The 144,179-nt window shown below is 38.4% G+C and overlaps 1 protein-coding gene, 1 long non-coding RNA gene and 3 other non-coding genes across 5 annotated transcripts; 4 read left to right on the top strand and 1 right to left on the bottom strand.

Moving 5' to 3' along the window:
- The first annotated feature begins 23,985 nt into the window (after positions 1-23,985).
- On the top strand, positions 23,986-71,709 carry LOC142871380 (uncharacterized). The gene is made up of 3 exons (XR_012919629.1): positions 23,986-24,091; positions 44,962-45,005; positions 71,437-71,709. It is a non-coding gene; the product is annotated as an uncharacterized LOC142871380 (long non-coding RNA).
- Positions 71,710-80,452: 8,743 nt separating this feature from the next.
- Positions 80,453-80,556, top strand: LOC142871640 (U6 spliceosomal RNA). The gene has a single exon (XR_012919873.1). It is a non-coding gene; the product is annotated as a U6 spliceosomal RNA (small nuclear RNA).
- A 2,189-nt stretch (positions 80,557-82,745) lies between these two features.
- TMX1 (thioredoxin related transmembrane protein 1) lies at positions 82,746-111,273 on the top strand. The gene is made up of 8 exons (XM_012758032.3): positions 82,746-82,999; positions 85,759-85,874; positions 87,209-87,254; positions 89,729-89,857; positions 91,852-91,897; positions 91,993-92,094; positions 92,216-92,282; positions 97,671-111,273. The coding sequence occupies exons 1-8, from the start codon at positions 82,848-82,850 to the stop codon at positions 97,847-97,849; spliced, it is 837 nt and encodes a 278-aa protein (XP_012613486.1). The 5' UTR covers positions 82,746-82,847; the 3' UTR covers positions 97,850-111,273.
- Positions 85,989-86,129, top strand: LOC142871712 (small nucleolar RNA SNORA70). Its single transcript, XR_012919926.1, has one exon. It is a non-coding gene; the product is annotated as a small nucleolar RNA SNORA70 (small nucleolar RNA).
- Positions 101,170-101,274, bottom strand: LOC142871808 (small nucleolar RNA U13). The gene has a single exon (XR_012919992.1). It is a non-coding gene; the product is annotated as a small nucleolar RNA U13 (small nucleolar RNA).
- Positions 111,274-144,179: the final 32,906 nt, after the last annotated feature.

Here is a 144,179-nt window from a genome sequence, read left to right as displayed (position 1 = left end):
TAAGAATGGGGTACCTGAAACATGGATGAAGGGCCTAATCAATCCTCCTTTATTTTGGAAAATTAGAGGCTGTTTTTTAAAAAAGAACAGAATACAAGGAAAAGTTAGTTTTTAGAAAAGGCACTAAGCAGAAAGAAAATCTGATAGATTTAAAAGTCAGGGATTTAACATATTAATATTTGCATCTTCTCCTTTTGTAGTATCTATCTTCCATAGGCTTTTAAAGTATAAAAGTGAGGGAATTATTGGTTCATATGGCAATATCCCTTTCTAGGATAATACCCAAGAGAACAGAAAGCAGGAACTCAAATAGATACTTGTACGCTGATGTTCACAGCAGCATTATTCACAATAACCAAAAGTTAAAAACAACCCAAATGTCCACAGGTAGATAAATAAATAAATAAAGTGTGGTATATATTAATACATACAATGGAATATTATTCAGCCTTAAAAAGGAATAATCTTCTAACATGCTACAACATGAATGAACCTTGAAGATGTTATGCTATATGAAGTAAACCAGTCACAAAGGGACAACTATTGCATGATTCTTCTTATATGCAGTACCTAGAGTAGTTCAATTCATAGAGATAAGAAGTAGAATGGAGGTTGCCAGGGACTGCAGGGAGGGAGGAATGGGGAATTATTATTTCATGGATACAGAGTCTCAGTTTGGAATGATGAAAAAGTTCTGGGACTGGATAATGGGGATAGTGGTACAACATTGTGAGTGTACTTAATATTAATAGCACTGAACTACATGCTTATAAATGGTTAAAATTGTAAATTTTAAGTTGTGCATATTTTACCACAATAAAAAAAAAGTAACTTGATCTCTTCTGGATGAGAGAAGGGTAGAATTTATCTAAAGAATGAACCCACATCTGAAGATCTGATCACTTATCTTAGGGAAGGGTTGACATTTGCAAGTGGAGCCTAACTTCTTCCCTCTGCAAATTTACACAGAGAGGAATTGTATTAGCCAGGGTTCTCCAGAGAAACAGAACCCACAGGACACACACACACACACTCACATGCAGAGATTTATTATAGGAATTGGTGCACATGATTATAAAGGTTGAGAACCCCTACGATCTGCTCTCTGCAAGCTGGAGACTGAGAAAAGCCAGTGGTGTAATTCACTCTGAGTCCAAAGGCCTGAGAACCAGAGGAGTTGATGTAATCCCAGTCCCAGGGCAGAAGAAGATGAGATGAGCTGGCTGGCCCAGCTTAATCAGTAAGGTAGGAAAAAAAAAAAAACAAGGTGAATTCCCTTCTTCTGCCTTTTGTTCTATTCATGCCCTCAATGGATTGGGTGATGCCCACCCACAAAGCGAAGGGCAATCTACTTTACTGAGTCTACCAATTCAAATGCTAACATCATCTGGAAACACCTTTGAGCCACATCCAGGAATAATGTTTAATCTGAGCAACCCCTGGCCTGCTCAAATCGACACATAAAATGAACCATCACAGGACTAAAGACAAAAAGAAATACCCTCTTGTTACCTTTCCTGAAGCAAATTCAGAGTTAAGGAACATTCTCTTGTGGCATCTGGATTAGCTTTTAGTATTTCCAGTATAGTAATCGAATCAGTTTTGCTATTGATCAATCACTCTGCAGTTAGAGACTGGTAAAAGTTATAGCACAACCAGAAATTTCAGCCAAGTGGGCTAAGCATACATCAAAGATGGCTCACTCCTGCATTTCCCGCGCAAGCTGGGAAGAGTGAGCCTAATCTTCTTTGTTGCAGACTACCTTGAAGACCCGGGTCAGGGCACTCAACCAACTCGCCTCCCCAGATTCACCAGATAGTCCTAATGCAGACTGACGGAGGGAGTCAGAAAACAGATCGAATCCATCTTCATTCAGCATGTGTTAGACACAGACAGCATATGGTTGCCTTATAAACTCCTGAGACAGATCTGCTTCTGGAAACCTTTCATTGTCCTGTTGCTGTTGCCATGGCAACTGCGAGGGCTTTTGGTTCTGTCTCAGCCCTTCCTGCAGCACTTAACCACTGAGGTGTGACTTCTGTTTAGTATGTAGGAGAGCCCAGTTTTGTAGACTGCATTGCAGTTTATAAGCATCATAAGGGGAATTGCATCCTCTTTTTGCTGCTCAGAGCAAAGCTACTATTTCGGTCTGAAGCTCTCTTTCTGTGGGTGCTGCTCAGAGGATCTGGGTTTTTCCCTTCGGGCTGGGTGATTATGTAACCTGGAGGTGTGATGGGACCTGCTCCTCTTCCATTGTGTGACTCCTACAGCGGAAAAATAATTACAGTCATGGCAGTGAGTAAGTAAGGAGAAAGCAAAGAATTCAATGATGTGCAACTGCTTGCTGCTGTGGCATCATATGACAGATAGTCTTGTTTTGGGGGGAGGCTCTCAGGGATGGTGTCATTACAGTGTTTCAGGATAGAAGCAACAGCCAACATTGAGAAATATCAAACAACAATTTAGAAAATGTTGCTTTCGATTTCCAATTATGTCAAGATAATTGTCTAGGTTAGTGGACTAAATACAATGGACAAACTAACAAGTTGATTTATAACACCTTTTTATACTTTGTTTTAATACAAGACAATTTCAGGTCATTGAGGTATATGATTATGACATTTTTCCACACTGGAGGACTTTTGTTCACTAACTTTTCTTTATAAAAAGAAATAATTTTGTGAGAAATAAGGAATAAGTCCTTATATTTAAAATGACTCCTTTCTTCATATTTTACTTATTTACATAATTAAAATTCACAGAAGTATGGAAAAGGCACTGGGTCCAGGGCTGGTCAGATCTTAATATAGTAAGAAGAAATTAGTTTTCTGTGTAATAAGGGTTTAGGAATTTTTAATTCATGGCCATTATCACTTTGCTGTGCTTCATCTTTTTGCATCGCTTATCACAGTATATTAATGGATATTCATTAAATCCCTATGAGCAAATTCCAGTCAAAGATTGATATCATCGCTGTCTTACCTACTTTGTCAGAGGAAAGAAATGAAGATGGATTGAGTTTATTCTTTCCTTCCTAGAGGAATTTGGCTAGAATAATAATTCACTTGCCTAAAACTGGTTGGAAAACATGGGAGGGAGGAGGAAAAGAGACAGGAAGGGAAGACTAAGGCATATATATTTTTAAATTTTAATTATATTCCAACCCACTGGAGATTGGAAAGCAGGGCTCTTGGTTTCATCTTGACTTTCCATCACGTTGCTTCCGTTGGCAACTATGCAAATGAATTCATAATATTTAACACATCCTAGCTCACGTGCCCCTTCTGTTTTCTTCACACCACATTGCAGATCTGCTTGTTTGTGTTCTCTCAGTCTCTCTGAAGCACTCGCCTCAGATGCAGTGACACCAATGAGGCCTTTGATCAGAATGGTGGCAGGTGCAGCCCAGAAGCACAGATGTCTCTCAACAGGGACATCCTAGAGTCCCTGTTCCCAGCCCAGAGGTCTCTTCACCTGTTATACGATAGATCTTCCATCACATGACCACTGGGACCAGGGCTAATGCCTCTTAAAGCAGTGGTCATTATTTACCATCAGTGTATCAAACCTCTAAAGTTACCATTGCTCTTCCTGGTTGGCCTTCCTCTTTGAATTTAACTTTTTGTTGTTGCTATTTTTCAGCTAGCCTTTATTAAAGAGGTCTTTTTTTGTTATAGTCTGTATTTGAGTAGAATATCTCTGTTTTGAAATTGAAGTTCAATTTCACACTTTTCCTAAAACATTCATTTACACAGAAAAAATATGTATGGATGCATACGCATATGTAGCAGGAAGAGCGTTTGCTATTTTGAGGCTTGACAGAGAAATTAAGGAGGTGCAAGGAGAGAAGGGAGAGAAGTCTGTTCAGGAAGAGAAAGAAGTCAGGCCCATCAGGGATGGCTGGTGACTTCAGAAACAGTGATGTCTGAGATTATATATAATTAGTCAGCTGGTTCAAAAATCAAAACTTGAAATCTTCCTCCTCCCCTTGTCCTCAATTCATCCAGACCACCTCTCCAGCATTCCCTGCCCTAATAACTGCTGTTATTATTTTCTCAGGAAGCTTTCTAGTTTCTCTGTGCATCCAGGCACAAAGATTCCCTGCCCCCCCAGAAGATTACATTCTAGCTGGAAGAGACAGATGATAAACAACAGATGTAATAAATTTGAAAACAATATTTTCCTTTAGATTAGTGGGGCTAAGGAAGAGGAAAGTGGAAAATGTAAGGAAGGAGAGTCAGGATGGGGAGGTAGGTTGCTGTTCTCAACATGGTGGTCAGAGGAGGCCTCATCGAGAAGGTCATATTTGAGCAATGACTTCAGCTGGGAAATGACCATGGGGTGGGGGGGCGGGGTGCAGGAAGTTTAACCCCACTCATAGTGAGGAAAATGGTTGTCACTGTGTTTCCTATGCACACAATGACATTCTAAATTACACTGCCACACAGAAGTGGATACACATGTTCTGCTCCATTGACCTTCCTCAGTAGAACAATCTCTCTTTCTTGGTATCTCACCAGTGTCAGCAGGGGGAACCTCCATGCATCATGTTGGCAATGTATAACTTTCTTCTTCTAGGAAGTAACCAGAAGCTGCTGTAGTTCCACTCTGGTGGCCACATTGATGATCTGAAGGCAGAGCAAGAGTGACAAGGAGCAGCACTGTTCCTTTGCTTCCAGGAAAGGAAAGCAGTGGCAGAGGGTGGTGGGGAGTGTCACACTAACTCTTCTCATTGACTGAGCACTTACTATCCACCAGGCACACTGCTAAGGATTTAATTTCATTTGACCCTTACAATAGCTCTATGTTGTTGTAGGATAGGTATTTTTGTTCTATTTTGACAGATTAGGATTTATTAATGTCATAGATAAAAATTTTAGATTTAGGTTATGGAAACTGACCAAGATCACATAGATTCTAAGTACCCAGTTCTGAAGTCTGTGGTTCTGGAGTGAGATGGGCTCACTATAATCTTTGCTTTTCAAAGCAAATACCAGGCAGAGGGGATGATTTGTGTTTCGTCATTCAAGTTCAGAGAAGCTTGGCAGTGGCTTTAAGCAGTACAAGTAAATATATGAGCTATCTCCTCACAGGTCATTCTCTGATTACTTACAGAATGCACGGTATTTGCCATTTGGCTTGATTTTCTTTCCCTCTTTTATAATAGAATACCATATCAAACCCATTCCTCTAAGGCCATCAAATATCCTCATTGGCTGTCAGATCTCTAAGCCAACCTGCAGATTGCAAAGGCAGTTTTAAAATAAATTACAGGACTACCATGTGAAACTCACAGAGTCATTGGTTTGCCACTCTTTATTACAAAATAGTCTATTGTCATTTGAAAGTTAACAGTACCTCAACACAGTTTTAACAATATATCCTATAGCTTCCAGAACACTGTTTATCAGGTTACAAAATTCCTTGGCTTGTTGCCGACAGAGTTTACAGGAGCAGGAGCAAATTTGTAGTTGAGCAGATTTATTTTAGGACAAAAGGGAGTGGATCTTATAATAATGTTTACATTTTAAAATTATATCTCTGATGTTATTCTCTCAATCTGAATTCTAAGTACTCACTAAAAGTAAGAAACATATTCTTTATGGGGAAAAAAAACCATTCCTGTGCTATTGCCAGAACAAGTTGCTGGAGCTGGATTTTCAATTCTGTAATTAAAACATCAATATTTAGTCCTTCAAAAATGTGGTCATATTGATATTCTTCTATTATTCTGTTTGATTCTCAGAAAGTAAGAACTAGGCTGGACGCGGTGTCTTATGCCTATAATCCAAGCACTCTGGGAGGCCGAGGTGGGAGGATCGCTTGAGGTCAGGAGTTTGAGACCAGCCTGAGCAAGAGCAAGACCCTATATCCACTAAAAATAGAAAAAATTAGGCGGGTGTGGTGGTGTATGCCTGCAGTCCCTGCTATACAGGAGGCTGAGGCACGAGGACTGCTTGAGACCAGAAGTTTGAGGTTGCTGTGAGCTATGGTGATGCCACAGCACTCTAGCTCAGGTGACAGAGCAAGGCACTGTCTCAAAAAAAAAAAAAAAAAAAAAGAGAGTAAGAACTAAAATAAACTTGAAGTTCGTGCCCCTGATGAAGAATTGATCCAAACACTTCTTTCTGTCATTGAAGTTGAAATGTGCCTTATGTATTTTAGTTATTGAAACGTCAGCCTTGGAAGTATTGCATTTTGTGGAAATTAAATGGCTGGGAAGTTGGTCAGTTAAGATCCTTTTATTTGGGGCTGATTTATTTATCAAATACATATATGATTTCAAAAACATAACTTTAAGAGATCTATTAATTTGTTATTTCTCAATATACCTCATATCCGCTTTTCATTTTAAGATGCTTTAATTCTAAGTGATGCTAATATAGGAATGATATAGGGGAGACAGTGATAGAAAGTAAATTTCTGCCATTCTGGTGTGTTTTTAAAATTATTTGGAAGCAGTATGCAGAAATATTCTCAAGGTAATTGTTAGTTTTCAGCCTGCATTTTGTAATAATTTGACATCCAAAGACATTTTTCTATAGAAGGAAAACACGAATCATAAACATAGGTCTACTTGGCACTTTCTGGAAATTCTTATAAGCTGCCAAACAGTTCTATTCTGGAGTATAGGAAACAAAACAACTGAAATCACTCATATGGTTGCAAAGGCAAAAAAAAGGCTGTCTGTTTTGCTGTTATCATCGTTATGATCACTGACTGTGAGTTTAGGAAAAGTTTGCTTTCCATTGGTTTTAGATGTGTCTTTGGCCACTTGCACATAGTAGATGCTTGATAATCTCTTTTTGAATGGATGAAATGTCTGTTTATGGCGGCAGCAGGGAGAGTTGGAGGATCTTAAAACATTTCAGAGCTGTTATGTGAGTCAGCACTGCAACACCCATGCTAAAGAGACTCTTTCAGAGTTCATCTTTTCCCAAGTTGTTTTCTGCATGAATCGTTCTGAAGTTCTTCCAGACACAGTGGGACTCCCAAATGCCTGTGATGTAAGGCCTCCGTGATGTGTGAATGTGTAGGAAGTGTTTTTGAGATTTTCTTTCCCAATCATCTTGCTTTTTGGCAAATGACACAATTAAGGTGCAATATGTAGGTGGACATTTTCTAAATCACAAAATAAAGGAGGCTAGTGGGTGAGTACAGAGGCAATGACATTCATAAAGAAGATAAAAATTTGAGAATTAGAAAAGGCAAAAATTCTTTCACAATTTATAAATAGCCATGAAATTTGATACTGATGAAAAAATGAAGAAACTAAAAACATCCACCCAGCATTCTGAAGGAAGGGGTGACCAGAAAGGCAAAGATCATTTTATTTTTGAACTCAAATTTTTATGATTTTCCACCAACCTAATCTCCCATTTTCAGATTTGTAAACACACACACACATACACACACAAAAAAAACACATACAACTACATGTCAAAAGTATAATCTTGGTATAATCTTGTAAGCAAATGTGATTTAGAAAACAAAATCAGTGAGTGAAGTACCTTCTGAGTATAAAAATGTATTAGGAAAGTCCAGTTTATAGATTTCCTATGGTAACATGGAGCAGTTCAATCCCAAGTCACTTTACCAGGGAGCATGACCACTGTGAATTTAGCAGCAACAGAGTTTTGATCCTCAGCCTTGAAGATCAACACTTGATTTTGTTGGCACACCAAGAGTGGATCCATCTCTCCAGGGCTGACTTACTAGAGACTGAAGAGAAAAATCAAATGACTGGTTCTTTCTTACAGTTCCATGACACATAAAACTGGCACATAAGCAGTAGTCCTCATATCAACATGCCTAGCACATTCTCTCTCTATAGAATACCAAAAAAAGAAGTCAGGCCAGAACCAGAAAATTGTATAATGGACATGGACTCAGAATACAGAAAGTGAGAGCAGCTGATTAGCTGAAGGCATCAGGCCTGCGGTGGCCAACACAGACGCTTCCAGGGGCCAAGCAGATTAAGAGAACTGTGTGACAGTGCCCCATGTGGGAGGGGGCAGGCAGAGAGCAGTCTGCAAGGACAGCGCTTATCAATTCTGATTGTTGCCACATGGGAATGTAGGTTTATTCAAGAAAAGTAATGGAGAATCTTATATAAAACCTTTTCATTTAAAAACCATTTCCAGTATAAAAGAAAATAAAGTAACTAAGGCTAAGGCTTTCCAAAGTGTAGTCAGAAGATTGCAACAGGATTGCACTCACAATTGTTAAAGGTCCAGCCACAAAATGTTCCCATAAACACCAATAAACAACTGAAGTCAGTAGCCACTAGCCTTCAACATCTCTCAGCTGGGAGTACCCTAATTAACTAACCAACCAGAACAGGTTTGCATAAACGTGGATAAACAACTGAAGTCAGTAGCTACTGGCCTTCAACATCTCTCTCAGCTGGGAGTACCCTAATTAACTAACCAACCAGAACAGGTTTGCGATTAAGTGTTTCTGTCCAGCCAATGAACTGCCTCTGAGAACAACTGAAATCCCCTATAAAAAATCTCTCCTGTGTTTGCTTTGGGAGATGCTACTCAGAGGTGCCATGGTTTAGTGTAACTGAATTGCAATTCTTGGTTTCCTAGATAAATGCTATTTCCTTTGATCTCTACATCAATCTTTTTTTAGTTAACATCACTAATATGGGAGGAGGGACCTGGAGTGATCTTACCTCTGAGTGGACCTCTGTTCTTTGGAATCAGGCAAGGTACCCACACAAAGAGCCCCTTGTGCTCTCTGCTTCCTCCCGTCACCCACACCCTTGCTCACAAGTCCTGTCAGCTCCAGCCTCCTTCCCTTTGGTTGAAGTCCACTTCTTTATTTGGGAATTTGAGAGTGGTTTTTCCATTTGTGCTAGCAAAGGCTTTTAGCCTATGTGGGAGTTTTCCCAGTTTGCTACTTTTCCAATGGTTTATTTTTCCTAGTGGTATTATTATTATTATATGTATGGGATTTCTTAATTCTGAATCTTGTAATGATTGTCTCCCTTGTGGGATTCCCGCTGGTTATATGTTCAAAAATTATGGGCCTTCCACCTGCATTTATTGGGAACAGTGGACCTTCTATACAAAAGATGCTTTTACAGCCACCAAAGTTGAGTTCCTTTGATATAATAAAACTAGGTTTCCTCAGAACTAAATTAGAAGGCTGTGCTCTAGAACAAAACAACCTGGATGGGGTGCACCCCAATTATCAGCTCCCTATCAGTTGTTCCTTTTTGTGCATGAATGACAGAGAGACTAAGAGAAAATGATATTTATTTGGGAATGGGCATTACAATGAGAATATGCATACCATAGTAAACTATGTATGTATTCAGGGAGGTTGGGCCAAGGGGAAGTATTTAAAGTCAAAATGAGGAGGACTATATATGTTGTTTTGAAACAATAATCCTAGCTACAAGTATCAATAACAAGGGTGGCATCAGTCCAAGGTTAGATAGGCAGTTGCTGCGCTGATGTCCTCACAGAAGTATTTTCCTGTGTAAATTGCAATAGCCTTTGTGCAAGTTGTGTTTTTGCAGTGATAGTTCTTGTTAACAAGAACTATCACAAAAACTAGTTCTTGATATCAAGCATTCCTGTATCAGAACCTTCCCTTAATGGCCTTCCCCAGCACCATTTGTCAGGGTTTTAAAACAAATGACTCCATTTTGATTCTGACAACTTTCACACTTACCCCTTTTGATCAAGATCATTCTGCAAAAGCATCACTGATCAATCATTCTGTAGTTAGGTTTTAATTGTCCTTAGGTGTGTGGCTGGAGCTGACTTAGTTTGTGCATATGGTCCCACATTGGAGAAAGTGGTAATGAGAAGTCAGTGTCAAAACCCTTTTAGGCACATCTGAGGATCAAAGTGGGTTTGGCTCTCAGACTGAGTCTGCTTGGAGTCCATTGTTAACTTCAATTTTGTCTGTTCCATAGGTATTGGCTATCATCTTAAAGGGCTGAGCCAGCATTATTCTGTTAGAAGTTGTATTAATACTTCTGCAGAAATGTAACAAGTAATGGGTACAAACTTTTAAAAAGAAAACATAAAGTAAAATTAAATAGGATCCCAGTGGGTATAATGGCTTTGAGCTATCAACCTAGGCCTAAAGACAATCAGCTGAATAAATCGAATAACCCTGGGGAATTTGGTGAGACCTATTGTAACCATATGACCTGTTTTTTTATTTTGTGTATGTGGGTCTCAGCTTCTCTAGAGCCGTTTGTCCTAGTACAGCATGTAGTATCAGCAATAGCACAGACATTTTCTTATTTAACTGACAATGTAGAACAATTTTATCATCTAGCATCCCATGATTGGGTTAAATTAAAGCAGACAGCAAGCAACGGTTGTATTAGGGATTTGCCAAAGTTACCTACTAGGTGGACTAAAGGATCTCTTAGGTCTGGTTCTGTCAAGTGTCCAGCAGAAGCTACTGATTGGCAAATTTCAATTGTGCCACTATCCTGCCAAGTGAAAAAGGCCTACCATTTACCATGAAGAGAGGTAAAAGTCTCCTGTGATATGGAGTCTTATTCTGACATCTTGGGAAAAGCTGTCTACAGTATGAAGTCATTGACTTCTCATTCTGGTTTGCAGTTTGAATGTCTCTGGTTATGACACTGGTTGTCTGAACTTTCTGTGTGGCCCATATATCAGATATAAGACACTTCTTAAAATTTATCTAGCTTATAGGACTTCAGAGCAGTTTCCACTTTTAATAATTTTATGGATGAAAGTTAGATTGGAGGAACCTATAAGAATTTAGGATCCAGTCCAGTCTACAGGTATATAACAAAAACTTAATGCACAGGGCTACAACCTAATAATAGGTATATTATAGCTTTTCTTTGGAAACATAACTTTTCTCTCCACACTCTTCCCAATTTCTACCAAAGATAGAGTAAGACATATTTGTTTGTAAAATAATTAGTCTCACCAATTTTGGTTTGATTACTTGTAATAAGTGTAGCAAGCATAGCAATTCATTACATTAGGAATTTCAGATTTAAAAACTTCTTGAGGCTAGGAAGCCAAATCTAGGCAGACTTTACATTTTACCTACTCTCTTGAGGTTCCTGGGCCTGCCAGGAAGTGATCATTTTTACTCACTCACTGTAAGGCTAAGAGCCATTGAATCCAGGCATTCTATATATTTTTTCAAATATGATATTCCAGTCAAAGCCTTGGTAAGATAACCAGTGTTTCCAATTGTATCATTTTATAAAGGAAGCAGATTCTTGATGAACTTATACAAACACCTATATTACCATAAAAATAAGAATTCTCATGGTTTACAAATTTTGTAGGGATCAAGCAGAGAGAAAAAAAGTAAATGCTTGCCCTTTTGTTCATAAAAGTATACTTTACCAAATTACTATAAACTATAGATAACTTAGAAAAAGTTTTCTTTTTGTTATCTGGAAAAAAAACATTTAAATAAAGAACCAACAATGTTTCAAATAAAAGTCATAAATTATCTTTATCAGTTATTCAATCTCACGTAATTTTTTGTTTTGTTTGATCTTGATTAGCAGTTTCATGAATTCATAAGTCTTTATTAGAGTTCTAGAAATTTTTAGTTTAGTCCATTGATCTGAAAGTTATTAGAAACCTGTATTTAAGAATACTTGCTAGTCTTTTCCATGAATATGATTGAAAATGCTTTTAGAGAAGAATCAAAGTTAGATGACAGAGACTTGGAATAGCCATGGTTAAAAATCTGATAAAAGTTCATTATAATCAGCAATTGATAAGGAAATCTAGTTATTTCTATGATATACAACATTTTAACATAACTGAAATTGTCTGATAACATTAGATTTCCATGAATTTTTATAATTTTGAAACACATAATAACATATCCATAAAGTAACTGAAAGAAAAGCTAGCATCACTTATCATTTGACAATATTTTACATATAATTCAACATCTCAAGCTTATTTAGTTCAATATCTCTCTTTTATAAGGCTCCGAGAAGTTCTAGGCCCCTTTAAAATATCCTGAAGTTAGTTTGAGGTCAAAAAAGACTTAATTTAGAATTTGATCATGGGGGAAGCCTGCCAAAGTTGTCAAAAGAGTCAAAATACTTGATCAAAACAGCATCATAGGTCACTGTGAAATAAGTCCTTCATTTAACCAGAGTGATAATGAAAGATTTCTAAAGCAATACAGAAAATTACATGGATATTAAAAAAATCTTTTCAAAAATTATGAGCATATACCATATTATAGAGAAATGTAAACAAGAAAGCTGGTACCTTCAGCAGGGGAGTACATGACTCTAAGTAAAAGTATGGGAAATTGGTTACATGGAACAATTCAGACATAGCAAGAAAAACATGTACGTATGTGTAAACATACCAAACATATATACAAAAATCATATAGTTTTCCTTTTAGGATTTTATTCATGATACAGTAAAACATGGTAATATAAATTTACCAGTTTATAAAAGGACAGTTGAATCCAAATTATATTTTTGAGAAAATTGAAAACTGAAATGAAAATGGGAGCCATTTACATGGCTAAAATTTATTTGCTCTGATAGGTAATTTTATGAAAGCTGTGGACAAAAACTTTGGGTAAAGGAGTTTAAAAAAACTCTTTAACCCCTTTCCTCCTTTAGTTTCAAATGATATTAAGGGTTAAATTTTCAGATGTTTACATTTTGGCTAGGTCTGGCTGAATAAAATCTCCAAGTAGCCTTAACTTTTAGTAACAAATTTATCTTTTGTTTGCGGGTCTGGCTTGCTTGATTAGTCAATGCAGGTAGGAAAGCATTTTTGGAAAAAGTTTTTTGCAGTTTTTCTTTTTGGCTTTCTCTGGCTCCTGCATGGCAGAAAAGGTAATTTTTATGCCAGACAAAGATACCTTATATTATTGCTCTGAGCGTAAGATTTTTGACCCGTTTGATATGACAGCCTAACTTTTATAAACATTTACATAGTTCTTTTCTTTCATACTATCAATCTTTCAATTAACTGTTCCATCACCAAAACCACTGTTAGCCAGGCAAACTTAAATTTACACATCCAAAAGGATGACTCAGGTGTCTAGGTTGTTGGTTGCCATGGAGCCTTTGTAATTTGTAAAGTCATTAATTTGAAAGCTCTTTAAGATTTTCTTTTTATATCTTGCCACAAGCAGTGAGTTTATCTTAATATTAGCAGAAAAGTCAGCAGATTCAAAGTAGGCAGAAAAAAAATAGTGAGACAGAGAACATAGACGGGTTTGCATGTTAACTCTACAGTTGAAGTTTCTTCTTTTCTTTAGAGACAGGGTCTCTGTCACCCAGGCTGGAGTGCAGTGGCACAATCATAGTTCACTGTAGCCTCAAACTCCAGGGTTCAAGAGATACTTCTGCCTCAGCCACAGACTCCAGAGTAGCTGGAACTACTGGTGAGTGCCACCATGCCTGGCTATAGTTAAAATTGCTAATTCAATTCTAAGAAAAACAGGCTTGGGGAGTTTGAATGATCTAACCAATGATTTAAAAACATGCACAAGGAAAAGCCATGTAGCCAACTTGTGTCCCAAAAAGTTTTGCACACTTTAATGTTTGAAAATCTGATTCTTATTAATCTCTCAAGAACAAAGAAAATCCTGTAAGTCCTGGCAAGGCATGTTAAAACTTTGGACCAGTGTTTTAGATGGTGGTGACTGCCCTGCTGGCTTTTAATTAGCCATCCTGTGCTTATCATTCAGAATTTTTTTCCTCTCTCAGAAGACATTCAGAAACTAGCAAGAGTAAAATAGTAAAAGGGCAAATAATTTACAGATACAAGTAACGAAACCAAAATAAGAGTGTTCACAAAAATTTCAAGCCAGGTGTGCAGACGAAACAAAATATTAAACTAGATGCACAGAAAGAACCAAAAGTGAATTTGCCAGAAAAGACATGCTTCACAGACAGAATGTAAATTCTGCAGAAGCCAGAATACTTAAACCAGAAAGACACTTGTCTTTTCTGGCAAGCCCTTTCTGGTATAAAGACTTTTATAGTCCCAAGAGGGATGCAAGGTCCTTTATTTAAGGTGGCCTTAGAACCAAATTAGATCCTGAATAAAGTCAAAATAACTCACCAAAAAGAGGGAGTCTGAGACTCTGACAGGAGGCTCCCCTGGGCAGAAAAGGCAACTTCATGGACATGGGGAGCACAATGGGCTCAGTTGGTACTGCACAAGGTTCCAGGGACCACTGGTCTGCCCAAGGCGAGCTCAGCTTGGGCCTGCTTTTTGACACCAAATTTGTCATCCTAAATAACAGAGAAATAGGCTCTTTAAGGAAAAATATTTATTTGGGAATGGACATTGTAATGTGAATGCACATGCCATGGGAAACTATGTAAGTATTCAAGGAGGTTGGGGAAAGGGGAAGTATTTAAAGGCAAAATGAGAAGAATTACATAAATTGTTTTGAAATGATAATCCTTGGCTACAAATATCAATTATAAGGGTTGTGTCTGTCCAAGATTGGATAGGCAGTTGCTGGGCAGATAGCCTTGCAGAAGTATTTTTTGTGTGTGTCAAATTGCAATAACCTTTGTGCAAAGTTGTGGGGTTTGTGGTCTTTCGTGATAGTTCTAGTTATCAAGCATTCATGCATAAGAACACTTCCTTCATGGCTTTCCCTGGCTCCATTTGTCAAGGTTTTAACACAAGTGACTCAATTTTGATTCTGACAACTTTCATGAATAGAAGGAAATGACTTGGGGGTCCTTTCCCAAAAACATGGAGATCGATACGGACCCTTTGGCTATTATAGCCACAGTTAGATTCAGTACTTAAGGGACTCTCACTCTACATGAGAACTATATCAGCCACCATGGCTTTAACTAAATCTACAGAAGAAAAAGTCACGGACTCTCCTCTCACTATCTATGTTCCTCATGCTGTAGAAGCATGACTCTACTCTTAACATACCCAACATCTCTCTACAAGCAGATTCACTTCTTATGAGATCATGTAATTCACTTCTCATATTATTCTTTCTTGCTGTAATAATCTTAATTCAGCAACCCCCTCCCAATGAGACATCACATAACTGTCTAAATCTAACTGCTCAGCTACTAAAACTTAGAGTGGATTTACAAGAAACCCCTATATCAAATACAGAACTTTCATGATTTACTGATAATATATGACAGATGATGAAGGAAAATATTATGCTGAATATACTATTACCACCTTTTTCGAAGTAGCTTAAGCAGCCCCACTGTGAATGGCTACTTTGGCCCAACAAGCAGAATTTCATGCCTTAACCCGGGCTTGTGTTCTGGTAGAAGGTAAAAGTGTAAATATTTACACTGATAGCTGTTATGCCTTTGTGGTTGTTCATGCTTTTGGCATGCTTTGGAAACAAGGAGGATTTTTAACCTCTGGAGGGAATCAAATTAAAAATGAAACTTTCTGGGGGATGGTCATGCTGGAGACTCAGACTTGTGGGGGGAGGGGGAAAAATGGGCATTTATTGAAACCTTAAAATCTGTACTCCCATAATATGCCGAAATAAAATAAAAAAAAAATCCCCCCCCCCAAAAAAATGAAACTTTTGTGAGTAATTTATGTAATTAAATTCAACTTCTTTCTGCCTTGGCCATAATGAAAATTTCTGGACAATCAAAATTTAAAAAAAAACAATTTTTTAGCCTCTAATGAGGCTAAAAGAAACAACTTGGTTGCTCACGCAGCAAAAGCAGCTGCCCTGAATTTCACTAAGACTGAAAATGTTATAGGTAATATTAATTTCCAAAATATAATTTAAATGATGTTGTTAAAGATGCCTTGTCTTGAGTACCACATAAAGGAAAACTTAGGCCAGGTGCAGTGGCTTATACCTGCCATCCCAGCAGTTTGGGAGGTCAAGGTAAGAGGATCACTTGAGACCAGCCTGAGCAACATAGTGAAACCCTATCTAATATGGTTTGGATGTTTGGCCCCTCCAAATCTCATGGTGAAATTTGATCCACAGTGTAGGAGGTGGGGCCTGGTGGAAGGTGTTTGGGTCATGAGGGCCAGACCCCTCATGAATGGCATGAATGGTTTTGTGCCCTTCCGAGATAATGAGTTCTTGTTTTTATTAGTTCACATGACAGCTGGTTTTTTTTAAAAGAGACTGGCACCACCTCTTCATTTTCTTGCTCCCTCTCTTGCTTCTTCTCTCAACATGTGACATGCCTGCTCCCCCTTCACCTTCTGCCTTGATTGGGAGCTCTCTGGAGCCCTTACCAGAAGTAGATGCTGATACAATGGTTCTTGTACTGTCTGCAGAACTGAGAGTCAAACCTCTTTTTTTCATAAATTACCCAGTCTCAGGTATTCCTTTATATCAATGCAAAATGCATGAACAAATCTGTCTCTACAAAAAATTTTTTAAAATTTAGCTGGGTGTGGGGGTGCATGCCTGTGTCCTAGCTACTTGGGAGGCTGAGGCAGGAAGATCACTTGAGCACAGGAATTTGAGCCACAGTGAGCTATGATCATGCCACTGTACTCCAGCCTGGGCAACAGAGTGAGACTCTGTCTCAAAAGAAAAAAAAAAAAAAGAAAGAAAATTGTGTTGGGCTAATAACAGTTGCATTTTTTGCCCAGCATGAAATGGTGTCAATATATGGCATGGTGTCAATAACAGACGGATATTTCAGAATCAATGGCGGAAAAAAACACCCTATTTGAAATGACACATTAGATGACTCATTTGGCAACTGATAAACTTATAAGTTTTATAAAACAGTGTTGGTGGGGAAATATTTCAAGGGCTGCCAAAGAGGCACAACTGTCTTGTACTGTTTGTCCAAAATTCAACCCATGAAAAGACAATTCAGACAGTTCCAGGTCATTTTGACCTAGCTAATGGACACTTGGAGGTTTGGCAAACCAATTTCATCCAGCTACCTCCTCACAAGGTTATAAATATGTTCTTGTTATGATTTATATATTTTCCCATTGGGTAGAAGCATTCATTGCCAATATACCACTACCTCAGCTGTTGCAAAACTGTCATTAGAAAAGATTATTCCCACGTGGGGCATACCTTCAGTGTTCTATAGTGATTGAGGACCTCACTTCACTGGCCATGTGATAAAACAAATCTGTGAAGTTTGGCCCATATGACAATGCTTTCATTTTACCTACCATTCCTAGTCTTCTGGATTAGTGGAAAAAACAAATAGCATTACCAAAATTTAATTGGTAAAATTTGGGAAGCATTGAAATTGTTCTGGTGAAAAGCATTTTGTCTGGTCCTATTGAATCTAAGGTCTGCACTTTTTGGAAAATGTAAGTTTTCACCTTTTGAAATTATCACTGCACAGCTGATGCATTTTTCCCTCTGTGCTTTTGATATTCAATTGAGTAAAGGAGACATTCTCCAATATTGTAAAGGAATAATTAAGGCTATAAACAAAAATCATACCCTGGTAGAACAATCTGCAGTGTGCTCCTGGAACATGAAGACACCAAATATCACAACCTTCAGCCTGGTGATTTTGTCTACTGGAAGAGGCATTTACAAAAGGATTTCCTTCAACCTCGATGGAAAGGTCCATATCAGGTATTCCCTACCAATCTCTGCACTGCCACACTACAAGGTATTAACTCTCAGATTCATGTTTCTTATTTAAAGAAAGCTCCTATGCCCTGCCAGAATTCAGAACAAAAATTGGAGATTTGATGCTAAAACTGACCCAGAAGTGAAGCAGATGACAGCTGAAGGTGACTGCTCACCCAAGATCCCTGAACCAGGCTGTATATGATTAAACTCCCTGAAATATTTGGCCTCTTCTATGTTGCTTTCTCTATATTCTTGGTTTCTGCCTTTTATTTCCTTGTACAACACAGTTACCTTGAATTATATTTTGGCTGAGCAAGGAGGTGTTTACATGGCAGTCAATACCTCCTGTTACACTTGGATAAATACTTCTAACAAAGTAGAGACCAAATTGGAAAAATTCATGCACATGTTAATTAGCTAAATAGAATACAGAAGTGTCTAAAATCCAGCTTTCAACTTTTGTTACGATTGTGGTTATTGCTGCTGTTGTAGTATTTAAGTTACTTATGTTACTCCTTATCCAGGTTTGCTTAGAAATAACAATTTAAACAAAGTAATGGTTGCTTAGAAGCTCAATATGGTCAATTAAGCCTATGACTCAGAAAAGATATTTGATCTGACTACTTTTGGGGGACCTAAGCAGACTTGAGAGCTTTCCCCTCAAAACCTCCTTACTCAAATGGGACCCAGTCTAGCCTTACACTTCCTTAGACCTTGAGAACCCCAACAAGGGACATGACTCTTGGGACAGGTCCATCCCAATGATGAGGGACAAAATCAGACTGGTCAATTGGATCTGTGAGTCTTTCTTGAGAAAGGTCTTGATCAAAAGGTAGAAATGTGAAAGAAGACTCAGTAACTAAGGCTAAGGCTTTCTAAAGTGGAGTCAAGATTGCAAAAGGATTGCATTCACACCTGCTAAAGGTTGAACCACAAAATATTCTTAATAGACTTGGAAAAACAACTGAAATCAGCACGCACCAGACTTCAGAATTTCTCAGCTGGGAGTACCCTAATTAACCAAGCAGAACAGGTCTGTGATTTAGTATTTGTGCTCAGACAATGAACTGCTTTCAAAAACAACTTTTGGTGCAAATCCCCTATTGTAAAATAAATAAATAAATAAATAAATTAATTCTCCTATGCTTGGCCTATGAAAGCGGTCCCTAACCTCTTTGGCACCAGGGACAGGTTTCATAGAAGACAATATTTCCACAGATCAGGGGTCAGGGAATGCAGAGAATGGTTTTGGGATGATTCAAGCACATTACATTTATTGTGCAGTCAAACTTCTCTGCTAATGATAACGTGTATTTGCAGCTGCTCTCCATCGCTAGCATCACTGACTCAGCTCCACCTCAGAGCATCAGGCATTAGATTCTCAGAAGGAGTGTGCAACCTAGACCCCTCACATGCACAGTTTACAGTAAGGTTCACGCTCCTGTGAGAATCTAATGCCGCTGCTGATCTGACAGGAGGCGAACCTTATGTGGTGATGCGAACGATGGGGAGTGGCTGTAAATATAGATGAAGCTTCACTCACTTGCCCACCACTCACCTCCTACTGTGTGGCGCAGTTCCTAACAGGCCACGTACCGGCACTAGTATGTGGCCCAGGGGTTGGGCACCATATCCTTATGAGACACTATTCAGGGCTGCCCTGATTCAGTGTCCCCTAATTGCAATTCTTTGTTTCCCAAATAAATGCCATTTCCTTTGACCTCTGTGTCAATCTTTCTTTTAGTTAATACCAGTTAATTTGATTATTAAAAAGAAAATCTGCAGGAGCCAGACAAATCTGAGAATCAGGTTAGGTGTACAGCACTCTAGTTTGTAACCTCTGCCTTGAGTTTCCACAGCCTGATGCCTCTGACTCACAGGAAAAGTCTTGCTATGTATCCAATCACTGGTATGAGACCAATCACTGTACATCCATGAACTGACAATGCTGCCTTGTAAAAAGGGGGCTATTTTGTCAAAATCATTTGAGAGACTCAGAGCCTTTGTTTAAGGCTCCCTGTCCCCTGAACAATGTTTAAATACATACAACAAACACTTGTCTAGTGACACTCATTTTTCTATGTTTCTATGATGGACCAACATCACTCCCACACATCCTCACACACCTTTGGATGATACATTCTTTAGGTATCATAATCTTTTTTTTCTTTTATAGCCCAATCTTGCTGACCCAACAGCTGTTCATCTCTAAGCAGGTTTGCATTCTCAGCTCTGATTATTACATATTGATTGCATGGTTTAAGTCTTTATTTCTCTTACCTTCGAGTTCCAGTGAGACCAATCACTGTACATCCATGAACTGACAATGCTGCCTCGTAAAATGTGAGCTATTTTGTCAAAATCATTTATTTTTAGTTCTGCCCCTTTGACCTAGGATAAATTATTTTTCCTACCTTTTGATAAAAACAATAATCTCCCAGTTGGCCTGTTTAAAATAGAACCCATTAAATGGCCATCTGTGTGATATATGTATTACTGTTTTGAAAAGATAGAGTAATATTGGAGAACTGTTTAGGATGAAATAAACTGCAGAAATGATTTTTAATGCTTTTTTGTCTAATCACAGCTGGCTCATTAGATATGTTATTTTTAAAATCAGCAGCATGGTCATGGAAACATTTTCTTCTCAATTTGCTAAACCACTAGGCATATGGTGCTGATGCCAGCGTGAAATTGAGGCAGTGAGGCCTTAACAAAACCCACAATATTATGTTTCATTTTGGGTACTAACTTGAGATTGAACAGCTATCCAATACCTGAGGGAAGCACTTCAGAAACAGATTTTAGGTCTGGACCTTAAAGTCTGCAGAAAGAAATGGAGGGTTCTGTCTTAGAAGGTGTACCAATCTGGGTGTCAGTTTCTGGACAGCACAGTAACTGCATCCAACATAGCCTGTACTTCATGGTCTCCAGCCCTTTATTTTGCCAGTCTGATCTGAAAACATCCGGGATGTTTGGTATCCACGAACACTTTATCTGACAAAGGACACCTGGCCCTGAAGTTTCAGTTTACTTAAACAATTGTCCTGTGTAAGGGAAATTTTTTGAGCAGTTAATTGAAGAGGGAGGAAGCTACTTGAGTAATCCACATATAGAACTGACAGGCCCATCTTTCTTTTGCTTGTGAAATCATGTCAACAAAACAATTTCTTTTTCTCATGGAAATATTCCAAACATGCACAAAAGCAGAGGGAATAGTATAGTGACCCACTCCCATGTACCCTGCAACCAGATTTACCAATTATCAATATTTGGCAAATTTGTCTCATTTATACTCCTACCTGTTTTTTCTACCCCCTATGGATTATTTTAAAGTAAATCCTGAATATTATCTCAAAATATTTCAGTGTGTATCTTTAAAAAAGAACTTTTTCTAAAAGATATAATACCGGCCGGGCGCTGTGGCTCACGCCTGTAATCCTAGCTCTTGGGAGGCCGAGGCGGGTGGATTGCTCAAGGTCAGGAGTTCAAAACCAGCCTGAGCAAGAGCGAGACCCCGTCTCTACTATAAATAGAAAGAAATTAATTGGCCAACTGATATATATATAAAAAATTAGCCAGGCATGGTGGCACATGCCTGTAGTCCCAGCTACTCGGGAGGCTGAGGCAGAAGGATCACTCAAGCCCAGGAGTTTGAGGTTGCTGTGAGCTAGGCTGACGCCACGGCACTCACTCTAGCCTGGACAACAAAGTGAGACTCTGTCTCAAAAAAAAAAAAAAAAAAAAGATATAATACCATTTTATATCTAAAATAAACAATAGTTCTTTAATATCAAAAATCTAGTCAGTGTCCAAATTTTTGATTATATTATATAAACATTTTTAGAATTGGTTTGTCTAAATCAGGATCCAAACAAGGTCCACACATTACATTTGGTTGTTGTGTATCCAAAGTGCTTTTCCTTTTTTTTTAAATATATTTTTTGAATTGGCATAAAAAACAAAGATACAGAAAACTACACAAGACAGTTGCATGACAATGAAAGTTTATAAAAGTGTACACCTTTGTAACTACCACCCAAGTGAAAAATTAAACTTTGCCTCCCACTTCAGAAACCCTTCCCGTGTGCCCCCATCCCAGTGATGAATAGTTTGCAGGGGTCCTCAAACTTTTTAAACAGGGGAGCAGTTCACTGTCCCTCAGACTGTTGGAGGGCCGGACTATAGTTAAAAAAAATATGAACAAATTCCTATGCACACTGCACATATGTTATTTTGAAGTAAAAAAACGAACAGGCAAAAACACCGCATGTGGCCCGCGGGCTGTAGTTTGAGGATGCCTGGTTTATAGTAACTGCTGCTTTGAAAATAGTTTTATCACCCTGTTGTGCATCCATGAACATTATAGTCTTGCCCATTAAAAAAAAAGATGTCTTTTGAGTTTTAATCTAATCATCTCTTTCTTTCTTCTTTTTTTTTTTCCCTTATATTTTATCCAGGTGCTTTGACCTATAGAGTTTCTTCCAGTCTGAATTTTGCTGATTGCATAACTTACGATGTAATTCAACATGTTCTATCCTCTGGTATTTCCTGAGGGAATCAATGAATTGGTTTCCTATCACATTCCAAAGGTGATCTATTCTTTTGTACATATATTGTTATGAGCTCATAGATTTATGCATATTTGCTTAGCTTCAATGCATCAAAATTACTATTGTCATTATTGAAACTCCAGTTGTCCCATCTTTGGCCAGTAGGAACTTCTTTAAGTTGGCTCCTGAACCTTTCTGATGTGACTCTAGCAGTCTTTGGTAACTTCCTTGGTATTTTGGTAGACAAGGTATTCCAGGCTCATTATCATTTTCTGCTACAGACCTGGAGTCAGTCATTTCTTCTAGCAGCTTTGGTTTCTTTTAGTGAGAAGTAGTATTTCAAGACCATAATTTGGGTACTAATTTGCTCTTGCTACTAGGTTGGTCATTATTTCTAAGCTTTCTCTGTCTGTCTGTCTCACTATATATATTTATTTATATTTATATTTGTATATAACCTCCATATGCTACATATAAAAAAATATATACTTTTGGAGTCATTTTAAAAATAACTTGCTAACATGACACTCCACTCTAAGTGGCACTCTCACTGACATTTCACCACTGAATCATTTGCAAGAAACTTAACATTGGCTTGATAATATCATTTATCATCAAGTCCATATTCAAATCACCATTGTTCCCAAAATGGTATATTTTGGAAATCCAAGAGGAAATCCAGGCTTATACATTACATTTGATTGTTATGCCCTTTTATTACTCTTTAATCTAGAATAGTATCCACCACCACCATGAGGCCTCACACAGCTTTACTTTTTTCTTTCCTGACAATAACATTTGAAGATTGTGAGCTGTTGTATTGTATTATGTACAACAATTCTGTATTGGCCTTTATGATTAGATTCAAATTAAACATTTTGGCAAAAATACTACACAGGAAATATTGTGTAATTACCCTTGTAGTTTATGAGGCACAAGCATAGAATATTAATTATTAATTTGTTCTGTTATTAGTAAGAAACAACGTTTGATCCTTGATTAAAGTGTACATGCCAGATACTCATTGTAAACCTTTTACCCTTTTTAATTAAAAAACAATCTGTGGGAGGATAAATTGAGATAAAACAACTATCTTAATCTTCAACAAATTTTCACCTAATGATTTTAGTATCCTTTGCTAATCCTTGCCTAAATCAATTATTCTATAAAAGTTGCAATATGATTTTCTAATTAAATAATTTCTTCTACATTAATAGCTTTCATTTTTCGGTAAAGATCTTTTCCTCTTTCCCTATCTCTCTGAGTATCACTTAGGACTCATGGATTTTTAAATATATATTATTCCATGTGACCAGTGGCACCAACGCCCAGCTGTCACCTTCAAAGAAATATTTCGTCCACTTTAGCTTTCTTGTCACAATCAGAAGGGCATTTTATAAAATATATAGAAATGCATAATGTAAGGTCATATATCATTTTCCAGGACAGTGGCCAGGATTTTGTCATTTTGTTGAAATGAATTATACTTGCATGCTCCTGAACCCTGGCCCTTTTTAGTGGAAGTCTGGCCAGCAAAGAGCATTGCAAGTGGTTATTTAATCAAAGAGAGAGGGTGGTATGGTGGTCTGGGAATCAGGCACAGCTGGGACCAAATTCTGCTTCTATCCCCTTAATAGCTTTAAGGTCTCAGGAAGTGATTCTACTTTTTTGGGTCTCGGTCTCAGGTTACTAATCAGTGAAAAAAGAGAATAATAAGACCTATCTGGTAGGAGTGGCTGTGGCTTATAGATCACCCAGTTCCTCACAGGCATTTAGTAAATGATACCAAATACATAGCCAGTAGGGTTTGAAAAGATGCAATAGCATAAAAATTCAATTTATTCTCCTGTATTCTCACTTCCTGTCCCAGAAGAAAAGACTCCCCAGGAAGGGAGCCTGTTCAGGGCTGCTGTGGGCTACAAACTTGGGTGAAATCCACCTTGCTTTATCATCCCGTCGATGATTGAAAGAAGGGGTCTTCATATGTGAGTGGAATATTTTTTATGTCCGCAAGAAATTGCTTGTCTCCTTTCTGGATTTTTCTTTTTTTTTTTATTATGGTAAAATATATGTAACACAACATTTACCATCTTAACCATTTAAAAATATACAGCTCAGTGGCATTAAATACATTCACATTTTTTTGCAACCATCACCACCATCAATCTCCATAACTTTTTCATCTTCCCCGACTGAAACTCTATACCCATCAAACAATAAGTCTCAATTCTCACCTCCCTCCAATCCCTGACAACCAACATTCTCCTTCTGTCTCTATGAATTGACCACCCTACGTACCTCATATAAGAGGACTCAGACAGAATAGTTGTTTTATGACTGGCTTATTTCACTTAGCATAATGTCTTCAAGGTTCATACATGTTACAGCACGTGTCTGAATTTCTTTCCATTTTTTATTGTGATAAAACACACATGACATGAATTTTATCATCTTAACCATTTTTTAAGTGTAATGTTCAGTAGTGTTAAGTGTATTCACATTGTTGTGAAACAGAGCTCCAGAATTTTTCCATTTTGCAAAACTGAAACTCTATATCTACTAAACAACTCTCTTTTTCCCCTCCCCCTAGCCCCTGGCAATCACCGTACTACTTTCTGCTCCTATGTATCTGACTACTTTGGATACTTCATATTAAGTGGAATCATACAGTCTTTGTCTTTTTGTGACTGATTTATTTAATTATTTATAAATTAAATAATTTATTTTACTTAGTATAATGTCTTCAAGTTCTAGCTATGTTGTAGTATGTGACAAGATTTCCTTCGTTTTTAAGGCCGGATAATATTCCATTGTATGTATATGTCATATTTTGTTTATTCATTCATCCACCAATGAACATTTGGGTTATTTCTACTTCTGCCTTCCGTGAATAATATTGCTATGGACATGGGTGTATAAATATCTCTTTCTGCATTCTTTCTTGATGAGTGCCTGTGGCTTTCTTTGTTTATTCATTCATCATATGCATATGATGAATGAATGCCTACCATATGCCAGGCACAGTTCTAGGTTTTGAGATATCTCAGTGAGCCAGTCAAACAGAAGCCTCTTCCCTCATGATGTCTATTCTTCAATGAGGGAAGACATTACATGAAACATAAAAAATTATGTAAGATTATATGTATCTTGGGAAAAAATAGGGCAGAGCTAGAATGAGATGAATGGGCTTGGGATTTTAAATGGGATGCTCAGGATAAACTTCAATGAGAAGTGGCATTTGAGCAGAAATTTGATGGAGATTAGGGTGGAATACCCAGAAAGTAAGTACTATTCAGCCATCTAAGAAAAGTAAAGAGAGTGTCAATTTAAGTAATTTCTTAACCAAAATTAGAAATGTGTAAAGAATTGAGTTTCTAGGGTTATGTCAGTGATGATCTTCTCTCTGATAGACATCATTTAGTATGATTTGTAAACAGAGTACAGCTTGTAGCAGGTGCAAGGCTCTGTGTTTACCTAACTCCTTCATCCTCTTCCTGGGCTCACAGGAAGACTAATTTTGCCAGCCTCCTATGTCTAAGTGGGATGACGTGATTATTCTGGATAAAAGAATGCAGATAGAATTCAAGCAGGTCACCAGGAAAACCTCCCAGTGGTCTTTCACATTCCCTTATTCAAATTCTCTCTCTCTCTCTCTCCCTCCCTCCCTCTCCCTTTCTCTCTTCCCCTCCTCATCTCCCCACTCTTTTGGCTGGATGGAGGCAGAGGATTCAGGGAAAGGACTGCAAGGCCCTAGGAAACTGAGAAACCACAGGAAGAAACCTGAGCCGTGGCGTTGCCATATGGAACAGAGTCCCCTGTTGGATTGATTAGATTATGATGTGAATATGAAGTAATCTTTTTTTTATGGATGTAGGCCATTGAGATTTTGGGCTGCTTGTTATAGCAATTAGCCTATCCTAACACTTACCTCATCTTAACACATAGTTGAAGCCAGCTAGAAGCTATTTCTTTTCAGGTTACATGTAAAGCAAACATCCTAGATTAAGCCCAGTGTATACAACTCCCTAGAAAGGTGCTGTTGCTGCTTTTCTTGGACAACTTTCTGCTGCTACCACCTGAGGTTTGCTGGGTGGTGAGAGAACAAGGACTTCCCTATAGTGAAAAAGATCCTAGATTCACAGTCTTTTAATGCTGTGAATGCTTCTCCTCTCTGCACACAACCTCCCATGCACAGAGCCACAAGCCCTATATTCGCCTGAGTTAGAAGCAGCATTGTCTTCCACCTTGCTAGAGAAGAGTAGCCCATCTCTGCCAGTGAATGACACAGAGAACTGAGATGTAAGATGATACTTGTCCTTTTCCAGATCAACCTCTACCTTATCTCATTACCACTGGATTAATAATTAGGATCAGCTCTAAGCATAGCCTGAGCAGTCCCTGCTGCAGGAACAGACAGCTTTCTTCTGAAAGAACTGCAGGGTCTCACTAATATGTACTGATAAGAACCTGAGAACACACATGGGACTGGGTCTTGACAGTGTTGGACCGAGAGAAGTGGAATGTAAAGTTCTATAGGGGAGCATTTATTGGCCTAGGAGCACCTTCCGATGAATCAGGATTTAACTCCCTGGCAAGGACAATTAATACATTTCCGGCCAGGTTCTTTGGTGCTTAGATATGATAAGTTACAATAAATGAGGTAACACATGGAGAAAAGAGTCAGAAGGGCACATTAGAATTCATTTGTTATATGACACCAGAGAATCTAACAAATACCTATGTTCCTAAGGAAGGTCCAGAAGATAATTCAGCCCCTTTACTAAGATAATAAGGAATGCACTAGTGAGGGAGGCACTGGCTTCACTGATGTCAATGGTGGCTGTCCTCTGTAGGCCTAGGTCCATGCCCCCTTACCCCATCTGATTCCAGCACAGACCCCAGGATGGCACACTGCAACTTGTCAGTGGACAGTCCCTGTGAATGGCCAATGCCCCACCTCTCACATGCACCAGAGCATCTGTCTGCCTTTTTGCCTTAGGATGCTCTCCAAAATTTGCTCACCCTGCATAGATGAAATCTGGAAGTATGGGGAGGTTAATGCCTTAGGGGGTTGTGATAGTTAATGTTATGTGTCAACTTGACTGGGCTAAGGGACAGCCAGATAGCTAGAAAGACATTATTTCTAGGTGTGTCTGTGAGAGTATTTCCAGAAGAGATTGGCATTTGAATCAGTAGACTGAGTAAGAAGATTTACCTGACCAATGCGGGTGGGCATCATCCAGCCCCCTAAGGGCCCAGATAGAACAAAAATGCCAAGGAAGGGTGAATTCTCTCGGTCTCTCCTTGACCTGAGGCATCTTCTCCTGCCCTTGAACATCAGAACTGCTGGTTCTCAGGCCTTCAGATTTGGACTGAATTACACCACCAGCTTTCCTGGTTCTCCAGCTTACAGACAGCAGATTGTGGGACTTTTCAGCCTCCGTAATTATGTGAGCCAATTCCAATAATAAATCTCCTCATCTACATATATATGATGCAGGCATGAACTTCAATGAATGAGGAACAGAAGTTAATGAATAAATTCCCCAGCCTCTCTGTCCTCAGTGGAACATGCTGAGGCACATTCTCCATGGTTCCTTTAAGGATCTGTGGTGGGACTGAGTCTCTGATGCCCACAGCACTAACAAGTCACTTTATATCGGCCTTTCACCTTTTCTGTGTCTCTCAGCAACCTCACTCATGTTCCTTGGGGTCCTCTTCTAATTAAACTACCATACCCCAGTCCTTTTCTAGGTTTTGCTTTCAGAGGATCCCAAACTAAGGCTCTTCTGGGTTAGACTTTTAAAGTATTAAAATTCAAGACCAGATAGCATGGTATGCTGGGCATTGGTTATTCTACAAAAATATCCTTATTCAGAAAACATATCCTAGCCCAGCATTAAATGATTAATATTAACATTATCAAAACTCTACACTCACCCTCTCTATCCCAAATCCATTTAGAGGAGAGGCAGTATTTTTCCTGTAAGATATTTTCCCAAAGTCCTCATGGAGTCCTTGATGGCAAAGCCAGGCAAAGCTTACAATATGTGTGAGCAAATAGCCAGAACTACTTTATTTTATAAAGAGTGGTTATTAAAAGCAATAAGGGGACCTAATTAGAAGCCTAGTGCAAATGGTGGTAATTGCATTTTTTCATGTGTTTTAGCACATATAAGTGCTTAGCTTTAATTCTCCACACTAAATCCCATTAAATGTCTGCACTGCCATTTGCTAAAATGTGCCTTTCCTAAGTTATTGTCATTCTTATTTATTCTGTGGCTGACTCTTTTTCATTCTGTAAAACATTAGACGGCCCTGTTTCCCCCTGTATCAGAAAGAAATCTTTACCTGTTTAGGTCCTAGATCTTGAAATATTCTGACAAACCCCAAGCCTTGCTACTTCATTTGAACAGCTTCTGAACCCCATTTCCTCCACATATCTTCTGAGGAGCACAAAATCGCACCAACTCCAGCCTCTCTAAATTCGGATTTCCTCAAAGCCCTCCTTTCCTGACCTCCCATGAGAGGCAGCCCTTGGCAGGTACTGAGATTCAGACTGGTTGTTCACATGCCTCTTTGTCCTTTAAGCCTCTCCTCAAAGTGTTGAGGAGCTTTGGTTGGAAATTCTTCGACATCAAAAATAATGTCTTTGCAATTCAGTTCCTAGCACAAGGACATGCATGGAGAAACACTTAGTCTAAGTCATTCCTATGAAGATCAAGCCAGATGTAAATGCAGGGAACACAGTTATTTGCTTTGAGTTAATATTAGAAGGTTCAGTAGGCAGGTTCACATGATTCTAATAAACTTCATAATACTTAGGAGCCAAAAGTAATTTAAAAACACACAGTAAGTTATATGACATGGAGAATCACAGAACCAACCATATTCCAATATAATGTTGATTGTTCTTTAGGGCCTAAAGCATAGTAATATCCTAGATCCACTGCCAGTGGCACTCTTTGTGTCTATACAGCCCTTGAGGGTATCCAAAAAAATGATGGCATTGGATGGAGACATATCCACTAAGTTAATCACAGAATGTTAAACACAGACAGGATGATACGGATTATCTGATTCAACTCCCTGATTTTGCATTTATGGACACTGTCATAAAGAGACTTGCTTAACCACTTCGGTACGAGCGTCAACTATAATTGATAGCCACAGATGAACGCGCACAGCCCAGCGTCGACTTTAGCTGACAGCCGTAATATGAAGGCGCACAGCCGAGCATTGACTTTAGCATTAATAACAAAACTTCTACAACAGTACTCCAAATCAAGGCAATACAACTCTTGTACTGCATCAGAAAATCTCATGCGTTTTAGAGAAAGACATTTTCCAGCACCTTACAATAGTGATAAAACAAAAAGGAAAAATCCATTAAGAAGATGTATGCTCAAAAAATAATAAAAGGCGTAGTACTAGATACTATTGTAAACAGTGTAATGTTGACCTATGTGTAGCCTCATGCTTCGAAATTTATCATACCAAAGAATAAAATTTATTGTAATATTCAAAAACTTGCCTTATTTCTTTATGATATGAATGAAATAAAACTATAATTTTGAATTGACTTTTCTAATTTTTCATTTATCAAAATAAAATTGTGAACATTTAAAAATAACGTAATAAAAAATGTATATGTTACCTATTCTGATTTATATTACAAGTGAAGCTGCCTGTAAAGTAAAACAAGCTTTCAGTGCTTTAAAGCTTTCCTCATCACACAAGAGCAAAATAGATCCGTCATCAAAGCACAGCACAAACTATCATGCGGACTGTGAGTGCCGGCTTTGGGCAAGGTTTCGCGGCCGGTGAGCACCCTACGGAAGTGGTTAAGGCACCTGGGTAGTTAGTGGCATAGTGAGTCTTCTGACTCATAGGCCCATGCCCTTCTACCACACTGTGTGGATCTGGGAAGTGCCTGTTGAGTCTTCTCAATTTGCAAACTTATCAGGAAGCCAGGAAAGACTTCTAAGGACTTATATAAAGAAAAAAATTCTAAAATGCAAAGTAAAGTTTTATGAGTAAAAATATTCACTTTGGGCTATTAATATCTAAATATAGACTATAAAGGAATAGTTAAGTAAATAATAGGATAATTATACAATATTATAGTGTACAGCCATTAACGGTACTCTACAAAAAATTTTCTAATACCCTCAAGAAAAGCAGGATACCAAATTTGTATGTGTAGTATTATTTTAACTGTGTTAACACATATATATCTACATAGAAGGAAACAGACAAAAGCATACTAAAATGGTAACTGTGATTATTTATATATCTTTGGATGCTAAAACTAGGCATTGACTTTTTATTTTTATTTTTAAAATAACATTCACACAGTTGCCATAATGCTTTTCTAACAGGAAGAAGAAGGGAGAGAACTTAAAATATACTAGCAAGACTAATCAAAGATTATAAATTTTTATATGAAAGACAGTTTTCAATGACTACATCAATCTTTGAAAGGAATAGACGCATTATCAGGACCAGCCAGACTTTTAATCATAACAGTGTGCTACCTTGGATTTTTGACATGTCACGCACAAAGGATTTAACATTAGAAAGCATCAACTGGTTTGTGACCCTGACAAGAAAGCTATTAAACTTTCAGATTTTCTTTTATTCCTTATTATTTATTTTTTTACTTTAGGTTCAGTGTTATTTTTCCCATTCCTTAAAATTCATCCATAAACTACAGGTTATCTTGATTCTCTTTTGTGTGATGGTATGAAAATCATGGTCATTGTGTTAGTTTGAGTCTTCTGAGAAGCAGTTGCGAGATTAGCTATGCAAGAGATTGACTGAGGTCATGCTGATGGCAGATCAATGTGTAGAGAGCAGGAGTAGGCAGAGAGACAGGAACAAAGGTCTGATCCCTGAGGAAGCCAGCCCATCAGGTAGTTCTTGAGCCAAAGTACCCATTTAAGGACAGTCTTTGTCTGTGCAGCTATAACAGAATATCTGAGACTGTATTATTTAGAAAAAACCAGAAATTTATTTCTCCACAGTTCTGGAGGCTGGAAAGTCTAATATTAAGGTGCTGGCATCTGGTATTTGGTAAGGGCCTTTTTGCCATGTCCTTACACAGTGGAAGAAGGAAGAGAGCAAACCCACTCCTGAAAGCCCTTTTCATAGGGCCCCAACCCATCACGAGGGAGGAGCCCCTCATGACCTAATCACCTCCCCGGTGCCCCATCTACCAATACCATCATCTTGATGATAAGGTTTCAACATGAATTTTGGAGGGGGGAGCACAGTCAAACCACGTCCAGGACTGTTATATCTCATAGGAATGGAACTGTATTTGTGCTTCAATGTGCTCAGTCATTGGCTAGGAGCAGCCATGGGAATTGTGGCCTCAGTACAAACAATGGTGGTGCATTCAGAAGGGCAGCCATCAGGATGTAAATGAGACGCCAGTCGTGCTCATCACATTAGGATATCTGAGTGGCACAAGTTCAGGGGTTATAAAGTGCACATTATAAGATGGATGGGTGGAGAGTTCCCTGAGTCACTGAAACACAGAATAAGTGACCTTGACATTTCCTTCAAGTTCATTGCTATATGCAGCTGTGCCAAGAGGCAATGCCTAAAGCAACTTCGAGTAAAGCACATTTGAATTTGTGGGCTGATAATGCATATCATTTTTAAATTGCCTCACAGATATAGAAATAGTATTGCCTGCATATTTAAACTTCTCTGGATGAACTTTGGCTGGGGACAGGCAACTGATCTATTCTAATGTACTTCAGTTTTGTTTTTGCTAATTAGCTATTTCAGGTAAATATAATGAAGATAATAATATATTATAAATGAGACACCAGTTCAACACATTGCACAGTATTTCCTTTGGAAGTATTGGCTCAGCAGAGACTATAATTACTGGAAAGCAAAAATGTAAAGCTGTCATACAAACTGAAGTGTTTCTACTGTTTCTCTGAGGCATTTAATCAATTCAGCCAAAGCAATCAACAAAACCAGTTGTTTATTGGTGAACATTCCAAATCACTTAATGATTAACTGGGTTTCTTCAGATTTAATTGACTAGATGTTGAACTGCTGTGATAACATAAATCAGCATGCCCAAATGGCTCTTAAGGTGGCAAGACTGCAGAAAATTCACTAGAGCTAATATTAATGAGTAAACCTCTATTTTCTCTCAATTATTTTATACTTGATACAAAAACACAATTGAATTGTAAAATGGTGAAAACAATCAGGAAGGCTGGATAATATAATACTGATTTTTAAATTTTTAAATTAATTTTTTAAATTAAATTTTTAAATTAAATTTTTAAATTTTTACTGATTTTTAAAATTTCCTTGCTATAAGTGAGGGGTGACTGTATTTTTGAATCTTGTCTCTGGGATCCTCTTCATCAGGGTACCTTTGCATTTCCAGGGAACAACAGACCCTGTATTCCCCGCTCATTGTACAAGCTCAATGACTATTTCTTTACTTGATTTGTGTTACTCTAGAAAGACCAAAGAAGAACTAGACCATTTCAGTCTGTGATTCATTCCTGAAGTGTGGTTCCTGGACACAGCAGCATCAGCATGTTCTTGGGAACTTTTTAGAAATGCAAATCCACAGGCCAATCCCAGACCTACTGAATCCAGCACTTTGAGGATGAGGCCAGCAATTTGTGTTCTAAAAATCCATTCAGGTGATGCTGATGCATGCCAGGAGGAAGTCTGGCTAACACTATTTCCCATGGTGTGTTCTTTAGAAGGGTATTCTAGGGCATATTAACAAGTGTTATGCAATGAAGGCGTTCCTTGTTTGAATAAGTTTGGGAAATTCTGAGCTAAAAAAAAGTTAAGTAGAGGCAATAGACCATGCCTCTTCACAGAGGTTCCCTACAGGACATTTCTCCTTATACAGGCACCTGGTTAATGTCCCACAAATAGCACATCCCATGCTCTTTCTCCCAAGAACCTCATTCTCCACCTCTCTCAGCCATTCAGAGAAATGGCTCAGAGAAACTTCTCTCAGTCCAAAGTCCACCTTTCTTTTATCCACCCCAGGAAGGGGAAAACTTAGTGTGGTTGGATGTCCCATCATTTCTACTGAAAGACAATTATGGTAATGGATGGGCAACATATTAACAAAAGTCTGAGTTATGCAGTCATAAAAATAATTACCTCTTTGGGACAACATTCAATTCAGTCTGTGTGTGTGTGTGTGTGTGTGTGTGTAAAAGACATTTTTCTTCAAGGACACAGTTTTTCTAAAGACATATCCAATTCCTATTACTAAACAACTGAACATCTCAGTCTGAAGCATGTATATTTGTATCACTTCAGTGGCTCAGGACTTTCCCAAATTTAATATGAAGCTATTTGTTTTACATCTATCTGCAGTGCAAAACCTAACAAGGATATGCCTACAGAATAGATTCCAGTTTCCACTTTAGCACGCAGAAATTGGTTATGAACTCCCAGGTGGCAGTTTTCCAGTTTGGGCAACTTATTCAAACAATACTTCCAGCAACAAGAAGAAACTGCAGGTAGCTTAAATATTCTGGTTTGCCACTGATATAGGGGCTACTCAGTAAGACTTAAATGAGAGAGTCCAAATTACCTTTTCAATTAAGAAAAAAATGCAATATATTCCAATGCTATAAAATATTAGTTTAATTCAATAATGAAAAATGAAGAATCTAAGATAAAAAGTTAATTGTTGGCTCAATGTTCTATACCAAAGAACAACGAGATCAAGCATGCAGAAGAGAGGATTATTCCAGTTTCTACAAAACAACGTTGTATTTTTTGTTTGCCTTTGCTTGGGTCAAGATATATCCCCATATGACGAACTATTATACAAACCTCTAATGGTCATGTAGGGAAGAAGCTTTCCAAAGCCCAGACTCTAATGAAGGCTGATAAAATCTGGGTGAGATAGAACTTGGAGAATAACTCAAGCATGACATCAGACTTAAAACCTCTTAAAGGAACACACCCAATTATGCCAAGTTGCTTGTACCCAGTTGTAATGAGACCAATTCGGTTCTGAAGAAGAAAAGGCATTAATTTAAGAATTGTTGGCATGGCAAACAATAGATGACGTCTCATCCCTTTACATCCTATAATAAGTGTGTGTCATCCCAGCTTTTTGTCTAGTTCCTCTGACTCAAATTCATGCATTGTTAAAAACTTATTAAAATGCATTGAATCAGGGCACTGCAGGCAACAAAAATAGAGGCAGTTTTTGATGCCAAGCCAAATAATTTTGGCTTTTTTTTCCAATGTGCATGTAAACAAACTGGCAGGCATCTTTGCATACGAATGGAAAATTATTCATAAAGGGGGATGATGACTGAGGTTCTGAGAACAGTTACCACTGCAGGGGATTAACTCTTACTGACAAATGTTGTCTGTGGAGGGCTGTTCCTTCGCTTAGTGTCATGTCACATTAGCAAACATTTCATTTCATGTTGTCCACCACTAAACACAAAATTCTTATGGAAATTACCATAATTAAAACCCAAGTCTTTCAAAGCAAAAATATTAACCCTTTACTATATTCTGTTTCTTCTTTCTCCACAAACAAAGGAGGGAAAGATGTAGGATTATTGTCCTAATAGAAGTTTGGAGTCAGACCTTAAAAAATGATCATCAATAAGGCAGTCATATCTATTAGATAAGGGGTGTGAAGCACCAAAAACTCTTATGGGCCAAGACAACCTGAACCCAGGGAGATGAGAGCAGTACAAATATAACTGGAATTTAAATGTGCTAATACATGGTAATGGTTTTGTTTTAATTAGATGAGGGGTTATACATTCTAATTAATCCTTACAGCAAGTCACACAATCAAAGTTTTAGTTGTAGCAGAGACTGTTAGATGCCCCCCAAATATCTGTCCTCCCCATTCTGTAGTCATATCATTTGTAGCTGGGTACATGGCCTTCAAGTTTGTTAACACATCCCAGGCTCCCTTATGAGCCAGGTGTAGCCTATAACTAATTTCTGACTGCAGAGATTCATAAGAAACTATGTGTACATTTTTCAGGCTATGCCCCTAAAGAGTAGGAGCATGTTCTCTACTTCCCCTTTCTCCTTTCCACTGACTGAAATGTGGATGAAAATTTAGATATAGGTGAGGGCCATGTCTTAGTGACCATGACCAGGAAGAGAGGATGCTGGGTCCCAGGTCCTTGGTGTTGCCATAGAAGCCCCAACTATGCACATATAATTTAAAAAAATATACTACTTTTATTTAAATAAACTATTAGATTATCTGTTATAGAAGTTGAATGTATATTCTAATAAATACAAGGTATGTTTGTTAAAAATGAAAGATATAAGTCTTCCAGTCCTTTATAGCAACAGTTGATAAATTATGGCCGCAGGCCAAATCTGGCCTGATGCATGTTCTTGTAAACAAAGTTTTACTGAAGCACAGCTATGTTTGTTCATTTTGTATTGTCTCTGGCTGTCTTCCCACTACATCAGATTTGAGGAGTTGTGACAAAGACCGTATGGCCCACAGAGTTTAAAATATTTATTATCTAGTCCATAACAGAAAAAGTGTTCCTGTCATAGAGGGAAAGAAAAAGAAAAACTAGTTTATTCAGTAAAAGTCAAGAAAGAGGGAGAAACAACAGCAAATAGGAAACAATGGAAAATGAAGACTTTAAAAAGTCAAGAATATGACTAAATATATTGGTAGTTAAAATAAATGTGAGTGGGCTAAATTCCTTCACTAAATATGTTCACATTTGTCAGGTAAGACAATGAGTCAAGCCTGGAATTGTCAGGAAATTTGGGACATTCAGATAAAGCATAAGAGAACTGCAGAGCAGCAACAACAGAAGAGATTTGGTGCAAGTAGAATTTTCCCAGAAAAGGAAGAACTTTCAGGAAATTCTGTGTGCAAAATTCTAGGTAGCTGCTAGTAAGCTAAGAGACAATAATCATTTTAGGCAAAAAGCAAGAAACTGAGAAAAACCAAACTTGCTCCTTGAGTAGCCAAAGGGCTGTTGGTATTATCAGGGCAGGGTGGCTATGAAAGAGGAGAAGTGATGTAAAAATCAATTCCATCAAAGAACACAGGTCAAGTTCAACTAAATGAGATCAAGTGCTTGGGAATCACCTAATTATTATATGGTGTCTATTGTGCCATTCTCTTACATTTAGTAAAAAACTCTGTCCTTAAGTATCTTGGGAGGCTAAGGTAGGAGGATCGCTTGAGCCCAGGAGTTTAAGGTTGCAGTGAGCTGCGATGACACCACTGCACTCTAGCCTGGGCAATGGAACAAGACTCTGTCTCAAAAAAAAAAAAAAAAAAAAAAAAAAAAAAGGAATTGCATGTTCTAGGGATAGCCTAAGGTGAAATAACCAAGTAGGTATACTTTGTCTTCAATACCTCTCACTCTTTTTGGTCTTTCTTTTTCTCTTTTTGTAGTTACCCTTCTCCCTACATTTCTTATGACCCCGTTAGTGTATGTGTCAACTTGACTGGACTAAGGGATGCCCAGCTAGTTGGTAAAACATTATTTCTGGGTGTGTCTGTGAAGGTGTAACTGGAATAAATTAGCATTTGAATTGGGAGACCAAGTAATGAAGATCCTTCCTCAATGTGAATGGGTATCATCCAATCTATTGAGGGCCCAAATAGAACAAAAAGGTAGAGGAAAGGTGAATTCACTCTCGTTTTGAGTTGGAACATCTATTTTCTCCTCCCAATGGATGTTGAAGGTCCTAGGGTTTTCAGACTCTGGGACTTACACCCACCATTGCTCCCGTTCTTAGGCCTTCAGACTTGAAGTGAATTATCTCACCAGCCTTCCTGGTTCTCCAGCTTGCAGACAGCAGATCATGGCACATCTGCCATAATAACCACATGAGCCAATTCCCAATTCCCATAATAAATCTCTCTCTCTCTCTGTCTCTCTCTGTCTCTCTCTGTGTGTATATATATATATAGTGTGTGTGCATGTATTAATATATATATATATTAATATATATCCTATTGGTTCTTTTTCTAGAGAACCCAGACTAATATAGACATCACAGGCTGGCATTCATTGCCACTTGTTCCTATGACAGTCTAGCTTTTTATGTCAAATTCCCTTATAGCTCCTTTCTCTCTAAACTTTGCTGGAGGTAATCTGCTTAAAGTAGATTGAGTTAATGTATTTAATTAATATTAATGTTAAATGTTTTAATGAATGCATTGGTGGCCTCACTGTGTTTTATTTTGAGGCTATAACTTCAGATTTCTCAAAGGTTAATATAATCAATGGCCATGTGAAGAATGAGTTTCATCTTTTCCTAAATGACTGTTGAAAAAAGTTTGTTCTCTTGTTTCCTACATACAAAAGTCTCTTTTAAGAATTTAGTACCAGAAAAATACCTTTTTCCTGACAAACTGATGTCTTTTAAGAGTTGAGAATCATATAATGAATTATAGTGAAAATTTTATTTGATTGGCTTCAGGAAACTTGGAGCTCAATTAATGTTTAAGCATGATAATGATGTCAGTTTAGGTTTGAAACATATTCCTTTCTTTCTGTGGGCTCTATAATAATGGTATAAGAGTAAGGATCTTTTAAAATATGGATTGCCTCATATTTTCTTAGAAATAAGCAGAATATGAAATACAATTTTGATTTAAAAATGTTATTATTTCCAGAGCATATTTGCAGTTTCTCAGAATCACATGGAAACAAATGACATAACCTCCAAAGCAGGGGTTATGATGATAACCTAAGACATGACACCACCTTGGGTGGGGATTATTTTGGGCTGTTGGTCTTTTGGTGTCCCTCAAATCACACTCTTAGGAAGTTTCTTTTACAGGCCCACCTTTAGGCCTTGCCTAGGGAGACACTGCTTATGTTGACTGTGTTTGGAAGAGAGAGTTTGGTAAATGCCTCCTGGGAGCTAGGATAGTTGGCTTGAAAGAACTATTCAAGAGAAGGTGAGAAGCATGTCAGTTTGTAATCTAGTCTAGCCTGGAAGGTTATGCAGGAAGACCCCAGGAAGGGAGGGGATGAAGGGGAACTTATCAACAAACTCCTCTGATATAAATATTCAAACCTAGTTTTCATTGGTCTGAATGCTATTTTCGTGTCTGAAATGATGTCCTGTGGGGGGAAAAAAATCAAGGCAACTAGGGCATGCCTGTGCACACCTGGGATTTTATAATAGTTCTAGTTCTAAGTAAAGGTTCTGTTTCTTTTCTTCATCCTCCCCACAACCTAATTCCCATCTAGTTCCCTCTTAACTTAGAAGAAAACCTTCATTTAAAAAGAACCTTTGCTGTGGATCTCCTTTACATGATGTAAAATGGCCTCTTTTAGAATTTAATTCTGCACAGCTGGACAAGCAAGTGGGGGGCGATGCAGGTTGCCACAGAAACTGCTGTTGGTGCTAGGATTCTTTATACTTTGCTCCTAAAAATAAGATGTGAAATGTACTGAGGGTGTGATTAGCGAAGCACAGAAGGGAATTTCTAAAAGGAGAGCCAAGCCTCCCGCCCCCACAGGAACGGGGGTGTTCTTCATAGCTGGAGGACAGGACATAAATCCGGGAGCAGATGCTCAACATGGTTCCTCCCTCAAAAGGTGCAGGGAAAGACAAATGGGAGAAGTAGCTTTTGAAGAAGAAAACAGTCTTCAATCAAGCATAATTCACATAAATTTTAAGGTTCACATGTCCTGAAATTACCCAGGAAGTAAATAGAACTGTTCTCCCTAACCCACAGAAAAGCCATAGAAATTTAGCAGGAGACTGTATCAGAAGTAGTCTAGTGTCCTGCCCAGCACAGGAGGCTGTCACATACCACCTTTGCCAGATGGTCCCTTGGTCAACTTGGACATATTCAGTGACCTTCACTTCCTTAGGAAACATCTGACAACTGGAATCTCTCTCTAAGTATTGCTGGAGTCTGCCTTTCTATAACTTCCACTCATTTGCCCTTGTTTACCTTCTGGAGCACCCAAGAATCAACTGTCACATTATTTTAATTTTTTTACTTAATACAATAATTCTTAATTTAATACCAAAACAGAGCAATTAGCCCAGGATGTCCATTCACCCTGGAGCCTGACCAAACTGACAGTTTCATAGATCTCTAGCTTCAGTGCAAAAGGAAACACTATTAAAGCTTTATCTTTTCATGGTTACATGAAGAAAATTCTTATGTATTTCCCAAGAAGGGCTGTGTGTGATTCAACATCTACTATGTACCAGGAACTGTGCTAAGTGCATACATTATTTTGTTTGATCTGGTTACATGAGCAAAGTACCTTTATCATCCCATTTTATAGAGGAAATTCAGTTCAGTCTGAATGGCAGCATCTTCATGGGTGTGTCCACAAAGTAGAGTGGTAAGGGTGTAGACTTCAGAGTCAGATGAGGTTGAGCTTGAATACCAGTTCTTCCGCTTGCTAAATCTGTGATCTTGCATAAGTTATATAACCTCTCTGAACTTCGGATTTCTCATCCCTAAAAACTGAGATAATAAAATGTCATGAGTTATCAGAAGTAAAAAAAATTATATGCTCAAAATGTCAAATGTATAGTGGGTGCTCAATAAACCATAGTTCTCTTCTTTCCTTCCCTTGCACTCTTAGGCATTGCACTGTTATTGTATGGAAAAGCTGTCAATCAAAAGTCACCTTCAATCCATCTGCAACCAAGCCTGGAAAAACTACCTGTATAAGCATTTAAGAGTCAATCTGAACAAATAAACCACTAAATGAATAAATCCCTTTGCAAGCAGAATATAGTGAAACAATATGAGCAGCTAACATAAAAGAATTTACCTCTCCTAGGAAGTGATACAGATATTTCATTGACAATTAAAATGGAACAAAAAAATTAGATACGTACATACCATTGAGGAAAAGGTTGAGACAGACTTTGTGCCAGGTCTAAAATTCCCTGCTATGACTACCACCTCCCATCCTTATATCTTTCCTAGTATTCACTGCCCCTCACCTCTTCTTTATATCCCTAGAGAGATAGACAGCTAGTTCTTGTGCTCAAAGCCCGTTGCTCCTTTATTTCTACTCAGCTGGACCTCATGAATAGCTTTTTCAGTGAAATGGACTCCTTTTCTCATGGTCAGCTCCCTCCCTAGGCCCTAACTCTAGATACACAATACTAGCCACTTCCTATTTCCCCGATAGTTCATTTCAGTGTTAGTAAGATGACAACGGAAGCCTGGGATGGAAAGGGTACCTCCTGACCATCAAGGAAGCCCAACAAATGTTAAGTTCTCAGGGATGATAAGATTGGTTAGGGTCTTATTATTTTTATGTAAGTGCAAAACTTACATAAAATAATATATATGTATAAATAACAAACTTCTATTTTAAAACTCAGGTATAGTTCTGTGGCAGACAGATCAGGGTCTAAGTTCCAATTCTGACATTCTGAATGTAGTCATGGGTCAGCTGCTTAACCTATCTGGGCCTAAGTGTCTTCATATTAAAAAATGGGCCTAATATTGGCTAAAACATATGTAGTGCTTGCTTCAAGCCAGGTACTGTTCTAAGCTAAACATAAAATGTATGTGTTCAGTCCTTGCAATGATTATAGTATTAAGGGTAAAGGACAGAGTTGCTGTGGCAAAGAGCCCCAGTGATGCAGAGGCTGAAAGAATAAGGACATTGATTTCTCCCTTAAACAATCCAATGATGGTAGATGGATTGTTCTGCTCCACAGAGTCATGCATGAACCCAGGCTAGCAGGGTGACCCTGCTATCCTCAACATTCAGCTTCACCATCAACATTCATCATACACAATCACGATTTCCAGACAACTAGGAGGAAAGGAAAGAAAGAATTTAAGTTCAGGATAAGGAATTTTCTTTTAATCAAGTAAAGCCAAGTTTGTATACATTACTTCTGGTTTCATTCCACTGATTAACACTTAGTCACATAGCGTCATATTAATAGTTCTAAAGGAGGCTGAAAAATATAATCTCTAGTTGACCAGCCATGTGCCCAGAAAAAAGAGATTGGATGTGGGAAGACAATCAGAATACTGCACTATAAAACCCTGTAAGATAGGCACATTCTTATTCCCATTTTACAGATAGGAAAACTGAGCACATGGGGGTTAAATAACTTGTCCAAGGAAACACAGTTCACAAGGGTGAGGACAGGATTTTAACCTCTGGCAATGTCTCCAAAGGGTTTGCTTTACCTATAACACTCTGCTGCTCTCTCAAGCCTACTGTATATTGTGGTTATTTACATTTTTCCTCTCCACTGAACTACAAACACCTTAAGGACATGATCTGATTCATCTTTACATTTCTTATATTGTAGCTTTGCAGATAAAGTTCTTAGTTGCAACTGACAGAAATCTAAGCTAGTTTAGCAGAAAAGAAATGTATCAAATGAGATTAGTAGCAGAAGACTGCTCAGGAGAACCAGACAATCAGCTTTAAAGGTTAGACAGCTCAGAGCAATGTGGAAATCCTACCACAGCATGGACCCTGGGAAATCACCAGATGGGGGCAATACCAGGACTGCTGCCACCCCCCACCCCCTAAAACAGTCACTTGGAACTGACCCTTGGACTTGCCTGCCTCTGGAAGCCCATGTTTCTGCAGTCACTTTCCCCAGAGTGATGCTGGGTAGCACTAGCCTAGGTGGGCCACCACCAGGTTCTGAACTGTAGTGTTGCATGAGTGTATCTGAGTGGAGTGGCCTTTCTCACTTGCTGGTGCCTAGTCGCATGAGAGGTGGGAAAGAGTTTCTGGCTTCTGTCAGGAGTCCAGGACTCAAAAAATGGAGAATTTCCCAACATAGGAAGGTTGTTTCAGGGGGCCAAGGCAGCCAAAAATATATTAACCATCTACCACAGCTTGAATAAAGTGTCTGGTTCCTCATAACATTCCTAAATCCCTGCTCTTGCTTAAGAAGTGGAGTGCCTGAAATAGTGAGATGAGTTTCCTGTAGCTACTTAAGAAGAAATTTTTGGAGTTCAAATAAACCCTCAGAACTTTCCAATTCTACAGCAGTTTTTAGGCAGTGCATTAGTAGGACACAGGCAAAGGTAACCTAGCCCATTTAGGTGCTGTAAGAAGTAATTAGCAACTTCAATTATGCTAGAGTCCTTAAATGGACTTCAGTCTCTTCTATGTCTGCTCACCTAACTATTTTTTTTACAAAGTGGTTTGATTTTTTTTTTCTTATTGTCTTTCTTTAAGGCCCTAGTGATAGCCTACTAATAGCAAACATTCACTTTTCTTGTCAGTTGATATATTACTAATTCACAAATTCACCTAAAAGAAATGTAAATGACTGAAAGAACACTGAATTAGAGTACTACATATAAAAGCTCTTTGGGAAAAAGTAAGTGATATAAATAGAAATTACTATTATAATGCAGCACAGTAGAATGTTATAAAAGTATAATAAAATGAGATTTATTTATAAAGTGAATTTTAATAATCTACTACATTGGTCAGAAATTTGGAGATACAGCAAACTTCTAAAATTCGACTGCCTTGTTTGGGTTCCCCAGTGGCAGACAAGGATTCAAATGCAGGTACTACATTATGGGAGGAGTAAGAGAATGAGGAAATGAGACAAAAGAGGGAAGGTAGCCAATCCAGGGTATGTTTTCACACCAGTTATTGATGTCAGAGGCTAAGCCTAAGCCCACTGGAGGACCTGTGGAGCTGGTTTAGATCCCACACCCCAGCATTGTCCCACCTAAAGAGTGAGGGAGGGCTGGAGGGCGGCTTCCAGGGAGCATTGGTTTTAGGTGTGCTGACTTCACAAGGTGGGTTCTAGCAGCAAGAGTTCTCATACTTAGGCAAGGAAAAAGAGATGCAGGTGGTTGGTAATCAGGCTAGAATAAGCTGGTGAGGCAGGGGCTTTGGGCAGAACTTGAGAGTGTGTGTTACCATGGTTTCTTAACTGGCCCAAACCTCCTAATGCTGGACTTACATAAAATGTTGACCTAGGAGGTCATTTCTTTATCTGTTAAGTATTCAGATCAGATGTTTTCTAAAGTTTCTGTGATAGTCTTTGGTTTCTGCTTAAACTCCCTGACTGGAGTTACATGCTTGCTTGTTGCTACTATTACAATACAATGGAATGTCTAATGCTTCTGTTATGTATGAAAACTAAGTTCTAGGATATATTTGTGATACATAGTATCAAAATATATTTCTTGGTCAGTTCTTTTGGGGTGTTATTATGACTCCATTCCCGTACATTTTATTGCAATTGTTTCTTAAAGCCATGAATAAGAAAAGATGTTATATATTTACAGAGGCTTGACCAGCTGAATACAAGTGATGCGGCAGAAGCATTTTTGTAATAAAAAATCACTCTGGGCCTATGGCTTGAATATGAAGCACAGTTGTGAGTGCTTGTCCAGTTATTCCTTCTTTGAGGATACGACATTAAATTTACTAAAGTCTTCATCTGACAAGCATCTGATCATGATTTTTGAGATGAGAGATATCTGTGCTTTGGAGCTGGAGCTGGCATGGCCACATGGTTCTCTTCTGGTGGGCTTTGGTTCCATTCTGCTCCTGCTGAGCTGGTGACAATTGTTACCAAAAGCTTGCCACTTGTCCCTGAGGCGGCATCAGAAGAACAAGGACAAGTGGTTGAGGAAAAGGAAAGAGGAGTTTATTAATTTGCTGGCAAATGAGGAGCGTGGAGACTCCTGTCTTAAAATGCCATTGTCTTATCATAAGCAAAAGTACGGAGGTTTTAAAGGGAGCATTTTCAGCTTCAGGGTATTGTTGAACTATAGTCAATGATTCTGATCTGTCCCATCTCCAGGGAAGGCTATCTCATGACCTCTACCCACCTGGACAATTCCCCTGAACCATCTCCTATGGTACAAAGAACAAAGGACACTCCCCTGCCCCTCCAGACCACTGGCCTGAGGCAGGGGATACAGGTTTCAATTCTCAAAAAGAGTGGGGAGGTTTTCAAAAGACAGAAAACATTTTTACCCCCTTTTCAGGCCATTCCTTCTGTTATACAATGGCTGTGTCCTCTCCCACATGGTTCTATCTTTCCTCTGCTATTGGCTTCTTCCTCTCCTTCTCTGTCCTCTGTCCTCATGCTTTCTTGTTTTCTCTTCTCTTTCTTGTATTTTCTTCTATCTTCTGTCTTCTTGGATTTTCCTCTCACTCTCCCCATTTCTCCTAAGGTTGAGACTCTCCCTTAGCCTGTTTCTTTCATTTTTTACCAGTTAATTTTGGTCTTTATAACACCTAGAACTCCCAGCTCAGTGCCAGCTGTTTTTATCTGGGTTACATTCTCCTTACTGGGTAAAGTGGTTGGGATTGTTCCATGGCTTTAGTAAAATAAGCAGATGAGATATTTTTGACTCCTCTTCTTACCTAGGGTTGCCAGATTTAGCAGATAAAAATATAGGACACCCTACTAAATTTTAATTTCAGATAAGCAACAAATAATTTTTTAGCAAAAGTATGTCCCAGATATTACATTACAGATATTATATCACCAAAATTATTTGATAAAATGAATAGTGCAATTAGTACAGTGTTAAGTTGTAGAATGGAAACTGAAAAGCTATTAAGAAAAGTAGTTCTCATCCAGCATATATAGCCTTTGTGATAACTATGTGTATGAGTTGTTAATCTGAATATTTTGATATGTACTCGAGAAATTCTGTGTGGTGTTTAATATAATGAAGAGAATTTAATATATTGGCAAATAACGATTTTAATTCTATATTTTCCCATTTTTCTTTATATCTTTATCACTTGTTGGGCTTAATTTTGGGGACATAATAATTGATGGCATTGGAATTCTCAAATTCTAACATCCCAATCATTCTTTCCTCTTGCCCTGTCCCTCTTACGGATGATTCCAGAGAGAACTACATACTAAAGAAAAAAATAACAAATGGAACACAAGGTAATACTATGTTATTAATATGACCTGTGCCAAGGTTCCCTTTGTTGAGCTCTAATAAAGATGGCTTAGACCACATGGTTTAGGGTCAGAGGCTGTGTAAGGCCCCTACCTCCCTCTGGGTGGTGCCAAATCTGCATAGGGTGAGGAAGACTCCCATGCAGGAAGGCAGAGCCAGCATGAGGTATCAAGACCTTAGCAGAATGAGGAGAGATTCATTTGGAGGGAAGAACTCAGGAGAGATATTGGAGCCCAGGTTGGGTATGGAGGGTATCCACAAAAGGTAGGGAATGACAGCAGCAACTCAAGATACTACATACTGGGAAACTGATCAAATAAGTAAAGTTACTGAGAATAATGGGAACCAGGTTTCCCATTTTTGGAGAAGGGAGTTATAAATATGAAAAAGGAGAAAACTCGAATGGTACTCATGTTGATTGGAATCAAAGATGTTGGTGTGAACTAATGAATGCCAAGAAATATAGAAATATAGATGAAAATGAGTATGTATATACACCAGCTCAGTCCACTGAGTGGGTATGAGAACAAAAATGTTCTGGGAAAGAGGCATGTGAATGGATCTATCAGAGTGGGAACAGGGTGTGAGATCTTTGTATTGGACATCAATGCCCATAAGACAGTACCCATTGTGGAAGAAGCACCAAATAACCACGTGCACAGGATGACTTGGCCAGTAGATGTCCACCAGCTTCGGTCATCGGCCACCTAGTGCTTACCCAATTCACTAAAGAACAAAGTAGCCAGAGAGGCAGAGATGGACACTATGCGTGGGCCCAATAGCCAATCAAGCCTTTCCTGTTACTGAATGCCTGACCTTCCAGCAAAAGAAACCCAAACTGACCTGATATAGTACCATCCCTTGAGGAGACATACCAGCCACCTGATGGCAAGGTGATTCCATCAGACATCTTCTACCCTAAAAAGTTCAATCATTCATCCTGATCAGGACTGACACATAATTTAGGTATAAGTTTGCCCTTTTTACCCACAGTGCCACAGCCAGCACCACAAACCAAGAGCTCACAGATTGTTTGATGTCTTCCATTGGATCCTAAAAAACACTACCTTAGACTAAGCAAACCCTTCATGGCAAAGAAGATGTGGCAATGGCCACATAAACATGAGATCTACAGGTCTTATCACATGCTTCATCATACAGAAGCTGCCAGTTTGGCAGAGCTCTGGAAAGGACACTTGAAAATACAGGTCATGTGCCAGGTTGTAGGCAGAAACCCTGTGAGGAGGAGTGCTATCCGGCAGGATGTGTATATATCTTCAATAGCCAGTTTATGGTATTGTGTCCCAAACAAGTAGACATCATGGGCTCCAGAACCAAGAGGTAGCAGTATTACTTCTCTCCATTGTTATCAATGACCCACTTGGGGACTTTGTGCTTCCCTTTCTCCCAACTTTTGGCTCTGTGGGTCTACAAGTCCTGGTCCTCATCAGAAGGATTTCTAACAGGGTGCATCAATATACCAACCAAATTTATTTCTACGGCTGCCATCTGGTAACTTAAGGCTCCTTGTGCCAGTAGACTAGCAGGCACACAAAGGAGTCCCTATACTGCCACCTGTGGTTTACTCTGATTATTATGGGGAGGTATACCTGATACAAAATGGGGATGGGACTCAGGTGATTTATTGAAGCATCTTGTGGTTCTTCCATGCCCAGTTTTAACTATAAATGGGCAAGTAAAGCAACCACAGACTGATAAGGCTCAGTAAGCTGGGGCCTCAACCTCCAGTGATGTGGGTCTGGGTCACCCAACAAGCTAGTCACCTAGACTAGCAGAAGTACTAGCCAAGGAGAAGGAGACTATAGAATAGGTGGTAGAGGATGGTGATAATGTGTATGATTATAGCTGGGGGTCAACTGCCACAGCAGAAATCTACTTTCTTCCCCTAACCTTTCTCTTATAAGCTTCCCTCAATATTGTGACTAACTAGAAGAGATAAGTTCATCTTGATTAACTTCTGTCCTGGAGAATTTGTGTCTAGATGGAGTGAGTTTGATGTGGGAAGCAAGTGGATCTGAGCACTGCACAGTATAGACTGCAGTGGATGCTGCTAGTGCACCCAGATGAACTGTACCAGACCTGTGCACATATCTTCCACCCTCAAGTCCCATGCCTAGGATGTCTGGGAGTTATACTCCCCTCCCAAGGGTAGAAAATGATAGTCAGTTACAGGCAGGACAATTCTGCTCCATGATTTATACCTTACAGACCCCTCCCAACACACACACACACACACACACACACACACACACACACACACACACAAACACACACACACACACACACACACACAGGATGGATCAGGCCAATACTAGACTTTACCTGAGACCACATCCATGCTCAGTTCCTTCCCCTTCCCCATTCTGCTTCTCTCATCCCTTACAGATTTCTCCTCAAGAATACTCACTAATAGAACACATGCCCCAAATCCCTATTGTAGGAACCCAACCTAAGGCTGTGTCACTGCTATCACTCTGAGAAGCAGAAACAAGTTTACTTAGATCAATTGGAAGACTAATTCAACATAAGTGGATTTCAGAAGTGAAGAGAATCCCATAATATATTTAGAAGAAATAAAAAAATTTCCTCAAATGGAAATTTATGATACAGAAATACTGGTTAAGAATAAATGCTGGAGAAAAAATATCTGGGTAGAGTTGACTTCATAAGCCAAACATTAATTAACAATGACAGTGCTATTGTTAAAACCAGAGGCATATTGAAGAAATTTAATGTCTGGACAGCCAAGAATATGTCTTCATTATTTATTTTCTAAATTGGCCAAACTCTTAATATAGTAGTATCTCCTATTTGGTAACAGAGTGTGAAGAAACTAGAAACCATGTAGGGTATGCCAAGAAAATCAATTAAAATGTAAAGAGCACGTTTTCTGGAGAAAATATGTTTTTTGGGGGAGAGGTATTTTATCACTGACATTGTTAGGAATTGCCGGTGAATGATGATAAGAAAAAGTAGACTGATTTTGAGTCAGTTATATGATTGTTTTAAAATTATCTATAGACAACAGAACTTCCTATTGCCTGTGCCTAGGGAGACTGTTCTCCCTGCTCTTGGAATGAGAATGATGCACACATGAGACAAAAGACTGTGATAAAGTAACAAGATGTTTTAGAACATTACTATTAATATGTGAGGCATGGTCTGTGGACTGGTACTGGTTTGCAACAAGGTAAGTATAGAAATTGAGAGTAAACTTTTAGATGTTTTCTATAGCAATTTAATTTTGCTGATATTCAGTGTCACTTTCTAGTAATTCATTTTCATTGTATTTTACAAAAACTATCGGTCTGTGACAGGAAATTTTAAGAAACTGTCCTTTACCACAGATATTTTGAGAAATATTAGTTTATAAGTGTCCTGTTGATACACTCCAGAGTATCTTGATTAAACAAGATGGTAACTTCTCATGAATCTATGAATCTAATAACATACCAAATAGCTGGGCTTGAGGAAAGAATGGGCTAGATGTCACCAAAGCTGATTATATTAGAACATAGAATTATTATATTAGGACAATTTTAAACATCAGATTCTATCCTGGGACAAACTTAATACGGTTCTCCCAGTATAAAGCTTATAACTATTGAGAAGATGAGGTGTGAATATTTAGATGGCAGGTTTCATTTATTTACCTGAAGAAAACAGACTGATACCAGACAATTCCTTGGGAACAGTGCTCACCTTGAATTCTTTCATAAGGCAGAATAGCAGCAATTGGAAGGATGCCAGAAATAAAATTAGTAATATATGGATGACTGTGTACAGAAAAGAGTAGGAGGAATTTGGTATTCAATCCCAGAACAGTGACAACTGGGCTGACTAAGGCAGCATATAATGGAAGACATTTCTGACTTAAATAATTAGGGGAAGAATGAAAGCGTCAATCTCTTAGTGACAGGGATTTCTTTCTACTCCAATTTTAGTTAAGAATCTCCCTTGGTTTTTCTGTCATTTGAAATCTTCTTAAAGTAGTTAGGCATTTCCTTCTCAAAAATGCCACCAGTTATGGGATTCAGGTAGCAACTTAGCTCCACAATCTGAACTTTCTCTATGTTAGAACACAGAGTAGAAAGCAGAAATATTTATCTCACAGGGAATTTTAAATCTGTGACTTTTATAATTTCTACTATAGATATTACAGAGTATAATTATTAGTTATCTTCACTTCATTATTCATCCATTCATTTCATACTTTATGGCGTATTCGGAAATAATCTTTTGGCAAATGAATGGAATAGATGAATAGAAATTAGATTGGAATAAGTTTAGGTCTGAGAAATGCAAGATATTCTTGCTTGTGGGGGAAAAGTGATTTTTTTTTTCCTTTTTGGATTGATTATGTTTGAAAACCAGTCTGAGAAATCCATTGTTCCATTCATTCTAGTAGTCAATTAGGCTAAAAAAAATGTAAATACATCAGTGTCCAAATGCTTTATGCTTAGAATGTCTCTTATGAACACAGGCATGTTTTACTGGCTTTTTAAAAACAGATTTCAGAGATATTTCTTAGAAAACCATCTCTAAAAACCATTTTTGATCCAATAACTCATCACCCAATCTACAATTCTATCTGTAGTCAAATTTCTACTGTCATCAAATAAACATATTATCATATTTTTAATAAAAGTAAAAAAAGACCTCTCTAGGAAGTACCTGTCTCATGACCTTGTTTAACATCAGGTTCCTGTGTATAATCAGTCTTACCTCCATGAAATTCTTCATATGCCCAGCTTGAATTTTTCCTGTAATCATTTAATGCCTCTTTCTATAGATTTTCAGAGTATAGTCTCTTTCAAGAACTATGTTGGTAAAAGATGACAATGTGTAGGATGTATATTCTCAACTATTTGGTAGTTTTCTGATTGAACTGGAAACTTACCCATCCATATATCAAAAGAGGCAAAGCAAGACTATCCTGACTAAAGCAAAGTGGGACCTGTAGGATGAAACAGAAGGAAATAAAGAAGGCAGAGCTGGCTAAGTCTCTTGGGAGTTTGGTCCCTCTGGAAGGCTTTAAATCTCCCAGGCTTCCTACTTGTAATCTAATATCCCCCCTGTGGTTCATAATTTCTGGCTGTTTTTCATGTACTATTTCCCGAGGGAACGTTACCCTTAACAACAAATACCACACTGTATCAGAAAAAAGACCAAGTAAAAATGGCAAGTGGGTGAATGTAGAACTTACCAACTCACACATTAATTATCCCTGGTGAGGTGAAGTGTGGGCGAGCTTAATAAAGCTTTTCAAAGCTACATTTCAAATGGCTGATAGATCTCCACAGACCCTGCCAACACATATGCAGCGTAGGCATTATTTTCATTGATCGTAACTTACGGAATTTTAAGAAAAAGTTTTAAAAAATATGCAGCATAGGGGTGGCCGGGTACATACATAATGAGTGAGATGTGCACTGTCTGGGGGATGGTCACGCTTGAAGCTCAGACTTGTGGGGGGACGGGGGCAAGGGCATTATTTGAAAGCTTAAAATTTGTACCCCCATAATATGCTGAAATAAAAAAAAATGCAGCATAATCCTAAGATATCTTCCCATTAACTAAGTTAGAACTCTTTCATGTATGTAATCTTAACAAAGTGTTCTAATTTAATGGCATTTATTGGTGCAAGAAACTATTGCATCATTCTGTAAGACACTGAATTCTAAGATATGTCAAAACTGTTGATGATCATCATTAATTAGTTGTCCTTTGAAACTCTGCAAATAAAACGTACGTGGGAAATTTTTCCCTAATTGCTTCAAAAAAACTATATAGGCTGAAATATTGGTGTAGTAGAAATGTTCATTTTTGGCTTCTATGACAAGGCTATTCATAGGAGAACCTGGAATTCTGAAAGAAGCTCACTCAATTTTGATATACAAAAGCTTATTTAATCTTTGTTTTTGAAAATTAAACCTTTAAGTGAGTCCAGATTTCTCCTTACACATTTGGATTGAAGGCATTATGTAAATATCTTATTTACATATATTACATTATAATGGCAGACAATAACTCATGCCTGTAATCCTAGTACTCTGGGAGACCAAGCAGGAGGATCACTTCAGGTCAGGAGTTCAAGGCCAGCTTGCGCAAGTGTGAGACCTCGTCTCTATTAAAAATAGAAAAAATTAGCTAGGCATGGTGGTGTATGCCTATAGTCTCAGCTACTCAGGAAGCTGAGGCAGGAGGATTGCTTGAGCCCAGGATTTTGAGGATGCTGTGAACTAGGCTGACGCCACAGCACTCTGGCTCAGGTGACAAAGTGAGACTCTGTCTCAAAAGAAAAAAAAAAAAAAAGATTTTCAATGAAAAATTGTTTTATTTGTATAAATTTCCTTTGTTATTTAAGAAAAACCAATGATGGAACCAGTTTATGCATTTATCACATTTGAAGTCTAACACTCTTTTTCCATAATGAGGAAAATCTTATTTTTCCTGGCTAACCCACTTTGCATAGGGTGAAATTCTTGGGCTCAGGTATGGTAAGCATACTGGTGGTCAGCTGATAATTAGCTATGTGTTCTTTGATTTCAGTAGTATTTGAGCTCAGCAGCCCTCAGTAAAAGTGGAGAAAAACATGACCTTAGAGCCATGGCAGGAACAATGTGCATCTCTGTGTGAAATGAATGCCTTCCACACACACCAGGGAGGCCCAGCGCCCACCTGCTGCCCTGGTCCAGAAGGAGCCATTCCACAGGTAGGTTAGGAATGGGAGCAAATCTTGTGGTGAGAGCAGCCTGCTTCCCATCCCCCATGGGGGCTAGTTCCTCATCACCTTTGAAAGAGGTGGCCTTGGAAAAAAATTAACAGGAAAATATCTAATCCTGTAATTTCCTGGTAACAGTTAAAGATCCATCCTATGAGTTATCTTACTAACAGGCACCTTGCAGTTCTGTTTTGCACAACTTCTGAAAAGCGCTGAACAGATACGAAAAAAGATGTAAATCTTTCTCTTTCAAAATTGCCTTTGAGAATCTGCTTTTTTTTACAGTCTGAAAAGTTCCTGAGTGAACAGCAGGGTTTGAGTTTCAGGCCTCAGCCATATTTCGAGGGCAGAGCCACACCTCCTATGATAATCCTATCTCCAAGGAAAGGTGAGGGAGCCAACTCTTGGCCTTTGACATCCTGCCACAGTTTCTGTTATCATCCTGCTTATTAAAATAAGATTATTAAAATAAGATAAAGTAAAACTAGTTCTAAAAACAACAAAAAAATTAAAGATGGTACATGCATCTTACCAAGGGGAACAGAAATTTCAGCTATGTGCAAAAGAGGTATCTTTTACAAAAGCAGGGAGAGATAAAAGCAGAAATGTGAGCAGTGGCTCACAGCCAATTTTGTATCATTTGGATTGAGAACAAATTGTGCCACCGAGAAGAAAGAATGGAGTGGATACAGCGGTACCTGTTAATTTGGCTACAGCCATAAACCTTCTTCACTCCCTAAATAAAAGGCCCGAATACCTGGTTCTCTCTGCCAACATCTGCTTCCTCCTTCACTTCTGTGTTGGCCCTTTCCACCCAAGGACAAGTAAACAAACTTCTTCCTATCCTAATCTTTGTCAGGCGAAATCTTTCTCAAAACCCATGTGCACTAGCTCTCACACCCTAACATCCTTTACTACTTTTAATAGCAAGTGAACATATGCTGCACCAGTGGCCACATGGACTAGTGGTGGTGGGGAAGAAGGCTGTGGAAAGAGAAAGTGAGGGAGCTAATGAAGGACTGCATCTCCACTTTACCCAGGGAATGTGCCACCAGAAGCCTTGTTTTAGATAGGAAAAACCAAACAGTTTTGCCTCCTCTCGCACTCACCACTCAATACACTGCCAATACTTCATTTCTGACACCAGATGTGTAGCTTTTTCCCCACACACCAAGCACTTGTCCTGAAGACACCAACAGGGTGTCCTACAATTCAATTCTGACACTATCTACCTGGAGTTAGAGTCAAATCCCACAGGTTAAGGGCTCGGGCTCTCAAGACTGGCCCCAGTTCAGATGCCAATCTTAAGCCTTGGTCTCAGGAACTTCTGACCAACCAGCTCTTGGGGGTTCCCCTAACATCTTCTTTGGGTTTGATGACTTTGCTGCAGCAGCTCACAGACCTCAGGAAAATGGTTTACTTATGTTTACCAGTTTATTACCAAAGACATCACAAAGGAGATAGATGAACAACCGTATACAATAGATGCATATAGCATGGTATGAGGGAAGAGGCATGGAGCTTCCATACCCCCTTTGGATGTGCCATTCTCTAGGCCCCTCCACATATTCAGCAACTAGGAAGCTCTTGGAATCCTGCAGTTCAGGGATTTTTATGGTGGCCTCCTCATGTAGGCATGATTGGTTATTAACTCAATATTCAGCTTCTCTCCTCTCTCTGGAGGATGGGAAGAAGGGCTGAAAGTCCCAACCTTCTAATTATGGCTTGGTCTTTCTGGTGGCCAGTTCCCATCTGGGAACCCACCAAGAGTCACCTATTTAGAACAAAAGATGCTACTATCAACTAGGAAGTCACAAGGGGTTAGGAGCTCTGTGTAACGAACCAGAAACAAAGACCAAATATTAGAGCAAAAGATGTACCCAACACCCTTATTGCTCAGGAAATTTCAAGGGTTTTAGGATCTCTGTGCCAGGAACAGGGGACAGTGACCAAATATATATATATATATTTTTTTTTTTTTCACAGCCCTACTCATAAATGTTGATGGGCTTAGCATTTCCTACGTTAAACGTATGATGCAATGTTAAATACATGCATCTCTTGTGGTATCTCAGAAGTTACTACCAGTAAATAGCACCTCCTTAATCTCAGAACCCAGCTTCTGGATTAGTTAAAATTACCATGTCCTTAAAGATCAATGCAGATACCTCAATTTTTCTAAACTTAAAAGTTCTGCATAGCTGAGGGACAGCCTTTTGGTGGGTGATTTTTCTCTTTGAGATTTTTATTGTTGTTAAATACATTGCACACATACAAAGACAAAATAGCTTTAAGTTCAGGTCAGGGGAAGCTACATTTTATCTATATTGAGAAAATAAAAAACCTGCAACTTATTTAGTTATGGTCATTTGAGTACGAAAAGCCTGAGATGAGTATTGACCTTAAAATATCTCACCTATTCAGCTCACACTTACATTTCAATTTATATTGGTCTGGATTTTCTGTCCTAAATTTTAATATTCACTGTTTACAGCTGTTCATTGATTACCTCTCATTTGTTTCCCAAAAGGCATGTTTTCTTAAATGTGCCTCATAAATCACTTTCACCCATTCTCCCATTCAGGCAGGATATGTTCTTGTCTAAGGATAGATGTGGTGGCACAATTTGTTCTCAATCCAAATGATACAAAATTGGCTGTGAGCCACTGCTCACATTTCTGCTTTTATCTCTCCCTGCTTTTGTAAAAGATACCTCTTTTGCACATAGCTGAGATTTCTGTTCCCCTTGGTAAGATGCATGTACCATCCTTAATTTTTTTGTTGTTTTTAGAACTAGTTTTACTTTATCTTATTTTAATAATCTCTACATTTCATCAGGAGGAATTTCCGTTAGAATTCCCTAACAAAGGATCAGCTCACAAATCCTTAAAATGTTATCTTACTTTTCATGAATGATCATTTTCTTGAATGTTGATTATCATCATAGGCTGATGCTGTAGGAGGGAGCCCAGCTGAGTTGCTGACAGATTGTGGCATTTTATGAAGAGGAGCAGGTCTTTAGCTTGGGGGTTTGGGTTTTAATTTACTCAGGGAGTCACTAATGTGCCAATATCCATCATGCAGACTTCATGTAGATGGGGCTCCCCTTCCCTCCCACATCCAGGCTCAAGAAGGGCCCCATGGAATGTGGCTGCTGTGCCCCTCCCTCCTTCCCCTTCCCCTCCTCTTCCTCCACTCCAACTGCTACTGCCTGAAGGCCTGGACTGATTCTTGTCTTGAGGCTCAGGCTGACCAAACTGGAGCCCAGGAAGCATTTGAATAGATGGACAAAATATCCTTCACAGCTTGCCAGAACCCCAAGGGTCTGATTACAGCTCCTACAGGCTTTTTGAGAGCAAAAAGGAAAGCACCAGACTATGACTTAAGTTTTCAGATGGAACTTGCGATAAATATTCACAAACCGATGATGTTACCAATGATGCTTCTGGTCTCTAGGACTATTAGCACATTATTACAATTCATCTGTATAATTCCTATGAGAACTGCAAGGTCTGACAAAGGAAAACACAGAAAACCCTGCTGTTTTCATATCAGAATTCCTTCGTGGGGAAGAGATTTCTAATTTCACTGAAGATGACCAAGAGTTATCAATTTATTATGGATCTAGTTCATTCTCCTGCTCAGTTTATATTTCCCAGCTTATTTCCTATGTTTATATAGTATGTTCCCTTTGGAAAGGTTATAATCCAATTATGACATTTCCCCAGTAGTTGTAAAATGTTTTCCTCAGTTTCTGTCAGCTGTATTTTAAGATGGAGAAAACTACTAATAATTTGCTAGCTTGTCTGAAAGATGTAAGAGTAGTAGCCAGATCATTCAGATAACACATAACATACTTCAGAAAAGTATATAATAGCTGCAAATGTTTCTGTACCTATTCCCCTAAAAAATATGAACAAGAACTTCTAGGAGACAGAAACATCATTCGAAAGAAGTCAGACAAAGCAATGCATTTTGGATGTATACTACATTCATGAAATAGAATACTGAATTCTGCTAATACTATACTATACAAGTTTTGGGTTCAGATGAAAGAATCTTTTACTAGATAGTCTGATCTATGGGAGATGTGATTTGGGGGTAGAATATTGTTCAATTGCATTATATTTTGTAGAGGATGAGATCTTACATTTTGAAAGACTAATGTCATTTGATCTTCAGAGTATAAGAGAGAAATTATAGGTTTTATGCCTTTACTCTGTAGTAAGTGAATGGAAAACGTAAACTCCCATATGTGATACACTTTAAGTCTCACATTAGGCCGCAACAAGCAGAATGAACAAGTTATTGACCTATATTTTTAATTTCAGCTTCATACCATACTGGGCACCATTTCCTATAAGTATGGTGTTAACATATTTCTTGTGATATATTAATCAGTGACGCCCTGATATGTCAGGCAGCCAGCTGTACTCGGCAGGTTCCCATAACCTAGCAGATGGCCCACCATTCAAACATGCTACAACACCTGTTCTTCCAGGGACTCCTAACCCAGGCCTTTTCCCTAAACTCAAAGAGATTTTTTTCAACTGTGTATGGAAGTCATTCTATTTTCTTTTATTACACAAGAAAACAGTTTATATTTCAGATGTCTATTGGGGGTCAGGGTGGGGCAGAGAGAGAAATATTTTTGAGCCCACGGTAGCAAATAAATGGAAGTACATTTAAGTATAAAGTGGGGGTGGGGGGGAGAGAGAGATTGATTTGTGGCCTGTAAGCAGATGAAACCAGGAGGCAGGATCCACATAGCTGCCCTCTGCTCACTGCACCATCTGCTATGCAGCTGTGACAATACTAGGGGCTGTCTAGACAATTAACTTACCCCCCCGCAGAGAGCCACTCATGAGCAGGATGCTGAACCACCTTTAACCTAAGAAGCAACCAAATTGTCCAAGAGGATGCGTTAATGCCAATCCATAGCCATTTGTTTAAACAAACAAATCATTTAAAATGATTTGGGCAACAAAATCTTGAGATAAAATATTAATATTTATTTTTTTAACTTTTAAGGAACTAGGTCATTAAAAAAAGTTTTATGTTGGATTTTCATCTCTTTATAATTACCTGAGGGCACAAGTTTGCATTATTTAGATAAGTTAGTCCCAGTGCCATAAATAAAAGAGCTGGTTATAGATTCCTGAACTATTTTGATCATAAAGAGCACTAGGAAGTTCAACAGGGATGTGGCAAAAGTTGTATGCATAAAATTCCCTTGGATAAGTTCTCTTTAAATTTTAGAATCTATGAATGACTCTGTTTATTAAAAGTATAATTGTAAGTAGCTGAACTGTAACAAATCAGTATTTTTATATATTTAACTGCTACTCAAAATTCAGATTTTACTGTTAGTTTGAATTAGGGCAAAATGGTAACCTATAATCTAAAATAAAATACAACCAAGCTATCATAAAACTAAATCTCAAAGTTCTTCATTATAAGGCAACTTAATGAGAACTGAATTAGGCCACAGGTCAGAGGGATTTCTAATTGCGAAATGAACCAAAGCAGGTCATTAGATTGACAAACAGGATGAATATCTGATTCTGAAAACCAGAGCCAGTTTGACAATAATTACTACATAGGAAAGCTCTTGACTAGGCATTTAAAATGGAGGAAGGAGAGCAAAGATGAAGAGGTTCCAGAAATGGGGGAAATGAAAACCTTAGTAAATTTGCATACTTCTTCACAGAATAGTCTATTGCTATTAATATTTACAGCTTCTTGAGGTTACTGAATCTATTAAACTCTCTAGAATTGTGGTCTCCAACCTCCAGGCCACAGACCAGTATTGGTCATATTGGTCTGTGGCTTGTTAGGACCTGGTCCGCACAGCAGAAGGTGAGTAGTAGTGAGACAGCAAAGCTTCATCTGTATTTACAGCTTCTCCCCATCTCTTGCTTTTCTGTATAAGCTCCATCTCCTGTCAGATCAGTGGCAACATTAGATTCTCATAGGAGGGTGAACCCTACTATAAACTGTGCATGCGCTGCAGCGATCTGGGTTGGACGCTCTTTATGAGAATATAATGCCTGATGATCTGAGGTGGAGCTCAGGTGGTGATTCTAGCGCTGGGGAGCAGCTGCAAGTACAAATTATCATTAGCAGAGACATTTGACTGCACAATAAATGTAATGTGCTTGAATCATCCCAAAACCATTCCTCTCTCCACACACACACACACACACATATCCGTGGAAAACTTGTCTTCCATGAAACCAGTCGCTGGTGCCAAAAAAGGTTGAGGACTACTGCTCTAGAATATTCTTAAAAGCTTTTTAGTGAATCTTGGAAGGGGATGGTCCAACAGTGCTGGAGAACAGCAGTTCCTAACTGTAGCTTTGATTTTCTGGAACCGAATGGGACATACTAAAGCCAGAGTGAGCAGAAGGGAGCATCCGCAAGCATGTGTCCTGCACAGATGCAACACTCTCCCTGCCTGCCCTTGCGTGGCTCTGCAGAGCAGAGATTATTTGGGGGCTACTGTGTGGCAGGCTCACTGCTGGGTGCTGGGGATCCAGTGCTAAATCAGACAGATATACACAGTCTCAGATCAAGTCTGTAGAGGTTAGGAGGAAAGAAAGCAGAACTAGAATGATTTCTAGTTACTGTCCTATCTCCCCATGCTCACTGCATCAGGTTTGGGGGTTGGGGGAGGAAAAGAAAAAAGAGGAAAAGTAGAACTGAATGAGAAAAAGAAGAAAGAATATAGATATGAAAACCAAAATAAACACAACTCAGAAATAATAATGGCTAATACATCTTGAGAACTTACCCCAAATAGTGCTATTTTGTTTATACACACACACACGCTTAACTTATTTATATGCTAATATATGAATACATAATATATTACATATTTATATTAATATAATACATGTGTCTAATATATTTTTTTAAGAATGACAAATCCTAAAAACACTATGAGAAGTGTTTGAATGGTTAAAGAGAAACATGATTTGTAGTGTGTGCCAATTTCTATCATTGCCAATTTCAAGCTACCAACCTGATAGCACTGAACATGGGAGGTGGGGAGAGATTCACTTTTGTACCGTGGAGATACAACAGATATAAATAACTCGAAAACATAGAGAATAGTATAATAATTATAGTCAAATAATTAAGAAGTGATGAGTTTTGAGTATTTATTGCCTTTGAGTTGATATAATTTATTTATTAAATCATATAATAATTCAATTTTTAATAGGGGCTATGCTTAACAATGGCTTGCAAATTCCTGAAAATTTAACAATTGGCTTTTGCAAACAGTAACAAGCCTTCATACCACTACCTATGAAATAAGTACTATTATCATCCACACTTTACATTAAAAGCAAGCTGAGGACCAGAGAAGTTTAGTAATTTGCCTAGGATTCCACAATTGGCTGAGCTGGGATTACAAACTCAGGCTCCAGAGTTGTTCTGCTTCTCTCATGAGGAAGTACAGACTTGAAACAGCTCCCAGTGACCCCAAATTCATCTGTATTTACATTATAATTACTGGTTGTAGCTATTTTGATAGATATGGGGGGGCACGGGGGAGGTAGCTTTAGGAAAGGATGGATGATCCTTCAGGTTGGATGGGTAGAAGGCTGGTTAGAGAGAGACCCAAGAATCTAAAAAGCACTGCTGCTTCCCTCCTCTGAGTCTGGCAGGAAGCTGCATCTGAACTCAATCTCAATATGCAGAATTTTGTTGAACATACTTTGGGGAGAATAGCAATGTGAATTTACTTTTCTTCTTAAAGTTAGCATAAGATGTCATTTCTGGCTAAGATGAATGAATTGATAGAAATCTAACAGTCATTGGGCTAAATCCATATTTTCTCCAGAATCTCCACAGAGATTTCTCAGTGGTCATAATTCTAAATGAGAAAGACACAATATTTAGGGGGAAAAATGTTATTCAAGCAAGGAGTTAGTTATGAGAGTTAACTAAATACTGCTGGTCATAACCATTACTAACACTACATTGACAAGTAGCAAATTACTTTCATGTCTTACAGCAATTCTCATTTAATGTATATATTTTGAAATAATAGTTATTATTCTAAAATTTAGAACAGAATAATATATATCCTATAGAACAGTGGTCCCCAATCTTTTTGATACCAGGGACCAATTTCATGGAAGATAGTTTTTCCACGGACCAGGGGTGTGGGCCTTGGATTCTCATGGGGATCGGGCAACCTGGATACCTCACATGCACAGTTTGCAGTCTGGTTCATGATCCTGTAAGGGTCTGATATCCCCAGTGAGTTGACTGGGGGCGGGGCTTGGGTGGTGATGTGAGTTATGGGGAGTGGCTGTGGATGCAGATAGGGCTTTGCTTGTTCGCCTCCTGCTGTGTAGCCAGTTCTGGCCAGCCATGGGGGGCTGGGGGTTGGGAACCACAGCTATAGACTATTAGATAATTTAGAATACAATATTAACATTAACTTTGATATTATGTATACGATTTTTCATTATAATTGCACATTTTAATGATCTGTAACTAATAAAAGCAATTTATACAATTAAATTGCTTTTTGCTATGACATTTTGTGATGAACTAATGAATAACTCTAGACTCATAAATAAATATATTTCAGTGAATTAATTTTATATTTATAACCTATGGTCCAGGGCTGAATATTTATGAAACTCAAGCAAGTAAAAAAAAAATCCATATTCATTTTTGACAAAAAATGTAAATCATTTCAAAAATCATTTTAAGTGAATAAATGTCTAAAAACATTAATTGCTTGGAAGGTAATTTATTTGGGTTATGAATTTACAAAGATTGTGCTTCCTCTGGTCTCCATGGTAATAACAGTAAAACAAGTTAACAGAAGAGATTTCTCTTAATCTCCATAAAAGGGGTTAAAGCCCTTATTCAAATTTAAACCAGCAAATTAAATTTACATTCAGTCAGTTTCAAATATTAACAAGTCTATCAATATATGTGAGTGTAATTTTCAATAACCAAACAATCCAATTTCCAAATTCAGTGCTAGGCACAAGAGTCCGTCAGAGCATAAGGATAAAAACGTTTTAATCTATTTCAAATATCGCTAAATAACTCATTAAGACATTTTCTTAATGAACCTATATAACCTCATTAATTTTCTTGTTCAGTTTTTCCTGAAGCCAATTCTACTGATGAATGTGGGCCACTCATTCACTGCCTGCCAGAGGTAGAGACCAGGTCATGCTAACTGCAGTGGGAAAGGGATTGAGAGGAGAGCTTGGAGGTAGAGCTCTCATTATGTGATCTGGGCAGTGGCCTTGTAACCAGAACCCCTCTATAATTTTTATAATCTCACTTAACTAACTACTCTACTCTCTGAGTTGTTTCCCAGAAATGATGGACTCAAACTCGTGGCCTCAAGTGATCCTCCTGCCTCAGCTTCCCAAAGTGCTGGGATTATAGGTGTGAGCCAGCACACCTGGCCTGAAATAATGGATTTTCTACAAGATAAAGAAGTTGAGATTCTGAGGGCCCCACAGGAGACTTCCTGGCCCACAATTCACCCACCATTCCCTATGACCTGCCCCCAATGCAAGTAGCCCCTTGTAGGATATATCATGACCTGCCCCAAGGCATGTGGCCCCTCCTTTAAAAGCCCATTATATCCCTGAGTCAGGGAGACAGATTGACGCAGCTTCTCCTGTTCTCCCATCATATTAAAGATCCTTTCTTCCTTAGCAATTCTTATTGTTTCAATAATCGGATTTTTGTGTGACGTAAATGCACCTAGACTGGAACCCTCTTGTGGCTTTGACAACAGCCTCAGCAGAGTTAGGTAAATCTGAATCCCTGCCTTGTCTACTGCATGTCCATTTTCCCTCTTTCATGCCTACACACAAACCCTGTCTGCTCTAAAGCCTCCCAGAGCCACATAACATTTGAGACCTGTCAGTAAAAGACCTCAGAATAGTCTACTCTAAAGGTTTAAAGATTAGGTGTGATAGTAGGATAGGGATGTGGCTCAAAAATTCTGCAGTCCCTTATCAAATTACGTCTGCATAAGGAAGACATGAAAGAGTTGCTGAAAGGAACTTCTTTCATAGGACTACTAATGTGGGCTTGGCAAGGACTGCCCCCATGTTCAACAAAACCTTTTCCTTTACTTGCTGGCCACTAACTAACATTTAACTGCCTCCCTTGCACATGACTGAGTTATGGCTAATGCAGAATGAAGGCAGAACCAGGTCAACCATTTCCAAGCCTGACATACAAACTTCCTATGTAATCCTTCATATTTTCTTAGACCAAATTTGCCAGCTGGATGCGGAAGATCCAGCAGCAAAATCTGAGCTTCTTAGCAGATGCCTCTACCTGCCCATCTTGAAGGAAAGAGAGTTCCCTGAATGCCCACATTGAAGGCTGTCATCTAGCCCAGAACATCATCATTAGACTTTGCATGAGGGCAAAAAATAAACTTTTGTTGTATTAAGCCACTGTCATTTTGAGATTTGATTGTCACAGTAGCTAACTTTACTTATCCTAGTACAATGGGGAAGGGGAAGTAGTTTTGTACACTATGAAAATTTTTGACCCTTATGCCTTTGCTAAGGCTGCCCCTTTTTGTTAAAACTAAGCTATTATTTTCAATGGAATGATAGCTCTTGGTAAACTGAAAAACAACTATTTTAAGAAGAAAAAAAATGGTGTTTAGAGGCTCAGACAAGGAGAGAAAGGTATAGACAAATATGTAAAATGTCTGACTTTTAATAATTTTATTGTATAATGATACACATACCAATCATGTAAAACTAAAAATGTAGGCAGTAATCTCGACCTAAACAGTGAATGAATATAAGAGAATATGACTCAACAGTTAGAGGAAGGCCGGGCGCGGTGGCTCACGCCTGTAATCCTAGCTCTTGGGAGGCCGAGGCGGGCGGATTGCTCAAGGTCAGGAGTTCAAAACCAGCCTGAGCAAGAGCGAGACCCCGTCTCTACTATAAATAGAAAGAAATTAATTGGCCAACTGATATATATATAAAAAATTAGCCGGGCATGGTGGCGCATGCCTGTAGTCCCAGCTACTCGGGAGGCTGAGGCAGAAGGATCGCTCGAGCCCAGGAGTTTGAGGTTGCTGTGAGCTAGGCTGACGCCATGGCACTCACTCTAGCCTGGACAACAAACCGAGACTCTGTCTCAAAAAAAAAAAAAAAAAAAAATAGGCTAAAATAATATTGTACAGTATAATTATATTCTAAATGCATAACATTTTAAATTATAAAATTAGAAGAAAATTCTCTTTTAGCAATTCTTCTAAGAAGGCTCTCAATATCATTATAGGTAAATATGACTTCTTTTTAAAAAAGGAGAAAAGAAGTCTGTAAACAATATATGAAAAATCAACTAATAAAGGGACAGTAAATAGCCTTAAACTCTTAATCCCTGACATATACTTCTGTAGCTTAAGGAAATAATATTAAACATTTTTTGTCAGTAAAATTTATAATTAGTGTGATAGAAAATTTTTTATCTCAAATTCCTAAGACATCAGTTTCTTGAATTTTTTTTATTATTTTTATTCTGTTATTTAGAAAAGTTCTTAGTTATATAAACCCACAACTTACTGGCACACCTATAATGTACAGCCATACTAGACATTTAAGTTTGACTAACATAAAGTTTGAGTATTTAAAAGGAAACCAAATAAGGACAATTATTTCTGAATTTCCATTTTGCCTATTATAATTTGAAGATGTTAATGAAAAATAAAAAACACTGAAATGTAGCTTAGATAATAATACGAATAAGTATCACATTTAACATCCAACAAACTACCAACATCCAATGAACTACCAATTACCATTCAAATCTGTCTACTTCTCTCCCTTCTTTATTTCAAAGCATTATTTTAAAGATTTAAAGAGCTGATGTCTTTTGAAAGCATTTTCTAAACTCTAAAGCATTATATGAATGGAGTGCAAGATATAATCATTACATTTAGCTGATTAGAGGAAAACTGCATATCTTAACATGTAATAAAGATACATGAGACTTAAACTTTCTCCTTTCACCCCACACTTCCACCTTCATATCTGGGAACATGAAGACTTAGAGACACTCTTTTGTTTATTCAAATAACATCTGTGTAGGTATGGAATATCACTTTCACATCCCTCCCCCGCCCTTTTCTTTTTTCCAAAGAAGAGAAATAGAAAGGAACCACAAGGATAAAGATGCCAACTAAAACTATCATTTAACAAAAGGAGGACCAGCCCTGTGAGATTTCCAGTGAGTCACTGTCCTATGGAATTTCTACATGATCACATATTTATAAAACAATCACATATTGGCACAAAGCTTAACAGATATTATCTCCAGAATCTCTTACTTTTCCCATTATATCTTTAAGATAGTTATTAAGTGTTATTTAGGAAATAAAGAAAAATGCCTTTTTGTTATCATGAATGCCTCTGTTAGCTTGAGGCTTTAGAATATGTTGTAGTTTTCTGAAGATGAGCACATTGGACTTGGAAAAACTAATTTTTTAACAGCTCTGTCATTTTATTTTATTTTTACATGTATACAGTGACACCATTATAATATTATTCTTGCCAATGACACTGTTGCAGGGGACTTAAATTTTTTGCTAGAGAAAGGTCTTACAGGCATAATGAAAAAGAGGTTCTGAGGGAATGGATTAAATAGGATGATTAGAAAAAGAGATGACAGGTTGGCCTATACACCTGTAAAGACCTTAATAAACTCTTCATTTCATAATGACCTTAAGGATTAAGCTCACTGATATTAGCATGACATAAAAAATATGACAATATATCTTCTCCATTCAGGTTTTAAAATTTTTTTCTTTTTTTTTTTGAGACAGAGTCTCGCTCTATTGCCCAGACTAGAATGCCGTGGCATGAGCCTTGCTCAAAGCAACCTCAAACTCCTAGGCTTAAGCAATCCTTCTGCCTCAGCTTCCCAAGTAGCTGGGACTACAGGCATGCACCACCATGTCCAGCTGATTTTTTCTATATATGTTTAATTGTCCAGCTAATTTCTTTCTATTTTTTAGTAAAGACAGGGTCTCGCTCTTGCTCAGGCTGGTCTTGAACTCCTGACCTCGAGTGATCCTCTTGCCTCGGCCTCCCAGAGAGCTAGGATTACAGGTGTGAGCCACCGTACCTGGCTAGTTTTAAAAATTTATACGACAATATATCTGAAACCAATACATGCCTAAAACTAATTCCATCATAAAGTGGGTCAGCCTTCTGAAAATAAAAAATAAAAAATTCTCCCAGTCCTGAGTCTGTGGAGTGAGGTTGTTAGTCACTCAGGCTCTGAAGTCCCACAGACCTGGTTTGAGTCCAGCCTCTGCTACTTATCGATGACCTGGGCATCATTTGACCTCTTTAAGATTAGCTTCCTCTTCCTCACAATGGATATTCACAGTGTTTGCCTTATCAGGCTGCTGTGAGGATCAAACAGCATAATCTAACCTCTTAGATTGTTGCCTGGTATATAACCAGCATTCAATAAATGTTTGTGGTTTGTCTATTATTATTATTGCTGTCATTGTCATCATTATTACTACAATATAGCTAATTTTTAAGGCCAAATTCACTGATGTCAGGGCCATGGGATACTCGTAAAAATGTTATCTATGAAGTCTATAAGATGATTTTTTTAGATGTTTTCTAAAACTTGTTTCCTACTGAATGTTTAAAATATTTTCTCATTATAATCAAAAGAAGCATCCTCTGCCATCTAGTGGCTCCTTATGACCAGTCAAGAAAAACATAAAGGACACCAAAAAGAAAACACAAAAACCAAAACTCACATTTATTTTAAACAAAGGACCTATGCTGTAGATCTTCAAAAGTAGCAATAGATAGAAGAAAATTAAATTTAAAATAGGAATCCTATTGTTTTCTCCATAGTATTATATTGTTCAAATTGCTTTTGAATAATAGAATCTCTTCAGAGTGACTAGGAACCTTTACAGCTTTTAGGCCACAGTTAAGTTCCTTGGTTTCTTCAAGGCAGAGGTGATGTACCAATATAAGGATTTTATCCTCTATGCTTTTTGAATACAAATCGAACAAATACTGATTTAAAAAATATATAGAATGCTCAGGCACCTATTGTTATTATTATTTAAACTATATATATATATATATATATATATATATATATATATACACAAACACACACACACACATATATATATATTTACACAAGAATGATAGAAGTTCCCTGGGCAAAATACCAGTAGGCTTGAGACTCCGGAAGAGCAGATGTTTCAGTTCAAGTCCAAAGGCAGGAAAAAAGCCTATGTTTTAGTCAGAAGGCCATCAGACAGAAAGAATTCTCTCTTCCTCAGAGGAAGGTCAGCCTTTTCATTTTACTCAGGCCTTCAGCTTATTGGATGAAACCTACTCAGATTAGGAAGGGCAATTTGCTTTACTCAGTCTACTGAGTTAAATGCTAATTTTATCCAAAAATGCCCTCACAAAAACAACCAGAATAATGTTTGAACAAATATCTGGGCATCCTATGACCCAGTCAAGCTGACACATAGAATGACCATTGCAACAGAGGATCTGTAATAGCAGGTTCTGGAACCTGCAAGAAACTCCATGTGTTTGGGTCCTAGGGTTCATCATAAGGAGAGTGGATAGAATGGTAGGTTGGGGCCAGGTGCGGTAGCTCACGCCTGTAATCCTAGCACTCTGGGAGGCCAAGCTGGGTGGATCATTTGAACTCAGCCTGAGCAAGACCAAGACCCTGTCTCTACCAAAAAAATAGAAAGAAATTAGCTGGACAACTAAAAATATATAGAAAAAATTAGCCAGGCATGGTGGCCCATGCCTGTAGTCCCAGCTACTCAGGAGGCTGAGGCAGTAGGATCGCTTGGGCCCAGGAGTTTGAGGTTGCTGTGAGCTAGGCTGATGGCACTGCACTCTAGTTGGGGCAACAGAGTGAGCCTCCGTTTCAAAAAGAAAAGAAAAAAAAAGAATGGTAGGTGGGGGTCAAATTCCCAAAAGCCTTGAATATGATGCATCTGGATTTTAATCTGTGGAATATTGGGAGCCACCATAGTTCTCTGCAAAGGAAATTAGATGATGATAATAGAAAATATTAATTGGAACAAAAGCTACATTAAGTACCTCCTATGTGCCACAAATATCTTTGTTTCCAAATACTATCTCAATCCTTACAATAACCCTTGAAACTTTTTCTTGGTTTTGTTTTACCTTATTTTACCTATTAGGAAACTGAGGCTCAGAGATGTTAAGTAGCTTACTTGAGGTCACATATCCAATAAGTGAGGGAGCCTGGATTCAAAGATGATCTATCTCTAGAGCATGTGTCTATTCTAGTGAGCCAGAAGGCCTATGCCATGCTTCTTGATATGGTCACATTTGTTTTAGGACAACAAATAATGTTCCTTTATTTTGATTGACTTTTTGAGAATTAGGGAACTTATATTGAGGAGTAGGGGTTGTCTCTTAAAATGTTTTTGTCTACCATTGTGCACAGTAAGTGTTCAAATGTTTGCTGAATGATTCCATGTTGTCTGCCAGACTCCAGAAAGAGTGGGTAGAAGGCATTAAGGAGAAGCATTATCAGATGGAACTGCACTTTCATTGAGTTGTCATAATTGCACCAGGAGGCAATATTTGAACAACTCTTCTAGGCTTTCTGGGATACCCTATATTGATAACGTGACTTGAGTATGTGCTACATATAGCAACTGTGAGGCAAAGAGGGATTTGCATAATAAGCCTAGGGTCTCAGCCTATTAATTGGTAGAGTCAGGATTCAAAGCCAAGACATCTGGCTTTAGAACCCCCACTCCTAAGCACTTTGCTATGCAGTCCCACTGAGCTAGAATGCCTCTTAGTGAAGAATTGTTCTACTTAATATGATTTAGCAGGGTCGTCAGCTGATAGGATGATAGTGGAGATAGATACGGGAAGCATCGCCAAGGGAACAATGACTTCCAATCCTGTTACTGTGCTCTAGGGCCTCCAGCCAAGCGGTGGGGTGTAAGGGCTCAAAGTCAGCCTCTGCTCTGCTAGCAAAGTGATATGCCCTGGCCACTGCCCCTACCGAATCAAGTCTCCTGCAGGGCTGCTTTCTGCCAGGGTGAAAGAATGCTTTTTCCTAATTTCCATGAAGGTACCATACAAGCAAGCAGCCCTGCATGGGTATCTGATTTGGTAGGGACAGTGGAGCACAGACACAGGGGACAGTGAGCATGTGAAAGAAATTACTAACCTTACAAGAGAAATCCAAAAGTTGGAGAGTCAACATGATCCCCTGCTTCAGAGTTTGGCCTAGAAAGATCCAGGGCACTGTACAACCACTAAAGACTCGTCTAAGAGTCAAGTCTTAAACAAATTTAAAATAACCTGTTTATAATACATGCCTTTCCCTGAGGACTGCTTGCCTAGTAACTGTTGGCAACATTGAAAAAAGTTAGAAAGGAAAGGTTATATTAATAAATACTGAAATTGTTTGAAAATAGAAATTGTCTTAGCTAGCAGAGAGGTAGGAGTTAATTTAGGTGATTTTTTTCTAATAATCCTGCATTGGATTATATGGGCAAGTCTGACTTTAAAAGAAAACTATAGAAAACCATGGTTATTTATTAAGACCACCATTATTAACTGTTGCAAATTTTCTGCATTGGTACATTCCTTGAACATTGAGCATTAGAGGTATACATCTATAAGATAATTAAATGTTAATGTAATAAGGAAGTCAAATCTGTAATCAGCTTATGGTCATGATCTTGACTTTAAAAAAAGGCAGAAATTCAAAAAACAAACTAATTAAGATTGTAGAATGGAATCAGAGAAATAGGTAGGATGATGTAACTCATCCGGAATTGTTTTTATCTAGGGCACTGTGCTTTAAGGCCTGGTGTCCACTCTCACCCAACTCTTGTCCCATCCATCAGACACCAGATTGCGGACTACAATTTTCATTTCAGGTGGGCACCATTACAAAATCTCTCTCTAAAGGGTTTTTTCACTAATATTTTATGAATGAAACAAAGTGACTAACTGAAAATGATCAAACTTTCACTATGGAATGAGAACTTCTTAAAGTCCATTAAAGTTTTAATTTAACTGACACACACACACATACACACTCACTCACATGTATGGTAGTTGGTATGTTTTATATCTCCCTTTTCCCCATGTGCTGCTGGCATGTGATTTACGTTACACTCTCTCAGAGGTGAGTGTGTTCTAACTCAGTGGATAACTCTTCAGAAAGTATTACTCATCACTATATATAAATATATAACTATACCAAAATCCTGGCATACTCAAGTCCCACAGTGGGCCCTGCAGAAGTTTGCCCTCTGTATACATGAGTTTCACACCTTGTGAATGCTAGGTTGAAAAAAAGCTGCATATCCATGGACCTATGTAGTTCAAACTTGTGTTGTTCAAGGGTCAACTGTATATAATACAATATCAGAGAGTAGTATTATGAATTTTTAAAAAAAGAAGGATAAAGAAATGAAAGGAATAGTCAGAGAAGGTCTCTGAGGAGGTAAACTTTAGGCAGAGACCTAAATGAAGTAGACAAATGATTCATGAAAATGTAAAGGCAAAAACATTCCATGGAGAGGCAAAGCAGGAGGCAAGGTCCTGTGGTGACAGAGAGCTCAGAATGACAAGGAGGTCCACAGATGGAACGGAATGAGGAAGGGAGACAGTGAGAAGGAACAAGGTCAGAGCCGTAGGCAGTTGCTACATCAGCTTCTGGTAAGGCATTGAATTTCCAAATCTGACAGGAAGCCACCAGAGAATTTGAGCTGTGAAATAACATGATGTAGCAGAAAGGATCATTTTTGTGGGCATTAACCAATTTCCTTCTTATAGTAAAATTATGAGGTAGATCTTTCATTTCCATGTAATAAATGAGGAAACTGAGGATTAGAAAGAGTAAGTAGGTAGTGCAATTTAAATTGCAAGACTGGTCTGACTCCAGAACCAGGTTCTTGGCCACCAGACCTAAGAAGCTACAACATCCAGGAAAATGGAGCTGATAGGTGTGGTAGCCAGCTTCCAAGATGGCCCCCAATGATTTCCATCTGCTTGTAGCATACTCTTGTGTGGTTCTCTCCCACAATAAAAAAAGTCTAACCTTAAGACCAAAAGGATATTATAGGAGAGACTGATGGTGAATGGATTCTGAGACGATGTCATAAAAGACATTGCTGCTTCTACCTCGCTCTCTTGGATGGCTTGCTCTGCAGGAAGCTAGTCAGGAAGGCCTCAAGCAGCCCTCATGCTACAGGCCTATGTGGAAAGGTGCTGAAGCCTTCCACAAATAGCTCATGCGGACTTGCCAGTCACATGAGGGCCACTTTGGAAGCAGATCCTCTAGCACCAGTAAAGCCTTCATATAATTGTATCCTGATCAACACCTTGACAACAACTTGAAACACTGAGCCAGAATCACCAGGAATTAAACAACTCCTGACTTATTAGCACACAGAAACTGTGAGAGAGAATGTTTATTATTGCTTTAAGTTACTAAATCTTTAGGTAATTTGAGGCAGCAATAGATAACTAATATAATAGGCTTTAGTGAAAACAAATGCCCCTTGTATAATTGGGTCCAAACATTAGTAGAATGGAAATATTTAAACCTGAGGACTGAACTCTGACCTTTTTATTTTGCCCAAATTCGTTTTTAAGGGACCTGGTGAGTTATATCTACAAATGCTAAATATCACCAAATGGGTTTTATTAACCCAATATAATGTGGTTTATTTCCCAACTTGATTCTAGTATAGCATCACACAAGAGATAGAAGGTCCCCTTACCTAGCATCCTAGCAGACCCCTATCTTAACTCACGCATTTCTTTCCACTGACTCCAGGTCTTTAGACAAAGCTTAACTTTTTCAACCAATTGTCAATTAAAGAATCCCTAAAACCCATCTATGACTTGTAAGCTCCTGCTTTGAGATGTTGGGCCTTTTCAGGCCAAAGCAATGTATACTTTCTATGTATTAATTTATTATTTTACCTGTAATTCCTGTCCCCATGAAAGTATAAGGCCAAACTGTAATCTGGTCACTTTGTGCACATTTTCTAAAGACCTCTTGAGAGCTTGTCCCATGGGCCATGGCTTGCACAGATTTGGCTCAGAATAAACCTCTTTAAATTATTTTAGAGTTTGGGTTTTTCTGTTGACAAACCTATTAAAAAGCATATTGACTTGCCTTTAATTTTTAAAAATGATTAAGTGGTCATTTTTTATAATTACTGAATTTCCAAGAGATAATTATGTGAAAGTGTAGATCACTTACAGTGTAGATCACTGTACTTACATAAAATTTGATATTTATCTACCATAATTGACATAATGTGTAAATATAAATTAACAAACAATATTGTTCCTTATTAAGTAAACTGCCCTTTATAAAATTAATAAGTGGCCACAAGGTGTGAACTGTGGTAGGGGCCTGAACTCTGCAAAGGTATAGGCATAGTTAAAAATACATATATATATAATCAGCCATTGTTCCCTAGCTTGCTTTTCTATAATTACTTACTACTCAGGAGTCATATAGCTGATAGTCATAAAGATTTTTAGCTGTCTTCATTGATCCAATAGACAACATCATCCTTGTGAAACCTACACCTAGTTTCTGAGATTATCTTTCAGGTCCTGCATTTCAGTGGACTGGCTGACGCACCCAGACTAGTGGCCCATTCCAAGGAACTGACTCATTTGTTTTGTGACCACCACCCAGGAATTAACTCAGTGTAAGAAGACAACTTCTACACCCCTATGATTCCACCCTGAACCCAGCCAGTCAGCAGACCCAATTGCCTAGCCCTTTGTCTGTCAAAATATCTTTGTCCACCATTTCTCCCGAATTCTCAAGGAGATGGATTTCAGAACTCCCTCTTGTCTCCTCACATGGTGCCTGTGATATTAAACTTTTTCTCCACTATAACCCCTGCTGTCTCAGTGTATGGGTTTCCTCTTGGGCAGTGGGCAATGAACCTGGCTGAGCTGTAACATTAACTGTCAATATTCATGGGCAGGGAAGCAGCACCATCCATGGCCAGCTATGCTCAGATAACCATCTCTGTCTTGGTTCAGTTAAAACATTTCTTGCTGTCCTGACTCTGTATCATTTATGATCCCATCTATGTCTTGGGACATCTGTGTGGGAAGAGCTGCTACTAGTTTCAGGGATTTTAATGCACATAGCCCCTAGTTAAAAAGGCCATGTCCTTTTTAGTCCAAGAGACAGATTTGAGTCTGTTTCTCCCATTCTCCTGAAAGACTCCTTTCATATTAAAAAATTCCTTTCTTCCTTGGCAATCCTCACTGTCCCAATAATTGGCTCTCTGTGCTACTAGCAATCGGACCTACGCTGGACCCCTTTAGGGTTCAGTAACACACACTTTTCTTTCTCCATCCAAAATTGACCATATTTCAGAATTTAAGTCTTTAAGTCTGATGTCTCTAGCTTTAGCTTTCTTTATGCCTTTTGGACAACTATAATAGCATATAGTAAATTAATCCTGAGCTACAAATCTCCTGTAACTTGCTAAGTAGTTACAGCAGTAATTATAACCTTTCAGATGGCTAAATCTTTATTAACTCTAATTTAGAATTTCACATGATAAAGTCCCGTTGAACAACTAGACTTTTCTCTAGCTATGTTTAAACATTTTATGCATGAATAAGACATTATAAAATATTTAATAAGCTTCTTTAGAGTTAAATTTTAAAGCCAATCTCATAAATTTAGAATGACCCTTCTGCATATAGATAGGACAGGAGAATAATTAATCTTCCTAATCTTGGCCAAAAGAGCTGTGACATCATCTGACGAGGTATGTCCTTTCATAGTGACACATGGCCCCATGCTGCTTCAGCTGTGTTTTGTTTCTAAAGTTTTTGTGATAGTCTTCTACTGCCACTAACTATAGCAATATGAAAGAATTTCTCTTGCAAACTCTGATATACAAAGGCCTTTCCCCTTTGACTATGTCAGTGATGCTGTTTACTGTATTATATGTGAGATAACAATTTCCCTCTTATTCATCTGTCATCATGAGTATATATATGAGGATCTTTTCACATACATGTTGGGAAAAGTCTAACTTTTCAGTTCATTCCTTGTGATAAAGTACCTCAGAATGAGGTTACAGAGTATATGACCATATTTCTAATTCTTAAAACATATTTTCAAATTTTTTCCAAAAGTGCTGTTCTGATTTATCAGGTTACCAGCCATGTTTGATCACTATAGTGTTGCAAGTATTCATTATTTTTAAGTTTTAAAAATGTAATAGGTAAAAGAAATCCATACTTTTCATTTATGTATACATTATAAAGACACAGAAAATTTCATTATACTGATTGACTATATATGTGTGTATACAAATGCACATACACATAAGTTTGTATGTATATACATATATTTACATACAAATATACACACACATTGATGTCTGTTGAGTTAAGCACCTAGAACTTCTACGTCTTTAAGTAATCCTGATGCCTCTAACTCTTTGGGCTATGGATTTAACTGGTTTACAGAATCTGGTAACACCTATGACCTATAGGTACTGAAGAAACAATGTAGAGACAGTTCATAATCTGGAGGCACAATCTTATGGGGAAGACACCAGCAAGTAGGCAAATACAATAATGTATGATAATTGTAAAGTCAGAAGTTCAGGGTTCAGTGGGTACACCAGGGAAGACACCTTACCCAGACCAATGAGCTAAGGAAAGACTTTCTGAAGAAAGGGATACATAGGTAAAATCTGAGGATTGAATAGCTAGTTATGTGGAGATGGAGCAGGACAGTCAGGAAATGAGGTGGGTAGTACACCTTCTACAAAACCCCAGAAAAGAGAATATGGCTTTGTCAAGGTATTGTAAGAAACCCAGTAGGTAGTGCAATCAAAATTGGAAGGCAGGTCTGTCTGACTCCAGAACCAGGTTCTTGGCTACCAGACCTAAGAAGCTACAAAGACCAGAAAAATGGAGCTGTTGGGGATGGCAGCCAGCTTCCCAGATGGCCCCTGGCAATGTCTGCATTCTTGTAGCATACTCTTGGTGGTCCTCTCCCACAGTGAAAAGGTCTAACCTTTAGGACCAACAGGACATTGTGGGAGGGACAGATGGTGAATGGATTCTGAGACCAGATCATAAAAGACATTGCTGCTTCTGCCTTGGCATGCTCTGGAGGAAGCTAGTCAGGAAGCTTAAGGAGCCTGGACAGGCCTATGTGGAAGGGTGTTGAAGCCGCCCACCAACAGCTCACACTGACTTGCCAGTCACACAAGAGCCACTGAACCAGTCTGGTGGGGAGGAGGAAAACCGTTTAGCCCCCAAGACCATTGTGTACTACCTTGGTGAAGGCATTATGGGACCTTTGACTGAGTCCCATAATGACTGACAAGACCTGCTCTACCCCCATCCTGTAAGATTCATCAATACTATTGTATGTCTCTAGAGTCCATTCAATTTACTGCTGTATCACACTGTTTTGAAACCATCCATGGAGCAGTCCCTGTACAGCAGCAGCCCAAGGGGTCTGGAAGTCGATGGCTATGACTGTGTGTCTGAGGGTCTATGGCTATGGCAACCACATGTAGGGGACTGGCTGGTGTTTGACAACGTGGGCACCTACACTGTGGGCAGGGATTCCTCCTCAGAGGGACCGAGACCTGCTGTGTCACCTGTGTCATGTCCAGGGGGCCTGAGAAGTACTGCAAGGGCAGCAGCTGCCTGTAGGACAGGATAAGGACACTGAGGGCATTTGCAAGCCTCTGTCCTGCGACTGGGAGATCACAGACATCCTGTGTGTGGGCCCTATCTTCAACTTGGTAAGTATCATGTGAGTGAAAGAACCCTAGCAGAGCCACAGAGATGCCTCTGGGAGAGGTAGGGAAGACAGCAAACAAGGGCACCCTCTGGCCAGGATTCTTATGCCCACTCTGCCTCTGCTGCCCCATGTTCCTCCTGTGGTGTTTCTGCCCTGTAAACAGAACCTGTCTTACACTCATTTTAGTTCAAATATGCAACATAAATCCTGTCCCTTCCAGCCATCTCTGCCTACTCTATCATACAAGTGGCCTGGCCAGCCAGGTGTGAGAATGTTCTTGCAGTCTCCCCCTGTTTCTTCCCCACCTTTCTAAATATGGAGTAACAAATATTTAACTTTTTAAATATTCAAGCAAACAAACAAAAAATACTGGCTTTATTAGACAGTATGAAAGAGATGGGCAAAAATTAAGTCTGGGTCATTAGAAAAGGCAGGGCCTTGGAAACTATATTAAGAAATTTGAACTTTATGCTAAGGATAATATAAAGCATGTAACACATCTATTACACAGTTTTAAGTAGGAATGACATGACTAGCCTTGTGTTTTAGAAAGATCACTTTGATTTTTGATAGGAAAAGGGACTGTGGGAGATGCAAGTATTATATAAAGGCATTGAGAACTTACATGTTGTAACAACCCACATGAGACAAGATGATGGCTTGGCTTTGCACTTCCAGATGGCAGCGTGAATTGTTCTGTGTTTGCTAGGACCCACTTCCTAGCAAAACAAGCATAATTGGTTGGATTAGTTTACTAGGGCTGCCATAAAAAAGTATCAAAACTCAAGTGGCTTAAACAGGAGAAACTTATTTTGTCATAGTTGTGGAGGTTAGAAATCTGAGATCAAGGTGCTAGCAGGGTTGGTTTCTTCTGTGGTCTTTCTCCTTGGCTTGTAGATGGCCATATTCTCCCTCTGTCTTCACATGGTCTTCTCTCTGTACCTGTACATATCTCTACTCTAATTTCTTCCTTGTATAAGGATACCAGTCATATTAGATTAGGCCCCACTATAATTACTTCATTTTAACTTAATTGTCTCTTTAAAGACCCTATCTCCAAATACAGTCAGATTCTGAGTTACTAGGAGGTAGGACTTCAACATATAAATTTGGAAGAGCACACAGCTCATCCCACACACTGTTAAAAACTATAAAAACAAAAACAACCATCTAAAAATCTCTGGAAATTGTCCTTCATTGCATACAGCAAATGAATAAGAATCTTTTTTAAAGAAAATTTACTAAAACTCAGTAAGAGCAGTGAGTGTCTATGGCATCTGAGCCACCACGAACTCATTCTGACCTATCTCCCTTGCCCCCTCCACTCATCTTGGTGGAATCTCTACTCTGGGTGGCTGTGACTAAGAACCTGTGACTAAGAACCTGTGTTCTTAGTCTCCTCTCCTCAGCTCCCAACCAAGAGATACCAGAGCAGGCAACAGAAACTACCTGTGAGAGGACCAAAACGTCACATCTAACAAAGACGTCAAAGCATCAGTTATAAATATTTTCAAAGAACTTAAAGAAATCATGCTTAAAGAGCTTAAAAGAAGGTATAATGACAATGCTGCATCAAATAGAGAATATCAATAAAGCGATATTATTTTTAAGAAGTACCACATGGAAAGTCTAGAATTAAGAAGTACAGTAAGTGAAATTAAAAATTCACTACAGAGGCTTACCAGTAGATTTGAACTGGCAGAAGAAAAAAAATCTGTGAATTTGAGATAGACCCATAGAGATTAGCAATCTAGAAGAATGGAGAAAAAAGAATGAAGAAAAATGAACAGAACTTTAGAGAAATGTGAGACACCATTAACTGCATCAATATATGCTTAATGGGATAACTATACTAGAAGGAAAGGAGGGATATATATATAAAAATATATATATATTTTGAGGAAATAATGGCTGAAACCTTCAAATTTGTCAGAAAACACTAATCTAAATGTACAAGAAGCTCAATAAACTCAAGTAGGGCAAAATCCAAAGAGATCCACATCCAGACACATCATAGTAAAAATGCTAACAGCCAAAGACAAAAAGAAAACCTTGAATGCTGCTAGAGAAAAACAACTTGTCATGAACAAGGAAACCTCAATAAAATTAATAGATACTTCTCATCAGAAAAAATACAGGCCAAAAGCAGTGGAAAACATATCGAAACTGCCAAAAAAACTGTGCACCAAGAATCTTATGTATGGCAAAACCATCTTTCAAAACTGAAGTTAAAATAAAAGACATTCCCAGACAAACATAAACTGAGAAAAATGTGTTGTAAACAGGCCTACTTATAAGAAATACTAAAGGAAGTTTTTCAGGTTAAAAGCAAGTGGCCCCAGAGAGTAATTTAAAACCATAAAAAAAAGAGAATTTATAAAGATAATTATAAACTTATAAAAAACAGTATAATTGTATATTTATGTTCCTTTCTTAACTGATTTAAAAAGCAATTGCATAAGACAATTGTTTATAATTGTGTTGTTGGGCCTATGACATAGAGAAATAGATTATAATTAACAATAACAGCACAAAGGTGGTGAGAGGGAAGAAAGTTATAATGGAGTAAAGAAATCACATCAGATGGTCACTTAAATCTACAGGAACAAATGATGATAACCAAAAATGATAATATATTAACATAACAAACACTCTAAATATATACTTGCTCTTTATTTTCTCAGCTTCCTTATTGGACATAAAATTACATAAATTAATAATTATCACAATGTAGTATGAATTTGTAACATATATAGATACAATATATATAATAATAATAGTACAAAAATTGGGAAGATTAAATAGATTTATATAGGAGTGATATTTCTATATCCCACTAGAATTAAGTTAGTATAAATCTGAACTAGATTCTGATAAATTAATGTATGTATGGTAAACTTTAGAGAAATTGTTAAAAAAATCCTCAAAATGTATGATGTATTAAACTTATAATTTTAAAATGTTAACACTACAAAATGTTAACTTATTGTAAAAGATAGCAGTAACAGACGAATAGAGGAACAAAGTATTCATGAGACATGTAGAAAAGAGAAAGTAAAATAACAGACATAAATCCAACCATATTAGTAATGACATTAAAAGTAAATGAATTGGAGACTTTGGGGGTTGGAGAAAAAAAGTAAATAGATTAAACTATGCAATCAAAAAGCAAACATTATCAGATTTGGATAAAAATCACAAGATCTATCTGTATGATGTCTACATGGGACACACTTCAGATTCAAAGATACACATAGGTTGAAAGTAGAAGGATGGGGAAAAATCATGCAAAAAACAATAAGAAAACTGAAGTTGCTATACTAATATCAGAAAAAATAGACTATAAAACAAAAAATTTTACTAGATATAAAGAAGGAAATTTTATAATGATAAAAGGATCAATCCACCAGAAATATATAACAATTATAAAGATATGTATTTCAGAGATCCAAAATATACAAAACACAACTGTCAGATTTGAAGAGAGAGAAATAGACAATTTAACAATATTTGGAGACTTCATTTTCTTTTTTTTTTTAGGCTGGTCAAGTGAAGCAGTGGGAGGGAGAAGGAAAGGAATCTATAACTGGTTGTGATCAATTAGTTGTAAGCACCACTGCACTCAGACCAACCAATATTTGGAGACTTCAATACCCTAGTTTCAATAATGGATAGAACAAGTAGGCAGAAGATCAACAAGGAAATAGAAGACTTCAACAATGCTATATACCAAAACTAGACCTAACAGACATCTACAGAACACTTCACCCAACAAAAGAAGAATGCAAATTCTCCTCAAGGGCTGGGATATTCTCTGGGATAGAATATATACTAGGTCATAAAACGAATCTCAATAAGTTAAAAAAGGATACTAAATATGCTCTGTGATCACAACAGAACTGTTGTAGGAGGAGAAGGAGGATCCTTCTCCTAATGACTGACCCAGAGGCCAGGCGAGGAAGAAGATGAGAATTTTATTCACTGGTGAGGCTCAGAGGACAGGGTCCATATTCTAAGCCCCGAACAAAGAGTGTAGCAGTCCTTTATACATTTTTTAGGAAGGGTGAGGGGCACAGTTACAATGTGGTTATCTCTATTCTTAGTGGGGGCAGGATCTTGAGCAGGCAGTGGTCAGGCATGTAGGTCGGTCTTGAATTCTTATCTTTCTGGTGCGGTCCTGTTTTTGTGAGTAAGCAAGTTACAGAAGTCATAAAGCAAGTTTTATGACCTTAGTTCCTGGTATAGAGTTTCTATAGAATTTTTCCTGTTTTATTTCTTTTTTGTTTCACAGGGGCTGGGGACCCATACCACAGAATGGAATTAGAAATTAATAACAAAAAGAAATTTTGGATTCACAAACATGTCGAAATGAACAACATACTCCTAAATAACCAATGGACAAGAAAAACATCAGAAAGGAAATTAGCAAATACTTTGAGATGAACAAAATGATGGCAAAACATGATAAAAGCTACAGGATACAGCTAAAGCAGTGTTGGGGAAATTTTAGAGCTTAAATGCCTACATTAAAAAAAGAAGAAAGATTTCAAAGCAATAACCTATAGTCTTTCACCTTAAAACACAAGGGATAAAAAGGAGCAAACTAAACCCAAAGCATAAAGAATAAAAGAAGTAATCAAAGAGAGAATAAACAAAACTAAAAGTTGGTTCTTTGAAAAGATCAACAAAATTGACAAATCTTTAGGTACACTGTCTTAGTCTGTTTTACCTTGCTATAACAGACTATCTGAGGCTAGGTAATTCACAAAGAAAATAGCCCTATTTAGCTTATGGTTCTGCAGGCTGGGAAGTTCAAGGGCATAGCCCTGGCTTCTAGGTAGGGTTTCTGTGTGTTGAAGGTCAAACGGAAACAGAAACACACAGAGAGAAAAAACCCAAGGGGCATACTGGCTTTATAAGAATCCACTCTTGAGGGAACTAATCTGTTCCCAAGAGAACTAATCCAGTCTCACCATAGTCAGAACTTACTACTGTAAGAACAGCACCAAGCCATTCATGAGGGATCTGACCCCACAATTCAAACACATCTCACTAGGTCCCACCTCCTAACACCACCACATTGGGGACCAAATTTCAACATGAGGACAAACTCAAACCATATCCAAACCATAGCACTAGTCAAGAAATAAAAGACTCAAATTTCTAAAACCAGCAGCAAAACATTAATATAATTAACATTATATAATTTAAATTTAATATAATTAACATTATATTAAAAATTAATATAAACATTAATGTTTAATATATTAAATGTTAATATGGGACATTAATATAAACATTACAGATATAAAAGGGACATTAATATAAACATTATAGATATAAAAGAGATTATAAGAGAATATTATGAATTACTCGAGGTTAATAAATTAGATAACTTAGATGAAATGGACATACTCCTAGAAACACACAAACTACCAAAACTGACTGAAAAAGAAATAGAAAGTCTGAATAGACATATAACAAGTAAAGAGATTGAATTAGTAATTTAAAAACTTCCGACAAAGAAAAGCCCAGGCCTGGATGACTTCCGTGCTGAATTCTAGCAAACATTTAAAGAAGAATTAATACAAATTTGTCACAAAACACTATGTTCCAAAATATAGAAGGGGAAGGAACATTTCTATGGGGCCAGTAATATCATGATACCAACACCAGACAAAGACACCACAACAAAACTACAGACCAACATCTCTTATGAATATAATCGTAACAATCCTCAACAAAATACTATGAAATTGAATCCAACAATACATAAAAAAGTATATACCATGACCAAGTGGGATTTTTATCAAGAATGCAAGGTTGGTTTAATATCTAAAAATCAATTAATTGGAACTATACAGAGAAGATTAGCATTGTCCATGTACAAGGATGACACACAACTTTGTGAAGTATTCCATATTTTTGTCAATCATAAAAAAGAATGAAATAATTTATTTTGCAGCAACTTAGATGAACTGGAGGCCATTATCCTACATGAAGTAACTCAAGAATAGAAAACCAAATACTGCCATGTTCTCAATTATAAGTGGGAGCTAAACTACGAGTACACATGGTCATCAGGAGTGGAATAATAGACATTGAAGATTCCAAAGGTGGGAAGGGATAAAAAATTACCTGTTGGGTACAATGTATACTATTCAGGTGATGTACCCTAAAAGCCTGGACCTCATCACTATACAATATATCCATGTAACAAAACTGCACTTGTACCCCTTAAATCTATTGAAACAAAAAATATATATTATGGGAAAAGAACCAAAAATCAATTAATGTAATATACCACATTGATAGGATAAAGAACAAAAATCACATGATCATCTCAATAAATGCAAAAAAGCATTTGTCAAAATTCAACACTTCTTCATGATAAAAAAAGACAACCTTCCAGGAATAGAAGGAAACTTTCTCACCTATATAAAGGTTAACTATGAAAACCCACACTAACATTTTACTTAGTGGTTGAGAGACTGAATACTTTTACCATAAGAATAGGAACAAGACAAGGAGGTCTGGCCATTCTTGCCACTTCTATTCAACATTGTGCTTAAAGTTTAATGTCTTAGTAGGCTTAGGAAACCATAATAAAATATTATAGACTGGGGTGACTTAAACAACAGCTATTTATCTTCTTACAAATATAGGAAGCTCTCATTGTACTCAAGGCAAGAGGTAATAGATGGAAATTGGTAATCAGATTTAGGAAATATTTTGGAGGTAGAGTTTATATGACTTACAGAGTACACAAGAAGCCAGTGAAGAAAGAGAACAATAAGGAACTAATATGTAAATTTTTGGCTAAAGCAATCAGTTACAGAGGGAGAATCAAGAATTACATTTTTTGGCCATGTGATATTTGAGCTGCCTATTAGACATCCCAGAGATGTCCAGCAAGGAGTTGAACATACATGTCTGTGGTTCCCAGAAGGGTCAGAGATGAAATGACAGGCATATTGAAAGCTTTTAAAGTCAAGATGAGGTTATTTTGAGGAATGCATTAATAGGAAGAGAAAGAGGGGACCAGTAAAGCATCCTGGTGCATGCTAATGTCAAGTAGAGGAGGACCAGACAAGAAGTTTGAGAAGGATCAACTAGTGAGTGAGGAAGGAGAAAAACAAATGAGCCATTCAGCATGAAAGGAAGTCAAGGTATCAAGGAGCCGGTGACTGTACAATGCTGCTGGGAGTCAAGCTAGATGAATACCAAGAACAAACAACTGGCTTTGTTATTATGCAGATCACCTGTGTCCTTGAAAGGTTCACTCAGTGAAGGAGTGGGGAAGTCGACCAGCTGAAGTGGTCTTCAACTTCTCTGTCTCTAAGGAGAGAAGGTGAGGTGAGGAAGTGTAGTGGTAATAATTTTCATTTGACAGATGGGGGCGGTGCGGTGCACATTTTGGGTTGCATTTGTATTTACAAATATTTGAGGGAAAAAAAATCAAATATATGTTACAGGCCTTTTTGCCTAGATCCATTTCAAAGTTTTCATCTAGGATCTCTGTACCTACTGCATTTTTTAAAATTGAGGGATAACATACACCTGAAAATGCATAAAGTGCACTAACCACAAATTGTACAGCTCGATTGTTTTTTACATATTTGTACGCCCGTGTAACCACTATTCATATAAAGGTGTAGACTATAAAAGGTGCCCCAAGAGATTTCCACTGCACTTTCCCAGTCTACAATACCTCAGAAGTAAGCCAATATTTTGACTCCTATAAAGATTCATTACCTACCCTACAAAATTTTTCAAAGGAAACAAAACTCTGAAGGGCATTTAATTGGAAACGTTTTAGTACAGTATAAGCTTACCAATTGGCTTGAGTAAATATCAATGTCAACCATCTGGCGCCAAAATTCTGGTGGCGACTTTTAAACCATTCTCCGCAAAGCACCGCCCCACTTTCTACACCACGCCCGCTTTAGCTCTCTTCCTTCCGCGTAGCACTAGGGCATTTCAGGCGGGCGAAGAGGCCGCTCTTCTGTCATGCGCATGACGGAGAGGCGCGCTTCCCTCTTTCTCTGTTCACCGAGCTCTGGGACCAGGCTCTGTCATGCGCGTTGAGATTCCTCTAGGCAAGCGCGGCTGGCCGCGCCGTGCTGCGCATGAGCGGAGCGGCACTCAGGGCGGAAGTAGGAGCCACTGCTGGGAGGTGGGGCCGCAGAGCTCGCTGTGAGGTGGGCGAGCGGCCGACATGGCGCGCTCCCGAAGTCTAATGGTTTCCCTGGCAGTCTTGGTGCTGTTGCTTTGGAGTGCTCCCTGGACCCACGGGCGGCGAAGCAACGTGCGCGTCATTACGGACGAGAACTGGAGAGAGTTGCTGGAAGGAGACTGGATGATAGAGTTGTGAGTGCAGGGCGGTTGTCGGGGTCCTATATCTGATCCTGGACACACGGCTTCACCCCCACGTTCCTAATGCTGGTCCCAAGTTCCCGAGGACTGCCCCTCGGAATCGTAGAGCGGGCGTCCCCTACTCCGGATCCCAAGACTTGCCCTATTCTCATTCCTTACCCTGGAATATTAAGTTTCTGCTAGTGTGCACCCTAGTTTCATTTCTAGGGCTGTGGTGCGCTTAAAAGATTACGTGCCACTTCGAATTCTCTGTAACTTTTCTTCTTGACTTTGCGGATGGGATTAGGGTGGGGAAGGGGGTGTGACTAGTTCCCATACTGGTATTTTAGAATGATCTTTCATAAACAGACTTACAGACTTATAAGCTTTACAGAAGAGGATAATGAGCAGAATCTTTCCTTGCCTTTTGTCTGTCCTTAAAAGATAGTCCACTTATAGTGTTGGAATTTTGGACTCTTTATTGTTTATTTTTTATGAATTAGGTACATTTATTGTAAATACCGGGTAAATTCAAGTTGGGTTATTTTAAAATCTCAGTTTCCTATTTTTCCCTCCTCTTCTGTTATCTTCCTCTTTCACTCCACATCTCGTTTTTCTTTTGGATGTGTATTTTTGCAGTGTAGAGAATGCCTTGCGTTGTGACTTCTAGGCCTTTGTAAGTGGTATTGCATTAAAACATAAAATTAACAAATTTACAAATTAAATGTGATTACTATAAATTCTCAAGAGGTCATTTATCATTCAAACAAAATCGTGTCTTGTGTAGTGATTCCAGTTTAGTAATGTCAGTTCTGTAGCAGTAGGAAATAAACCATCTGCCTTTGCTTTAGATACTAAATTGGTGGTGGTGGTTTTATCAATACTGGTGGTATTCCTGATATTAATAAAAGCACCATGGAGTGTTACCTATGCCCTGGACATTGATAAGCATCTTTATGTATGTTATCCTATTTAATTCCCTACAAATTCTCTATGATAGGTATTTCCCCATCTTACAGATGAGAAAAAGATGGCTAAATACCACAACCTGACCAGATGTTACTATGCTGGCTTTCTTTGGATCTCTAGAGTAGGGATGCAATAATTGTTAGGACACCCCGTTCTTTAATAAAGTTCAGGTGAGTGTTTTTCTGTATCGTGGATGCGACTAGGGTTGTCAGTCAAGGAAACAGGTGGAAGTGGACATCTCCAAGGGGGAACGTAGAAGGTCAAATCAGTAAACTTTGAGTTATTAAAAAAAAAACCCACAAAAACTTACAACATTTATATGAAGGTAGGATAGGGGAAAATGTTTGTAGTATGCATATAATTCACAACTCAGTAAAATGAATTTTCAAGCACCTTAATGCTTCAGGGGAGAGGAAATATAACCAGTGAAAGTGTTTGCTTTCCAGTCATTGTCATGAGTAACTTGTTTTAGATTGTGCCCATAAAATATTCAGTGTTATAAGCAATATATTAAGCAATAGTGATTATGAATTTATATATAAAATATAGGCAAGTATTACTCAAGGTAATTTTTTAACTCATTGGATCAAACAATATAACTGTCAGAAGTAGTATTAAGGGGTACAAAACTAACAAAACATTGAATATGAGGCAAATCCAAATTAGAGTATCTATCTGAGATTATAGTATACAGTAATGTTTTCCCTAAGCTAAAGATTATAGATTAATCTTTAGAAAGGAACTGAGAAACAAAACGAACTTGAAAAAGAAGGGATCAAATAATCCTAATAAAAGTCTGTTTTTAATTACAAGTAAATTATCTTTAGTAAATCCATTTCTGATCAGAAGTTTTGTTTTAGAGATGTTTTCATTGTGATACAATTTATTGTCAAGGAGTTTGGCTTTTATATATAATACCAATTTGTCTTGTTCTACAATGCTTATTTTAGGACTTTGATTTTTCTAAAACAAGTCAAGAAAATGTGAGGTACAGAAACTGTACTTTTATGTTAACAGCTATAGGCTTTATTCTTCTTGGTTCCATAGAAAAATAAAAACTGAGGTATATTATTAGATAATATATAATAATAAAGTGAAAATAAAATCCTAGGTAAAGATCAGGGCCTGGGAAGATAATGAATACCAGAGGAGTAATTAAAATGCTAATATGCTTGGCCATAGAATTTGTTAGCCCTAGATCTTGGAAACTGCCTGACCTCTCTGGCCAAGAGTTTTGTTTGGCCTACTTAGTATTGGTGTGTGGGTTAAGTTTTGAGGTTAATTTTCTTAACGTAAAAATGCAGATCTCCAGCTTTTAAATATGAATAGCTAGCCTCAGGACCACCTTCCCTTTTGGCAATCCTGAGTAGTGGTTGCCACCTTAAAATGGAGCATGCCATTCCTTATTCATAACAGCCTAGGGAACTTGCTGTTTTTCCAACACCTTGCATTTCTGACTCTGCAGTGTAAAATTATTAAAATTGGTGAACTCCAAATTTGTTTTTGAACTTCTGCAGCCACATTTTAACAGAAAAATCCAAAGATTTCTAAAGAGCTGTTTTGCGTTCAAGTCCTTGTGTCTTAAGAACTTATTCCCAGAATTTTTTGTGATTAGTATCAATTCGTAGTTCTTGATTTTATTGTTAGACTTAAAACTTTTTCATCTGCATAAAATGAATCATTTTGTCATCTTCAGCATTTTTAGTATAAAATATTCCTTACAAATTATACATTTTAAAATTTGTATCCAAGATGAATGGTCATATTAAAGTGCTTAACATTTTTTTTTAAACTATATTTCTTAGTTATGCCCCGTGGTGCCCTGCTTGTCAAAATCTTCAACCAGAATGGGAAAGTTTTGCTGAATGGGGAGAAGATCTCGAGGTTAATGTTGCAAAAGTAGATGTCACAGAGCAGCCAGGTACTGTAAATTGGTTAGGTTTGTTTCTTTGCTGATTTAGTTGACATGTCTATCCTATTTTTCACATGACATGGTATTTACCGTTCACTAGGTTTTGAAAACATAGCACTCATTCTGCAACTAAGTTAAGTTGATTCATCTAGCCTTCCTTCCTGATGAGTTCTCACTTTGCAGCAGCTGCAAAAAGGCAGCTCCCCAGCTGTGTATGCAGCTCATTTCTTGTTTGTGTTGCCCTAAGGGACCCTGAAGACATCACCTTCTCCCCATTCTTGCCCACAGAACTCTGTCAGTCTGTTTTGTTTTGTTTTTTTTTTTTTTGCATCCAAGTCCCCAGACTAGCATGTAAGATGCCTAGAAGTCCTAGAACACTGTGGTCCAGGTGGACATTGGCCAAGCCATCATTTGTGTCCACACCAAACTTGAGAATAAGGTGCATGTGGTTGAGTTTCATTGTAGAGTCATGGTCACATTGCCTGATATGAAAAGATCTGAATCTCTGAAATTAAGTTCCACATTTAGTACCTATGATTTGAGAACGTAGGCTCTTAATTACAAATTCATTGTAGTTGAGGGGTCAGGTACACTTCTGATTTGGTACCCTGGACAAGTGGCAGGCCCTTCCCTTAGGATGCTCCTTTCTCAGACCAGCTTCATCTTACCTGTACTTGGTGGTCACAGTAAATCTGGGTTCCTGGCTGCCCCACCCCAAATGTTGGTAATAAATATTATTTATTGAGCACTTACCTATTGCAGCAGTCTTCTAAGTGTTTTGCATTTATTAACGCAATCTTGTGAGATAATGTAATTTTCTCATTTTACAGATAAGAAAACTGAGGCATAGCAAGGTTAATCCTCAATTGTCAATCGTCAATTAACGATTGACACATTTAACTGTTAGTGTTATTGCCTGTCTTATGAAAGATTCATAGTATTTTCCATTTATTATCAACACCATAAATTGCCTTTGTTACTTGAATAACAAGTATAATTTCATTTTATTTTAGACTTTTCTGAGACTCTATTATATTGTACTCTCACATGACTCGTGACTAGTCTTAATTTTTAGACAGTGGCATAATTGATCAGGTGTTTATATTCGTAATTGTGTTTGACATTCAAGATTTGCAGACTGTTTAATCGAGATAATATGCAGTAATGTTTTTTAAGTTGCTTTGAGTATCTAATTTTTTTATTATTTATTACAAAGCTCATCCATTAAGTTTAATTGCATATTCTTTCCTATTAGTACATATTTAAGTAATTCAGTATCAACTTCTAAGTAGTCAGTGATTGGCCCATATAAAAACCTGCTGTGTGTTCTTTATCATTTGTAGGACTGAGTGGACGGTTTATCATAACTGCTCTTCCTACTATTTATCAGTAAGTATTTGAAGATTCTCAGTTATGAAGAAGAATGCATCATAGTGTAATCAAAATAGTAGGTCTCTGGTGTGGATAGTTTGAAGGGCTGAGGTAATCTCATTATATTCAGCAAGTATTTTAGAGAGCTTATTTTGTTCTTAGTGTTGTTACCCAGGGTGCCTTTAGATAGATGAGTGATGTGTGAAACAGCCCGTTCTCACAGATTGACAATTGATTTAGAAGGTGACGTTCATATGAAACGTGAATATCTCTTTAGTGTGGTAAATGATTATGAGCCCATAGTAGTGGTTAGTCCTATAGGTAGTTAGATAAAGGAGAAATCACTGTTCTTTGGAGTGGTTCCTAGAGAATATGGGGTTTAAATGAAATCTTAGAAGTAGAATTTTTAAGAATGTAAGGTCAGCATTTTGTTCTGAGGATGGACTCATATACAGCCATTAATAGGAACATGGTTATCTTCAAAAAGTAGCTAAGAAAATGCTGTTGCACAGACATGAAGAGCAGTGGGTGATATGATTGGGTGTTAAATCAGAATGAACGAGATCATGTGGTCTTTGATATCAGGTCTTTTAGTTTGATTTCATCTTGTAAATTGGGGGTAGGAACTCTGAAATCTGTATACCTGCTGTGTACCTTAACATCATCTAGCTGGTTAGTTAAATACCAGGAGGTACTATTCTCCTTGTTTAAAGTTTTGAAAAACGAGTTGGCAGTTCTTTGTGTGTGTCTATACCTTTTCTTGTTCTTTTTTTTTTTCATGTTTTTTAAATTCACCCCTAGTCTATTTATATCTATTTAAATTTCTATTCCCTGTCTCATAAGTGCTTATTTCCCTCCCTTTGCACTCAGTCCTTTTCCATGCATGTCCTTAACTAGCCATAAGCAATCTCTACCTTTTCACTTCTCAGTACCCCCTGAACTTACCTGGAATTTCCTGTCCATTTTCTTTTAGTCAAATTGTTTACCATGCCCTTTTCCCTATTTTCTGCCTGTTGAAATCCTACCCATCCTTCAAAGAATACTCAAATGCTACCTTCTCAACAAAACTTTGTTTTTGAGTGGGGGCTTTCTTATGGTCTCTACTTCTGTTTAGATGAAGGCTCCCCTACCCCTATTGTAGGTACCGTGTTTCCCCGAAAATAAGACCTACCCATAAAATAAGCCCTAGCAGGATTTCTAAGCATTTGTGCAATATAAGCCCTACCCTGAAAATAAGACCTAGTGATGGGCGTGGCTACCCAGCATATCTGCACAACCCCTGCATTTCGTCGGAGCGGAAAGAAGATGAGCAGCCCTTTTCATCTGCCCCATGAGAGCTCTATTGCTGGACATGAAAGATTGGAGCCAATGATTCTAAAGGAAATAGAGTCGCAAGAAATTCAGGATGGAATTTGGGGTTCGGAGAGTTATGATGATGTTCTAGAAGAAGACAACTATATTTGAATAAATGTAGATTGTTGTACTGTACATAAAAAAAATAACACATCCCCTAAAAATAAGCCCTAGGGTGTCGTCTTGAGGAAAAATAAATATAAGAACCTGTCTTATTTTCGGGGAAACATGGTAGTAGGGAACTACTGAGTTTTTGCACATAGCAATATGGCAGTTGGGAGAGCATGGGAATGGGAAGGAGGAGGTGGATGTAAGGAAGACTGCAAAGCTGACCGTGAATAGAATCACTGAAATGGGAGGAAGGGAAGCACTATACCAGGTGCTTCCAGCAATTTAAAGCAGGATGGCTGAGGTGACGTGATTATGACTGAAAGTACTGGAAAAATACTTTAAATTTTTAATTTGAGGTTTAACAATAGCTAATATGTGTCAAATCCAATTCTAACAACTTTTTATATAGTAATTCCTTTAATACGTGTATTTCATATAAAATTTAAAAGTGCTTGTCTGAGATTTATCTACTTACTGTGTTTCATAGTTTTATTATTTAGAAGGGTAAATAATAAAAAAATCTAAGGTTATTATTTATTTATTTTTAAATCTTTTAAGAGACAGGGTCTTGCTCTGTCACCCAGGCTCTGGTGCGGTGGTGTGATCATGGCTCACTGCAGCCTCCAACTCCTGGGCTTAAGCGATCCTCCTACTTCAAGCCTCCCGAGTAGCTGGGACTACTGGTGCACCTTAGCACACCTGGCTAATTTTTTTTTTTTTTTTTTTGGGTGAAGATGGAGGGATGGGTCTGGCTGTATTGCTCAACCTGGTCTTGAACACCTGGCCTCAAGCATCCCTCCTGCTTTGGCCTCCCTACCTTGGGATTATAGGCATTTTTTAAATGCCACCTAATTGTTTAATGAAATTTTGGGCTAAGATGTCATGAGTAGGTAATTATAATTTGCTACTTGTGCATTGCTAATGCTTTTGAATATTAGAGTTGGCTATAAAATGAGATAAAGAAGTAGCAGAATAAACATGAAATTATTTCTCAGTGCTGGTTAATATTTAATTCTGATCCTCTTTAGTTGTAAAGATGGTGAATTTAGGCGCTATCAGGGTCCAAGGACTAAGAAGGACTTCATAAACTTTATCAGTGATAAAGAGTGGAAGAGTATCGAACCTGTTTCATCATGGTTTGGTCCAGGTTCTGTTTTGTAAGTATGAGGGATTTTACTCTTACCTATTTCAGAATTAATTGGAACAGATAATTTCATGTAAATGAAGCATTCATACTCAATTCTTTCTTGGGCTCATAAGGTATATTCTGATTATTATGTGCTTGACATTTTTAGTTTGACCTTATCTTTTAAGACAAATAGATGTTTTCATGCTTGTTAAGCTAAAAGGAAGCATTCTGTAGAATTAAGTTGGATATCATTTAAGGAATATTTTAGCTTTGTGGATTTGGTCATATGTATCATCAAAAACTAAATCCCCCTAAGAGTATGAACAAGGTAATAGGTAAAGCTATCACTTGAGTGTAATAATTTGAATAAGACGGCCTAAACATTTACTCATGCTACTTTTAGATTTCAGTTCTTTTTGTAAAGTGATTGAATTATGTTTGATTGACTATTCTACTTGTCTGATAAATTGTTATATGAATAGTGTAGATGAACAGTGACACTAATAGCATGACTAACCACAGAGCTTTATAGACAGCTAGAGATTAGATACATTTCTCCATAGCAATTACCTATGGAATGGTAAGGATTAGAAAAAACAGTTCCTGCTACACTGTTGGGGTGCATTGCCTCACTGGTCATTTGAGAGACCTCTGGAAATAGTTTTGCTGAGGTCACTGTGGACTCATCTTGGTTTGGCCAAGCTGTCTTCTCCTGTCCATCACCACACTTGCCCTTGGAGAGTGGAGAGTTGGGATTCTAGGAGTGGAGGAAAGATCAGCTCAGAGCAGCATTTTGAAGTAGAAATTTATCTTTAGTATCTTTCCTTTCCGAGCCTCTCCTAGAAAACCTCTGAATTGTCTTTTAGCTATCAGAAATCACCCATTCAACCATCTTGCCCAACCCAATGTTCCTGAAATAGTTAAAGTAGCACAGATTACAGTGAGGCTATGCAGTTCTTTATATTTCAGTTCCTTACTCCTGTTCTCACTTGGCTTTTTAAAGACAGAAGCACCATGGTTAAAGTACCTTTCTATGTTGAACTGAAAATGTAACTGATTTTTGTTCTTTGAATCTCATAAATGAATCTTATCTTTCTCCAGTAGAAGAAGGTGTTTGCTTGTAAGTCTGTGTTGAATCCTCAGGCAATAGGATTTTTATTGGTAGACCATTTTTATTGGTAGACCATGTACCATTTTTATTGGTAGACTGAATAGGGAACATTCCTACTGTTAGCAGGTTCATCACCCCAGTGATGGGAGTTGGGTCAGGACATCCTACAGTAGCTTTGGCTTTGTCCCTTGACAATGCCAGCAACACTTCTTGCTAGAGGAGAAATGGTTGAGAACTCACAAACACTTCTTATTCCTGAAGCGTGTTTTTTTTTTTTTTTTTCAAACTACCCATCTAAACTACCTGGATTTAATTGTGTAAAATAATAGTTATTTTTACTTATTTGATAACTTATTTTACTTATTTGATAACATAGCATTTATTTCCTATGTAGTTATTTTGTATAGCATTAAAAGATATCAAACTAATGCTATTATAAATTTTAATTAATTTTAATAAAAAGGGGGGATAATTCTTAAGTGGGAAGAATCAGGTAAACAAGTGTTCCCAGTTCTTCCTTCAGGCTCCCTTTCATCATTCTCTTGGAGGATTTTAAGGGTGAATAAGATTTGTTGTTTCCAACTGGTTTCTTAGACCTTGTAACCTACTCAGCGTATTGGAAAATCATCAGATGAAAGATGAAGTGTTAATGTCAGAGCTATAGGAGAAAAGGAAAAAAATTGTCAAGTATTTATAAGGATGTCACATGGTAGTAACAATTCAGAAATGGTTACTTTTCATGAACAAGTCTTATTATAGGCATGAGATTTATGATACATCATTAGTCTTGATTAACACCAGCAATAAAATCTGCCATGTTAGGAAAATTCTATAGTAGAAAATAGAATATATAGATATAGACAAAGCTGTGTATGTTACTCAGTTTTTCAATCATCTCTTTTTTATTTTAGGATGAGTAGTATGTCAGCACTCTTCCAGCTATCTATGTGGATCAGGGTATGGACTAAAAAATTATTTCTATCTTAATCATTTTTAACACTGTTGTTTTTTTTTTTTTTTTCAAATGAACAGTTTTTTTCTTTTGATTTTAGACTTGCCATAACTATTTTATTGAAGACCTTGGATTACCGGTTTGGGGATCATATGCCGTTTTTGGTTTAGTAACTCTCATTTCAGGACTGTTATTAGGACTCGTAAGTACTACATTTTCATATTACTTGCAATAAATGTATTTTTAAATATGATAATTTAATGTAACTGCACTGGCTATATCATATTCTATGTTAATATTTCTTACAATGTTTACTTTTGCAGTGTATGATATTTTTGGCAGATTGTCTTTGTCCTTCAAAAAGGCGCAGACCACAGCCATACCCTTCAAGTAAGTTTATTTTAAAATGTTTATTTTAATAATCCCATTCATTTCTGTAAATGAGCACACATTTAACAGGTTGCCTTTCCAACTTAGGTTTGTAAATGTTGAGTGGTGGTCTATATCAGCAATGGCATAAGGGAAAGGGGAGGAGATATATTTTATGGGAGGATGGTAGCCCAGTGGAATTTGGAACATTGTTATCTTCTTGACTCTTAGAACATGGAGAATTTTAACACTGCATATAGCATGTAGATATTTTAATACCTGATATCAGTTTATTTGAAAATTTCATATTATTTATGGAGCCATTTAACCATACGTGAGTCAAAATTTTAATAAGTTGAGTCTATTCTACTCTGAAAATCATTCATTATAGTGACCACATTTAAAGATTATTCTTTGAATGCCAGCCAGTTCTTCGCATCTTCTGGTAGCATATTGGAAAAAGCAATTCCTGTAGCTGACTTAGGACTGGCATTGACACTGAACTGTACTACAAAGAGAGTTTATATAATCAGAAACATTTCCTGCTCTCTGTTGTAATAATATAATTATCTACTAATCATTTATTTTTAATCTTGAAAATTGCTGTTGATGGAAGCCCTCATATTTCTAGTTACTAAAGAACTTTTACTTATCTTTCTGTTATCCTGTTTGATTTTCAGCAAGCAACTCTGTAGTAGTCTCCGTGAGTGATAACTGCTCCTATTTTGTAGTTGAGGAAAATAAGGTTCAGAGAGATGAAGTAGTATTTTTCCACAGTCACACAGAGATGACAGAGCTGAGGGTAGAACTAAATCAGACTGGTGGCTTGATATTTATTCTGTTATGCTGCCTTTTTTGATTGTGAGTTTATTGAGATCTAAATTTTTAAATGAAATCAGTGGAAATTGCATTTATGGTATACATTGTCCCTTGGATGACTGATAGGTCATCTTTTCATTTTCTGTGCAGTTGTATTGATACCAAAAGGGACCAGCATAAGGGAGGGAATCATTTTATCCACCAAGGGCCACTGATCTATAGGAAGAAAATGTAAGCACAGATTACTTAGAAGACAAATTTATTGTAGGGTTTAAGGGTTTTTTTATATATTTTTATTTTAATTTATTATTTTATTGCAGCGTATTACAGGGGTACAAACATTTTGGTTACATGTATTGCTTTTGTACAGTTTGAATCAATGTTATAAATGTGCCCATCACCCACATACTGTACCTGTTAGCTGTGAATTTACCCAACCCCTCTGCCCCCTCCCACCTGCTTGATTTCTGTTGAGTTTTACTAACGTATATACATATGACTGTTGATCAATTAGTTCCAGTTTAACAGTGAGCACGTGTTTTTCCATTCTTGTGATACTTCATTTAGAAGAATGGTCTCAGTTTAAGGTTTTTGAGATGAAATAACTATAAAATGTTCATTTACCAACTTTTATATCAAATATACAATATAATATTTGATTTAGTAAATACAACAGATAGGTATATAAAAATATCTATACAGAAGGTCTCTTACCTATCATGGTTCAACTTACAATTTATATATATATATATATTATTTTAGTTTTTCAACTAATTTCTTTCTGTTTTTTTTTAGTAGAGACGGGGTCTTGCTCTTGCTCAGGCTGGTTTCAAACTCCTGAGCTCAAATAGTCCTCCCGCCTCAGCCTCCCAGAATGCTAGAATTACAAGCATGAGCCACCACGCCTGGCCTCAACTTACAAGTTTAAAAAAATTTTTTAAAAAATATTTATTTTTTAGAGATAGGGTCTTGCTCTGTCACCCTAGCTGGAGTGCAGTGGCATAATCATTGCTCACTTGAATTCCTGGGTTCAAGTGATCTTCTCGCCTCAGCCTCCTGAGTAGCTAGGCCTACAGGTGCGCACCACCATGTCTGGCTAAAATTTTTTTTTAATTTTTATTTTTTTAGTGATGGGTCTTGCTATGTTGCCCAGGCTGGTCTCAAACTTCCAGCCTCAAGCGATCCCCCTGCCTCAGCCTCCCAAAGTGCTTGTATTACAGGTGTGAGCCACTGTGCCTGGCCCAACTTAAAATTTTTTGACTTTACAATGGTTCAAAAACAATGTGCATTCATTAGAAACCATACTTCAAATTTTGAATTTTGATCTTTTCTGGGACTACTGATAATGCCATACGATATTCTCATGATGTTGGGCAAATTAGGTTAGGTTAGGTATTTTAAGTGCATTCGAGTTATATTAGGATAGGTTAGGTGTATTACATGCATTTTTTTTTGAGACGGAGTCTCGCTTTGTTGTCCAGGCTAGAGTGAGTGCCGTGGCGTCAGCCTAGCTCACAGCAACCTCAAACTCCTGGGCTCGAGTGATCCTCCTGCCTCAGCCTCCCGAGTAGCTGGGACTACAGGCATGCGCCACCATGCCCAGCTAATTTTTTATATATATATCAGTTGGCCAATTAATTTCTTTCTATTTATAGTAGAGACGGGGTCTCGCTCTTGCTCAGGCTGGTTTTGAACTCCTGACCTTGAGCAATCCGCCCGCCTCGGCCTTCCAAGAGCTAGGATTACAGGCGTGAGCCACAGCGCCCAGCCTACATGCATTTTTGACTTAGGATATTTTCACCTTATGATGGATTTATTAGGAGGTAACCCCATCGTAAGTTGAGGAGCATCTATATTATGTTTGATTTTCTTGGTTACCTGTTCTGTGTTCATTCTCACCTAAATCCTGTGGCTATCAGAAATTCTTTAGGGTGATCAATGTGCAACTGGCCTTGGATACTATAAACGTACCAAAGTTCATACTGAATCACGCAATGTGTAGACTGAATCATTCCTGCCTGATTCTCTTCTCTGTCAAAGTTGTCTGCCAAATGTTTACTTTGGGAGTTTGTGTAGAGTGATTGCTCTATGTAAGGATGTAGGTGTTGGAATCTGAGTTGCCTTACCACTTAAAGCAATCTTGAGAGTATATAAGACTTACCTAGAGAATACCTAGAGAATGTGTTGAAACAGATTGCTGATCCCCATCCTGGGTTTTGAATTCAGAAGTTCTCTGGTGGGGCATTTTTAACAAATTTCCAGGTGAAGTTGATGTTGCTGATATGAAGACTACTCTTTGAGAACCATTGTCTTTGAGAAAGTGGTTACCAACCAATAGGAAATTCTATAGTCCCTGGACCATGAAAGAGCTTGTCTTTTGGTGTTGGCCATATAAATTCTTAAAAGAATACTGACTCTGGCTCTGGTAAGCTCCCTTCTATGGAATATATTGTGAAATGTATAACTGGTATTTGCAAAAGGGGCTAAGTATTCTCAAACAAAAAGGGTAGGAACAATGAATAGGCACAATTTTAGAAACTTCCTAACAGTGGAACCTAAGGAAATGGCAGAGGTGACACTCTACCTCTTTCAACAAGTTACAAGGAAATTCATTTCTTGGAAATTAATTTTTAAAAATGAACTGACTAGTTCATGTCAAGCTACTTATGTTTGTCTCTCCTCTGTTACGACCCACAATAAAGTAACTAGATAAATCTGTACCTTTAAATATCTGTTAATTTGGAGAGATTGAAAGGCATAAAGTAATTGGTTTTCTGAATGCCTCCCCAAATGAATTAAGCAGAAGGCAGCATGGTCTTTGAGCTAGAGAGATCTGATTGGGGATCCTAGTGCTACCACTTAAAAAAGCAGTATAATAGGCATTTCCTAACCCCTGAGCATGTTTCCTTCTCTGTGAAATGGAAATAATTATACTTGCCTCATTGGATCATTGTGATGCAAGATAAGTATGTAATTCTCATATTATTACATATATTGCTAATAAACACTCAGTGTATATTCACTGTGGATATGATATATAATTTGTTTTCCTTTAGTGACACAACTAATAGATATTAATTCAGACTTTAATGTGATATTGTCCCTTATATAGCAGGTCACATGATTTGAGTTGTTTTCCAGGATGTGTGTTTGGGTTAGATTTTGAGTTGGTAAGGAAAGAAACCTAACTCAGTCTACCTTTAAGAAAAATAGGAATCTCTATAGGTCATGTAGCAAGTAAGTCTGAGGGCAGAGTTGACTGTCATCTTGGAGCTCAAATGATGTTAAGATGCTTTGTGTTTCTGAATTACTGAGTTCTCCATATCTTTATTTGTTCCATTTTCAGCTTGCCTTTTTCCAGTCAGCATGAGATGATTATAGAAAGCCATAGCTCACAATCCTAGCGTAAGAAGGAAATCCATTTTCTTCCTATACCCACTATTTTGGAGAAATTCTGGTGCACTCCATTTGTGTAAAGGGCTCACTTCTTGGAACAGTCACTGTGAATCAGGGTTTTTCAACCATGACACTATTGATATTTTTGGCCAGATAATTCTTGATGGTGATGGACTGTCTTTTGTACATTATTCAATATTCAACAGCATTCTGCTAGTTGCTGGTAGTACTGCCTGCCTCAGGTGTGAAAACCAAAAATATCTCCACTCATTGCTAAGTGTTCCTTGGGGGTCGAACTTACCCTTGGTGGAGAGCCACTGCTGTAAGCTGTAATATTCACCCGAACCACAAGAGATGAGGCATAGGGAAGGTGCTGTTAACCCAACAGAAAGAGGGGGTACCAGGAAGACTGAACAAAAGATTTTCCAGTTGTCCACTACTAATAATTTTTTCCCGTAGTTAGTTCTACTTTATTAACTCCATCCTAACCTGTGTTCCCCTGTCCCCCCTGAATTCTGGATTGCCTAGGGTTAGGGGTAGTCTGAGATTACTGAACAGAGTAAAGCTCTTTGGCCAGTTCTCACTATGTAGTGCTCTAAGCTTAAGTTAACTAGCAACTGGCTGTATAAAAAATAGAAAGAGTATATATATGTATATATACTTATATATTCCTTTAGCTGTACATTAAGATTTGCACATTCTATTGTCTGTAATTAGACCTTAATAAAATGGCATAGATGGGGATGGGGAGGGAAAGCACATTTATGAGAGCAGGAAAAAATGTGGACAAGAATATAATCTTAAACTGAAAATTTGTGATTCCTATTCCCTTGCAAACTAAAATAAGGATAGTGTTGATGTTTTAGTATAATTATTGACCAAGAGATTAATAGCAGGTTAATATAAGATAGTTCTGTCCAACCACTATTTTCTTACATATTCATAGCATTAATGTCAGTTCAGTTTATAAATAGGTAATTTGAATGAAGTTGGTAAGTAATACGGCTCCTCCAAATTTTATTTTTATATCCACTGAGTTTTTTTGGTCTTATTTTTAATAATATCTTCCTTTTGGAAACCTAAGCACTATAAATAAATGCCAAAGCAGTTTATAGGTGTATGAGTCATTGTATCTTAATTTTACTCTAAATCGAATACATCAACAAAAACACATTTTTGATCTTTGTCTTTAAGAAAAAATATTACCAGAATCTTCTCAACCTTTGAAAAAAGTGGAGGAGGAACAAGAGGCTGATGAAGGAGATATTTCAGAAGAGGAAGCTGAAAGCAAAGAAGGAACAAGCAAAGACTTGCCACAGAATGCCATAAGACAGCGCTCTCTGGGTCAATCTTTGGCCACAGATAAATCTTAGTTAATTTTTATAGTTATCTTAATATTATGATTTTGACAAAAACAAGATTGATCATTTCTTTTGGTTTAAAGTGAACTGTGACTTGCTTATATATTCCAAGGTTCGGTCTAAATTGTCATTAGATTGAACGGTCTACATTCAGAAAATAAAAGCACTAGGTATAATTTGAAATATGATTTAAGAACCATATGGTGGTTTAAGCAACTTTTTAATTTTTGAAAAATCTGGTGCCAAGCAATAAGATTTGTGTATATTTGTTTAATAATAACCTATTCCAAGTCTGAGTTTTAAAAATATACATTTCCCAAGTATTGCATTATTGGGGTATTTAAGAAGATTAGAGAAAAAGATTTCTCATTTGATATAATTTTTCTTGGTTTCACTGTGTGAAAAAAAGAACATATTTCCCATAAATGGGAACTTTGCCCATTATCTCAAAAAATATGTATTTCAGTGACAACTCTGGTCTTTTTAGAGATGTAATCCAAAATTTCCTCATTTTTAGATTATGTAACTAATAAAAACTACTTTAATTACAGTTTTCTGCACATGATAGTACTGGACATGCTATTGATTTTGGAAGTTTTTATAAGTTCATGGTATCCTCTTGATTCCTATAAAGGTTTGCCCTTTTTGTTCAGTTTATGGTTTATATTTTTCTTATTTGTCATGGGTTACATTTTTAATTTTTCAAAATGGATGATAATTTCCTGGAAATGTTTTTCATGTTTTGGTGACAGTACTTCTTGTTATTACAAACTGAAGTTTACAGAGAGATCCATCAAACTGAGCTATCTGTAGATAATTTGAAATTATGAAGTAGCCATTCACTTCAGATTTTGTGTCATTCTTATTGAACTTTTTTTTTTTTTTGGATGTGAAGTAAACATTCCTGATTTTTATTTGATGTGGAAAAACCTTGGTATTTTACATTTTGAAAATTCACAGTAACTTAATTTGATACAAAATAAAGTTTGCATTGTACTCAGGAAAAAGCATCTTCTAGTATAAGTTTAAATGTATCTTTGTCCTCATATATAGGAAGTTCTTAATTGATTTTGTCTGTATGCTTGATATTTAAAAATCATAACATTTTTATCTTTTAAAAAGACAAACTTCATATTTCACTGTTCTTTCTTGACTGCTAGTATTGTGTGGTATTTCTCAGGTGGAAATCAGCAGGATGGAACATTTAGTGTATTTTCACTCCTTAAAGAGTTAGAACATATATTTTTCACCGTACAGCCAGGGTAGGGGTGCCGTGGAGGACTGCATTTGGCACCAGAATGGGAAAAATCATAAATGCTCACAGTGATCCACTGACCATTTTGTAATGGATGATTTCTGTAATGTCCCCCTTTTTCAAGGTTCTTTTGCTGTGTAAATCTATTAGACTTACAGAATCATAGTGTAATACAGTTTTCTTTAAAAGTCTCTCCTTTAGAATATTAAATATTCTGCCATTGAAGAGTTTGGATTTGTAATTTGCGATGCCTTAGAATAATATTCTAAGCACAAAATCAACTTTTCTAAGTACTTCACTAAAGCTGAAGACCAGTATGATTATTTGAAGACCAGTTGCTTGTTTGAAAGTATGCTTTATTGCTTTGTATTTAACAGTGTTCAGATGAAGAGTTGTGTGTCAGTATACATGTACTTGATATGTGTAATCAAGTCTTTCTGTTACTTGAGTTGATGGAAGAAAATAATGCTCATTAATCAAGCATTCTATTTTTTAGTGTTACATGTGACATTGTCAAGTTTTTAATTAGATATATTACGGAAAATTAAAAGTAGGCTGAACAGATAGGGTTTCAATATTTTAGGATACATACAATCTCACAGATCTTAAAAATTGTCACTGTAGGCTGGGAGCGGTGGCTCGTGCCTGTAATCTTAGCACTTTGGGAGGCTGAGGTGGGAGGATTGCTTGAGGCCAGGAGTTGGAGACCAGCTTGACAAACATATCAAGACCTCATCTCTACAAAGAATAGAAAAATTAGGTGGGCATGGTAGTTTGCACCTGTAGTCCCAGCTACCAAGAAGGTGGGTGGGCCAGGTGGTTCTGAAAGCCCAAGAGTTTGAGGTTACAGTGAGTTATGACACTATTGCACTCTAGCTTGGGCAACAGAGCAAGACCCTAGCAAAAAAAAAAAAAAAAAAAAAAAAAGATTGTTACTATAGATATTTGAATAATTTTCTGTTAATGACAGGCTTACAGAATGTTATGGAACCACAAATGCTTCAGGAAGGATTAAAGTGCAGTACCAGTAACATCCTGGAGAATTACAGCTCACCCACCCTCCGTAATCATTCAGCTTTACCACTAAAGTATTGTAAATTCTGGTCTCTAGTGAAAATGCAGTGTTATACCACATAATTGCCTAAATACGTAATGATCTATCAGTAAGACTGAAAAAAATTGAAATGATTCCAGAGTATATCCAATAGCTGCCACTCACTGGGTACCTACTAGAGGTTTACTAAGTTGTTTTCCTTTGTTCATTTAGTCCTAACAACTATCATTTAAGATAGGTAAGCATTACACATCTTTCAGATGAACAGGCTTAGAGTTACGGTAGAATTGGAATCTACTTCTGCCCCATTTTTGTCCTGTTTTTCAGTATGAGTGCTGAAAATTCAGCATATTTGGTCTTAAAATGTCACTCCTATCAAATATAGAAATCCATGATATTCAGAAATGCTGCAATTATTCAATATTTGCAGTCTTGTGATGTTGCTTACTGCAGAAGGAAAGTTATTACAGTAAATGATGCTTTCAAAAGCAATTTTCTCTCAAGTTAGTTGTGTCCTTATTCAACCCTGTGCATAAAGTTATAGTTCTGGACTTAATTACGATAAGATCAACATTTTTGAATGAAGATCTCTACTCAACTTTTAGGGTTAACTAGGACATTCTAATTTATCCCCAGTCAATTTAAGATGGAGTTATTAAATTACTTTTGATGTCTTTTGTTAAGATAATTGAGTTAGATAATTTTAACTAGTGGTCTTAGTGATTGTAATTTTAAAAGTATTTTTTTAAATTGAACATCTTTGCAGATGTATTGCATATCTTGCAACTTGTATTTATTTGAAACAAGTTGGAAGCTTGATAATATGTAAGTAGCAAGGTCAAATTACATACTTGAACAGATATAAATTATTCCCTCTCATTTTCTTTCATTTATTTTTAATTGACAGATAATTGTGTATAATTATAGAATGTAATATTTTTGTCTATTTACATTATAGAAAGATTTAGTCAATCTAATTAACATATTCATCACCTTACTACATTATTTCTTTTTTTTTCTTCCCATCAGATGAGTAATGTGCTGACCTCAAAACAATGTTTGAGAGAGGCATATCTCACACATGCATGTGAAAAACCCAATCATCATGCTTATGAACTACAAAAGGATGTAGGATTTTTTTTTGGTGCTGGAAATGTTAATAATCTAGCAATTTTGAAATATACAATATGTCATTACTAACTTTGGTCACCATGCCGTGCAGTAGACCAATAAAACTCCTCTTGTCTAACTGAAATTTTGTATGATCAACATCTTCTCTTCCTCAGTCACCCTACCCGTGAGCCGCTAGTAACCACCTTTCTACTCTCTGTTTCTATGAGATTGACTTTTTTAGATACTCCATATAAGTGAGGTCAAACAGTATTTATCTTTCTGTGCCTGGCTTATTTCACTTAGCATAATGTCCTCCAATTCCAACTATTTTCTTGCAAATGACAGAATTTCCCATTTTAAGGCTGTGTGGTATTCCACTGTGTATACACACAACATTTTCATTATCCATTCATCCATTGACAGATACTTAGGTTTTTTCCCTATTTTGGTTATTGTGAGTAATGCTGAAATGAACATTGGGGTGCGGATTGATTTCAGTTCCTTGGGATATATAACTGGAAGTGGGATTGCTGGATCATATGGCAATCTTATTTTTATTTTTTTGAGGAAACTCTGTAGTCTTCCAAAATGCTGTACTAATTTACATAACCAACAGTGTACAAAGGTTTCCTTCACATCCTCGCCAATACTTCTTATCCATCTTTTTTTATAATGGCTATTGTAATAGGTGTGAAGTGTTATTGTGGGTTTAATTTGTGTTTCCCTGATGTTAAGCATTTCTTCATATATCTGTTGGCCATTTGTATCTCTTTTGAGAAATGTTTGTTTAGATCCTTTGCCCATTTTTAAATAGGGTAATTTATTTTTTTCCTATTCAGTAGTTTACTTTTGGAGTCTCTTGAAGAAATCATTGCCATGATCAATGTTGGCACCCAGCCTTCCTACTCATTTTTTGTTTTTGTTTTTTTTGAGACAGAGTCTCGCTTTGTTGCCCAAGCTAGAGTGAGTGCCATGGTGTCAACCTCGCTCACAGCACCTCGAACTCCTGGGCTAAAGCAATCCTGCTGCCTCAGCCTCCCTAGTAGCTGGGACTATAGGCATGTGCCACCATGCCTGGCTAATTTTTTCTATATATATTAGTTGGCCGATTAATTTCTTTCTATTTATAGTAGAGATGGGGTCTCGCTCTTGCTCAGGCTGGTTTTGAACTCCTGACCTCGAGCAATCCGCCTGCCTCGGCCTCCCAGAGTGCTAGGATTACAGGCGTGAGCCACCGCGCCCGGCCTGTTCCTACCCATTTTGATATGGATATTTTCTCAGTAGTCCGGTGTGTAGGAGTCTTTCAACTGGATTCTGGCTTTCCCTCAGAATTGATCTAAGTGTTGGTGTTTATTCAGTGTATCTGTGGAAGGAAAGTTAGTCAAGAGCCTCCTATTTTGCCATGTTTCTTATGTCAGTCTTTTAAAATAATTGTTTATTTTGATTCATTAATTACAAATGATAATATCAATATTTTGGCTATTAAAATGAAGTCAACTTGGATGGGGTGCAGTGGCTTACTCCTGTAATCCCAGCACTTTAGGAGGCTGAGGTGGGAGGATTGCTTGAGCCCAGGAGTTTGAGATTAGCCTGGGCAATGTGGAGAGACTCCTCCTCTACAAAAAATTAAAAAAATTAGCTGAGCATGGTGGTGTGTGCCTGTCGTCCCAGCTACTTGGGAGGCTGAGCCAGGAGGGTCGCTTGAGCACAGGAGTTTGAGGCTGCAGTGAGCTGTGATCATACTGCTGCACTCCAGCCTGGGTGACAGAGCAAGACTGTCTCTAAAAAAATTTTTTTAAAAGAAATCAGCTTGTATCTCCTTTGTATTCGTTTGGCTGTGTGTGACATTACTTTTAAGCCTATTTTCATAGTGGTATCGCAACTCAGACTGGTTGTATCCTGAGAATGAAAACATTAGTAATGAAAATACAAGAAGTAAATTGACCAAATAGAAGTTTGACTTACCTAAAACTTCATTAACATTTAATTAAGAGAGTCATAGATTTAACTTCAGTGAAAATATACTTTGAAGATAAACAATGTATTTTTAAACCTTCCTAGATTTGGTATTTTTAATAAAGCATGTTAGAAATACGGTTATGAGTAGATTAGTAAATAAGCTCAAATCCTTAGGATGACTTAACATATTGCCACCTGGACATTTCAAAGAAACTCTCCAAACTTTAGACGTCTCTCCTCTCTCACACAATCAAGTATATATTTCTTGGTTGGAAATTTTAATTGCTCTTAACTATATTGCCTCCTACCCCAATTAATATTCCCTATACCACTTTAACAATCAGCTGTTCCGTGAACATTCCTCACATTCAGTCTGTTGGTTCAAGAGTCAGATCAAATTCTTTAAGTCCTTTCTGGACCACAGTCATTTTTTTCACAAACTATAGTGTGCATTTTATCATTCTCTGGTAGTTAAATCACATTTTGTCTTGTAATATTTCTTCTCTTGCATTTATCATGCTAACTAGCTGGATGACATTGAGCAAATGATCATACATCTCTTGTCCTCAATTTATGTGTAAAATGATTTATGAGATTTCTTCTCTACCTTTAACAAGATAATCAGTACTTTCACAATTGTCTCCAAAACTTGATTGTCAACTCCTGGAGGCCTGAGACTTGTTAGTTTGAGACAAACTGTAGTGTTGTGGAGGAGACTTCTGGGCATTGATTTTCAAATTTGTAAAATAAAACAGGTCCTTAGGCACTAACTTACATCCTCTTTCTACTGAGATGGTAGAGCAGGAAAAGAAAGGCTGTCCTGCCCTTGACTCTCATAGTTAACACAGTTGTGTCACTGTAGTAACATGGTCCCATCCTTCACGGCAGAAGCCAGATTTTAAGTCCTTCATCCATCTTTCTCTGCATTCATTCTTCAGAGGCAGCTGACTACACCCTTCCCTGCTAGGATTGAATTTTGATTATTAAGACACATGCTAATCTAGTTTAGCAGTTGACATCGTCAATGGACACGTGGTCCAGTTTGAGCGAATGAGATGTTGGGAGCTTCTGGAAACATCTCATCCCTTAAAAAATGAGACTCAGAGAAGAGACATTTCTTTCTTCTGGAGTTTGGTATAATCTGGATATGATGCATAGAATTTTGTGGTTGTCCCACAGCCTGAAGATGAAGATAATAAATAGGAGGGCAGAGCCAAGAGAATCTCAGAAAAGCAAAGCCTAAAGCCCTGGACTAAAACACCTCAACCTCTGGACATCTTATTTGAGATAATTTTTCTTATTCCCTAACCATTTTGAGTAAGGCTTTTTAGTTGAAATTAAAACATGAGCATGGCTGTCACCTCTCTGGAGTTTGTGAACAATGGTGTCTTGATTTAATTTAAGCCAGCTTGGTTCCTGGTTTATTTCATTATCTGAAAGTTCTCACTTCAAGCTAAGGTTTACTTCTCTCTCTGATATTCCAAGGTCAAGTAAAAAAATTTATATATGTGGTTAAAACTAGTGTGTGGGCTAAAGCAAATAGGTACTCTACATATAGTGGGTAATGAGAGGTTAAATGAGTATAGTTTTCCTTGTTGGGATCTTGTGCATAATTTATTACACTAATGTTCTGTAAGAATTAGAGATGAAATCCTAGAAGCTAAAAATAGTGTGTTTTGGGTTCAAATATAGTTGTTTAGTGTGAAATCAGGCTTTGAGCCTAAAATAACCTTGTTTGGCTGCTTTACTCCTTTTATATTTGGATTTCATGTTTAGTGAGCGCATTCTTATATATCATTTAGACAGTAACTAGAGTCTTCTCAGAATGGTAGCAATATAAGTTTGAAGGTGGTGAGAGGAATTATTTTGCCATTTTGTTCCATTTGGGGAGGAGGAAGGAAAGGATGAGATATGTTTGTGTCATCTGGAATGTTTCTTAGTCTAATGTTTATGACAGTGGATTCCAGTTCAATAATCCTGATTAATAGTCTATAACTTGCATTATAACTTGAACCATTTTTAAAGTATTATTGTGCAAACCTGTCAAGAATGTGATTAGTTTTTAAAATATGATTTTCAAGCTCGTTGTCAATACTTGCTTTGATACCTTATTGCTGGAGAAGCCAAATTACTTGGTAACTTTTAGTAATATATTGCATACAAGCATTTTTAGTTATGTTCAATGTTTGTATGTGAGTTGAGGTTGTTAAATGGCCTCAGTTTTCAGGCTGATTTTTAATTTGAGGATGTGCAAGCTGCATAAAATGATGTGTTACTTTTTCTCATCCTTGGATATGAGATTTCAGAGAAATTATAGTGTACAAGAACAGGACAGTGTGGTGCATTTTTTCATTAATCTTTAGGGCTGTCCTTTATTCTGAGATTATATCCTACTTCTTAATGTTTTAAAATGAAAAATGCTAGTAGAGTTTACAAAATGACCTTACTTAGTAAAGTTAAAAGTTGACAATTCTTGTATCTAAAGTTTGGGGAATTTTACTGGATTATAACATTTTGAAGTCTGGAAACCACTTACCTAATGAGAGATGAATAAACTGAAGTTTCCTCACTAGGCAGCTCATAAAATGCAGGTAGAAAGAATTTGTATCTCTTCACAATCAATAAAGTTTTCATTGAGTAGAGTTATTGGTTATACTACTATAAAGTTAAATAGAACCTAAAGTCTTTGATTAAAAAAGGCTATTGGATTAAGAGATCTATCAGGTGACAGTTTGTATTACTGTGCTCCTCATGCCTATAGTAATCTCATCATTCTTTTTTTTTTCTTTTTGAGACAGGATCTTGCTCTGTTACCCTGGCTAGAGTGCCATGGTGTCAGCCTAGCTCACAGCAATGTCAAACTCCTGGGCTTAAGCCATCCTTTTGCCTTAGCCTCCTGAGTAACTGGGCCTACAGGCATGTGCCACCATACCCAGCTAATTTTTTCTATATATTTTTTTAGTTGTCCAGCTAATTTCTTTCTATTTTTAGTAGAAATGAGGTCTCGCTCTTGCTCAGGCTGGTCTCGAACCGCTGAGCTCAAATGATCCACCTGCCTCAGCCTTAATTTTTCTAATTTTTGTAGAGATGGGGGTCTCACTCTTGCTCAGTCTGGTCTTGAACTCCTGACCTCAAACAATCCTTCCACCTTGGCCTCTTAGATAATGTTCTAGGATTATAGGCGTGAGCCACAGTGCCTGGCCTCATTGTTCTTCATGTCTGTGTGAAAAAAAGATAGATTCATCAAAGTGAATGATTATCTTTGCATTTTAGTTACATCAGTAGGTTTCCACTTGTACATACAGGGAGGGAGGTCAGTTTGAATCTGATGCTTAGCACTAACTAAGGGCTGTAAAGATCAGTTGGGTATATGGGTAATATGAATATAATGAGGTTACTGAGGTTCTGTAGCTTTTTTCAAAAATTATTGATAGAAGCATCATTATAAAATTTATAGTAACAAGGAGATGAGCCCAAGTTAATATGGATAATATGGCACTATGGCAGGCAGCTTAATAAATGTTTGCTTAATGTGATTTTTCATTCTGCTGTGTGTTAAGCCACCAAAAAAAGCCCTGATTGTGCTAGTTATCCAACTTTGCAAAAAACAACTTTTAATAGAATATTTTATCTTCCATTTTATTTCACTGGTAACACTCAGTCCCATGATCCCAATGGATTTACCTTATCTGTAATGTGGGGTATTATAAAAACACTTTAATCATGTGTGTGTTGCTTTAGAGTTTACAAATAGCTTTCACATGCTTTGTCTCATTGTACTCTAATGGTCTTAATAAATGGATAAGGAGGACAGATATTTATTATGATTATTAATATTATTATTTCACGGATAAGGAAACAGACTGAGAGAACTGCCTGAGGTTATACAACAAGTAAGTTGTTAAGACTTGAACCGAGGATCGTTGAGTTTAGTAGAGCTCAGTGTTTCTCAAATTATCTTCTAAGGAACACTAGTCCCACAAGATATTCATGAGGAAGATTCTCATGCTCAAATGAGTTTGGGAAAGCATGCACACAGTATATTCTAGTTGGATGTTTACGGTATAGACTATACCAACAAGTCTGTACCAACAGGAGCAATTTATCTTTGTTCAACCTGATATTGCCCAAATTTATTTGAATGTAGAACCCTTTTTGTAAAGTAACAACTCTAAACATCCCAAGAAATCAGCATTTCTTTTAAAGTACACTTTGGAGGAATGTTAGTGTAGCAATTTCTCCTATGACACCTAATTTCCCCTATGCTACCCTAATCTTGTATGGGACCTGTCTATATGGCACGTTATAATTTAAGCTTTCTACTCTATAGTTCAGTGCTGTCTTCCTGAAAATATGCCAACATAATCCTATTGTTTAAGCAAAACTGAATTTATAGCTTACCATGATAAGGGCAATCACTACGTTGACAGAGTCTTGGGATGGTTTTAGAGAGAGGGAGAGCAAAGGCAGGATATTTAAGTTCTTAAAGTGGGTCTTTTTATTTGGGGGCTTGTTTATGATTGGACAAATTTGAGGCTGGGGGATTTTAAATTGAATCTTTAGAAGTAGACAGATAGTTAATGCTATCTGTTATTCTAAGAAGGGAGTAATTACTTTGATGAGTTTAAGTTCAGTAATTTAGTGTTCAGATAAATGACCTGGAGGAAGTTCATGAAATGAACAATAAACTTATTTGCCACTTTGTCTTCCTGGATAAGTTTCCTAGACTATTCATGACATGTGAGTGAAGACAGCTGAATAGTAAGTTGTTATTATTAACAGTAAGTTATGTGGGTGCAGATGGTTTCAGTTCTCAGTGTTCCCCTTGTGACATATGTGAAATAGATATTTGGTCTCTATCCCTCAGTTCCTGACACAGAGTTTTTAATATTGTTGTAATTTCCTCAATGATAGCGATAATAGGAGCATCTTTCATTTTAATGTATGATCTTATTCACAGTTCCTGATACAAGAGCTTCTCAGACACTTGGGCTCTCTGGAGTGAGGGATAAGAGTGTCATTTTATATATTAATGAGATGAGTGGTGGCTAAAAGCCCCTAGACAGCTTCAGGATAGGGGCTGGTTGCAGAGGAATTAACCATGTGATTAGAAAACTGGAACTGTCGGCCTCACCAGCTGTCCTCTCAGGAGGGGAGATGGGCTGGAGACTGAGTTCACGCACCAATGGCCAGCGATTTAATTAATCATACCTATATAATGGAATGTCCACAAAAATCCTAAACAAAGTAGTTTCGAGAGCTTTGGGGTTGGTGAACGTGTGGAGGTGCTGGGATGGTGGCATGCTCAGAAGGCGCATGGAAACTGCGTCCCTTCCCACATACTTTGCACTCTGCATCTCTCCTGTTTGGCTGTACCTGAATCGTATCCTTGAGGATAAACCAGAAGTAGTAAGCAAACCATTTTGTTGAGTTCTGTGAACCATTCTAGTAAATTATCGAGCCTGAGCAGGGGTTCATGGGAACCCCCAATTTAGAGCTGTCAGAAGTATGGGATGTCCTGACTTGTGATTGGCATCTGAAGTGGACAGTGAGATGGGGAAGGCAGCTCTGTGGGACTGCACTAAGTTTGGACAGTATCTGAATTAAATTGTAGGACACCAGAATTGGAGAATTACTCAGTATGGAAAACTCCCTTACATTTGATGTCAGAAGTGTTGTGACAATACAATAAACAGTTTTTCCTTATCACCCCATTATTATCATTCTGAAGGATTCACTACTAGGGATGTGATCAACCCAGATCTTCACTGCTATTTATGGTATCATGATCATGTGTCAAGTTTCCCAGATGATTGTTTCAGCATCCATCAACTGTTAGGTTTTTCTGTTCTTATTGTCGCACAATCATTTGTTCAATCATGTGATAAGACAGTAGCCGAACAGCAGTGTTTAAAACTTGTGATTACCAGAGCCAGTCGCAGTGGCTCATGCCTGTAGTCCTAGCAACTCCTGTGACTGAGGCAGGAGGATCGCTTGAGCCCAGGAGTTGGGGGCTGCAGTGAGCTATGAACACTCCAGCCTGGGTGACAGAGCAAGACCCTGTCTCAAAAAACAAAACAAAAAACAAGTAGCAATAGGGCTGAATTTATTTTAATTAACAAATTAAATGTACAACCAGATCCTTTGTGTTTATTTTAGTCTCCTTAGCTTTTTTGTTCCGTGCATAAAGAGACCCAATATTCTCTATCCAACATTCCACATGGGAAATATCTCCCTTAAAAAATTAATCATTTCTTTATTTGGGTGGTAGGTAAAACACTGTATGATTTCAAGAGGGAGAGTTATTTTAAAAAGTATACCTAGAAAAGATACTTAGAAAAGTTTCACTCCCCCTTCACTACTACCCTGTTTTCTTTATACTCTATTTCCACTCAGTCTTATAGGCAGCCTATCTCATTAATTGATGGTTTATTCTTTCTGGTTTTTTTTTGTACAAATGAATACACACACATGCACACACATATACACATATATAAAAGAGAAGCAAGTGTGTGTGTGTATGTGTATGTGTGTGTGTGTGTGTGTATGTGTGTGTAGCTTGTCCAGAAAGTATCCAGCAGTGTAACTGTTCTTGTTAACAATGGCTGGGTACACATATCTACGACATATGAAGTATCAACTATCTTACATGAAAGATTGCTATAGATATTCTTGCATTTCACTTTTTAAATTTAATGTGTCCTGGAAATCACTCTATATAAGTTCATAGAGATCTTCATTCTTTTTTATAGCTGCATAGTATTCCATTGTGTGGATGCATCATAGTTTATTCAACCACTCTCGTATGTATGGACATTGAATATCTCCTTTGCTTCCAGTATTTTGCAATTACAAACAATGCTGCAATGAATAACCTTGTGCATATTAATTTTGTATTGTTGAAGGTTTATCTTTAGAATAGATTCCTTTTGCTGGGGCAAAAGCCAAGTGCATCTATAGTTTTATTAAATATTGTCAAATTTCCTTTCAGAAGAGTTGTACCAATCTTCATTACTACTAGTAATGTAAAAGAATATCGTATTTCCCCACTATCTTACAAACAGAATTTATTGTCATACTTTTCAGTTTTTGCCAATCTGATAGATAAGAGATGCTATATCAAGTGTTTTAATTTGCCTTTTTCTTACTATAACTTTTTTCATATATTTACAGGCTATTTTATGTATTTTTGGTTGAGTTATCTGTTCATACTGGGTTTTTGGTTCTTCTTTCATATTCAAAAGCTGTTTACATATTAGGGATATATCTGCTTCAAGAATTTCTCCTAGTTTGTCAGTTGTCTTTTGACTTTGTTTATGGTATGTTTTTTTTTTTTCTTTTGCCATGTATTATCTTTTATTTTTGTTTGGTCAAATTATCAATCTTTTATTGCCTCTGTATTTATAAGTCTTAGTCTGTATACTAAGATTGGAGACAAATTTACTCATATTCTAGTACTTGTATATAAAGGGTTTTTTTTGGCACTTAGATCTCTGATATGTAAAAAAAAGTTTATTTTCTTATATTGCATGGAATATAGATCTAATTTTATCTTTTCTTCCAAATGGCTACACAGTTGTCCTGGTCCCCTTTATTAAAAAGTGCATCTTTGCCCCAGTGATTTGAGATGCCACTTTTGTCATATACTAAATTGCATGGAGTCACCTTTAAAGTTTCCTTTTTGTTCATTTTGTACTTTGTCTTGGTATGCTTTGTCTTATGATATCCATTTATTGCCTGTGGCCACAAATAATGTTCTGGGTTGGTGTTTGTTCTTCTGAAAGAATAGTTAATTATTGCAGCAGTAGTCTTGAAAGCTAGAGAAATTTACCTTCTGGCTATGTATTTATAAAACACTGTTACCCAAATTGAACCCATGGCTATGAGACATTATTCCTTCTGTCTAAATGTTATCAGTGTCTATTCTATTGTAAAATAATTAGGCTGAAATGAAGCTTTTTAAAATTAGTCTCAGTGCTACTTTGGAACCACTGTATTGAAACCTTGAAAAATGGCCTCATGAGCACTGGCTTTATTAAAGTTTATTGTCTTTGGCTTCTGGACTTGTTTCCTTAATTCAGCTGCTGGATCTAGGTAGACAAATTGTAATACCGTGATTACTGCCAGAGTACATTCATTAGAATTATGAGGTAATTTAATTTTCGTGTATACCTACATCCAGAGTGCAAAGTTGCCTGGCAACAGTAACGTCCTCATTAAAATTCAGAAAACCTGAGACAAAGTCCAGACATTGTTCTTCCAAAATGAATTTACACTGATGTTAGGAAAAACACCATCCTCCTAAAGAACAACTAGATGTTTAGAGAAATAGATTAATGAAGGCTAATGCAGTATTGTATCCTTTTTCCATCTTATAAGGCTGGTCTTAAGTATTTGATTAGTGCTATAGATCTGGCTTTGCTTACAAAGCACCCCCAATTCTTGGACTAGAAATTTCAGAGTATATGGAAAAGTGCCAGAGGAATTTTAACTTCTTGCCTTTATTTTGTCTGTCTATTTTAATACTGACATTTTAAAGTGATGAAGCAAGGTGTGGTGAAAAATGAAGCTGTAGTATCTATTATAATTTTTTTCTTTTAAAGGCATGTTATTCATACCTTTGACCTCTAGAGGGAGCAAGAGTTATAGTTGTTAAGCAGTAATAATTTCTGAAAAAGAACTCAAAGCTTTTCTCCCTCCCCTTCCCAACCCAGATATAAATTTGTTTCAGCAGGTGGGGCTATTTCCTTGGAAATAGTATTAGTCCTTTCATTCTCCAATCTTCCTCACCACCCTGCCTTTTCTCCCAATAAAGGTAGAGAGGCCTATGTGTTCTTTTCTCCCTATTCCTACCCAACAAGATATAAGAATGTGAGAGGGTCAGTTTGAATAGTTAGAGGGCCCTCCCGCCAGGTGGCTTCAAGGCTGAAAAGCTGATGTATCACAAGACCCTGCGGGTTTTTTTTTTTTGTTTTGTTTTGTTTTTTTGAGTTAGAGTCTTGCTCCATTGCCCTGGGTAGAGTGCAGTGGTGTCATCATAGCTCACTGCAACCTGAAACTCCTGGGCTCAAGCAATCCTCATGCCTCAGCCTCTCCAGTAGCTGGGACTACAGGCACTCACACATGCCATGCTAATTTTTCTATTTTTAGTAGAGGTGGGGTCTTGCATTTACTCAGGCTGGTCTCCAACTCCTGAGGGGATCCACCCACCTTGGCCCCCTAGAGTGCTAGGATTACAGGTGTGAGCCACTGCAGCCAAGATCTTGTGTTGATAGAAAAAGTCAAAGCTGTCAGAGAATGCTTTGTTTCTTGTTGTTTTCCTGCTTCACCAGGAGTTTTCTCCATGATGACCCGTCCCAAATAGGTGCTTGTAACTTTCTCTGGAATAAAAGCCTATACAATAATTGATGACCTAGTTTCAACATGCACATTTTCTCTCTCCTCTGTAGCTATTGCTAAATTCAAGATGGGTTTGTGGTGCCTGATTCTGGATCTTAAATGTTATGCTAAATCTAAGAGCTTGCCTTGAGGTAGGTTTGGGATTGGGTTTCGAGTTTTCCTCCTTTGTCCTATGATAGGTTGGCCAGTAGAGGCTTTCAACCTGGTACATTCTGTGCTGAAACTGAGCCTTTCTTCATATGTACTGTGGGTTGGACTTTAGGTATCATCTCTCTGCTGCTCACTCCCAAATTTTTATCCTCATCTTTAACCTCTCTTCTGAGTGGCCTGTTTAACATTACCACTTCAATGGAGTTTCAAATTTACAAAGTTCAAAACAGAATCCTTGATTTCCTCCCACCGCCCCCAACCTGTTTCTTCCCCAGGAGTCCCCATTCTAGTAAAATGGACCCCACCATCTGTCTATTACTCACTGAGGAGTCATTTTTGGTTTCCCCGCTTTTTTCACTTCTACCATGTAATCCATCAGCCAATTCTACTATTTCTGCCTCCAAAATATTTCCTAAACTCGCCTCCTTTTCCTTCTCTCTCCTGCTCTCCTCTTTCACCAGATAGCAAGCTATGGTTATCTCTCACCCAGAACGTTAGGATACTTTCCTAACAGGCCGTGATGGCCATGGTTTGGAACAATTTAATGTGCTTTTTTCTCTTATTTCTGAATATATCTGCCTCTAAGACAGGATAAAATAATGCAAATCAAAAGGAAGAGTTAAGATTTGGCTTCTGGCATTCAAAAATAGAGTTCTGCAGAGAGACAGTAGGCATGAAAGCTAGTCTTGGTAGTAAGAGAAAGGATTTTATAAATGTTTTTAGTTTCCATTTATATAGCAAGAACTAGGCCTGGAAGATTAGATTATAAATGTCTCCCATAATATATAGAATATTTGTTCTCCATTATGCTCAGTGATAAGGCTGGAGTTTAGAAGATGAGGGCTCTGATAACAAAGGCTGCTCTCCTGACTGAAAGATTTTTGCAGGAGGAAGACAGAAGGGAGACAGGCAGAGCAGGTAGGTGATCAGTTAGGTATTCTGATCTTCCTTCTGGGCTGCAGCCTGGAGAAAGGGAAGTCTGTTAAATACCTAGAAGAACTCAGAGGGCAGAGAGGCTTCTTCTTGACTTCCACTCTGGCACACTGGGAACAGGTTACTTGGTAGCTCTATAAGGGACCTGTCGGCCTACCTGGAGGGTGACCATGTGAAATAAATCCAGAGATGTGGTCAGAGAGAGTGATGTCTAATTTGTTTCCCGAAGCCTTTTTCTGTTCTCCTAAGGCATGAATGTAGAGTTGAGAGCCAGCACGACAAATGTGGGCCTGTTGAGATGGGCAACTCAGGGGCTTGAGATGCCAGGAGAGCTGAGATGAATGAAGCGTCAGACGAGTCACCAGAGTCCCACTGAGCTAAGAAGAGGGATAGACCAAGATGCACACCGACTGCAGCCTCAGTTATTGAGAGCTAATGACCAGGGGGACAAGGGACATTGCTGGGGAGCCAGAGGAACCAGAAGACCCTGCAATTGTTTTGAGAACTCAAATCCACAAAGTCATGTACACATGTCTTCCCCCAACAGTGTTCTGGGAACAGGGGTGGTGCTGAAACCCAGAGACTAAGCATGTTTAACCAAAGAGGCTGAGTGTTTTACTTAAAAGAAAGATTTACATTATTGTATTGATCTAAAGGTTATCCCTTGCCCCCTTTATTTCTCTGTAGTATGAAGAAGCTAGCAAGCAAGAAAAATTAGCTTTAGAGGAAGTAGAAGTCTAGTTTCTCTGCACATTGGAGTTCTAGGGTAAATTAATTGCACTCCTGCTATACTGCTTGTTTCCTCCCTCCACCCTTACTGCTACTGCACTGCACACTCACACAGCAGGCAGAATGGTCTTTAACAGTGTGAAAATCTGATCATATCTTCCATCCCAAACTTTGTAAGGCTTCCTATTGGACACAGAATGAAATACCAGGACCGCACTGTGGCACCCAAGGCCTCACATGATTTGGGTCCTGTCTTCCTCTCTGCCTGCATCTGGTAGCTTGTCTAAGCACAATGACCCTTCTGTTCCTTGTACAAGGTATGCTGTTTTCCATCTGAAACCTTTGTACATGCTGTTCATGCCAGTATCTTTCACTTGCTCTTCCAGACCCAGTTTCTACCCTTTCTCACCTTGCTCTATATGCCAGTAGGCTGACGCTATGAATTGCATTGAAGGACACTCTTGCTTTCTGTTGGAATTGCCAATGGGAAGCACCAGCCGGAGATTAGAGAGAGAGGGAGGAGATATTTATACAGTGTATTTACTCCCCTGCTCTTTCCTGGCTAGTCACCTTGGGATTGGCTGCATCTCTTTACCCAAGGCTGCAGCTCCTATTAGGGACCCTCTGCATCTTTGGTGACCACTCCTCCCTTTGCCCCCACAGACTGGGTATGCTCATGGCTCCCCCACCTTTGTTAGCCCTGGGTAGCGCTAGTTACATTAAACCTTCTCTGCACTTTTGTACATAATCCCTTTGGAGTGTCTGCCAGACCTTGATTGTCATACAGCTCCAGCTGCAGTCTCCTCTTGGGCTCTCTGCATACTGGTTCGTTCTTCTAGAGACTCCGGTCAGATGTCACCTCCTCAGGCAGGCCTTCCCCGACTACCCATCATCTCAGTGCCTATTCTCATGTCCTCCATCCTGCACTTCACTGTTTATTTATTTTATTCAAAAATTAGTTTCATTGTGGTAAGAATTGTTAACATGAGAGCTACCCTCTTAAATTGTTTACATATAGTATCGTTTTACATACATTATTGTTTACGATAGGCACAATTCTGTACTGCAGACCTCCAGAGCTTATTCATCTTGCATAACCGAAACTTCATACTTGTTGAACAGCAACTCCCCACTTCGCTCTGCCTTTCCCCCCTTGGCAATCTCCACTCTACTCTTTGCCTCTGTGTGTTTGACAAGTAGTGGAATCATGCAGTGTTTGTCGTTTTGCGACTCTGCCCTTCACTCTTTTTAACAACACATTTTTAATTTGTTGCATTAAAATTATGATAATCTGACACTCTCTTTGTGGTGGATTTGTTGTTCACTTGTCTTTTCTAACTGGACTGTAAGCCAAGAGCGTAGTAAGCCTTGTCTGTTTCACTCGCTGCTGTGTCCCCAGCACCTGGAGAAGAGAGAGGTGCTGCACATGGGAGGAAGATAATACTTTTTTTTTTTTTGAAGGAATGAATGAAGAGCTGAATTTTCATGTTCTTGAGAAGCCTGGAGCTCAAGGCAGTCATATCTGGGGCTGTCAAAAATAGATCAGGAAGTTCTCTCAGTTCTTTGTACCTTTATTGCATCAAGGTGTTAATACTGCTTCTCAGGTACTGTTTGTTAACTAACTCAACCACTGATGCTTAGGAAGTAGAAAAGGAGATACCAAATAACTGTTTCAGATTAAGCCCTTTTAGTGGGAACATGGAAGGATGTTCCATACCATTCAAGCTCGCTGTCTCCTTTACCTATTTCAGGTGTGTCCAAGCTCAGCTGGGAATGGAAACTGCTTTGCAATTCTTTAAAATCTTGAAGCCATAGAATTGGGGATAGTGCAGGAAGAATATCACAAAACTTTGATGTTAGAACTGGAAAGTGTGCTTTGAGAAGACTGCGTTGGAATGCTTGGACTGCATAAAAATATCAAGGTGAGTGCCTAACAGAGTGGTTCTCAACATTAGCTGATTGTCTGAGTCACCTGTAGAACTTACATAGATCTCCAGGCCCTGACTCGTAAACTCCAAGGGTTGAGTTCAGGAATCTGTACTTTTAAAAAGTTCTGAAGATGCTTCTGGGGCACAGCCAGGGTGAGAGCCACTGGGCATAAAGAGAATGGGCCCTGCTTAGATCCGTAAATCCAGGGAGCTAATTATGTTGTTTTAAATTTCCTGAGCCATTAGCACAGACTGATGAGCCAAACACTTTTATGTTGGGATCGATAGATGTTTCTTCTCCTGTCTTTGGGAAGTATTTCTCAGTAGCAACTGGGGTCTTGAAAAAATGGCATTAGAAGGCTAGTATTAATTTTAGTTTATAAAGTGAGAAATCGAAATTTTGGAAGGTTAGCAAACTTATTTGACCACAATGGCATTGAGACCACTCTTTCTCCCTTTAAGCCTCATTATAACTTGGGTCCATTGCATAAAACTCCTTTTATTGTAAAACAAGACCCCCACCATGGTCCTGTAGACAGTTTTCTTTGTTTTCTCTTGTTCCTCTTAATCCTCCCGTACCTATTTCTATAAAGGGCAACTTCATCAACAAGCTTGGCATTGCTTGATAGGCCCTGTCTTCAGAACCCTTCTTCAGCTTGTTTCTTCTTTGTTTGTTGCTTATAAAATAGCAGGCATCTGTGAACCAAGCTAATGTGTTCATTGGTCCATGCCACCGTCTAGTCCTGTGTGCACATTCAGGTTTTACAAGTTCACAGTAATATCACTGTTAGAATTCTGTGATATATATCTTCCATTTATATTATGCCATGAATACTTTAAAAATCAAGTTTAGGGGGAGAGGGGAGGAGGGCGGGGTAAAAACCTACCTAACAGGTACAATGAACACTATTTGGGTGATAGGCACACTAATAGCCCTGACTTAAGTATTGTAAAAGCTATTAATGTAACAAAAACGTTTCTACTCCCTTAATATTTTAGAAGAAAAAAGAAAAAAATCAACTTTACTGAGGTGTAATTTACATATAATGAACTACACTCACTTAGGTACAGTTGTACAAGTAGTTGAGTCTTTACAAATGTGTCCATGTTGTAACTACTGCCATAATCAAGATATTTTTGTCACCCCCAAAAGTTCCCTAATACTCTACTATAGTCAATCTTTTCTTCCACTTTTGGTGCCAGGCAGCCACTGATCTGCTTTCTGTCACTACAGATTAGTTTATATTTTCTAGAATTTCACATAAATGATATCATACATAGATATAACTTTGTGTCTCATTTGTTTTACTCAACATAATATTTTTAGATATAAATTGTTCTCATTTTGCTCTATTCTTTTTTTTTTTTCCTTACCTAATCTTTATACTACTGTCACCACCTCTGCTCTCTTAAATCAGATGACTTAACACATTAACTACCATGTGAGTTATATTTAACTTATGCTGGTTTTGGGCCCAGGGCCTCATGAAGCATATGTAACTCACATGTCACTTTACCTTGGGAGCCACGCACCTTGGGAGTATTTCAAGTTGCATATAACTGGCTCACGTAAAACAATAAAAAATAACAAATTTTTCATTAAGTTAGAAGGGATCATTTTGTTTTTAAAATTTTTATTCTATTTTTGTAATAAAGCACTGTGGCCCTAAGGAAAAAAAAATTTTTTCTAGCATGGTAGTCAGTGTGTTAAGCTTGGTATGTGTATTTCCATCCCTCTATCAATATTCATACAAACATATACACATACAAGGGAGCCCAGGTGATTCGGTCTATCAAGGTCATCCTCATAGGACATAGAATAGGACAGTAAAGGGCAGAATATGGATTTGGAGGGGCAAAGGGAGAATAATTGACAGAGGTAGGTAGGTATTCCTGTTTAACAGGTGAGAAAATTGGGAAACTCAGGAGGTTACAGTTAGTCAGTGGTAAAGCCAGCCTTCCAACCCGGCAACCCTGACTCCAAATATCTTCTCCCATTTCCCTCCAAGAGGATTTTTTGCTCCATAAAAATCTGAAGGTCTCAAGGGCAAGAAAATTTAGGAGATGGAGAAAAGATGATGTTAGTGATGACAGATGGGTGACAATGATGGCGATGGTGATAGTGATGATGGTGATCATGATGATGATGGTGATGATGAAGACGGTGATTATGCTAGCGATGATGACAGTGATAATCCTGGTGGTGGTGATAGTGATTGTGTTAATGGCAGTGGTGGTTATGATGGTGATGGTGGTATTGATGGTGATGGTGGTTGTGGTATGATGGTGTCGATGGTGATGATGGTGGTACTTTAAAGAACACTCAGACACAGGGAGAGCTGAAGGTAACAGAAAATAAAACCCATCCTTTCCACAGTGCTTTCACCTATATTTTTCTCATTTCATCCTCACTATAATCCTGTGAGATGTGTGTTATTATCATTCCCATTTTTAGAGGAGAACCTGAAGCCAAAGCAATTTCTCAACAATTGGCAAGAGAGGCAGGTTATATACATTTAATTCACTCTTTACCTTTTAGTATTTGTAGAAATCAGTTACAAGTATTTTAATGGCATATTAGGCATTCAGTAAATTCAACAAAAAACACCAAATTTTAATGCTTAACATAAAATCAGATTTTGTTCATGCCAAGTTATTGCTAGGCCTTTGAGAAAGAATGAGATGATGTATATTAACTTAGAGGGATTTCAATTTTGTTGTTGTTGTCATTGTTATCTTTAGCAGGGGAGATGTAGATAAATGTATATATTAATAGTAGGTTCCATCTTTATTAAGTAAATGTTAAACATATTGTCCTCTGGCTTCCTGTTTGCTTTGGGCAAGCTGTGGCAGTTTCAGGAGACCAGCCAGAGGGAGGAGAGAGAGGTCAAGGGGCTTCTTCCCCCAGCCCTGCTTTGTTTCCTCCTTGGTTGGCCAGGGTTTAGGAAAGTGGCCACAGCTTCTGCCGGGCAGCCCCTTCCCACAGCCCTGGCCCTGCTGACCGTGACAGGGTTCCTGTCTGTCATCTCTTCCTCTTGCCCCTTAGGCTTAGGGGTAGTCAGTGCTTCCTGCCATTCCCAGTTGCTGGTTATTTTACCCATCTCTTTACCCTGCTCACACTTTTTGTGCCCATTAGTAAGCCAATATGTTCAGCTCCTAACCACTCTTCAATGGCCTGTTTTTTGGTGCTGGGGCTGGGACTTTGCAAATGACATCACCTTGGTCAGCAGCTCGCTGTCAGGTATGCCAGTACAGGGTGCTGCAGGCTGGAGGAGAAGGGGACCTGTTCCTGTTTGAGTCCCTCAGCAGCAGTCCTCCCCCCTGCTGCAGCGGTGGGGTGCAGCCTCCCATTTTTTTGTGTGTGTTTTTCTGGCACTCCCAGAACAGAGTGGTTCTCTCATTAAGCTTGCTCTTGAGCACCATGAAAGCACCTATTTTTCGGAGCTCTGAGTCCCAGATCTGTAGCCTTCTCCCAGAGCTCCTCTCTTTTGTTCTCTGGCCTGTAGTGCTATTCTGTTTTTTTCACAGTTATTTCTCTGGGTTACTTTTAAGTATTCCTTTTACATATTCAGATCTCCAGCCCTTTTCTTTTTTTCTTTTTATTGTGGTGGAAAACACATAACATAAAATTTATCATCTTAACGATTTTTAAGTGCACAGTTCAGTAGTGTTAAGTATATTCACATTGTTGTGCCACTAATCTCTGTAACTCTTTTATCTTGTAAAACTGAAAGTTTATACCCATTAAATAACTCCTCATTTTCCATCCCCCAGTGCCTGGTAACTACCATTCTACTTTGTCTCCATGAATTTGACTATTTAGATAACATATAAAGATCTCCAACCCTTTTAAACCCATTCTTTGTATTTAGTTTGCTTTATTAAAATAATTGGTATAGTTTCTGTTTTTTTTTGATTGGATTCTGACTGATCTGTCTCTGTAAATAGTCCCTTCTTTAAATAATTTTCAATTGAACTCTTTGGATGTTCCATCTGATCCCCAGTGGGACCCCGACTGATAACACCATATGCACCATGAGAATTCTTTAGATCAGATGAAGATTAAGTTAAAATAATAATAAAGGTGAAAGGCGTTTTAACTAAAAAACACTATATATTATCATTAGTAGTAGTATTGCAAATGAGGCCACATCTGAGCTTCCCCTGCAGTGTCCCTTGAAATGCTACTATCTAGAAAAGAATGATAACAAACACAAGAAAATGACTGCAACTCTGTCTTCTTTTCTAGAAGAGGAAGCGGGAATATAATAAAAAGCTCCATATTCATATTCACAAGTTAATGTGGGAAAGAAGCCAGGATGTCTGTGTCCTTAAATGATACAGAGACTCTGGCTCCACCAAGACAAGACTCTGATCCCAGATGTCAGCCCCCAGCGATTCAGTGACACTTCAACAACCCGACTTAAAATGAAAAAATGGGCTGCTTTTCCAGAGCAGTAAAAGACTGGAAATCCCCACCCACCAGCCCACTCACAAATGCCAGAAACTCCTTGCAGCCATAGCCCGGGCCGGAGAGTTTCCTGGCTGAGCAGGGTCCCTTAACTTCTTTGGGAGGAGCCCTCTTTTCTGAAGGGTCAGATGGTAACATGAGGCTCCATCTGGTCTTGCCCAGGGGCCGTAAAGAGACAAGTTGAGCACAGGGTGGGGTGCGAAGGGGACCAGGGAATACTGTGGACAAGCCCAGCGAGGATGGCCTTGGATTACTCAATAGTGCCCTGGCTGGCTGTGCATTCTGGACAATACTCACCATCAACCCCTGCCAGGAAGGAAGGCCTCAAATTACCAAGTCTGAGGGAGAAGATTAAAAAATTTCTTTAGCAGCTGTTAATCCAGAAAACCTAAACTCTAAGGGCAGGATATTGCTTCCTCCTAACACTATTTGAGTGGCTTGGTCTCTCTGTGCTAGGCAGGAATAACCTTGAGAAAAAGCTCATCTATGTGAACTTTGTGGTTAGATGTTATGGAATGCAGACATGCGCTACTCTTCCATGGTTCAGGAACTGTGTAAACCCCAAGAAATGATTTGCGGAATCCTGTGTGGGTTTGGGAATCTAGAACAACTTTCTGGGGCCTGAAAATGTCATCCGATTCACAAGATGAAGTGCCCCCTCCCCACCTCTTTCCCCAGCCCCGGATTCAGAACCGCTCTAGATCATGAGTCACTGGAGCATGGGACCAGGTCCATCATCCTTGAATCCCAGCAGTACCCTGCCCAGCATGTGCTGTGTACAATCTTTATATGAGAATTTACTAGATCGAACGCATCTAAGCAGCCTTCAACTTTTAGGAATTCACAATAAATCCTTTCCACCCTGAAGGTCGGCTTGTGATGAGAGATTCTTTCGGGGAACCTCAGTAACAGTTTATTCTGCTTGTGGGATGGCTTTTTCCCACAGGGCTCTTGAAATCAGAGAAGATTAAACACAAGTTTGGAGGCTGAATGCTGGTATTGGTTTCCCCACCAACACGTTCTGTTCTTAGTTTCATCATCTGCAACTTCATAGTCTCTTACCCTCTCTCCTATTCAATGAAGTTGTGGGGAATCATAATAAACACAAAAGGAAGGAATTGTATCGTAAGCTCAGAGTCATGGTGCTAGCATTGATAGATGAAATAAGAGTTGGTCACTTGCTTTTACTTCTAGGTTATTAAAGGAGGAAAAGAGACAATTGAAGGAGGAAAAAGAGATGTAGTGGAAGGCCAGGCGTGGTGGCCTATAATCCTAGCACTTTGGGAGGGCAAGGCAGGAGGATTGCTTGAGGTCAGGAGTTTGAGAGCAGCCTGAGCAAGAGCGAGACCGAGAACTGTTTCTACTAAAAAAATAGAAATTAGCTGGACAACTAAAAATATACATATAAAAGGCCGGGCATGGTGGCTCACGCCTGTAATCCTAGCACTCTGGGAGGCCCAGGCGGGCGGATTGCTTGAGGTCAGGAGTTCGAAACCAGCCTGAGCACGAGCGAGACCCGGTCTCTACTATAAATAGAAAGAAATTAATTGGCCAACTAATATATATAGAAAAAATTAGCCAGGCATGGTGGCACATGCCTGTAGTCCCAGCTACTCAGGAGGCTAAGGGAGGAGGATTGCTTGAGCCCAGGAGTTTGAGGTTGCTGTGAGCTAGGCTGACACCATGGCACTCACTCTAACCTGGACAACAAAGCAAGACTCTGTTAAAAAAAAAAAAAAATATATATATATATATATATATAAAATTAGCTGGGCATGGTGGCGCATGCCTGTAGTCCCAGGATCGCCTGAGCCCAGGAGTTTGATATTGCTGTGAGCTAAGCTGACACTACAGCACTCTAGCCCAGGCAACAGAGTAAGACTATGCCTCAAAAATAAATACAAATAAATAAATAATAAAAGAGATGTAGTGGGATATTGTCATTAAGATTGTAGTAAAATAACGTGACATACTTTAGGTGAACAGGGAAAAAAGATAGCTTTGAGTTCCTCATTTTAAGACAGAATAATGGAAATGAATCAGAACATTATAGTAAGTGAGAGGACTATAATTTTACCATTATCCTAGTCTTAGTTGGAATTATTTTCCTCTTCATTTTAGTCATGAATACTGGTCTGCTAGAACATTAAGACAGGAGGAAAGGGTTATTGTGTGGGAACCATATTTAACTGGTTCTAGAATGCACATTTTCCACATCCCAACATCTCTCGGGATCACTTGATGGTGTTGGCCAGGCTCAGTGGAGATGTAGCTGTTAATGTCAAAACTTAGTCACAGCAGTTCATACCGTCATCACTTCAGTTGAATTAAGTGCATTGTTTGTAATGTAGGTGTTGAATTTAATTGCATTTAAAAGGTCCTCAAAAAGACTACAGCATGGATTTGATATTGAAATGAAAAATTACCATGTGAGCAGCAAGGCACGGAAATAGAGCAGTGGGACTTTCTTTTGATATTAGTGAAGCAGGTATGTGTGGTCGGAGGAATGAACACAATATCACATAGTTTTCACAAAGCAACAACCAAAGTGCTTTCTGGAACCTGTGATAGGAAGAGCCATCCCTTAAGTAGAAGAAACTGTTAGTAAGATCCACAAAAGGGTTTGTCATCACAACCAGAAACTGCTGGCACATCTTGTATGGATGAAAGAAACATCAAAGCAACCAGAGGCTTGCATGACTGTGGAGGGCAATGGTTAAGGCATTGTGTCCTATGGTGTGAAGGACAGTGTTTGCCCTTTCTCGGGGTGGCACATAATATAAGATGTGTCCCAGAATCAGTGGAATCAATTACAAATGTGAGCTTGCAACATTCAGGGAGCTACTACCATTATTACAGGAAAAGGAACACAGACCCAAGGCCCCCTTTGCTGGTGGGCCTGTTCTTGGGAGATTCAGTACTGAGTTGGCACATAGTTGACCAGGCACCATGATAGAAAGGAGCATCCACTTGTCCTAAGGACTCTAACAAACAGGAGATAGGACAGGTGTCAGGAGTATGGAGGAAAATAGAACAAGTGTTGAGAACCTGTCCCTCTTTCCAACGTAAGAATATAAGATGGACAAAGGATTTGAAAAAATAAAAGTATAGTTCTTTATTTAAAGAAAGAGTTTGCAATGTGGAGGTGCTTCTTATAAAACTGCAAGAACTAAAACCAGATTTTTAAAAAGCCCATCAGTTTCAACACCCTACAACAAATATGTTTTAAAATAAAATTGACTAGTAAATATTTTGTCTCCAAGATTATATCTTTAAATTTACCAAGCATGATTATTCTATAAGCATATTAAATTCTATATAATCAATTATTAATGTCCCTAGAATAACAAAATTACTTCAGATTAATAAAAGTACCAGAAATTTAAATATTGCATATATGTACATTTCTGCCAAATTTTTATTAACAAACAGGCCATGAATAAAAAGAATGTATACAAACTTGTTTTCTTATCCATCCCACCCAATCCCCACCTTAACTATCCTCAGACATGGAAAAAATTCTAGACATTTTAGATTTTTAATTCTCCATCATGTTTATGGTAGTTCTCAATCTGGAACTCATAGGCAGAGTTTTATGAATGGTTCCAGGGAACCTGTGTACCCCAAAACTTATGTGAAAAATCTTGAGTAATATGTGCTTTTTGGTGGTATTGGGGAGAGGGATTCTGGTTGTCATCTACTTTCTAAAAGTATCCATATTTTAAAGAATGAAGAGTCCATGTGCCACTGGTGAGCATTTTGGGCCCATTGTGACCTCGCTTTTGGCCCCTTCCAGACAGTGGGCACTTTGGGTGAGTATTTTCCCTTAGCAAGAGGCTGTGGCTATACCCAGCAACAACTAAGAGGGAGATTCTTGAGCAACAAGGCACCTGGGAAATGGCTTTGTGATTCCCTCTTGGTTTGGGGATTTGGCTGCTAAAATGTCCCTGCTCTTCCTCAAAATAAACAAAGAAAAGCCACTGCATTCCTGTGCCATCCAGGTTTTATCTGGCACTTTGAACTTTGTTTTTAAGTGACAAAAACCAGGTCCCAGCCCTTGCATTTCCTTCTCCCTCTGGCAGGGTTAGAGATGCCCTGATTGTGATAAGGATGAGATTGGGGGAGGCTGTGGGGACAGCTATCCAGGCCACTGGCCACTGGTGGTGATTGTTGTGCTCTCATTTGAAAATGTAAAACAGCCAGGTTGGATGGATTCTTATTGAATTCCATGGGGATCCTCTACCTCACAGTCTTGGCCTGACCTACATTGATGCTCAGCCTCTGAACAACTAGGTGAAGAAGTGACATGACTTGAGAATTAAGAATTCTCAGAGTAGCAAGCATTAGCATTTGTTGGAGGGCTTGTTAAGAACACAGATTGGATCACCCCAGAGGTTCTGATTCACTAGGTCTGGGGTGCAGTCTTCGAGTTGGCTTTTTTAAATCAACATCTCCAAGTGATTTTCATAAAGGGGCTGCAAAGGGCTTTGGTATTCCAAATACTGAGAGCTTGGATGAAGAGCAGGACATTCTGTCCTTCCTGTGTTAATTCTGTTGGGTCTGGGTCCTCCCCTTCTTATTTTCTGAGAATGGCTTAGAGGAGAGTCCTGGGCCTCCTTTTGTTTTCTTAGAGATGTGATGCAGGGGCCAGGATAACCTGGGTCCCAGAGCCAGGCTCCCTCAGTCTCAGCAGCTGGGAAGCTCCTGCTAGGTCCTGCCACCTCCGGCACTTCAGCATGTCACCCTAGTCAAGGGAGGGCATACCCTGAAAGGGTAGACAGTGTGGGATTAAACATCCAGGCTAAATCCATAACCAAGAATTCTCTGTCAGGGGCTGTGCTTTTCCAAACCCCTGACCCCGCCGAGGCTGTGTGCATCAAAGACCAGAAGAAGAGAACGTCGAAGGCGGCAGTTTCTGTAGGCTCCCATCTTGGAGGAGACAGAGTGGTCCAGAGGAAGAACTAGACCTGGGAGTCCTAAATCATTCATTCATTCATTCACTTAAATACTTGGTTGCTTACCATGTGCTAAGTACTGTTTGTTGCTGGGATTCAAGGGTGAACAAGGCGTGGTCCATGCCTTCATGGAGCCTTCGTGCTAGTCAGAGTGAAAGATGTTAAAAATTGTTCTAAGGCTTCTACACGAGAGGGGATTGGGATTTCAGTCTGGTTTTAAGAGAGAAGGGGAGTGGCAAAGAGACTTGTCTTGAAGGTGATACTGCAAAATGACTTGTCTCCTCTCACATTAACTGTTTATTTGGGGTGGACAATGAGAAAGAGCTGATAGAGATTGTAAAGTGGTCAAAGATGCTCCCCCCCACACAACATAACAGCAAGTCTCCCCTCGGTGCCAATATCGGAGAGTAAACAAATCATTATCTAACTCATTTAATTAACCTATCAATCAATTAATTGATTAGTTAATGACAGATGTAAGTGCTAAGAGCTACGGGACTGTGGGATCTCATAAAAGGACACCCAACCTGGGGTAGGGCATGAGGGAGAGATTTCTTAAATAAGCAACTTTTAAACTGAGACCAGAAATAAGTGTCAAGAATGGTCGTGGAATGAGGGCATGTTGGGGCTGTGGTGGCTGAAGCCAGGCAACATGAGGGAGAGTGTCACAATGAGGTTAGAAGGATTTTTTTTTCCTACTTGTTACATGATCTTGAGTAAGTTTTCAAATTTCCCCATCTGTAAAATGGGGGCAGAGCCAACTTGAAAAGGCTGCAACAAGGATTAAAAGTTGCCTTGTAAAATGTAGCTTTGCAAAAAATTATTGTGAGTGCTCAGTGTCTGATAACTCGTATCTTCCTCACTTGAAAAATGATAGCACAATTCATAATTGCAAGGCTGTGGAAACAGCCCAAGTGCCCATCAATCCAAGAATGGATTAATAAAATGTGGTATATGTATACCATGGAGTACTATTCAGCTCTAAGAAACAACGGTGATATAGCACATCTTATATTTTCCTGGTTAGAGCTAGAACCCATACTACTAAGTGAAGTATCCCAAGAATGGAAAAACAAGCACCACATATACTCACCAGCAAACTGGTATTAACTGAGCAGCACCTAAGTGGACACATAGGTACTACAGTAATAGGGTATCGGGCAGGGGGGCGGGGGGTGGGTATATACATACATAATGAGTAAGATGTGCACCATCTGGGGGATGGTCATGCTGGAAACTCAGACTTGTGGGAGAAGAGGGGGAAAGGGCATTTATTGAAACCTTAAAATCTGTACCCCCATAATATGCCAAAATAAAAAAATTAAAAAAAGAATACATTGAAAAAAAAAAAAAAAGAAAAATGATAGAATGGTTTTGGCAGGAGCCCGGATGAGATGCTCCTCAGCTCTCCAAAAGCCTTACTGTGCAGGGGAAAGAGACGAGTCTGTCCTGTTCCACCAGGACCACCCTGTCTCTAGTCCTGACAGCCACGCCTATTCACAGTCTTCCCTGCGCCTAGCCAGGGGTGGCTTTTCCTCCAGTGGGCTGTCACCTTCTGGAAGGGGGCAGTTTTTCTAGTTTCTGTATGTGCTATCATTTTCATTTTCTCTTGTAATTTCTCTGACTTAATGATTTCTAGCCCTACTTTTTTTTTTTAAGTAAGTATGGGAACAGCAACCCTTGGTTAGACAAACATGTATTTTTTATAACTCAGTAAATCCATATTAATATAATAGAATCTGCAGGCATTGATGAATCAACATGGCACTTGGTGGCAGCATCACTGAACTGGAATTATACCTAATATTTATTTAAATTTTATGTATCAAGTTCCACATGGTTCACAAATGGCCAGTGGGGATTGTCTGATGAAATGAAAATCAGTCTTCTGTCTGCACTCATGTCTCCTCAGTGTCTCAACCTTTTGACTGGTGGGGCAGGCACACACATGCAGAGTTTCTAGACTGACCCTGATTATCTGCTCTCAAGATATCATTTTCAACTTTATAATAGAGTTTGTATAACACCTCTCTTCCCATGCCCAGCTGCATTCTCACCTTAGCACTTGTCCTTGATTCCATCTCTGTTTATAAAAATGTAGTCTGGAAGATTTCTCTTAATGAATGAGGAAGGCATAGGAAAAATCTCTTGGGCCCTGAGATCTAATGTCAGCTTAGCCACTTACTAGCTGTATGATGATATGTGGGATAGATTTGGCTTCAAGTAACAGAAAACTTGACTAGTGGTATTTTACCCAAAGAGATGTATGTGTCTATTTATTAATATTCTATAACAAGAAGGCTGAGAGTAGGAAGTTGCTGGCCTGATTCAGCCTCAGTTGAATGATGTCATCGAGGACCAGGTTCCCTGTGTCTTTCCTTCTACATCCCTTATTGTGTGGCCATTTTATCCTCGTGCTCATGGCTTTATTGCCACAAGATGCCCATCCTGGCTCCAGACTGCATGTTTCCTTTAAGGCAGGACAAATAGGGACATAGAGGTTGGTGCCTCTATGTCTGCCCCACTTTACTAAGAAAGCAGAAGATTTTCAAGAAACCCTCCCAGCAGATGCCTCTGGTCATGACTGTCCTATAGCCACTCCTAGCTGCAAGAGAGACTGGGAAGATAGTTTTTCACCTTGTGCAGTGGAAAGTAGCAAGGAGGAAGAGTTGGACATGCCTACAGGATCAGTCAGTAGGCAGTGTCTGCCACAGTGTCTCTGGACAATTTACATAGTTTTGGATGTCAGTTTCCTCAGCTATAAAGTGAGGTGGCTTAAGCAGAATCTAGATGGTCTCTGGTGTTCCCTTTAGTTCTAACACATGGCTTTTTGAGCTTTAACATATGTGCATATCACCTGGAGATTTTGTTAAAATGCAGACTCTGGTGGTGGGGGTATGGAGCCCAGGATTCTGAATCTCTCCTGGGTGGTGGTGATGCTGCTGGACCACACTTAGATTTGCAAGACTCTAAAGTTCTGTAAGTCCTTAGATATCTTTCTGCTTTTCTCATTAGACAAGCCAGCTTAAGGTAAAGACCATACAAAGTCCTTAAGTTTCCTAGAATAACTTTGAATTCACAGAAATTATTCATCCATCAACAAACATGCACATTCCTACTATTTTTTTCATCGTCTGACCTAGAGCCTCAGTCTTAAAGGGATTATAAGTAGCTGGGAAGAGGGGAATAAGGAAGAACTTTTCTAATTTAATTCTCATAACAACCTAAGGAATCTGCTAGTGTGATTACTCTCATCTCAACAATAAAGGAATCTGAGAATCAGAGACTCAGGGAAATTAAGTTACTTTCTTAAGGTCATATAGCTGGTAGATGACAGGGTTTTGATTCTAACTCAGGTCTCTGATTTTTAAGTCCATGCTTCTTCCATTTTATCATACTGACTCTTGCAGAGCCCCACAAGGATAAATACGAGATAGCTCCCAACCAAGTGATGATTAGCTTATTACAAACCTGTCCATAGTAATTCATATCAGATCACCCCTCCAGATCCATTCCCCACCCTTTTCTGAGGTCACTCTCCCTGGGCTCTGGCCTCCAGTTGGGTCCAGCAATGGGAATCAACTGCAAGAGATTGTGGAGCATGGAAGAGATAGAGGTTGGGATATTTGCATACCTCCTTTCCCCATGGTTTAGTAGTAGCTGTGTTTTAAGGCTACAACTCAGCTGGCCTCCCCTACAGCTCTTATTGGTTTCTAGTAACTGCTGCCTCCCCTGTCCCTTCAGACCTAGGGGATAACTGCTTCCCCTGGTGCTGGTCCCTGGGCACTTCACCATCCCTTTGGGGTTCCCTTAGCTCTGCCCACCCCTTTTAAATAGTCTCTTCACCCTTTGGGGGTGCTTTTTCCTAATTAGACCACAACTCACTAACTCATTTCTAAAAACATGTTCAGGTAGTGTAGATATCCTAAAAACTCTACATAAGTCAGAAGGAGGTTTGGGAGGTTTCAACAGTCTGAGTTGGGGAGAAGTCAGGGCTTCAACTAGGCCTTGACAGATGGGGAGGATTTGTAGAGACAGTGGAGAGAGAACATGCTGAAGCTCTTCAGGCAAAGGCAAGAATTAAAGGGATGTGGGCCTCTACCTGCGTTTTGGGATCAATAATAAAATAGGTTGCCTGGGGTGAAACAAAATAAGGGTGGGTTACAGGAAGAGTAACACTGTTATTAAGTGCTTTGCTTGAATTAACTCCTTCCATCAAGAGCCCCATGATTGTCTTCATTTTTTAGAGAGAAGGAGGAAGTTGAAGCAGAGAAGGGTTAAGAGCTAGTCCCAGGTCGCCCAGCTCTTAAGTGGCCGGGACTTGACCCTTTGTGGTCTGGCTCTGAGCCTGCCCTTTGACCCTCCCTGCTGTGTTTAAGTGTGGACTTCCTGAAGCCACTGACTGTTTTGGAGCAGGGACGAACTCTGAAGAAAGTGGTGTTTAAGAGAGGGAAGCCTGGATGTGTAGGATGGAAGACATGCGGGGAAGAGCCATGGGAAAGTGCTGCCCCCCTGCAGAGCAGAGGGTTCATGTGCTCCCTGTGCCCAGGAAAGAGGCTCTCAACCACTTTCCACGGGACCTTTCATGCTTTTTTCATCTGGCCCTTTCCTGAGTGTGACAATGGAAGGTCTGCCTTTCCTTTTCATATACCTGGGTCCAGCATTCATGTTCCTTTATCTCAGTGGCAGGAAAATGAGGGAAACCTGAGTCAAGGCGGCTGGGAGCTGCCCCTGTTGCTGGGTCCATTCAAGAACAGGGCTTGGAAGAAGCAGCTGCCCCAGTCCGGGTGCAGCGTCCTCAGTCTGCCTGGTCTGCATAGTCTTGGGGGGATTCACATAAGAGTTTTTGTTTTTAATTGCTCAGAGATGAATTTCTTTAGCAGCCAAATAGCTCCAATTGCCCAATTTGTTCTCTTTCTAGCTTCCATATGGAAATGTGGATTAACCTGAGTCTCCTTTTCCTCATCTATGCAGTGGTGGTAGTAGCAGCTGCCTGACATTTACTGTGTTCCTTCATGTACATTCACATCACCAGGATTAACCCAAAGTAGGTGTTCAAAAATATTAGTGGAAATTGCTCCCACCTCTTAATCCACCTTCCTTCCTTCTGTTTAAAGTTATTATGAAATGATAATAAGGATGTTGCCTACCTGTTCCTCCCTCTCTCCCTCCTTCTCTTTCGGCTTCTAACTGTGAGGAATTCTAGACATACATAAAAGTAGAGAGACAGTAAAATGTACTTTCATCATCATTATCAAGATTTAACAATGCTCAACAGCTTGCTGTATTTGGTTTATCTATTTTATTTTTGCTAAGTGTTTTAAAGCAATCCTAAATATCATAAATTTAACATCAAATACTTTAGTACACATATTTAGAAAATAATATTTTCTTAATACAATGCCACTAATACAGCTAAAGAAATTAACAATAATTGATTAATAGCAAGTATTACCCAGACCATATTCAAATGTCTCCAATTGGCAGCACAATCTTTTTGCAGTTGATTTGTTTGAATCAGGATCTAAATGCGGTGAGGAGTGCAAGAGAGAAAACAGCTACATGGGGCCCTGTTTACAATTCTTAGACTTCAGGAATTCCCTTGCCTTGTGCACAATGACTCAGTTTTGCCAATAAAGTGCACCCTGACATTTGTGGTTTCGACTGTCTGGCAACAACTCCAAATGTCTATGGCATTTAGCAATGTCTGCCGAGGCCCCAGTGTAAATCCTGGGCCCTTCTGAGAATGTATCTGGGAGGGGGTGGTTTAGCTAGACAGTGAAGCTTGCTGAGAGTTGGCACTTAGCTTCTCAGTGATGCTTCATTGTTCTCTCTTCTTGTTCGTCCCTGATTTTGGATTTCATAGACCAGTACAATTAAAAAAAATAAGAGTCTTACATAAGATTATTGATCTTTTATTTTGCCAAGTAAGAACATTAAAAAATATCTCCTATCACCATTATTTCATAAAAGAGAGGACATTTTAATACTAAAAGTCTGACATTACTTCAGAATAATGGAGCCTCTTTCCCGGGTAATGATAGTTGGCTACCTTATGTTGACATATATATCTTCCAGGGTTCCAGTTTTCTTATTTTGCCATGGACAGGTGAACACTTTGTCACAGTTTGGTATTTGGGAAGCATTCCTCTACCCAGGATTGCAAAATTTGTGAAGTGATAAAAATGTCATTCTTCTTTGAAAAATAATCGAGTGGGAGATGAAACTTTGAGTAAAAGTTGAAAATGAGTTAACTTGTAATGTGGAGCTAGGCACAGTGATGCTATGGTTTTGAACTGTGATTTGGGGGGATGCTGGGAGCAGGCATATTCTCATATAGGTCTGGGGTCAGATCAAGGGATGTCAGTAACTAATTATTGGGTCTTAAACTCATTAGACTTTTGACCAGCTTCCTCTTGGCTCCCAAGAACCTTTGTTGCTCTTGCTCACATTCTCCAAACCCACATTCTCCTCCTTGTCCTGTGCCCATGGCCCAATGCCAGTGGTAAGTAGATGGACCCCACATTTGCATCTCTTGCCTACTCTGTTCTGCAGAGCTTCAGACCATGGTTCCAGTTGCTGTTGGGCAGCTTCACTCACATGTCTTCACAGGGAACATTTCTCTGCTTCCTCAGTCTGGCCCCTTCCTCTCACCTGCCCAGTGCACAAGGCAGGGAAGTTGCTCATGCCAGAAACCAGGAGCTCTCCCTGACACATACACCACCCCTTGTGTTCACCCCACTAGGAGTTTACTTCCATGTGGGTTTCAATCTATTCACTTCAAGCCTTTGTTCCTGCTGCCACCCCAGTCTAGGCCACTGCTACCTCTTGCCTGGGCTGTTACAACAGTTTTTCTTAATCTCTACGCTACCCCCCACCAATCCATTCTTCACGTGGTAGCCAGATGTCTTTCTTAAAATGGAAATTGTATCATGTCGTACCCCCTGTTCAGAGTTCTGAGGGCATTTGGGGTAAAATGGAAAACAAACAAAAATAATTAACAAGGGCTACAAGGCCCATGTGATCTGCCCATTACCTAACTCTTACCATCATCTCAAGCCACCTTCCTTTTCATTTACCCTGATTAATCAACATGAGCTGAGCTGGACTTTGATTTCCTTGAATACTCACAGCTCCTTCCTGCTTCAGGGTAGGGAACACATAGTGTTTCCTCTGCTTAGAAAGTCCTTCTCCCTACCTTCCACACTTCTGCCTCTCCTCCCTCTAGACTGTAAGCTCCCTGAGGACAGACCCTTGACTGTTCTGCTCATTAATAAATAGCCAATATCTAGCAAAGCCCTTGTCGGGGAGTAGGTGGTTGGTAAGTGAGTGACTATTCCAGTGACTATTCCAAGTGAATGACTATTGATACTAAACTTCCTCCATTCCCATATAAGAACAGAAGAGAGAGGCTGAATGTATTTGAAAAAGAAAGAAGGCCATATTTTGCTAGATCAGCCAAATTGATATTCAATATTCAGGCTAGTATTTACCTTTATGGTTATAATAACAGACCTTTCTGTGAAATAAAGTAAATCATATTGGAAGTGGGTGCTAGGATCAGCTCCATTTTATCTGCATTAACAAAATTGCCAAGATTCCTGTAAAACTCCTGAAAAAGGTGACCCCTCTGTCTTAATAAAGTGCTAAGTCTGTCCATTTCTGAAGAACAAAGACCTATAATATTCCATTAAAAAAACTAAGTGCCTTATTAGTGCTAACTATTGAAAAGACTAAATCAAATACAGGTAAAATGGCCACATAACTTAAGCCAATACTTTATTATTACAGTTTTAAAAAAGAACAGTCAACATGTTTGTAGAACCATCTCCTATAACACTTTTCAATAAATTATATAGTTTTAAGTTTTCTTTTTTTAACGGAGATGAAATGTGTTCTGAGAACTGAAAGCCCATATTGAATTCCCCTTTGCTAATTCCCTTTTATTGCATTGTCCTGGTGACTCACCTTTAGCACCATATTTTATTGGCTAATTTTCTCCACTTTCCAGTTTAGCTTCTTACTACATGCTGATTGAGTCCTTACATTTCTTGTGTGGATGTGATTTGTCTCAGTCATACTATAAGCTTTTTGCAAGCAGGAGTCTATGTCTTTTTCTACTTTTGCATCCTTAGTGTAACAATCAGGGTAGGCCAAGTCATATAGCAGTAACAAAACACCCCCAAATCTCAAGGGCTTTGTTTCCTACTCAACCTGCATCTCTGATGTGGCTCAGCAGGAGATCTCTGATCTTTGTGTTCTCTGGGGACCCAGGCTAATGAAGGCTGTACCTCCACACCTCCTTCCCTGATCAAAACATCAGTGGGGAGGAAACACAACAAATCACCCAGGTGGCTTTTAAAGCTTCTGCCAGTGTGCAATGCATATTATTCCACATGTGTGTTATTGACTAACACAGGTCACATGGCCATGCCTAACTTCAAAGGGAATGGCAGAGTGAGAAGAGGAGTCAGGAACGCTGGGGGCGCTGCACTGATGATTCACACTCAGTCAGTTCCAGGCTCATGGTGGGATTTCTGTAATACTTGTTTCGCTGAAGTTTGGAAACACCTGAAGGAATACATGTGGTCTAAAGGTAAGGAGAAGACAGTTGCTGAAGAAAATATTGCTATAGTGTTATTTGTATTCTCTCTCTTGTTTTCAGCTTCCTCTCTAAAATCTGGAAAGGAAAGCCCTAAATAATATTTCAAAATAAAGAACCCATGTGAATTACCTGCCTTAATGCATCAAATAGCTATGCACTGACTAATCATCTGGTTTTCCACCGGACCCAGTCAACACTTTTGCCAATTATTTGAATTACTGCAGATGTTGACACACAGAAAACATTTGCAGATTACATGAACCTGAAACCAAATTACTGGAGTGAGTAGTTTGAGTGATAGAATTATGATCCAAAGCCAGAATCATGGGCTGGAGTAATTGGTTGCACTTTGGACCAGCATGTGATGTTCGGGTCTACAGACTGATTAAATAACTACAGGATGGCAGAGCTTTGAACAACAGCCTCTGTAAAAAATCTCCATGATTTTACATTGACATGAATCATATTGTTATTTGATAGTGGTGGCCAAATGAGCTAAAGGAATGTCAGTTGTCTTCATGGGAAAATGACACCAACGCCAGGGAAGGGGCTCAGGAACTCTGCTCAGGCAGTGAGCTTGAGCTCAGTTTGGGATGTCACTGTTTGAGAGACCTAGAACGATGAGCCTGCCTAGAGGAAAGTAATGGGCTTATCAGTGGAATAAGAACACTCAAGGAGCAGATGAAGGAGCTGGGCCAATTTAACCTACAGAATAGAAAGACTGAATTGGGGGAATCTGGGATGGGAAGGATAGTCTTCACGTACTCACAGAGCTACCAGGTAGAAGATGGAATAAACTTTGATTTGATGCAAAAGGCAGAACAAAGATAGTTTATAGAGATGCTGCTTTTGTCTCATGGTGGGGAATAGAACCCTGTGAAGTCCAAGTTAGGTCTTGTACATTATGTCATAGAGGGAATTTATGAAGCCAAAGAGTAAAGGGACCAACTATCCCAGTTTGCCCATGATTCAGGGATTTCTAAGACTTGGCACTTTCGGTGCAAAAACTGGAAAAACCCCAGCAAACTTGGATGAATTTGTCACCCTACCAAAGAAGATTGCCTTTAATATTATCTAAGGTCTCTTCCACCTCAGAGATTCTATGATTTCTAAGATACATATGATGATTTTCTCAGAAAAATTTCAGTCAAAGCAATAATTCTTATACAGTATTTTTGGTTTCTAATCCCATGCTAATTTAATCACAAATGAATGTTTGCGTTCTCTTAGAGCAGTTCCACATTTGTGTTTAAGATTTAATCATTGCTGGTAGATTCACACCCTACAATTGTATCACATAATCAGGTGAATATTTCCCTGCAAGTCCAAAGTCATTCATTAAATAAATGAACAGTTTAGAAATACAGGGCTGTACCTTTCTTAAGAAACCACAGTGGATAATTTCTTGATTGTTTGAATTGCTGTTATTCTTAGATAAGACATTATAAAGGTGAACAATAGTTCACTTTTATAGGCACTTACATAGCTCCATCATAATGAAATTTCACTTGGATTATGTGCAATGAAAGAGTTGCTTGTGTCCAGTACATCCTTGTAGAAACTTTCTTCCTTTCTTTCAATCATTTATTGTATTTGGTGATTCTAGAATAAATTTATTAAATCAAACTTCAACCTTGAAGATTTATTCATTCTCTGGGGTTCAATGTTTGTATATTTAGGAGCAAGACTTTCACAAAGGGCTTTTGTTCTTTTCCTTTGGCATTTTTCTTGGTGATATGCCACCTGCCTGTGCTAGCTGTTCAATACAACCATGAGATAGTTCACTGAGGTCTGCCAACTTCCTTAAGTCTTTTTCCTTATAACACACTTGATAAAGCCGTATAAACAGACTCCTCTGAGAAGAGAAAAGTAACTGGTGAATGGACTCTGTTTTGTCTAGGTGGTGATTTATAAAGAAGTGGAGTCCTTTCAAGTTTCTGGCTTTGTGCATACTCTCAAGAATAGAAATACGTGAAGGTGAGAGAATCATGGCAAGGCTCTTGATGTGGCTTAAGGGTAGTGGCAATAAAAAAAAGTTCTGAGGGGAGAGTAATGAGAGACCAGCTGCTCATTCAAGCCCACTCCACCACATGCTCCCTCCTGCTTTGGCTTGGCATCATGCCTTCTGGGAATTTTCCTTGGATCATGCACCCGACTCTCCTCTTTGCTCTCAGACATAATCACTCTCTGTTCTTGGACCTGTGCTGTTCACTGTAGTTGTCGGTGTTAGACTTACTGTAGAGTCAGGAAAAAAATCTTGTAGTTCCTGATAAATAAAGCCAATAATGGTGGGTACAGTCTTAGACATCCTACTCCTTTCATTGTTATCTGTGCAACAAAGGTATACAATTATCTTAGCTTCCTGGTTTAATCACTCTGTGCACTGTGGCTGTGGTAGTGTCTGAAACTCTAGTTGGGAACATAATATAAGTAATGCAATGTAGAAGGACAGTGATGCCTCCCCCAGGAGGCCTTATGGAGAAGAGATGCATTTATTACTAGAATCTACAATCTGCCCTCCTAGTCTCGCCAATCTCTTCTCACAAATAGCATTCTGAGATGTAATAATGAACATGGAATTATATGCTTACCTTCTATAGCCTTTCACATTGATTTGAAAAGGAAGTCAGGACTGCAGTGGACACTGCACTTTTGGCCCAGAATCTCTCTGGATTATGAATCAACCCGATGGTAAATATTGGAAATCCATTGTTCAAGTTCAGAACAAGGCTCACCAAAGGTAAATAGCATGTGTGCTCATCAATGATAATTAGCTTGATTTTATTTTGCAGTATTCCAGCCTGTTTAAACACTCATGGGAACATGGCTGCCCTTTTCTGGGTTTGCATCTGAAGTTGTCTAAAGGGATAAAGGTGGATTTTTACCCTCTTTCAGTGACAGCTTACTTCTTTGCTCTTGGTCTCATTTTTCCTGAATTCAGTCCTTTTCTCACACTATTCATATTGAGAAAAGCTGGATATCTCCTCACCATTTCTCATAGTTGGGAGGAAGATGATACTTGATTGTAGAATGGAAACCTAGCCTCAAAAGAGGACTTGGGAAAGAGGATTGAGAGATAATTCTATAGGAAAAAGAATAAGAGGAAACTTATGAGTGTTGGGTCTGAAAACTCAGTATGGTGACAATGGTGTGCATGAAGTAGCTCGGCAATTTCAATAACACAATTGAAGCTGTACAGTGGGCAGGTAGGGTCGGCTCTTGGGACATACCTTTTTATGGATCTGTCATAGCGGACTGTCACTGTGCACACTCTGCTGCTCTTGCTGTGCTGTCTTAGCTTAAATATAGTGGTGGTCCCAGATTTACTGTGACGGGCACTTTTCAAGGAATAGCATTTTAAATTTATAAAAACATTATGAAAAGCTGAATGTTACTGATTGGATTTCTACCCATCAAGAAATTCTCCTTCACAATACCCAGGGCACCCTTGCGCTCAGATATTACTGCCTTCTTGTCCACTCCCTTTCCATTTCTGCTGGGTTCTCTTGTCATCTGTCCTGTCAGTGCAACGCTCAATGCACATGGCCTATGCACCACCCTTCCTCTCACCTTCAGTCCATTCCATGCCTGAGTTGCATGACTGCATTATAAATCTGCCAAAAGGCTCTTGTTTTATTCAAACTGGTAGCAAAACAAAATTATCCATGGGCAGCCAAGCCAAGTTTTTCTTTCACTTGCTTTTGGAAGGCTTCATAAAATACTAATGTGCAGAATTTATAGTTATGAATTTAATTATGCTAGGAGAAACAATCACCAAGTTTCTGTTTGGTTTATGACTTTTTTCCCTCACAACAGCAACAGATGCCTGAAATAAACAGCTAACACCAGCACACCTTTTTATTTCCTGTATGAGTTTTGTCTGCCTTTCCTGTATAATTCTCAAGCACCTAAACAAGTGCATGCTCCATCTGACCTTTTCATTGAACCCATGGAATCAGTGCAGGTGCTGCTTTGTCTTGAAGTTTTCTCTTTACATTTTAGTTTTTATAAAACATAAAGTGGGAAATGAGTTCCAATGTCTGAGGCAGTCAGCAAAATTGGGATGCTTCCTTTTTTAAAAAAGAAAATTCTTATAGAACATACAAAGAATAGGCCCCTTGTCTGATTTGCATTTATCATTATATACAAAAGTATTGCAGAGATAGTATGATTTGCCTGACCCTGTCTCTTTGACTTAGAGAATATGTTGTGTGCGTGTTTTTGCATTTGTGTACGTGTGCATATGCATGTTTTAACATAAAGAGAAAATATAGCCATGAGAAGATACCAATTTTTCACTCAAAACTATTTGGAAGGTAATGAGCTGGTATGAGTCTTTAACATACATAAACACATATCGTACATATGCGTACACATAAACGTACATATCATACCACTGTGATATTCTGTCCTTAACACAGCCTAAGATGGTTGTGTTGTAAGTGGGGGTTATGGTATATTAACTTCATTACCATTGTTACACTCATAGTTAGATCATTAAGGGTAATAATTAGCTTTCTTTCTATATGTTTATAGATGACAGATTTAACCCTGGACATGTTTCTCTTCAAACAAATCACTTGTCTACAAAGGAATTTCTTTGATGTTATCATTTAAAAATATTATCATTTTTCTTTTTAACCAGCAAATGTTTATCGAACACCCTATCTGTGAAGTTTATAATAGGCAATGGGAGGGAGGGAATCTCTGTCTTCAAGGAACTTATTATTTAGAGGAAGAATCTAAAACTCATTAATTTGGTACGCTCAATAAGTTTCCACGTGAATTCACATATGGATTAGAAGTGTGAATATGAGATTATTAAACCTCCCAGTGAAATGTTTTTGTTTGCTGTGAACAAGGACAAAAACATACATACATGTGCCAATGTGGTGTATATGTAGTTAGCTTTAGGTCATATGAAAATTTTGGTTATATATACCCCTGGTGTATACACACACCCCTCCCTCCATGTGCATGCACACACACTTGTGTGTGCACATGTGTTTACATCAGTGGCTTCACAGATGCTTTATCTCCTAAAGTGGCAGAGACCTGGCTGAAGCGAGGCAGAGGCAGGGGTCTTACCCACTGATGCTCCTCATGCCGCCTCTCTCTTTAGGCAATGGCCTTAGAAAATATACTGAAAATCCCTGATTTGGATTGTTAATATGCAAAATTCTGTCTTAGAACATTAAATTATTATAACTGTGCTCAATTTACACAAAGATGATTCAATATATATGCTTTGAATAATCCTAGTTGGTTGCCACGTTGCTTAAGTAGTCTTGTTTCTAACGTATCCAGAGCTCTTTCTTAACTCGGGTGTTCTACTTCACTCAGCCTGCTTGGTCAACCACATGCAGTTTGTGCCTTCATTATACAGATTTCTATAACCAAATTGGCTTGTTGGCAATACACACCTAATTTATTTTCTTAATGAATACCTGTGCCTATGTTTAAGATCGCATCATTTTTCTTCTGAATTATTAGGAGAACCTCTGTACTAGCTTTCTGTCTCCATTCTCCAAATTGATATCTAGTTCATTCCCTTCCATTTTGTTACCAGAATGGGTATTTCTCAATCATGAGTCATTTCTTATTCCTCTTTGCTTAAAATATAGTGATTAGCATGGTTCCCAAGATAAAATTCCAAACTCAGAGCATACTAGTTCAGTCCAGTGCAGCTTACTGAATCTCTGATGAGGTCTCCCAGCAATTCAGGAACTGGGTTAAAGGCATTAGTCCTTCTTAAAACTGTATCTTCTGCCCCATCCCTTCATGTGCGTTGAGCCATGTTTTCCAGCTCCCCCACACCCCCTCCCCATGCCTTGGTACAGGCTGTTGCCTCTGCCTGGCACAACCTTCTGCAAGCTTTAGTTCCCACTTTATTTTTTCAAAATTCATCTTAAGTTTCACTTCTCTCAAACTAAGAGCCCTTCCTCTGTTTGCCCTCTCTACTCAAATATATCCCAGCATATATTTTTGTCAGAATACTACTGTACTGATTTATAATAATTATCTGTCTCCTCTCCCAAGAATGGGCCTCTTTGTTGACCGGGACTCTATCCTGTTCATGGTTATATTCTCTGTATTATATCATCTATTAAGGCAACTCTTCTAAATGTTAACTTGATAGAAGAATTTGTTCTCATCAAAAAAAAAAAAATAAATAAATGTTAACTTGACACCCTCTCAGTATAGATCTCTGATGGATCACCTCTCTTATGGACTGAAAGTTTGTATCCACCCATAAAGAATTCATATGTTGATGCCCTAACCCTCGATGTGCAGGGATTTGGTGGTGAGGCCTTTCGGAGGTAATTAGGGTTAGATAAGGTCATGAGGGTGGGGTTCTCATGATGAGATTTAGTACTCTTAAAAGAAAAGATACTAGGCCGGGCGCAGTGGCTCACGCCTGTAATCCTAGTACTTTGTGGGAGGCCGAGAGGCAGGTGGATTGCTCAAGGTCAGGAGTTTGAAACCAGCCTGAGCAAGAGTGAGACTCCGTCTCTACTAAAAATAGAAAGAAATTAATTGGCCAACTAAAAATATATAGAGAAAAATTTAGCCGGGCATGGTGGTGCATGCCTGTAGTCCCTCCCAGCTACTCAGGAGGCTGAGGCAGGAGGATTGCTTGAACCCAGGAGTTTGAGGTTGCTGTGAGCTAGGCTGATGCCACGGCACTTTAGCCTGGGCAACAGAGTGAAACTCTGTCTCAAAAAAAAAAAAAAAAAGAAAAAAGAAAAGATACCAGAGTGCTCACACACGCTCTCATTCTCTGTGTGCACATACTGAGAAAAGGCCATGGAAGAACATAAGAAGCAGGTGGCCATCCGCAAGACAGGAAGAGAGCCACCAAAACCCAACCGTATTGGCACCCGGATCTCAAATGTCCAGCCTCCAGAACTATTAGAAAATGAATTTCTGTTGTCTCATCCACCCAGTCTATGGTATTTTGTTATGGTGGCCCCAGCAGAATAATACACTCTCGGAGGAAGAACTGCCTGTTTTATCATTTTGTTTACTGTCTTTATGTTGGATTTCTAGCTATGGAAAGTATTTCCTTTAGTTTTGTGGTAACTCAACATTTTAAAACAGTTTGGTTTTTCTTAATTACGAAAAGTATTATAGTGCATGCTTGATGCACAAGATTTGGAACACACCCACACCCACAATACCCCACAAAGGAGCCATCACCCATAACCCAACACACAGAGAATCCTTGTTAATATTTTAGTGTTTGTCTTTTAATATTATATATTATATGTCTTATATATATACATAAATGTATTCCATAAAAATAGGATCATACTATACTTATGGCTTAAATGGATGTTTATTTTGACTTAGCATCACATAGTGTACATTTTCCTATGACAGTAATTATTCTTCTGCAACATTATTTTAGCTGTACAGTTTTCCATCAGATAAATTTGTAGCCCAACTTTATTTTTTAAAATTATTTATTTATTTGTTTTGAGATAGGATCTTGATCTGTTACCCAGGCTAGAGTGCAGTGGTATCCTCATAGCTCACTGCAACCTCAGTCTCCTGGGCTCAAGTGATCCTCCTGCCTCAGTATCCTGAGTAGCTGGGACTACAAGTGTGCACTACCATGCCCAGCTAATTTTTCTATTTTTTATAGCGATGAGGTCTCGCTCTTGCTCAGGCTGGATAACTCAACTTTAGATATAACTTTTGGTATATGTTCTCAGAGGTGTTTAAAAATTTATCAGTTTCCTAGTTCATTCAATCCAAGTGTTTTTTACTTCCTCAAAGGTTATTTAGTTTTCTATGGTTCAAGTATGGCAACTTTGGCAAGAATATTGTGCAGAATCCTGAAAATCATTTATTCATTCACTGATTGGTAAATATTTATTAAATACCCACGGTGTAGTAGGAACTATATTTGTATTTGTGGAAAAATTCAGTAATATGTAGCAAGAATCCTAAAAATATATATGGCCTTTGTTCCAGTTATTTTTTTTTAGATATTTATTGCAGCAAAATAATTACAGATGCACAAACAGATTTATGTACTCAGATATTCATCGCAGCATGGAGAGCAAAAGAATGGCCATGACCTAAATTTCCAACAGTGGGGAAATAGTTGAAATAACTGTGGCCTATGCATATGATGGAATGTTTTTCAGCAATTAAAAATACTATTCTCAAAGAGTATTTAAGGGTGTGGGAATTGCTTAGAATAGAATGTTAAGTGAAAAAACCAGGTTATAAAATTATGTGTACAATATGTGATCCCAGTTTTATATAAAACAAACCAAAAATCTATTCATAGAAAATACCAAAATATGACTTGTTTTCTCTAATAGCTGGATTCCTGCTAAATTTTGTTTTTTTCTGCATATTCCAAATGATCTATGGGAAGTATGTTTACTTTTGTGATTAAAAAATGTTTTGAACAATTAAAAATGTTCAAGATGGTTTCTTAATTTCAGAGATATGGAGCATTTTATTGGAATCTTTATTTCATTTTGGTGAAGTGAAATGTTTCAAAAATAGAGTGAAGTCTCACCTTTATGGTGATGCCAAAAAAGTTTTTGGAGTGTTTTTGAGGAAGGGAAAGAAACACACCAAGGTAGCAGGAGAGGCATCACCAATATACCCCAGCCACTCGTTCTTCAAGATCCAGCCTAATGGTCAACTCTCCTGGCAACTTTTCTTTGTACCTTATCCTAATACCACAAACAGAAATCCAGTGTGGCCCCTTATCACACTGTGCTGCTATTATCTGTTTCTTTTCCCTCCTGGATTGTACCAGGGCCTCCCAAGGTAGTTGGTTTTATAGTGCTCAGTAAAATGTTGAATGCATAAATGCAAAAAATGAATGACTCATCAAATGCCAGTATTGCTCAGTCACCCTCTGAAACCCCTATACCTGAGCAAACTGAAGATGGTATGTTGGAATTGATGGAGTGATATCAGCTTTGCTCATGAGAGAAGCTACTCGAGTCAGGATATGGGATGCACTGTGTCATTACAACTTGGTAAATGTTTTGCATGCACTTTGCCTACCTTGCTCTCCCTGGCTGGCTCTTGCATTACCTATATTAGCTCTGACATTTCTGAAGTGAGAACTGTTGTTTTTTTTTAAGTCCCTCGCCCCCTCCTCCTCCCTCCCAGTACATTCCTCTGTCCCCTATGCTGCCAGCTATTTCTTTTTTTTTTTTTTTTATTTCAGCATATTATGGGGGTACAGATTTTAAGGTTTCAATAAATGCCCTTTCCCCCCTCCCCCCCATAAGTCTGAGTCTCCAGCATGACCATCCCCCAGATGGTGCACATCTCACTCATTATGTATGTATATACCCACCCCCCTCATCCCTCCCACCTGCCCAATACCCGCCTTCTTAGCGCAGCCAGCAGCGTGTGAGTCTCATAATCTGAAGTGAGAACTGTTGAGAAGTAAAGAGGTGCCTGCTCTGTGAGTCAGCTTCCTGCATTTTGTGTTCCTGAGCTCCATGGTGGAGCTGATCCACTTCTGTACACTGACCCGTCTTTTTGGGGTAGGTTGGGAGAGGCTGCTGGGTCCTCTGACCTCAAGAGCCTACTAATAAAAGAACAGCCATATAGTGAAAGATGTTGAGGAGAGAGGCCACTGTTTCTTGTGTGGCAGCACAAAAGATGAGATCTGGGCTAAAAGTAGAGGCCCTGCTAACAAACAACCAGCCCTGTGAGGGCTCTGGCTGCTCTTCTTGTCACATGAAGAAACTAGAGTTCCTAAGCAGATGGCTGGAGCACAGGACTCTTTCTGTTAACTTCAAATT

The sequence above is a fragment of the Microcebus murinus genome, chromosome 6 (genome assembly GCF_040939455.1).
Source record: "Microcebus murinus isolate Inina chromosome 6, M.murinus_Inina_mat1.0, whole genome shotgun sequence".
NCBI classification, from domain to species: Eukaryota; Metazoa; Chordata; class Mammalia; order Primates; family Cheirogaleidae; genus Microcebus; species Microcebus murinus.
Note: the sequence above shows the minus strand (reverse complement) of the source record. Positions and strands in the feature narration are given on the sequence as shown.

What these genes read in the sequence shown, in the direction of transcription:
- TMX1 (XM_012758032.3), top strand. Translation starts at nt 82,848, where the DNA reads ATGGCGCGCTCCCGAAGTCTAATGGTTTCCCTGGCAGTCTTGGTGCTG. An exon ending in TTTGGTCCAGGTTCTGTTTT is followed by an intron (nt 89,858 to 91,851) that starts GTAAGTATGAGG and finishes TTTTTATTTTAG; the next exon opens with GATGAGTAGTATGTCAGCAC. An exon ending in AGCTATCTATGTGGATCAGG is followed by an intron (nt 91,898 to 91,992) that starts GTATGGACTAAA and finishes TTTTGATTTTAG; the next exon opens with ACTTGCCATAACTATTTTAT.